Source organism: Phacochoerus africanus, chromosome 15 (genome assembly GCF_016906955.1).
Source record: "Phacochoerus africanus isolate WHEZ1 chromosome 15, ROS_Pafr_v1, whole genome shotgun sequence".
NCBI lineage: Eukaryota > Metazoa > Chordata > Mammalia > Artiodactyla > Suidae > Phacochoerus > Phacochoerus africanus.
The window spans coordinates 4,430,574-4,573,767 of record NC_062558.1 but is presented as its reverse complement, the minus strand read 5'-3'; the positions used below and the strand labels follow the sequence as shown (position 1 = coordinate 4,573,767).

Genomic DNA, 143,194 nt, shown 5'->3' with positions numbered 1-143,194 from the left:
ACCACATGTCCTACTGCACCCAAGCTTGACTTCCCCAAGTAATAATACAACAAATCAAATACCTCTCGTCAAGAAACCTCCCCTGCTGCCTTCGTTCTAAATGCCCTCTCCCAACTTAGAACTCCTCCAGCCCTTATCTATATGCCTCTCTTGCAAGTATATATGTCTACAAATTCTCTCTTCTCTCAGAAGACTATAAACTCCTTAAGGACTGAACTAAGAACAAATACAATTGTTTTTTGGTTTTTGTTTTTTTCTTTATATGGGAAGGAGAAATTCCATAGAGCTCTCCTTTGGAGTCCAGGCATACATTCAGAGCTCCCATTGCTCTCATGTGACTCCAGCCAGTCTTGAGGTGGGGACACAGCTGGAAGAGCCAGTCCTCCACGCTGGCAGAGCAGGAAGTGGCTTGGCTGCTATGCTTTGGAAAATGCAAGGAATTTTCCAATTGTTCCTTCAACTCCCCTGCCTCCAATACCTGAAATTCCGTCATTCGTAATACATTCTTTTCCATCTTTGGTCTTCGAGGTTTTTCTCTTTTGCAGTTCCCTCTTGAATAAACTCTAAATACCCCACAGAAGAAGAGCAGCTTAGCCTCTAGCCATGCAATGCCTCAGCAACGGATTCATTACCCATCAGATGGAAGTGGTTTTACAGGAGTCTGGGACTGCGGGTTTCAAGGGCCAGGCATTAGGGCAGGAAGTGTAAAAACCTGTGAGGGCAAGGCTTGTTTGTTTTATTTGCTTCTGTGACTCAGAACACCTTATGCTGCCTAGAATATACAAGCTGCTGAATAAATTTTTTTTTTATTTTGGTTTTGATTTGGGGTTTTTTTTTTGGGAGGGAGGGTTGTCTTTTTAGGGCAGCACTCACACATACAGAAGTTCCCAGGCTAGGAGTTAAATCAGAGCTGCAGCTGCTGGCCTATACCACAGCCACAGCTACTCAGGGTCCGAGCCACGTCTGTGATACACACCACAGCTCACAGCAACACTGGATCCTTAACCCACTGAGTGAGGCCAGGGATAGAACCTGCATCCTCATGGATACTAGTCAGGTTCTTATCCCACTGAGCCTGAACAGGAACTCCTATTTTTAAGTTTTTTGTTTGTTTGTTTGATTTTTGTCCATGGCATGCCGTGGCTTGATTTAGGATCTGAATTTCCATACCAGGGATTGAACCCGGGCAGTAGTAGTGAAAGTGCTAAGTCCTAACCACTAGACTAACAGGGAACTCAATAAACGTTTGTTGGAAATAAAGAATGAATGAGTAAATGAAGGATGAGAAGTCCAAAAGGCAGGTATTTTCCAGGGGAAGGTTGGAAAGCCAGAAAACAAATTCCTTAGGGGCAGAATGGATGCCTTATTCTTCTCATATGAACTCCATGGTGTCTTAGCCTAAGAAATGGTCAGAAAATTCTTTACCATTTTGCTAGGTGGCTCTAGGGAATAATCCCACATACCTCCCCCCCAGCCCTGCCACCCCCAACCCCAGCTGTCACCAGGGGCTGTGCAGACCTCGTACCAGTCTTGCCACCAGGGGGCAATGCAGACCAAATACCAGGACTTTCTTGTGCAAACCTCTGGTGTCTGACTGACAGCAGGGGGCCCCCAAATGCCATTTTGGACCCACCAAACAGTTTTTTTTTCTTGTATTTGTTCATATCAAAATCTCATTTAAGCAGCTTTGTTTCTTAGTCCTGTAACACAGACAACAAAGCCTTACTGAAATCCACTTAATCAATAAAAACAGTGGCCAGGGTTCAGGGAAAGGAAGAAAAAGTAAACTGCTGTTGGTCTGAGGTCACTGTTAGGGACACTGCCTACCATACTTCTCTAAGCAACTAAGGTTTTTTTCGTTGTTGTTTTGTCTTTTTAGGGCCACATCCCTCGGTGTATGCAAGTTCCCAGGCTAGAGGACAAATCAGAGCTGCCACTGCCAGCCCACAGCACAGCCACAGCAACATCCGATCCTTAACCCACTGAGCGAGGCCAGGGATCGAACCCACATTCTCATGGATACTAGTCGGGTGCATTACCGCTGAGCCACAATGGGAACTCCCAACTCAGGTGTCATCCCTGAGGAGCCTGAAGCATCCCACAGATGACTCATATTTAATTGATAATTAACATGCAGTGAATACCACATAATATCTATGAAAAGCATGCAGAACCTTTCCCAGGAACCATGCCAAGCATTAGACTTTGATCTAGTATTTGGAATTAAACTGGGTCAGGCCCTCAGATAGGAGCCGGGCCCCTTCATTGTTAAATTGTGAAAAGGGGTTGAGAGTAGGAAAGAAGCATGCCCAAGTTAAAGAAGGAAGCAAAAAGGAAATATTTATTGATGTAGGTAGTGTATCCCACAGGGCAAATACAGTACTGTATTTAGTTAACCTCCACCAGGCTATCATTAACACCCATTTTCTCACGTGAGGGAGCAGACTTTGAAAGGGATTACAACACTCTTTGTTTTACTTCACTCGTTCCTTCATTAAACATTTATTGAGCCCTTATTTGGAGCCGGGAACTCTGCTAAGCAAAGGGCTACTGAGAATATGAACTAAGACTTAAAGTGAGTTAGAGATGGATGCAGAGGTGATTATAACAGAGCGTACTGAGGAGTTTAGCCTCGGTCCTACTTTTCTTTTCTTTTTGTTCTTTTTGTTTGTTTGTTTGTTTTGTTTGTTTTTTGTTTTTTGCCTTTTCTAGGGCCACTCCCACGGCATATGGAGGTTCCCAGGCTGGGGGCTAATCAGAGCTGTAGCCACTGGCCTACACCAAAGCCACAGCATCGCCAGATCTGAGCCGTGTCTGTGACCTACACCACAGCTCATGGCAATGCTGGATCCTTAACCCACTGAGCAAGGCCAGGAATGGAACCCACGTCTTCACGGACACTATGTCAAATTTTTTTAACCTGCTGAGCCACAACAGGAATTCCCCTCGGTCCTACTTTAAGCCAGGGCTTTTTCTTTTCCTACATTCACTGCCTTCTACAACATAGTCAGTCCTCTTCCCTGGGACAGGATCTGTCATGTCCTCTCCAGTATTTAAATTAGTACCTTATTGTACTCCTCAAATGACTGGGGGACCAAATGGATGCATGCATGCATGGATGGATGGATGGATGGATGGATGGATGGATGGATGAATGGATGGATGGGTGGGTGGGTGGATGGATGGATGGATGGATGGATGGATGGATGGATGGGTGGTTGGATGGATGGATGGATGGATGGATGGATGGGTGGATGGATAGATGGATGGATGGATGGGTGGTTGGCTTGATGGGTGGGTGGATGGGTGGCTAGATGGATTAATGAACAGATCAATGAATGAATGAATGCATGAACAAAGGAATGGGTCCTAGAGATCACAAATCAAAAAGCTGGAAGACATGAAGTAATATTCAGTGAGATCGTGGTGAACCTTCTTTATACCTCTTCATATTATTTAAAGATACTTGAAACTGTAAAAGCTTTAAAAACAAGGAAGCTTCTCTGTCCATTTCCTATCACATGAGCCCATGTCAGTAGGCTCCTCCAGGTGCTCAGTAGATTGTGTGAAAAGATATAACATCCGTGACATTCACTCTCTGGATCCTTGACAGCTTTGGGGAGTGGGTCAGGATCTCCCTCCTCTCGTGCAAAGAGCAAAACCAAGCCATAGAAAAGCAAAGTGTCTGGGGGTCTGAAATCTGTGTCTTGGAGACCCCAGCCCCTGAGGCAAATCAATGAAAGCAGGCAGCCTTCAAAGAGGCATCACAGAGGTGCCAGCCCTGAGGATGGAAGGGAGTCTCCCGGGTGTGTCTGCAGAAAAGCCCCAGGCTGAGCATCCTATAAGATAAATGCATCTACAGGTATCCACCAGAGGGTGGGCAACACTGCCCCCACCACTGCCAAAGAGGGGACTGTGGGAGCAGGGCTGGCTGCTCAGGCTGGGGGAGCGAAGAGGGCGGGATTGGGAGCCCATTGGCCAAGGAGGGGCCTCGGGAGGCAGCAGCTTCATTTCCCCACATCCAGCCCCGGGAGCTCTGAGCACGTGCTCCACATGTCACCCCACCAGATGGGGCTAAGCCAGGGGTCCGCCCTGAGGAGTCTCCTGAGATCTTCACCCCAGGTGCAAGGAGGCAAGGGTCAGACCTGGGATGTCTTGCCCTGGTTTTGTGACTAATAAGCTTGAAATCCCTCTGAGGCCCCATCTCCTTCTCTGAGCCTCAGTTTCCTCATCCTTAAAGATGGAGCCATGGGAGACTCCATGAATTCTTGCACCTGGTACATAACCCATGCTCAATAAATATGTCCCCTTCCCTCCTCCCTCACCATCATCTGATGCTGCCTGTCACTTTCCTCGTGGGAGAAATGGGGACAGCAGCACCAAAGCCAGCTTCATCCTGGGGACATCGTGAGGACCACGTGGAAGGAGAGCCGTAAAACACTATCAAGACTATAGGCAAAAAAACACAAGAGCAAGGTGAAATTAAGATGGATTAGAGCAGGGCAGCAAATGCAAATCCTCAGGTGACAGACCCTCTTCCTGCCCTGCGCCAGCCCTTCCGCCTGCCACCGCAGCCACCGCCACCACCAAACTCTCAGGGTTTCCTCCAGGTACTCCAAAGGCTACCCACCCCGACCCCCACCCCCTGTGATGGCCCGGAGATAGGCAGCCTTCGCAAAAGCTCAAATTCCACACACCAGCCAGGCCTGCTGCTGCCTGCCCTTGGGAGGGGACTTGATGTCCCAGCAGCTGGAAAGAGGCCAGAAAGGCTGAACCCACTGGCCCCTCAGTGTCTGTGAACATTCTAGAATAGGACCTGCTCCAGGATCTCCTCTTTCATGAAGCCACCCTAGACAATCCACTTGGCAGAGACTGTTCCTCCCTGTGGGTGACAGGGGCTGGGCTTGGAGTGGGGAACAGGGACTGAAGGCCAAGTCTGAGTCTGAATCTAGACTCCTGTGTGACCTTGAATATGTCCTCCAACTCTCTAGACCTTGATCTTTGTTTTATAATGTTCAAGGTAATGAGTGTTTTGAGGCTTAAATAAGGAAATATAAATGTAGGGCATAAAACAATGTCTGGACCAATAAAGTGAAATAAAGGAATGGATAAATGACTCTCAAATTGGAGCTCCCATCGTGGCACAGCAGAAACAAATCCAACTAGGAACCACAAGGTTGTGGGTTCAATCCCTGGCCTCGCTCATTGGGTTAAGGATCCAGCCTTGCTGTGAGCTGTGGTGTCGGTCGCAGACGCAGCTCAGATCTGGCATTGCTGTGGCTCTGGCATAGGATGGCAGCTATAGCTCCAATTAGACACCCTAGTCTGGGAACTTCCATATGCCACAGGTATGGCCTAAAAAGCAAAAAAAAAAAAAAAAGTGATTCTCAAATCTCAGGACCAGAAAGAGTTCAGCTTTGGGGCAAGCTGGTGGTAGCACAAGTAAGAAGCAATTTTCAACTGGCTAAACCAGGAATACCTGTCCACCCTTTGTGGAAGGAATGGAGAAGAATCTTTCCCTGAGGCCTATGGCATGGTGGCGGGATAGGGGACTGAATATGAAAAAGAGGAAAAGGATCGATCATCCAAAACTCATTGCCAAAAAAATCTAAAAATTAAAGACAAAAAAAATACCTCTGCTCAGTATCCTTCACTTGCTCCCACTTAACCAGATCTGAATTCCGCAGCCACTGCTGGAAACCCACCTTGGCTTGACCCAATCTAACTACCCCCCTGACTTCTCTCTCCTCACCCACACCCCTCACCTCCTATGGACCCGTCTTCTTGTCAGTACACAGAGAGGCCCACTAGGTTTTGTGGGTGCAAGAAAAGGAACCCTCATATTCCTATACCTCCCTCTCACCTTCAGTTAGACCCTTAGGGATCTCTTTTTTCTTCTAGTTCAGCACTTGGCTGCTCCACTCATTTGTGCGCTTTCTCTTTTTCTTCTTCTTTTTTTTTTCCTTTTTTTTTTTTTTTTTTCCCCGAATATGGAAGTTTCTAGGCCAGGGATTGAACCTGAGCCATGAGCCACAACAGTGACAATGCCAGAGCCTTAACTCACTGACCCACTGAGCCACCAGAGGACTCCCTGTTTGGTCTTTTTTTTTTTTTTGCTTTTGCTTTTGCTTTTTTGGCCATCCCACGGCTTATGGAAGATCCTGGGCCGGGAATCAGATCTGAGCCGAAGTTGTGCAGCTGTGGCAATGCCAGATCCTTAACCCACTCTGCTGGAGACAGGGATTGAACCTGCATCGCAGAGTTCCAGAGATGCCTCAGATCCTGTTGCACCACAGTGGGAATTCCATGGGCTCATTTTGCGTGGGGTTTTGTTTGTTTGTTTGTTTTTTGTTTTCCTTTCCCTTTTTAAAATCTTATGGCCACACCTGTGGCATATGGAAGTTCCCAGACTAGGGGTAGAATCAGAGGTGCAGCAGCTGGCCTACACCACAGCCACAGCAATACCAGAGTGAGGCCAGGGAGCAAGCCTGAATCCCCACGAACACTATGCTGGGTTTTCAAACCACTGAGCCACAATGGGAACTCCTCCATGGGCTCTTTTTAATGTCACTCTTCAAGTATCAGGATGAGTCTCTGTAACCAGACTGTAAGCTCCAAAAGAACAAGAATACGTGTGTGCATGTTTATTTTTACATTTATGTATGAATATCTATGTATTCAAGAATATTGATCTAGGAGTTCCCGTCGTGGCACAGCAGAAACAAATCTTTCTAGGAACTATGGGGTTGCAGGTTTGATCCCTGGCCTCACTCAGTGGGTTAAGAATCCAGCGTTGCTGTGAGCTGTGGTGTAGGTTGCAGATGCGGCTTGGATCTGGCATTGCTATGACTGTGGTGTAGGCTGGCAGCTACAGCTCCGATTAGACCCCTAGCCTGGGAATCTCCATATGTCATGGGTGTAGCTCTAAAAAGACAAAAGACAAAAAAAAAAGAATATTGATCTATCCATGTATTTATGTCTGTGTCCATTTTTATATCCATATCTCTATCTATGTCCAGATATACGTAAAGATAGAGCTGTAGATATAAACAGACGGCCCACAAGAACCACCATCCTGGGTAAAGCCTTCTTTAAGTGAAACTTTGGTCCACTCATCAAAAAATGGCATCTAGCAGTTCCTGCTGTAGCTCAGCAGGTTAAGAATCCGACTAGTATCCATGAGGATGCAGGTTGGAACCCTGACCTCGCTCAGTGGATTAAGGATCCGATATTGCCGCACACTGTGGTGTAATTTACAGACGTGGCTCTGATCTGGCATTGCTGTGGCTGTGGCATAGGCTGGCAGCTGTAGCTTAAATTGGACCCCTAGCCTGGGAACTTCCATATGCCATGGGTGCAGCCCTAAAAAGCAAGCAAACAAACAAACAAATGGCATCTATGTCTCCTTTCCTTGAACCTTAGCTGTCCCTGTGACTTGCTTTGACAGCTGGACGTGACCACTAGCACACAGCAGATGCGACATTATGGGCCTTCCTAGTCTAGGTCTCAATAGCATTTACGCCTTCCATTCTTGATCTCTTGGATGACAGTTCTGCCCCTGCCATGTGACAAAGGCTGAGTTAGCCTTCTTGAGGGTCAGAGACCAGGTGGAGAGAGAGACCAGGATGACAGCCACGTGGACCACCAGAGCCGTCTTAGCTTCCCCAAGCCCCAGTGCAGCTCCCACATGACTGCACCCACATGAGTGACCCCTGGAGAAAGCACCCAGCCTGGTGACCATCTCGTAGACTCTTCTGTTTCCTGTTAGGATCTTCAGAGGGAGCGCAGCCAGATTTTGTTTTTGTTTTTGCTTTTGTTTTGAGGTCCGCGCCCATGGCATATGGAGGTTCCCAGGCTAGGGGTCACATTGGAGCTGTAGCTGCCAGCCTACACCAGAGCCACAGCAATGCCAGATCCAAGCCACATCTGCGACCTACACCACAGCTCACGGCAACGCTGGATCCTTAACCCACTGAGCAAGGCCAGGGATCGAACCCGAATCCTCATAGATACTAGTTGGATTCGTTTGCTCTACGCCACAATGGGAAATCCGCAGCCAGAATTTTTTTTTTTTTTTTTGGTCTATTTGTTATTTCTTGGGCTGCTTCCGCGGCATATGGAGGTTCTCAGGCTAGGGGTCGAATCGGAGCTGTAGCCACCGGCCTACGCCAGAGCCACAGCAACGCGGGATCCGAGCCGCGTCTGCAACCTACACCACAGCTCACGGCAACGCCGGATCGTTAACCCACTGAGCAAGGGCAGGGACCGAACCCGCAACCTCATGGTTCCTAGTCGGATTCATTAACCACTGAGCCACGACGGGAACTCCCCCCAGCCAGAATTTTTGACCCACAGACTTTGGGACACAAACTGGTTGGTGTGGTAAGCCACCAAATTTGGGGAAAGATTTGGTATAAAGCAAAGATATTAATGTAGGTGTATGTGTTTTTGTGTGTTTGTTTAAATAGCTGAATGCTATGTGGACATTAGCATCATAATTAGTTCAGTGATCCAGAGGAAGACAAATATCATACAGCGCTGCTTATATGTGGCATCTGAAAAAAAAAACAAATACAAGTGCACTTATATACAAAACAGAAATAGACTCACAAACGGAGAAAACAAACTTGTTTACCAAAGGGGAAAGGAGAGGGGGAGAGGGACAAATTAGGAGTTTAGTATTAACACGTACACACTACTATACATAAAATAGATAAACAGCAAGGAGTGGGAACAGCACAGGGAACAGTACAGCACAGGGAATTCTACTCAATATTCTGTAATAACCTATAAGGGAAAAGAATCTGAAAAAGATTCATCGGGGTGTGTGGGTGTGTGTGTGTGTGGGTGTGAGTGTGTGTGTCTGTATAACTGAATCACTGTGCTGTCTACCTGAAACTAACACAACATTATAAATTAACTACACCTCAGAGTTTCCATCATGGCTCAGTGGTTCACGAATCTGACCAGGAACCATGAGGTTGCAGGGTTTGATCCCTGGCCTTGCTCAGTGGGTTAAGGATCCGGCATTGCCATGAGCCATGGAGTAGGTTGCAGACGCAGCTTGGATCCCGTGTTGCTGTGGCTCTGGCGTAGGCTGGTGGCTACAGCTCCAATTGGACCCCTAGCCTGGGAAACTCCAAATGCCTCGGGCGCGGCCCTAGAAAAGGCAAAACGACAAAAAAAAATTAAAATTAATTAATTAATTAATTAACTACCCTTCAATAAAACAGATAATGGTTACAAAATATAATTAGTTCAGAGAATAAATGAACGAATGGATGAGTTAGAAGCCACAATATGTTCCACTCCTAGATTTTGCCTTCTGAGTCCATTAGTAGAGACTTTTTTTGGTGGAGCTGACTTTACTCCTCTCTCATTTCTCTCAGCAAGAGAAAAAATCCTTGGGATTTGGAAGAAGTTTACTGACTTCTTAGGAATGTCAAGGATACAGAGGAAGCATCCAACCCATTGATTGGTTCCTTCAATGCATGAAAGCCTCCAAGGTGTGGTGTCATGAAAAGGAACTGGGAACCAAGAAAGAGCTGCTGGGGACCTGATTTGACCACTCATCAACTGTGTCCTTGAACTTGACCAGTTTCCTCTCTCTGGCCTCAGTTTCCCTCTCTGTAACTGAACGCATCAATCAGAGAGCCTCCAAGTCCCCTCTCATCTACAACAGTCCCTAAATTGTTGGTGAGAATGTTTCCACCCTTTTTACTCACCCCATGGCATGTTCCTTTGAGAACTAGTTTCCCATAAATGTGATTTGGGTGGGGAGTCCCTCTGTCTTTTGGGGGACAGAAAATAGGAGCCAGGAAAGGGAGCTGAGACCCCGTAGATTTTATCATAAACCAGGAGGAGAGCCAGAGTTAGGGTACAGGCAGACAACTGCTTTTTGGAGACTGGCTTGGACACCTGGGTTCCACGGGTTCTTCAATCGTGACTGCCTCTCATGTCATCTGACTAGCAAACTTAGGCCAGAACGTGTAGATGGCATTTGCTAAGATGATCCTGAGTAGGCTACAGACACAACCACGGAAGAAGATGACTCTCCATCTTGAGGTAAGTCTGATTGGAACATGCAAAGAGCAAATCCTGCCTGCTTTCTCTGTCCTGCCATCACTTTTCTGCTGATGATAATGGCCAGACATTACAGGAGGTCTATCTTCCCAGCCACCTTACACTGGAAACATTATCTGTCTTCTTTTAAATTTGAAGAAATCGAAACTCACCGTGGTGAGGTCAATTGCCCAGTGTTGCCTAATTAAGAATTTCAAAGCTAAGGAGTAAACCCAAATGTATCTGATTCTAAAATGCGACATTTTTCATCACAGCATAGGGTTTCTCTGGCTGTGGCATAGGGCCGGCAGCTGTAGCTCTGATTGGACCCCTAGCCTGGGAATTTCCATATGCTGAGGGTGCATCCCTAAAAAGGAAAAAAAAAGAAGAAGAAGAAGAATGACAAGAGAAAGGTCCTTAAGGACTGGAGGGGAAAGAGCAGTTTTCATAGAACAAAGAGTTTGAACTGAGGAGTTCCTGCTGTGGCACAGTAAGTTAAGGCTCTGGCAGCAGTTTGGGTTGCTGCTGAGGCACAGGTTCGATCCCTGGCCCAGGAACTTTCATGTGCCACTGGTGCAGCCATTAAAAAAAAAAAAAAAAGTGTTTCAACTGAACTTTGAATGCAAAAATGTTTGGGCCAGAGAAGAAGGAAGGGCCCACTTAGCAGTGGGAACAGCGTGAATGAAAACAGATGGGAGGGAGAACCAGGCTTATGCGGAGGACAGTGAGAAGAGAAACTTCTATGCGGTGTGGGACCCAGCAGGAGGAAACAGTGAGTGGCCCCACAGTGGTCCAGAAAGTGGTCCAGGGGTGAGCAAAAGGGAGATGTTTGACAGCCAGGCCCCCATCCACCCATCCATCTCACTCTCTAGAAGACTGAATCATGTCCTCTACCCACACAAACCCACAGAGACAGATGTATGCATGTGTACACACACACACACACACACACACACACACACACACCCTACTTTGTGTTTGTTCCTGTCAGAAACCAGCCTGTGAGACTGTTGTGGATTCCAGAGGAGGGTGGGGGGAGACCAAGAGAGCAGATTGTTAAGGCTCTAATTACATATCTTTGAGGTGGAAATTTAGTAAAACCACAGACTTGGAACAACATAAAAGTACATAAAACAGCCTCATCCGTTCATTATGCAAAGGAATTGCTCATTTATGGAGGCTGGATTACAGTAGAGAGCTTCTAAAGCGAGAAGACAGTGTCTTATGGAAGCCCAGAAGCACCAGCACATTCTCCTCCCGGAGAGCACACCTGTCGGATGCAGCCCAACCGGTGCATGTGGTGGGTCCCCCACCCACTGCGGGGAGGCCTCACGGTGCCACTCACCCTCAGGAGCCATGGGAAAGAACCCGGAGGACACTGTGTATAACCATCCTGAGACGGCAGGGGAAATCTTCCACCTAAGAGCCCTTTAACTGACTAGAAACAATATAGGGAGTTCCCGTTGTGGCGCAGTGGAAACAAATCTGACTAGGATCCATGTGGATGCGGGTTTGATCCCCGGCCTCACGCAGTAGGTTGTGGATCCCGCATTGCCATGAGCCGTGGTGTAGGTCCCAGACGCGGCTGGGATCCCTCGTTGCTGTGACTGGGGCATAGGCCAGCCCTAAAAAGGCAAATAGATAAATAAGTAAATAAAACATAAACCTTTAAATTGTCATATTGGGGAGTTCCCGTCTTGGCGCAGTGGTTAACGAATCCGACTAGGAACCATGAGGTTGCGGGTTCGGTCCCTGCCCTTGCTCCGTGGGTTAACGATCCGGCGTTGCCGTGAGCTGTGGTGTAGGTTGCAGACGCGGCTCGGATCCCGTGTTGCTGTGGCTCTGGCGTAGGCCAGTGGCTACAGCTCCGATTCGGCCCCTAGCCTGGGAACCTCCATATGCCGCGGGAGCGGCCCAAGAAATAGCAACAACAACAACAACAACAAAAAAGACAAAAAAAAAATAAAATAAAATAAATTAAAAAAAATAAATTGTCTTATTGGGTGCAAAGGACTTACAAAAGGGAGATGATACTTCGTCACTAATAGAGCCATCTATTTGTGGTTCGAGGAATTTCCTGGAAACTGGGACTCCAACTTTTAAAAACATCTTGAATCTAACTCACATTCGTTTTTTTTTTTTTCAGCATTTTATTATCTATTTCCTTTACATAAAATTGCTTTGAGGAATGATTAAGTCTCAAGAAGAAATTTCTCCAAGTATGTTCTTGTGGAATACTAGTTTACACAGGAAAAAAATACTTAGTGGTGACATACATTTGGGAAATTTTAAACTAAATTCGTACCCCATACCACCCCCCTTGGAATGTATATGAACATTAACTAAATTGTCTTGCAATAAAGAAATTTAAATTCGTTTAACTCCACGTTTCTAAAATTTGGGTAATCAAGAAATCCGAATTTTTGTAGTTCACGTTTTTTTCTTTTTACAAAACATCTATTATCATCCTGAGGGACCAGTATTTTATCCAAAAATCTTTGCGAAATAATAACCTTTTTGGCTCGTCTTCCAGTTTCTGTCTTTGGATGTAAATTTGAACATTGTTCAGTGATTTTTCAAGACCAATTATTTGATCCTTTTGTTTTAGTAAAGCCTGGTAAAGTTCTGTCCTAATTTGCTTACATAAAGAGATTTGATTACCAAGTTTCTGGGTGGAACTGGACTCTTGAATCACAGGTTTTCTGAGACTTAAAAAGCCATGTCCTGGTCCCCAGAGAGAGAAATCAAACCAGAATGCTCTGGTTAGGGGCATTCGGCCATTCCCTGGGTACCACAGGGAAGACATATTACATATTAGAGTGTTCTTTGGTTGCATGTTTAAAAGTGATAGTGGGGTGTTCCCATCGTGGTGCATCAGAAACAAATCTAACTAGGAATCATGAGATTGCAGGTTCGATCCCTGGCCTCACTCAGTGGATTAAGGATCCCGTGTTGCCATGAGCTGTGGTGTAGTTTGCAGTTGAGGCTCGAATCTGGTATTGCTACGGCTGTGGCGTAGTCTGGCAGCTCCAGCTCCACCTCTGATTAGACGCCTAGCCTGGGAACATCCATATGCCATGGGTGCAGCCCCAAAAAGCAAAAAGAAAAAAAAAATGGTAGTGAAACTGGAAACAACCCAAAAGCCTATCCACAGACAACTAAATGAATAAACTGGTATATCCATACAATGAGAATGCTACCCATCAATTGAATAAGTAAATCATGCTGCAAACCCCACCATGAAAGAATCTCAGCATCATTAGGCTGAATAAGAGCACATACTGTATGATTCATTCATAGGAAATGATAGGAAAGACAGACAAATGTATAGTGACAGAAAGCAGATCAGGGGTTGCCTGGGGAATGGGACTAGAGGGACAGAAGGGGCACAAGGAAATCTTTAGGAGTGGGTGATGAAAATGTATGGTATCTTAATTGTGGTGATGGTTTTATGGGTGAACAACATATGTCAAAACCCATTAAACTGCATGCTCACATATGTGTGATTTGTTGCATATAAGCAATGGCCCAAAAGAGTTGCAAAACTAAGTTGACATAAATAAATAAAATGCAATAAATAGGAAATTTTGAAATTTTCTCCAGGAAAAAAAAATGGTGATTAATCTGTGCCTATTTTGTCTCTGATATATTCCTGGTCATCGATGATTTTTAGATAATCAAAGTTGGTAAGCAGGTGAGTAAATAAATTCAGGGCTTTGATGGGCTCCATTTGTAGATACTGCCTTCAAAGTTCCTTTTAGATCATTCAGGCAAAGGGAACTCTGTTTCTCTGTTATTATTGTTTCATCAATGGAAGAGGCCCTGATAGAATTTCATCTGGTTCCTAGAATTTTCAGGGATGCAAAGGAGGAGACTGTGCATTGGCTTTTTTTTTCTTTCTTCTTTTTCCTTTTTTGTTTTTGGCTGCCCCACGGCATAGAGTTCCTGGGCCAGAAATCAGATCCCAGCCGCAGTTGTGACATCTGCCACAGCGGCAGCAATGCAGGATTCTTAACCCACTGTGCCCAGCCATGATCGAACTTGTGTCCTAGAGCTGCAGAGATGCTGCTGATCCCACTGCACCACAGCGGGAACTCTTCCATTGGATTTTCACTGATGACATGGTTAACCTTGGTTCACCCCTCACTGGCCGAGTGTCCTTACTGTGGTCATTTCCTCTCAGTGTGTCTTTGGAAAATCAGACACTTCAGAGATGTAACAGATTTGAAGGATTAAGAAGACCGTTCAGGAGTTCCCATCATGGCTCAGTGGTTAACAAATCCGACTGGGAACCATGAGGTTGCGGGTTCAATCCCTGGCCTCGCTCAGTGGGTTAAGGATCTGACATTGCTGTGAGCTTTGGTGTAGGTCGCAGATGTGGCTCAGATCCTGCATTGCTGTGGCTGTGGCGTAGGCTGGCGGCTACAGCTCTGGTTGGACCCCTGCCCTGGGAACCTCATATATCCATGAGGACACAAGTTTGATCCCTGGCCTCCCTCAGTAGGTTAAGGTTCTGGTGTTGCTGTGGCTGTGGTTTAGGGCAGTGGCTACAGCTCTGATTCAGCCCCTAGGCTGGGAATCTCCATATGCTGCAGCTGCAGCCCTAGGAAAAAAAATATAAAAATAAAAATAAATTTAAAAAGAAGACTGTTCACCTTGGAAAAATTAAGAAAAGAGTTTTTTCATTTATTTTTTGTTTTGTTTTGCCTTTTTAGGGTTACACCCATGGCATATGGAGTTTCCCAGAATAGGGGTTGAATCAGAGCTGTAGCCACCGCCCTAAACCACAGCCACAGCAACGCCAGAACCTTAATCCACTGAGCGAGGCCAGGGATCAAACTTGTGTCCTCATGGATACTAGTCAGATTCGTTTCTGCTGAGCTGCAACGGGAATTCCATGAGTTTCTTCATTTATACAATGAAACAGTGGGAAAGTTCCTTCTTATTCTCACATTTTGAGTCTTTGAATTTTTCTCTACAAGTGAGAACAGCACTGGGAATACTCTAGCAGTTGGGATAAGAGTCAGAGGAAGAGGAAAGAGCGATGGATGGGGACAAAAATGGGAAATGGGAGTTCCCATCCTGGCTCAGTGGTTAACGAATCCAACTAGGAACCATGAGGTTGCGGGTTCAATCCCTGGCCTGGCTCAGTGGGTTAAGGATCCGGCGTTGCCGTGAGCTGTGGCGTAGGCTGCAGACGCGGCTCGGATCCCGCATTGCTGTGGCTCTGGCGTAGGCCGGCAGCTATGGCTCCAATTCAACTCCTAGCCTGGGAACCTCCATATGCCACAGGAGCGCCCCAAGAAATGGCAAAAAGACAAAAAAAAAAAAAAGAGGGAAATGGCCACATCAAGCTCTAAAAGACTGGTTCTCATAAGTTGCACAGACCTTAGCTTCCCCCCCACCCCAGAATGGATCTTTGACAAGCCACGTGACCTTGAGTGACTTCACAGCGCTGGGTCTCCTCTGCAAACTAGGATTATTGTAACTACCACATACTTATGCTCAAAAGTAAATGGACAAAATACTTATAAAAATTCCCAGGGCAATCCGCAGTACATACTTTGGGTGAAATGTCTATTCCTTCTCCACTTTCCAGAGACAAATAGCCTATTAAGCATTTTGCTAAGAGGAGGCCCATAAGTTCACTGGCAAATACAGGTTCATGTATCCCAAATTCTCAGAACTGATTCGGTGGCAAAGCCTAAGCCCTCCCCAAATGGTGAGGCTCCTGGATCTCTATCTGCATTTCGCTGGTTCATTTAAGGCGTAGTCCCCTGGGGACCTCTGCGGGTGACTCCACACATGCAACAGGGCTTTCTCCCCCAGCCATGGGGCTCTTTCCTTCCATCCGTCTACAGGCTGCTTCTAGCATTTGACCTCTGCTGCCTAGCATCTCCACTCCATCTTCAACCTTGCTTCCTTCCTTCCTCTCCTTGCTTGTTAAGGGATAGCCCGGATCTCAGGGACCTTCAGAGATCAGGCTTGTGAACACAGGTGGATGATGCCAAATAAGGGGCCCGGGCTTTGTGTGGCTCCATACATTAAGTCTATTAGAGCCGGAAGACTCTACAGGGTGTGCGTTCATTTCCTGTGGCTGCCATCACAAAGTACTAAGAACCAGATGGCTGAAAACGACAAGTTATTTTCTCCCAGTTCTGGAGGCCAGAAGTCTGCAGTCAGGGTGTCATCAGAGCCGAGTTCTCTCTGCCAGCTCAAGGGAGACGCCTCCCTGGCCTCTTCCAGCTTCCGGTGCTGTCTTAGATGCCTCCCTCTGATCCCCACCAACGCCACCATCACGTACATTCTCCCGGGTGTCTTTCTGTCCCCGAGTCTCTGTATTCTTTCTTCTTGTAAAGTCACCAATCTCTTTGGATGAAGGGTTACCCTAATCCAGTAAAAACGCCTCTTAATTTAATTACATCTGCAAAGACACACTTTCCAAATAAGGTCACATTCTGAGGTCTGGGTGGACATTAATTTTGGGGGGAATTGGGACACTACTCGATCTAATCTAGGGTTCTTAGTGTCCAATCCACCTGAAGGGAATAAATCCTTGAGATTAAAGTGACTTGATCTTGGGAGTTCCCATTGTGGCTCAGCAGTAACAAAGCCAACTAGTATCCCTGAGGATGAGGTTTGATCCCTGACCTCACCCAGTGGGTTAAGAATCTGGCATTGCTGTGGCTGTGGCGTAGGCCAGCAGCTGTAGCTCCTATTCAATCCCTAGCTTGGGAACTTTCATATGCCTCTAGTGTGGCTCTAAAAAGCAAAAAAATAAAAATAAAGTGACTTGGTCTCAATTATAGGGCCAATTAATGGCAGAGCCAAGACTGCATTTCATGCCTTTTGCTTCCATATCCACACTGACTTCTAAGGCACCAATATGTCTCTAATGTACCCTGACTTGGCTCCAAACTCAGGGTGGGGTAAAGGGATGATTTTGGTTTTGGAGACTTCCTGTGTTGAACAGGCTTATGATAATAAAAAAGCCACTACACACTGGGCTTTGGAGGCATGATCTCTAATCTCTGCAACAATAGTGAACACACTCAGAGGGCTTACTATGGGCCAGCCACGATTCTTAGCCCTTAAGTGTGTATTAACTTATTTAATCCTCCCAACAAGCCCAAAGCCCATGCTCTTCCTCTAGCACCAAGCTGCCTTCAAGGAGAACCTAGACTGAAAATGGTCCTTTAGGCAATGCCCCCTCCCCCAAGTACTTGAGAGCTCCTTTGGGACCTGAAAATGTCCCCCTAGGCTGGGAATAGGATAACCACATAAGATAGTTGGCTATCCAAAGGCCAGCTGCCAGCCAATTAGCTGGGAGCCTCTCAAAGCCAAATCATGATTTTTTTTTTTTCCCCAAAGCCAAATCTTTAGATGTGCCTACAGATCGAGACAAAGAACGGTCAATTAAACCTATTCCCGCTGATCGCTGTGGTTTCCAGCCAGGACAGCAGACAGATGTGCATTGGTGGCCTCTGCTGGTCAGGGTGCAGATGAGGGACAAATCTCTGGCAGGAAGCCGCTCTGAGACAAGGAGGGGCAGAGAGAACAGCAGCTTGGATTTTAAGGACCACGGGTTGGGTCCCAGTGGCACTGGCTCACCACTCATGATGTGCTAGGGGACTGTGGGCAGTAATTCAGGATTATCTAATGGCTTTGATTAAAGCCAGGGTAAGAGCTCAGTGGGATGCCCTGATTCTCAGAGAGGGAGAGCAGGAGGAGAAGACCATCTCGCCTGGGCACCGGGAGACAGAACGTGCCTGGGGATGCTGTGAGGGATAAAGCAAAGAAGTGGAATTTCCTTTGCCTCTGCCACTCCCTTTGTAATGATAGTTCTTATTTACGAAAAGGCATGTGTGAAGGATGCAGCCTCTCCAGAGCATTTATTTTGAGGTCGCACCCTGCGTGGCTGGACCAGGTGTTGGGTGGAGTTTGAACATATGGCAACTGGTGTCTCCTTGGTGCATCGAGAGAACAGAGGTGCTGGAGTTTCCAGTGTGGCATCTCTGCACCAGGACTCAGGTTTGGCCCCCCACCCTCCTGCCCGGCACAGTGGTTGAGGGATCCAGCATTGCCATAGCTGCTCAGGTAGCAAGTGTGGCTCAGATCTGACCCCTGGCCCTGGAACTCTAATACACTGAGGGGTAGCCACAAAAGAAAAAAAAAGAAGAGAAAGAGAAAGAGAACAGAAATTCTCCTCTCATTTATAAGAAGACCAAGGAAGCAGAGAAAAGCACCAACCCGGACTCCTATGGCCCCACAAGAGCTGCACCACCGCCTGGCTATGTGACTTTGGATAAACCCTTTAACCCCACTGTGTGTGAGACTCCTCATTTCTCTAGTAAGAGGGAAAAGCATGTCCGATCCTCCTCTGTGGGCTATTGTGAGACTCAAATAAGACAATATACACAGAACCATTTTGGTTCTGTTTTGGGTTTTTTTGTTGTTTTATTTGTTTTTGTTTTTGAGGGCCACACTCGTGGCATATGGAAGTTCCCAGGCTAGGGGTCGAGTCAGAGATGCAGCTGCCAGTCTACACCACAGCCACAGCAATGCTGTGGGATTCGAGCTGCATCTGTGCCTACACCACAGCTCACAGCAACACTGGATCCCTAACCCACTGATGGAGGCCAGGGATTGAACCTTAATCCTCATGGATACTTGTCAGGTTCGTTACCACTGAGCCACGATAGGACCTCCACACAGAAGCATTTTGAAAAGAACAACTTGAGTAGTGGGCACCAAAGTTACTGATGATCAAGAGCCCAAAGGAGCTGCTAAGTCACCAATCAGCTAACCAATTAATCAGCTAACCAACCAACCAGCTATGGGAAATTGGGAAAATCGTCGTAAACCACTAATAAGGCCCTACAGCCGTGGATCCCAGAGCTTTTGCAAATCCAACCAAAGCAATGGACCCAAGACCTCAGAAAAGTGCCCAAGGAGGCCACAAGGGTTACTCACAACCTCAGAAGCTTCCAGACCTCTCCAGGCCTACCCATGGGCCCCTAGCACAGCCCTAGACTCCTATATTGAAAGCACCTGCTCCCCAGGAGCGGACGTACAATTGCCACAGCCCAGACCTCTGTTAACATGCTTGAGAAAGAGGGTCTCAGCGTCCCTGGGGACCATTCCCAGCAGATTGAAAGTGAAGAAACACTTCCTTGTCTCTGTGAGGATGTCTTCTATTTATCAGGGTTATAGTAAAGGTAATGCTGAACATGGTCTAAGCGTTTTCCAAGCAGTGCCTGAGTCACGTCCAGCACCTTCCTGAGCATGCTCTAAGCAGCCCCGAGTTCTTCTCCAGCTTCCCCTTCCATATGCCCCCACCGCCTTTCTCTTTCCGAGATTCATCAAGACCTCCAGGCACAGAGAGCCGCCCCTGCTGTTCTCAGCACAACTTCGGATTGATTTGCTTTTTATATCTTCGCTGTCATTTCAGTGGGATTTGGGAGGCAGAGGAGGCAAGCATGTGAACTCAGACTGGAGCCAGAAGCACCTCACTTTTTTTCTTTTTCTTTTTCTTTTCTTTTTTTTTTTTCTTTTTAGGGCCGAACCCGCGGCACACACCACAGCCACGGCAATGCCAGATCCAAGCCATGTCTAGGACCCCACACCACAGCTCCCTGCAATGCCAGATCCTTAACACACTGAGCAGTCTTTTTGTTTAAGATTAGGTAAATCTCCTGTTGCTCCACCCCTAGGAGCCCTGATAAGAGGCACCACCTTGGTTTGCTTTTGCAGTGTCAGGTCAGGCCACCCACCTAACTGCCCCCCGCCGCCGCCACCACAGCCCGTGAACGCCAGTGTCCATGCAAGGCACCGTCCAGCCACCATGAGCCAGGGCAGCAGGAGAGACACAGAGGGGTCTCAGCTGATTTACCTTGAGCAGGAAAGTCTCCACGTCACGGGGACAATTCCCAACAGTGCGAGTGCCCCCCTGTGGCTCAGATGATTGTGCACTCCCCTGGGGTGTTGGCATGAGTACCTAGTCCATGTCCAGGAAGTGGGCTTGAACCTAAGAGGTTCAGAAAGGAGCCCCCTCATGGAGTTCCCATTGTGGCTCGGTGGGTTAAGATCCCAACATTGTCTCTGTGAGGATGCAGGTTCTTTTTTTTTTTTTTTTTGTCTTTTTGCCTTTTCTGGGGCCCACTTGAAGCATATGGAGGTTCCCAGGCTAGGGGTCTAATCGGAGCTGTAGCTGCCAACCTATGCCACAGCCACAGCAACACCAAATCCAAGGCACGTCTGCAACCTACACCACAGCTCAGGGCAATGCCAGATCCTTAACCCACTGAGCAAGGCCAGGAATCGAACCTGCAACCTCATGGTTCCTCATGGTTCCTCATGGTTCCTGCGCCACGACGGGAACTCCAAGGATGCAGATTCTATCCCTGGCCTTGCTTAGAAAGTTAAAAGGGTCGGCGTTGCTGCAAACTGCAGCATAGTTCGAAGATGCAGCTCGGATCTGGCATTGCTGTGGCTGTGGTGTAGGCCGGCAGCTGCAGCTCTGATTCACTCCTTAGCCTTGGAACTTCCGTATGCCACGGGTGAAGCCCTAAAAAGAAAAGGAAGGAAAGGGGAGTTGCTGTTGTGGCTCAGCAGAAACAAATCTGACTAGTATCCATGAGAACACAGGTTCAATCCCTGGCCTTGCTCAGCGGGGTAAGGATCCAACATTGCCGTGAGCTGTGGTGTAAGTCACAGACTTGGCTCAGATCTTGCGTTGCTATCACTGTGGCGTATCTGGAGGCTACAGCTCCAATTAGACCCCTAGCCTGGGAACCTCCATATGCTGCGGGTACGGCCCTAAAAAGACAGGAAAAAAATAAATAAGGAAGGAAGGAAAGAAGAAAGAAAGTAGCCTCTAGCGGTATTCACTAGCTGTGTGATGTTGAACAAATCTCCTAACCTTTCTGTGCCTCAGCATCATCAAATGTAAATTAGGGATGATTTAATACTAGTTCATATGGCCTCTATGAAAATCAAATGGCTGAGTACCTAGAAAGTGCTTAGCACAAGGTCTAGGAAGTGTATAGCACTGGATAAATGCAAGTTACTTGAGGATGGGAGAAAAAGATGCTCCAGACTGAAGGTTTATGGCTCCCTAAAATTCCTATGTTGAGGCCCCAACCCTCACAGTGATAGAGATTGGGGGATTTGCAGATGGGTTTTGGGGGGAGATAGTTTAGATGATGAGTCACAAGGGTGACACCCCCATGAGGACACTTGTGTCCTTGTGAGGAAAACAGATCAAGCTCTCTGTTTCTGTCTCTGTCTCTCTCTGTCTCTGTTTCTGTCTGTCTGTCTCTGTCACTATCTCTCTGTCTCTGTCTATTTCTCTCTGTCTCTCTCTCTCTCTGTCTCTTCTCTGTCTCTGTCTTTCTTTGTCTCTCTCTATCCCTCTCTCTGTCTCTCTGTCTCTGTCTCTCTTTGTCTCTGTCTCTGTCTCTGTCTCTCTGTCACTGTCTCCCTGTCTCTATCTCTCTCTCTGTCTCTCTCTCTATCCCTGTCTCTTTCTGTCTCTCTGTCTCTGTCTCTCTGTCACTGTCTCCCTGTCTCTATCTATCCCTCTCTCTGTCTCTCTCTGTCACTGTCTCTGTCTCTCTCTGTTCTGTCTCTCTCTGCTCTTTGTCACTGTCTCTCTCTGTGTCTCTCTCTGTCTCTGTCTCTCTCTATCCACGTCTCTCTCTATCCACGTCTCTCTTTCTCTGTCTCTTTCTCTCTGTCTCTCTGCATCCCTCTCTCTGTCCCTCTCTGTCTCTGTCTCTCCAGCACATGGACGCAGAGTGAGAAGACAACCATTCACAAGCCAAGAAGAGCTTCCTTGGGAACAGGATCTGCTGGCATCTTGATCTCAGACTTCCAGCCTCCAGAACTGTGAGAAATCACAGCCTGCTGTTTAAGCCCCCCCCCCCCGCCCCCCAGTCTCTGGCATTTTGTAACAGCGGCCCAAGCTAATATGGGGGTGTATTAGTCAGAGCTCCCCAGAGAAGTAGAACCAATCTGGTGTGTGCGTTGTGTGTGTCTCAAGGGTTTGGCCCATGTGACTGTCTGGGCTGGCAAGTCTGAATTCTGCAGGGCCGGCTGGCAGGCTAGAGACCTCGGGAAAAGTTGATGTTGTGGCTCGAGGCAGAATTCTCTCTTCCTCAGGGGACCTCAATCTGTTTTCTCTTTAAGCGTCTGACGGTTTGGATGAGGCCCACAACATGATGGAGGTTAATCTGCTTTAAATCCACTGACTTTTTCTTTTTTTTTTTTTGGCCAACCGGTGGCATATGGAGTTCCTAGGCCAGGGATCAGATCAAAGCGACACTGGCAACCTCTGTCACACCTATGACAACACAGGATCCTTTAACCCACTGTGCCAGGCTGGGGAACAAACCTGCATCCCAGCATTCCAGAGACGCCGCCTATCCCATTGCACCACAGCAGGAACTCCAAAAGTTCAGGGATTTAAACGTGAATCTCATCTAAAAGCTACCTTCACAGCAACATCTAGACGGGCATTTGACCAACCATCTAGGCACCGTGGCCTCTCTGGGTTGATACCTATTGACACATAGAATTAGGAATTCCCATTATGGCTCAATGGTGGATTGACTAGCATCTATAAGGACAAGAGTTCGATCCCTGGCCTGGCTCAGCAGGTTAAGGATCCAGTGTTGCTGTGGCTGTGGTGTAGGCTGGCGGCTACAGCTCCAATTGGACCCCTAGCCTGGGAGCCTCCATATGCCATAGGTGCGGCCCTGAAAAGACAAAAGACAAAAAATATATATATATATAGTGTAATGGAGCAGGGCCCTGTGGGGCTCTTGGACACACAAGACTATTTGCAGCCCCCATTTCTTGTTTTAGGAAATAAGCTTCAGCCTCCTTGACCTTCCCAGATTTCCAAAACCACATTCAAACAGGTGCTAATCAGGGAAGGGAGGGGATGCAGAGACCAGGGAGGAGCCGTCAAGAGACAAGAGTGTAGCCTTGGGGCAGGGTCCTGGTTCCTCTTCAAGGAATATACATAACAATATCTTTGAGCTCTTCTGCAGAACGAAAACCTCCAACAAACGGAAAATGTTAACTACTTGATGGAGCATTCTTCACTCCAGAAAGAAGGAGGAACCAGTCCTGGGGGCCACTAAACACCCGCTTTAAAAAATAATGCAGGCTTGCCTCCACCCTGATCCTTATCTGTGGCCCTCTTTTCTACTCCCCAAACTATAGAACCACCTCTTCATCTCTCCCAAGGGGGACACAGTCTTTAAGGCAGTAGCCTGCTGTGGCCTCTTTTGCCTGGCAAAGGAATACAGCCATTCTTTTTCTAATTTGCAAAACTGTCTCCACCTTCCTAGTTGGCACTGGCCAACAGAGGCCGAGTTTCAGCAACAAGAGTACCTCTCTCATAATAACCTGGTTATAAAGACTGTGCAGGATAACCCATGCTCTGTTCTACTGGGTGTTTTCTCTAGGCCAACTTTTTAAATTCACAAACTGGGGGAGAGAGGGATTCAGAGAGGAACCCAGAGGGAGATCATTCATCCAAGTTTGAAGGGCTTTTGTACCCTGGGGACCAAAACCATGTCTCCAGACTCTGGTTCACAAAATTTCCCGCCAGGCCCTAAACACAGTCTTTTCTTTCTTTCTTTCTTTCTAGGGCCACACACATGGCATATAGAGTTTTCCAGGCTAGGGGTCAAATCAGAGCTCCAACTGCCAGCCTGTGCCAGAGCTATAGCAATGCCGGATCCAGCTCACAGAAATGCCAGATCCTTAACCCCCTGAGCAAGGCCAGGGATTGAACCTGCAACCTCACGGATCCTAGTCGGATTCATTTCCACTGCTCCACGATGGGAACTCCCCCTAAGCACAGTCTATTAAAGAGTAAACGATCCCTGGAGGTCTCACACAAGTTATTAGCACCTTAATATCAGTGACGTGACCTGGTCCAACATCTCTTTTGTTTTTAATGGCACTCTGTCTGGTTGGACAGGAGTACGGAGAGGAAGAGGGAGGGGCAGACTTTGCCAGTGATTTGGGTGGCCCCCTCACACTACAGTTTGCCTCAGAAAAAAGGCATCCCCTCTCCTGCCGTCACGGAACAAGGTTGAGATTCAGGTCCTAGGGTCAGAGGTCACAGCGAAAGTGCTGCTCCCAGGAGTTCCCCTTGTGGCTCAGCAGGGTTGAGAACCCAACACGTATCCATGAGGACGTGGGTTTGATCCCTAGCTTTGCTTGGGATAAGGATCCTGTGTTGCCCCAAACTGCAGCATAGGTTGCAAATGCAACTCAGATCTAGCGTTGCTGTGGCTGTGGCTCCAGCTGCAGCTCCAATTCAACCCCTAGCCTGGGCACGTGTCCATATGCCGCAGGTGTGGCCCTAAGAAGACAAAAGTGCTACCTCCAAATGGCCTGCATTTGGGGCCTGACCACCTCAAAGAAGGAAACTCAGAAGACCTCCTGATCCCAGACTGGATTCTGACATGGGCCTGGGTGACCACTTGGGCAGGAGAAGGAGGAGAACCCTTCGAAAACTCTGGCAGCTGCCCTGGCAGGACAAGCCATGAGCTGACCGTTCAATTCTTCCTTCGTTTGCTCATCTGTCAGCTGCACCAACTCTGCGCCAGAGAAGAAGGGCACAGAGAGATGCTCTGATGGTCCTGAACCACTTGCAGCCTCATGGGCTCCTGATGGTGGGAAAGATGTTGAATCTGGGCCTTGAACCCACACGACCTGCACTGTCAACTGAACGCCCAAGAGGGAGCCAGAAAACCCTTGATAACCATGTGGCTCTTTCCTTCAAGGAAACAGGGGCTAAATAATGGACTTTCTCCCCTTTTCTGCTTCCTAGAGAAAAAATAAACATCTTAGGCTATTCGTCTTCTTCATTAAACTCTCTAAATTCACACCTGCTTCTCTGGGATCCTAACGTAGGAAACGGTGGACTAGAGAAAATATAAGGAAAATATTCTGTCCAAGAGAGGACGCCATCTTTTCATTATTCAGTTCACACTTTTGAGATTTTAGTATAGCTTTAAAATAATCTTTAAAATTTGGGATTTCCCATCATGGCTTGGCAGTAACGAACCTGACTAGAATCTATGAGGATGCGGGTTCAATCCCTGGTCTCACTCAGTGGGTTAAAGATCCCCAGCATGGCTGTGAGCTATGGTGTAGGTCGCAGACGCAGCTTGGATCCCTCTTTGCTATGGCTGTGGGGTAGGCTGGCAGCTGTAGCTTGATTCCACCCCTAGCCTGGGAACTTCATGTGCCGCAGGTGCGGCCCTAAAAAGACTAAATAAAAAAATAATCTTCCATTTGATTCTCATAAATTCTATAAAGCCTGAGGATTACAGTATATGTTTGTTTATTACCAAAGGCCAATGAAGGGATTGGGGTGTGGGTGTGTGTGCAGAACTGGGATTTGAATCCTCCAGCCCCAGCTGATCCCTGAGCCCAGACTATTCCCTGGGTGTGGCTGAATGAGTCTCTCATGGCCACCAGCCAGCCTCCACCATCACCCCCCAGCCCAGACACTGGGTCCTTTGCCCCTCTCTCCCTAGATGCATCTTGTCTTATCTCCATGGAGAAACCCCACCCTGCAGCAAGTGGTCCCTACCCATCCTTTAAGAGTTAACAAGCCATCTATCCATTGCCCCCCATCAAATAATCTCTCTTGTTTAAGAACATCCATCAAACCGAAAACCCACCGTGAATTCCCTTGATGCTTTTATTTTATTGGTTTTATTTTTATTTTTATGGCAGCACCTGTGGCACATGGAAGTTTCTGGGCTAGGGGTCGAATCGGAGCTGCAGCTGCCAGCCTACACCACAGCCACAGCAACGCCAGATCTGAGCCTCGCTCAGAGCCTATACCACAGCTTGCAGCAATGCTGGATCCTTAACTCACTGAGTGAGGCCAGGGATCAAACCCACATCCTCATGGATGCTAGGTTGGATCCTTAACCTGCAGAGCCACAACAGGAAATTCCACGATGCGTTTACATTCATCTACATTTTAATAATCACAAGAGTATTTACGCACCTTTGAAAAACAGTTTCACAGGGAACTGTCATTTATTTACACGGACGAAAATATTCCTTGTGCCTCTGAATTAGAAAATCCCTTGAAATAATTCACCTTGAAGTCCCCAGGGGTTCAGACTAGCTGAGGACACTGCTTTCCACCCCGTAGTCTCTTCTACCTGCTGAACCAGCAGAGCAATCTGGTCCTTGCAAAGCAGCTTTTGCTTTTCTTTTTTTCTTGTTTATTACAAGCTAGACTCACACCTGTAGAAAGTAACATAATGTTTTTTCTATCAAAGGAAATCTTGGTTACTCCATTTTGCTCTGGTTTCACCTTCCTGCCACCCCCACCCCTCCCCTTTCCCTCTTCTCCCAGTAACAATTTGTTTCAAATTAGCCAACCCGGAAGAGTGTGCGCCCTGACCTGACCAATGGGAAGAGAACAGGTACATCACCTGCCCCCTTAGGGATAAACAGGGCAGGGTCCTTTGTTCCGCCCCCACTCTTTTTGGAGTGCCCCAGCCCTTCTGCGGAAGTAAAGAGCCTTGTCGAGATGTCTCCTTGTCCACGTGTCTCACTTTCTGACACTGACAACCGAGCCAGAGTTATTGTAATTTCCAACACACCCCACCCCCTATCACCGTCAGTGCTATCCCACCCCATCCTGGCCATCCCACTCAGGGCCTTGGGTCCAAACATACCCTAATCTTCTCTTCTCTTCTTAGCTATAAATGACACGACACCAAAAACAACATTTTATAGGACCTGAGAGTTTACCTAGCATATTTATGTATATGGACCCATTTAATCCTCAAATCAAAGCAGGCAGGTATTATTACAGCCTTTTCTCTCAAAACATGAAGGCTCAGAGTATTGAAGCAACTTGCTGAAGTTTGCTCAGCTCATGGGCACGAAAGAAAGATCCAAAGCCCTAGACATGCTTCATTTCCTCCCTGAGACCCACCCATTCCCTCCCCGTCCATCACCCCCCTTACAGCCAAAGCCTCCAAGCACCCAAGTTAATTGCCAAACAAAGAGCTGCCTAATAACGAGGTGTCTCCCCTCCCCTTCCCCAACAGAGCGGAGATTGGGATGGAGTTTGCACCTTGAGGCCCAAAGACTGGGGCCCATCTGGTCTTTCTCCCTCCTCCTCCTGCACTAAACCGTTTCAGGCAGGAGATGGCCAGCTGGGCACAGGCCTCCAGAGACCCCTCCCCTCGACTCACTGGAGTGAGGACCCGCCCCCATTCAAGGGCTGACAGGAGCCATCTGTGCCTGAGCTCTGGGAATTGGGCAGGCTGTGCCCCCAGCCTTCAGGGACCTCCAAGCTGTGAGGATATTGTGCCAAGGCCCCCAGCCCCTCCCCCCAAATCCCCTGACACCAAATATAACCAGCCATCCTCTGCCTTCCCTCACCTGCCTGAACCAGACGCCTGGGGCCGAGTCACTCTGGTGTCCTGGACCCCACCCTGCAGAAATGCAGCTGCACGAGGGCAGGAAAGAAGTTTTGGCAACTGATGCTACAGCTCCTGGGGGATCCAGACAACTCAGGCTGCTGAAACAGGAGACGGGCAATGAAGGGCAAGGAGCAGAAACCAGGACAAAGCCTCCAGGGCCCAAATGGGACAAAGGGGGTGTCAAACCATAGAGCACAGCTGCACCTGCCATAAAATTCTAAAGCAAGGAGTTGCCTTCGTGGCTCAGTGGTTAATGAACCCGACTAGGATCCATGAGGTTGCAGGTTCGATCCTGACCTCGCTCAGTGGGTTAAGGATCCAGCATTGCTGTGAGCTGTGGTGTAGGTCGCAGATGAGGTTCGGATCTGGTGTTGCTGTGGCTCTGGTGTAGGCCAGCAGCTATGGTTCCAATTTGACCCCTAGTCTGGGAACCTCCATATGCCACGGGTGCAGCCCTAAAAAGACAACAAAAAACAAAAACAAAATGACAACAACAACAACAACAAAAGGATTTCCCATTCGTGGCTCAGTGGTTAACGAATCCGACTAGGAACCATGAGGTTTTGGGTTCGATCCCTGGCCTTGCCCAGTGGGTCGAGGATCCAGCGTTGCCATGAGCTGTGGTGCAGGTCGCAGATGCGGCTTGGATCCCACATTACTGTGTCTCTGGCATAGGCCAGCGGCTGCAGCTCTGACTAGACACCTAGCCTGGGAACCTCCATGTGCCGTGGGGACAGCCCTAAAAGGACAAAAGACAAAAACAAAACAAAAACCTTAACTTGCAAAGTCTAGTCATGGAGCTACGTCACATTTCAAGACAGACAGGACATCAGATGCTTACTGGTGTCTTGTGCAGGCTATAATACAGTCTGTAGACTCTCTTATTATTAACAACTCCTTGCCTCACCTTTTCAGTGGGTGAAGGATCCAGTGTTGGCGTGAGCTGCAGTGTAGTTCACAGACACTGCTCGGATCCAGCATTGCTGTGGCTGTGGTGTAGCCCAGCAGCTGTAGCTCAAATTTGACCCCTAGCCTGGGAACCTCCACATGCCACAGGTGCAGCCCTAAAAAGCAAAAAAAAAAAAAAAAAAAAAAGTCTAGAGCAAAAAAAGAGATCACAAGCCCCTTTAGTCCATGCCTTTTATTTTAAAGGTAGGAAAACTGAAGCTCAGGAATGAGGACGGCAGTCACAGTGCACAGCAGATCCAGGACAAGAAGCCGTCTCTCCTGACTCCCAAGCTCAGCTTTCCCTCCTCTTCTTGTGTCAACAGTCACTGCCAAGCTTGCTCAGCCTGAACCTATTACCCCTGTGGTTCCATGCCTCTCATTCCCTGTGTCTAACCTGCAAAGAAGGGCAGCTAGGAGGACAAGAGAGGTGGTCCAGAGGGTTCAAGGGCTGCCCATCGGGGAGGGGAGGGAGCATCCCTAAAGGCCTGCTCACACTCTCTCCTTCACAAGTGGAGTCAGAGGCCTGGGGTCCATAGAGCAGCAAGGTGTGGGAGGAAGAACATGCAAGCAGAGCGCCGGCTTCAAACCTCAGTTCTGACATTCGCCAGCTCTGCGGCTGGAGGTCCACCTTGCCCCTTCGATCTCCCGAGTCCATCTGTAAAATATACGTACACAGAAAAACCAACGTCGTCATCATTGTGAGAAGTATGAGATATCTACATTTTTAAAAAATTTTTTGTCTTTTTAGGGCTGCACCTAGGGCCAATGGAGCTTCCCAGACTAGAGGTCTAATTGGAGCTGCAGCCGCTGGCCTTTACCAGAGCCACAGCAACACCAGATCTGAGCCATGTCTGCGACCCACACCACAGCTCACGGCAACGCCGGATCCTTAACCCACTGAGCGAGGCCAGGGATGGAACCTGCAACCTCATGGTTCCGAGTCAGATTCGTTTCCACTGCCCCACGACGGGAACTCCGAGATAATCTACTTTTGAAATGACCCTGATGACCCATTCTTCATAGTATGTTTATAGTCTGAGGGTTGGTAAAGAATTCTCCATGATTCTCTAGACCCAGACTTCTGGTCTACCCCAAACTAGGAGGAAGGCCCAGAAAGTCATGTTAGGGGTGCCTATTCCCATAGATTCAGTCCATCCTTGGGAGATAAAATTGCTTCCCTGGCTTTCTTCGCGAGTAAATATATCTTCAGTCCTGCCTTGGTGCCTGCTCTCCCCCAAAATGGTCTCGCTTCTACCTGTTCAAATGTCCCCACCCACCACGCCCAGGTCAGCTGTGAGCACCCTCTCCCGGATGATCCTAAATCTCATCCATATTCGCCTCTAAACTCTCACTGTGATGCAACACCTCCTTTTCTTTCATCTTTTCCTTTAATAAGACTATAAGTTCTTAGAGGGCAGTAATCATAGCTACTTTATTTTTAAGTCTGCCCCCCCCTCCCCCATATTAGCCTAGCGCAAAGCCAGTTATCTGCAACGTGTATTATCTGGGCCATCTCATTTTGTATAAGGCCACTTTCTTGCACTCTCCCTCACCCTGACTCTCCTATTATTAGCAATGAACCTATAGCTCCAAGGTGATGGATACAAAGAACTCATCCATTTGCTTAAAGAGCCGAGGGTTTCCATGTTCGTTCGTTTATCTTTTTGTTCACTAAGGAGAGGAGAGTACCTCTATCGGCCAAGCATAATTCTTGCTTGGGAGACTCTGGCCAGAGATGGCCACAAGCCTGGTCCACCAACCTTGAGTTGGCGCCAACAAGTGCTTTGGAGCCATTTATATCCGTAGTAAGTGCTGGGTACTGTCGAGGAGTCTAAGAGATGTACCTGTATTTACATGGATATACCATATTTTGAAGTGGGGGCTATTATTATGCCCACTTTGCAGATAATGAAACTGAGGCATAGAGATGTTAAGTTGCTCCCGAAGGTCACACACTAGTAAGCTAGAGTCAGATTGAAGCCAGACCATCTGTGTGCTTAAGCATCCTACTCTCTGGACTGCAACTCCAGTCAGTGTCGCAGGATGCCGGAGGGTAGAGGGACTCAGGGAATGGCAATGTCATTGCCGCATTCAGGTGAGGGGGAACGATTGAAGAGTGCCAGCATCTCTGCCAGAGCCCACCCCCTTCCCTGAGACCCCTCTCCTTCCAAGGACATCTCAAGCCACTCCTGTGAATTGTCACTTGTAGCCAGTTGATACACGGCTTCTGTGAGGCAGCCTGGGATTCCTGCCTGCCTGAGATTAGCCTGGCCTCCAACACAGAAACCCCCAATGGCTCCAAAACCCACCTTTAACATTTCTATGCAATTCCACCCTACTCTGATCCTGTAAGACCCCCCAAAGATCCCACCATCTCCTTCAGATCGCCTCACGGTAACTGCAAAATCTGTTTCTTCTGTCTTGTGGGTGTGTAGTAGCAAAGCAAAGCAGAAAGTCCAATGAGGACGTGAGAGTTATCAGAAGATGGATCCACAGAGGACTAGGTGCTGAGGAAAGTGGAGTTGCAGGCAAGGGGCCCATCACACCATAGGGAGACAGGGAACCAAGGCCCTGGTGGGTGCCCTCAAAGAGGGGAAGCAGAGAAACTCAGACCTGGGTCTGAGGTCATGTTCGGTGTAGTTACTGTTGTGCCCTGATGCAGAGCGACGCCATCAGTTATGACTGGGACAACGGGGAGGTGTGAAATGGACTAGACACAGAGGCTATAGGATCACCGGCAAACCTATGTGCACGTGGAAATTGTTAATATTGCCCGACTAGATTGTCAAAGCAATAATTCCTGAAGAAAGCTTTACCAGCTGGTGGTTCTATGATCACTCGTGGAAAATCAGCACCCATTTCATGCTGACAAAAATAAGGACAGGAGGGGTTCCCATCGTGGCGCAATGGTTAACGAATCCGACTAGGAACCATGAGGTTGCGGGTTCGATCCCTGGCCTTGCTCAGTGGGTTAAGGATCCGGTGTTGCTGTGAGCTGTGGTGTGGGTCGCAGACGTGGCTCGGATCCCGCGTTGATGTGGCTCTGGTGAAGGCTGATGGGTACAGCTCCAATTAGACCCCTAGCCTGGGAACCTCCATATGCCATGGGAGCAGCTCAAGAAAAGGCAAACAAAAAAACAAAAACAAAAAAACAAAAAAACAAGGACAGGACCAGAGTTAACATAAGCCCAAGCTAGCTTTGGGCCTGATGGTTTGAGATTCACTGAGAAGTGAGACTTTCTGGAGTTCCCGTTGTGGCTCAGCGGATACGAATCTGACTTGCGTCCATGAGGACACAGGTTTGATCCCTGGCCTCGCTCAGAGAGTTAAGGATCCGGCGTCGCCATGAGCTGTGGTGTAGGTTGCAGACACAGGTCAGATCACACGTTGCTGTGGCTGTGGTGTAGGCTGGCAGCTGTAGCTCCAACTTGACCCCTAGCCTGGGAACTTCCATACGCCACAGGTGTGGCCCTAAGAAGGCAAAAAAGAAAAAAAAAATGTGAGGCTTTCTGAGGAAGACCTCACACGGGATGGGAATTACCAAAATGCAGAGGGGGGCAGTCTGGTACACCATGGGTGGGTACAAAGTGTGTTTTTCCATGGCCTGTCAGTATCCAGCCCTCCCCACCCCCCACCCCCCATCCCCACTTCTCTGACTTTCACCCCTGCCACTTGGCCCTGGCTCATTTTGCTTCAGCCACACTAGACTTCCCTGAACACAGCATGCTCCTGCCTCAGGGCCTTTGCACTTGCCATTTCCTCTGTCTAGAATAGTCTCCCTCCAGATATCCAAATTACTTATTCTCTTCTTTTTGTTTCTGCTCAAATGTCACCTTATCAGAGAGGTGACCTGACCCCCACATATACAAGTCACTCTACCTTCACAGTGGCATTCTAGAATACCCTTAGCAAGACTTCATATTCTCCAGATGCCCATGGCCTCCTAATATGTATATTGTGTGTGTGAGAGAGAGACAGAGACAAAGACAGAGAGAGAGATATGTGATCCTGATAGAATACAATCTCCATGAAAACAGTCTCATTTTGGTTTTTGCTGTATCTCTGTACCTAGAGCAATGCCTGACCCATAGTAGGCACTCAAAATATTTTTAGAATCAAATTAAATTCTCCTCTCTTAGTCTCTGAAAAATTTCCTTCTGAACCAGGCCTAGTGATTTCCTTTTTTGTTTCTGTATATGTTCTTTACTTATTTGCTTTTCTTTTTTTGTTTTTTAAACCTATAAGTAAAATATATAAGCAAATATGCTTCATGAAAAGATGCTCAACATTGCTAATTAAAGAAATGCAAATCAAAATCACAATGAGGTATTACCGCACACAGGGCAGAACGACTATTATTAAAAAGTCTATAAACAGTAAATGATGGAGAATGTTTGGAGAAAATGGAACATTCCTATACTTTTGGGGGAAATGTAAATCAGTGCAGTCACTTTGGAGAACAGTAAGGAGGCTCCTTAAAAAACTAAAAATAGGAGTTCCCGTCGTGGCGCAGTGGTTAACAAATCCGACTAGGAACCATGAGGTTGGGGGTTCGGTCCCTGCCCTTGCTCAGTGGGTTAACGATCCGGCGTTGCCGTGAGCTGTGGTGTAGGTTGCAGACGCGGCTCGGATCCCGCGTTGCTGTGGCTCTGGTGTAGGCCCGTGGCTACAGCTCCGATTCAACCCCTAGCCTGGGAACCTCCATATGCCGCGGGAGCGTCCCAAGAAATAGCAACAACAACAACAAAAAAAGACAAAAGACAAAAAAAAACCTAAAAATAGAGTTACCATATGACCCAGAAATCCCATTCCTGGGCATCTATCCAGAGAAAACCATATTTCTAAAAAATACATGCACCCCAATATTCATAGCAGCACTATTTATGATATCTGAGACATGGAAGCAACTTAAGTGATTAATAAAGAAATATGGTGTATATATGTATACATATATATACATATATATGTGTGTGGAATATTACTCTGCCATAAAAAAGAATGAAATGTTGCCATTTGCAGCAACATAGATGGACCTAGAGATAATCATACAAAGTGAAGTAAGTCAGATAGAGAAGGACAGATATATATTATCACTTATATGTGGAATCTAAAAAAAAATACAGATGAACTTATTTACGAAGTAGAAACAAACATAAAAAACAAATTCATGGCTAGCAAAGGGAGTGGGGGTGATAAATTAGGAGTATGGAATTAGCAAACACACCACTGTATATAAAACAGATGTAAAATAGATAAACAAGGACCAGGGGACAATATTCAATATTTTGAAATAACCTATGATGGTAAATAATCTGAAACAGAGCATATACATATATTCTTTTGTATGTATGTATGTGTGTGTGTATATATATCTTCATATGTATATATGTGTGTGTATATTTACACACACATATAAATATATCTGAATCACTTTGTTGTAGAACTGAAACTGACACAATATTGTGGGGTTTTTTGGCTGTGCCCGCAGCATGGGAAAGTCCCTGGGCCAGGGACCAAACCAAACACCACAGCAGTAATAATGCTGAATCCTTAACCTGCTGTGCCCCAAGGTAACTCAACACAATATTGTAAATCAATATTGTATTTCAATTTTAAAAATATAAAAAAGGAGTTCCCATGGTGGCTCAGTAGAAACAAACCCAACTAGGATCCATGAGGATGAGGGTTCGATCCCTGGCCTCACTCAGCGGGTTAAGGATCCATCATTGCTGTGAGCTGTGGTGTAGGTCGCAGACGCAGCTCAGATCCCACATTGCTGTGGCTGTGGTGCAGGCCAGCAGCTGCAGCTCCGATTCGACCCCTAGCCTGGGAACCTCCATATGCTGCAGGTGCGGCCCTAAAAAGGCAAAAAACAAAAGTAAAATGTGTTTCTCCCGAAAGGTTGCTGATAATCAAGGCCCTTGGAAACAAGGTTTCGCCTCTAGTCCAGCCCTCCAGGAGCGTGACCCCTCTGTCCCAGAATTATGCATTCTGCAGCCTTTCCGACTCATTCTCACCTCTTGGGATCCCTCCCTCCCCCCGACTCAAGCTGGTGCTACATTCCCCACCAAACATGAACTCCTTTCTGTGTATCTAAAACCTACTCAAACCTTCACACTGCTCTCTACTCTGACCTTTTTTTCCCCTCTGTTCACTGATTTTTCCATTTTCTGGGTCCCTATGCCTCCTCCACATTGCTTAGCAGCAAATGTTTAAAATGTGCTAGTCTCATCACCCTAATTAGTAGCTCTTGGGGACAGACAATGTGCCTTCCCCATCCTCTGCATCCTTGTGGGATGATCACTGTGCAGAGAGACAGGGCTTCCGTGTTGGCTGATTTTTCAAAAATAAAATGAGAGCGCACCATGGAAGAGCATTCCTCTTTGGTGCTGATGTGGCTCCTGTTGCCTCCATGTGGGGATCTCAGAGATCAGATAGTGAAGAGCACGGACAAGGGAAAATCTGTGGCTGAGATCCTGGGCCTGTTTGGTTCCTTGACCAAATTAAGGAATTAAGCATGAATTAAGGAGCCAGCAGTACACCTGCCATTCTGAAGACAAATTCTAGCATCACAGAACACTGAGCTGGAAAGGACCTGGGAGACCATCTGGTCCAAGCCCTGGTATCAATTAGGATATTTAGTGACAAGCAACAGACTCTGACACAGGCTTAATGGGGTAGGAAAGGAATTGATTAAAAGGATGGTGAGGGAGTTCCCGACGTGGTGCAGTGGAAACGAATCCGACTAGGAACAATGAGGTTGAGGGTTCGATCCCTGGCCTTGATCAGCGGGTTAAGGATCCGGTGTTGCCGTGAGCTGTGGTGTAGGTCGCACACTTGGCTCAGATCTGGCGTTGCTGTGGCTGGGGCAAAGGCCAGCAGTAACAGCTCTGATTGGACCCCTAGCCTGGGAACCTCCATATGCCACAGGTGGGGCCCTAAAAGGAAAAAAGAAAAAAAGAAAAAAAAAAAGGATTGTGAGGAGTTCCCATTGTGGCTCAAAGGGTTAAGAACCTGACCTAGTGTCCATGAGGATGCAGCTTTGATCCCCAGCCTTACTCAGGGGGTTAATGATCCAGCCTTGGCATTGCCACAAGCTGTGGCATAAGGTCACAGATGTGGCACAGTCCCGTCATTGCTGGGGCTGTGGCAGTAGCATAAACCGGAAGCTGCAGCTCCAATTTGACCCATAGACTGAGAACTTCCATATGCCACAGGCATGGCCCTAAAAAGAAAAAATAAAATAATAAAATGAAACAAAATAAAAAAAAACAAAATAAAAGGATAGTGAGAGAGCTGGAGACCCAGGCCTAGAGCACTACTTCTAGGAGCAAAGCCCAGTATCACGTCAGGTGAGGAAACTGTTGTTGCTCTCTGGACCCCGGACTTCTCAGCTTTCACTGTGGCCCCTGCTGCCTGGGGTCCCAGCCCCGTTTGTGAAGCTACCACCCGCAGAAGTGTCCTTGCTTCCTTGGATTCAGACTCTGGCTGGTGCACATCTGACTGGGAGAGCCCAGGTCACCAATCTCCACTCCAACTGCAAAGGAAAGCAGGAAACAAGTGTGTGTATATTTTACTGTATTTAGTGAGATGTGGGCTGTGTTTCTGACCAAGATGCTATGGGTGGGAAATTCTCCAACCGAAGAAGAAATGCAATAGCAAACATCCATTGATCATTGGCCTTGCTCGGTAGGTTAAGGATCCAGCATTGGATCCCCTCCACTCCTTCACCCATTCCACAGCAGAGGCAACTGTGACCCAGATGGCTGGAGCAAATGCCCCAGGTGACATCATCGGCCACTAGTAGCTGGGATGAGAATCCAGGTCTGCTGCCTCCAGGTCTCATATTCTTCCCACTCCCCTGTGTGGGAAAGAAGCCAGAGGCAGAGGTAGTATTTAGTGATTTTCAGTAAAACAGGCAGAGGCAGAGGCAGAGCCACTCACAGGGAGCAGATGGTCAATGGTCCGTGTCCCTGGCAGCAGCTATTTTAGGTGACAACTGTCACATAGATTTGGTCACTGCTCTGTTTTACTCCTCACACTAGCCGAGGCTCAGACATCACCCCCCTGTGGAAGCTCTCCTGCATCACTGAGCACCTCGGTTCCCCGACCTAACTTTTTGCCGTCTCACTCTTTGTTATAATATTGACAAATGTGTCTGCCTCCTCGAGCTGGGAGCAGCTTGAGGGGCAGTACGGAGCCAGGAAATATTAATGAGGAGGGACCGACATGAATGTGTATTAAATCCACAGCAGAGCAGTCACAGTTCTGACAATGCCCCTGCCACCGAGAGGACGCCCTAGGTCAATTCTAGGCCCTTCTCATGTTCATGTCTTCGTTCCAAGGGGCCCTAAATCACCTTCTCCAAGCATCTTATAAAAGATCCTAGGGACCTAGCACGGAGTACAGACCCAGAGGCTGGCACTTGAGGTGGCCTCACCAAGTCTTGGCCAGATGTCTTCCCGGTGGGTGATAGGAAACCCACCGGGAAGAGTTGGCAGAGTTGGCAAAGTAGGTGTGTGTGGCCAGGAGGCCCAGGCCGAAGAGTTGGCAGAGTTGGCAAAGTAGGTGTGTGTGGCCAGGAGGCCCAGGCCGAAGCTGGGCAGCCCCTGATGAGACAGAAAGTGGGGGCAGGTGCCTGATGGCAGGAACCAGCTCCTGGCATCCAAGCCCCTTGGAAACAGAAGGAACAAGCCTGCAGAGATGCTGAGTCAGCAAGACAGGTGTCACAGGGATGACATAAGGGCTCCCTGGAGGGTGACATGGCCTTCCCATCACCTTGGAATAAAAATACTCTAATAGCTGTTTGAAAACCTTTTCGGGTTCACTGCAGTACTCCTTATTCTTCATTGAAAGTTCACCCAGCCCCCTACGCAGACCCCCATGTGACGTTTTCATTGCTATCTTGAGTCTTACCCAGGGATGCTGCTGTGCTTGAGGAACCCATCCTCATACCCTCCTTTTAAAATTCTTGCATCCAGAGTTCCCACTGTGGCTCAGCGGTAACAAACCCAACTAGTATCCAAGAGGATATGGGTTCAATCCCTGGCCTCGCTCAGTGGGTTAAGGATCTTGCATTGCTGTGGCCGTGGTGTAGGCCAGCAGCGACAGCTCTGATTCCACCCCTAGCCTGGGAACCTATCTATGCCTTGGGTGCAGCCCTAAAAAGACAAATAAATAAATAAAATAAAATTTTCGCATCCTGTAAAATCCAGCTCAGGTGCTACTCCTCTAGGAGTTTCTCTGGCCGTACCTCGTTCCTTCCTGACATCTCAGGGCAGTACTTGCTTCTCCTGGTTGGACTCGTTTTTCCTGCTGTAGTCTATACGAGACTATTTTCTGAATATAAGACATGCCTCCTAGATGAGATTATAAGTCCTTCAATGGCCCACTGGGTCAGAAATGTCCTTTTTCTCCACACCATGCTGCATAGTGATGTTCACATAACAAGTATTATCAGCAAAGCTCACTGAAATGATATCACATGCTATATTCTATATTATTTATTTAGCCTCCATTCAAAGATGTATTGATTTTCAGGAACCTCTTTTTTTTTTGTCTTTTTGTTGTTGTTGTTGTTATTGTTGTTGTTGTTGCTATTTCTTGGGCCGCTCCCACGGCATATGGAGGTTCCCAGGCTAGGGGTTGAATCTGAGCTGCAGCCACCGGCCTACGCCAGAGCCACAGCAACGCGGGATCTGAGCCGCGTCTGCAACCGACACCACAGCTCACGGCCACACCGGATCGTTAACCCACTGAGCAAGGGCAGGGACCGAACCCGCAACCTCATGGTTCCTAGTCGGATTCGTCAACCACTACGCCACGACGGGAACTCCAGGAACCTCTTTTTAAAATGTAATCTCCGGAGCTCCCGTCATGGCTCAGCAGAAACCAATCTGACTAGTATCCATGAGGACACAGGTTTCATCCCTGGCCTGGCTCAGTGGGTTAAGGATCGGGTGTTGCCATGAGCTGTGGTGTAGGTCTCGGCTTGAATCTGGCGTTGCTGCAGCTGTGATGTAGGCTGGCAGCTGTAGCTCCAATTAGACCCCTAGCCTGGGAATTTCCATATGCTGTGGATGCAGCCCCCCCAAAAAAGAGAGACATAAGATGTAATCTCTTTATTGAAGTAATACATGCTAACAACTTACATATTACATGCAAAATAACACAGACACCAGAGGTTGGCTTAACCAAACATTCCTAGGCAATTATCCCTTGCCTCTTTGTAGTTATGAGGTTGGAAAAACTGAGACACTCAATTTGGCAGCATTGCTTGCGACTAAGGCAGAGCCGAGGACGCACATTCTAATTCTGGCCGATTAAACTGAAGTGGGAATCTGTTGTGTTGCCACTTTCCCTTTCTTCTTTTTTTCTGCCTGTAAGGCAGACATGACTGCTAGAACTTCAGCAGCTCTTTTGTGGCTCAGGTGACAAATGTGAAAAAAGGCCATAAGCATCTCAAAGACGCTGGTCCTCCCCAAAGTTGTCAAGATGTTGAACCAGGCCTAGAAGCCATCCATATTAGGGCTTCCAATAAAAGAAGGAAGAATCTATTTGATTAATCGCTGAGGTCAGGTGTTTATAATTTTTAGGCAGCCAAGAGCATTCCTAACCGATATACATCCATGTGCATTGTCAAAGACAGAGAAAAGGACAAAGATGAAAAAACCCCTGTCACCTAACCACGTAACCACTATGGTGTTTTGCTGCATGTGATCCAACTTCCTACCTGAATGAGAACAAACTACATTCTTCAATAAAAAAATGAGATCTTTTAATTACTGTTTTTCATAATTATTTAACCATATATGTTATGAGTATTTTAAAAAAATTTTTATTGTTATTTCCCAATACAATTTTTTTCTACTGTACAGCATGGTGACCCAGTTATACATACATGTATACATTCCTTTTTCTCCCATTATCATGCTCCATCATAAGTGACTAGACAGAGTTCTCAGTGTGTTATGAGTATTTTAAAACCTTGCCATCAAGAAGTTTTCCGGGGAGTTCCCTTCGTGGCGCAGTGGTTAACAAATCCGACTAGGAACCATGAGGGTGCGGGTTCAGTCCCTGCCCTTGCTCAGTGGGTTAACGATCCAGCGTTGCTGTGAGCTTGGTGTAGGTTGCAGACGCGGCTCGGATCCCGAGTTGCTGTGGCTCTGGCATAGGCCGGTGGCTACAGCTCCGATTCGACCCCTAGCCTGGGAACCTCCATATGCCGCGGGTGCGGCCCAAGAAATAGCAACGACAACAACAACAAAAAAAAGACAAAAAAAAAAGAAGGTTTTCCGGGAGTTCTCCTTGTGGCACAGTGTAAATGAATCCAACTAGTAACCATGAGGTTGTGGGTTCGATCCCTGGCCTTGTTCAGTGGGTTAAGGATCCGGCATTACTGTGAACTGTGGTGTAGGTCACAGACGCAGCTTGGATCCAGCGTTGCTGTGCCGTAGGCCAGCAGCTGTAGATCCAATTGGACCCCTAGCCTGGGAATCTCCATATGCCATGGATGCAGCCCTAAAAAGCAAAAAAAAAAAAAAAAAAAAGAGAGAGAGAGAGAGAAGAAGAAGTATTCCATGGCATTATTTTAGCTGATGCCTAACGTAATTAATTTCATTAGACTTTTTCCACTTGGTTGTACATCAAGTCCTTTTTAATGTATCACTTTTTATAAATATCATTGTGGAAATAGCCTTGTAGCTAGATTTTTTTGCTTAATTTCATAATGCTTTCATTAAGATCTTTTCTCAGAAATGCAATTGTAAAAGTCTGCTTATTCATAAGGTTTCATACACTATGCTATTCTTTTCTTCTACAAAATCTTTTTCTAATAGCACAAAGGATAAAACATAAAACTTTTAGCAAAACATTTATAAAAGTTTAAGAATAAAAAAAGAAAAGAAAAGCCTAAAATAATACCAAACTAAATAGCCAAGCTTTACAACATGACAATTAAAAATGTTTGTGTGGGAGTTTCCATCGTGGCACAAGGCGCGGCCCAAGAAATGGCAAAAAGATTAAAAAAAAAAAAAAAGTTTGTGTGGGAATTCAAAAACGTATCCCATCATTAGCACCACCACCATAGGCTTCATCTTTTTCTCTATTTTAAGAGAGAGATGTGGACAGAAGCCAAACAATTGAACTCCCAAAATAAAAAGCAGTCCAAATGAAGATGAAATGCACTCCCTAGGGAGCTTTGCATGGGAGGATAGAGGGGTCAAGTATTTGAAGCACATATTTCTGAAGAACACGGCCAGATTGAGGGAGAGGGTGGAGGGAGCGATCTTACGGAGACAGGAAAGCATGGAAAGTAAGATTATTTCCTAGGCTAAGTGATTTAGAGGCTTCCAGGAATTGCTGAATGCTAGCAAAAAGGTGAGGCAAGGAGAAGCTAATAATAAGAGAGTCTACAGACTCTATTATATCCCATAGGAGACACCAGTAAGCATCTGATGTCCTGCCTGTCTTGAAATGTGACGTAGCTCCACGACTAGACTATGTAAATTAAGATTTTTTTTTTTTTTGTCTTTTTAGGGCTGCACCCTCGGCATATGGAGGTTCCCAGGCTAGGGGTCTCATCGGAGCGGTTGCTGCTGGCCTACGCCACAGCCACAGCAACATTAGATCTGAGCGCGTCTGCCACCTACACCACCGCTCACGGCAATCCCAGATCCTTAACCCAAGGAGCGAGACCAAGGATCGAACCCGAAACCTCATGGTTCCTAGTTGGATTCATTTCTGCTGCACCATGATGGGAGCCCCTAAGTTAAGATTTTTACAAGAGTTATCTAAGATATAGCTAACTCATTCTTAGCTTGTTGCCCACTTTTTTCGTTGTTGTTTGTTTTTAGGGCCTCACCCACGGCATATGAAGTTTCCCAAGCTAGGGACCTAACAGGAGCTGTAGCCACCGGCCTGCACCACAGCCACAGCAACAGCAGATCTGAGCTGCATCTGGGAGCCACACCACAGCTCAGGGCAACTCCAGATCCCTAAACCACAGAGCAAGGCCAGAGATCGAACCTGCGTCCTCATGGATGCTAGTCAAATTCGTTTCCACCGAGCCACTAGGGAATTCTGCTTGTTGCCCAATATTGGTGTCCACTCTTTCTACCCTCAACCTGCTTTCTCATGATGGCAGAGATCATCTTAAGATTCACTCACTCTTGGAGTTCCCATCGTGGCGCAGTGCTTAACGAATCCGACTAGGAACGATGAGGTTGTGGGTTCGATCTCTGGCCTTGCTCAGTGGGTTAAGGATCCAGCGTTGCCATGAGCTGTGGTGTAGGTCGCAGATGTGGCTTGGATCCTGCATTGCTGTGGCTGTGGCTGTGGCTGGTGGCTACAGCTCCAATTAGACCCCTAGCCTGGGAACTTCCATATGCCGTGCGATGGACCCTAGAAAAGGCAAAAAGACAAAAAAAAAACCACTCACTCTACAAAGACCTCTAGCAGCTCCATCGCCTGTACCACCTTCTCAACCCACACACCAAACAGGGAAAGGTGCCAGTTTTGCCAGTATCTACAAGGATATACTCTTCCATTCCTGATATTAATTGATATTTTCTATTTTTTTATTTTTTTGAGATAAGCCTAGCTAGAGATAGATTTATAAATCTTACGTATCTTTTCAATGAATAAGGTTTTATTCTGTTTGGGTTTTTTTTTTTAATTTCTATTTTTGCTATTTCACTGACTTCTGCTTTTTAGGTTTCCTTCTTGGTACTTAGTTTAGGTTTGATTTGTTCATTTTTCCCTAGCTTCTTAAAGTGGAAAGTCCAGCTCATTTGACTGAGCTGTTTCTGTTGTTATGTCAAGTTCACTAATCTTTTCTTTTCCAGTCTCTAAACTTCTGTGACTTTCATCAAGTGGATTTTTCGCTTCATTTCTTTTTTCTTTTCTTTTTCTTCTTCTTCTTCTTCTTTTTTTTTTTAAGGGCCGCATCTGCAGCACGTGGAATTTTCCAGGCTAGGAGTCTAATTGGAGCTGTAGTCACTGGGCTACATCATAGCCACAGCAATGCCAGATCCAAGCCATGTCTACAGCCTACACCACGACTCTCAGAAACGCCAGATCCTTAAGCCACTGAGCCAGGCCAGGGATAGAACCTGCATCTTATGGATACTAGTTGGGTTTGTTACTGCTGAGCCATGATGGGAACTCCCCCATTTGTTTCTTTTTTAATAGATTTCTTTCTTTTACTTGTATATTCCTTGGAATTCTTGAGCATATTTACATTAGCTGTTTTGAAATCCTTGTCAGCTAATCCCATCATTTCTGTCATTCCTGTGTCTATTTCTATTGGCCGATTTTTCTTCTGATTATAGGTCACACATTTCTGCTTCTTCATGTCTAGTAATTTCTACTTAGATGTTAGAAATCATGTCATATTTTGTGTGCTGGATTTTTTTTTTAAGTGTTGGGAGTATTGGCCTTTATTCTGGAAGAGAGTTACGTTCCTTGTGGATCTGCTTGATTCTTTCAAAGCTTGTTTTTAAACTTGATTAGAGTGGATTTAGAGAAGCCCTTACACTGTCACTAGTTTAACACTACCACTATAAAGACAGAACAGGAATTCCCATCTTGGCACAGTAGAAACGAATCTATACTAGGAACCATGAGGTTGCAGGTTGGATTCCTGGCCTCACTCAGTGGGTTAAGGATCCAGCATTGCTGTGAGCTGTGGTGTAGGTCACAGACATGGTTTGGATCCTGTGTTGCTGTGGCTGTGGCTGTGGCCAGCAGCTGTAGCTCTGATTCAGTCCCTAGCCTGGGAACCTCTATATGCTGCGGGTGCAGCCCCCCCAAAAAAAAATTAAGACAGGACACATCTGGAGTTTGCACAGGAAGCTCTGAGTATTCAGTGAGGGCTCTCAATACCAAGTGGTCAGAACTCAAACATCTCCAGACTTTGTTCAGTTCAGTGTTTCCCTGAATTGTCCTTTGACTGTCCCAGTAGAGTTTTAACCTATGCACACTGAGCAACAGATTTAAGGAAACTATTATGCAGATTTCTGGGTCTCTTCTGCCATGCAGCTCTTTTGCCATGCAGCACATTGTTCCAGAAATTCCAACTACCTTAGCCTTCCCAATTTCTGTTCTCTGTTCCACTCAGAAAGATTACTGGAGGTTCCCACTGTGGCATAGTGGATTTAGGATCCAGCATTGTCTCTGTGGCAGCACAGGTTCAATCCCCGGTTAAGGATCTGTCATTGCCACTGCTGTGGCATAGGTCACAGCTGCAGCTTAGATTTGATCCCTGGCCCAGGACTTTCCACATGCCAAAGATGTGGCCAGAAAAAAAGAAAAAGAATATTATTGTGCTTTGCTTGGGATGATTTCCCTGTGCTGACTTCCAGAAAGTGTCCCCAGGCCGAAAGTTGGACCAATCTTAGAGCTCACCTTATTTTTTTTTTCTTTCTCTTGGACCACAGTCCTGTGCTACCTATTGTCCAATGTACAAAAACTATTCTCATTTTTTTTTTCCAGTTTTTAGTTGCTTACAGCATGAAGACAAGTATAGCCCCAGTTATTCCAGCATGGACCAATGTGGAAGTTTTATATGTGCTTTGTAAACTTAGCCGTACAATCTTCCTAGCTTTGAGCAACAAAGAGCTCCAAAACAAGCATCCAAAGATCCAGTATGGCTCTACCAACAGGGCTAAATATGAGACACCTCCCAAGGAGATGAAATATAGGGGGAAAATTCAGGGCTGCTTTTATTGTCACCCTGTTTCACCTAGAGAACTTTTTTGGGCTAAAACTTTAGAATTCTGTTTACTCTTTGGTTTTCACAGCTCTGAGAAGCACTGGACTACAAATGCTCAAGAGCAAATAGAGGAAGTGAACTGAGGCTTCACTATGGGGATGTGAATTCAAAATTTACATATATGCATATGTATGCGTATTTAAATACATATTTAAATGTAAAATAAAATGAGTTCCAAATTCATATTTTTTTCTTGCTTGACCCAAGTCCTTTTGATTTTTTTATTTGTTTGTTTTTGGTTTTGTTTTTATGGCTGTGCCTGTGGCATGTGGAAGTTCCTGGGCTAGGGATCGGACCAGAGCTGCAGCTGCCGGCCTATGCCACAGCCACGGCAACACTGGATCTGAGCCACATCTGTGATCTATGCCACAGCTTGCAGCAACGCCAGATCCTTAATCCACTGAGCAAGGCCAGGGATTGAACCCACATCCTCACAGAGACTACATTGGGTCCTTAACCCGCGGAGCCACAATGGGAATTCCAACACAAGTCCTTTTGACTGACTTCTCACTTCGGATTAATGTAAGGTGCCTGTCTGAGGCAGTTCCCTTCAATTCCCTTCTCTAGGAATCCCGTGGAATGAAGGAGATATGGCTGACTGAGCTTCATTTCTGAAGCATCAAAGAGAATCAGCATTGTGTGTGGTCCCCTTGGCCTAGTTACACTAGGCTAAGCTTCATGAGTCCATGTCACAGCCACTGCCCTAGTGCTTCCCCATCATCTTGCTTCTGGACTACTGTCACCAGTCATCTCCACTCCAGTTCAACCTGGAGCCGAGATTGCGACCTACAGCACAGCTCACGGTAATGCCGGGTGCTTAACCTACTGAGCAAGGCCAGGGGTGGTACCCACATCCTCATGGATACTAAGTAGGTGCTTTACAGCTGAGCTACAACTCCCTCCTTTTCTGTGTTCTATGACATTTATTTCTGACTCCTGACCAAAAACAGTCATTGCTCAGATTTGTTCTGTCTGTCCTAGCTCAGGCTTGCTTGCCTCTCTCTGGAATACTTTTTTTACCCAAAATATTTGAATACGAAATTGTTACCTATCTTTTTGTTTGTTTGTTTGTTTTTGTTTTTGTCTTTTTGTCTTTTGTTGTTGTAGTTGTTGTTGTTGTTGCTGTTGCTATTTCTTGGGCCGCTCCCGCAGCATATGGAGGTTCCCAGGCTAGGGGTCTAATCGGAGCTGTAGCCGCTGGCCTATGCCACAGCCACAGCAACGTGGGATCCGAGCCGCGTCTGCAACCTACACCACAGCTCACGACAACGCCGGATCGTTAACCCACTGAGCAAGGGCAGGGACCGAACCCGCAACCTCATGGTTCCTAGTCGGATTCGTTAACCACTGCGCCACAACAGGAACTCCTGTTACCTATCTTTTAAAGCCCAATTCTAACATAATCACATTCATGAAAACTTTAATATTCCTAGAAGAAATCTTTCTTGCCTCTCTCATAGTATTTAATCTAAACCTCATCTATTGCATGTATCACTGTCTGCTTTATACTATAACCAGCTCAGTAAACACCTTGAGCATAAAGTCTGTATGTCATTCCTTTTTTGTGGTTCTTTAAGCTTCTAATGGACTGAACTGCACATAAGGATACTCGATAAATGTTTATTGAGGGGGGAATGATTGATTGGATGCCTGTATATATCCCTTGCTGTTCCTTCCAGTTAATTTAACACATATTAGCTTGAACCACATGAAATTACTGTAAGTGCAAAAATAGCCTCTTATCGTCGATTTAAAATAAGTCAGTCTGGAGTTCCCGTCGTGGCGCAGTGGTTAACGAATCTGACTAGGAACCATGAGGTTGCGGGTTCGGTCCCTGCCCTTGCTCAGTGGGTTAAGGATCCGGCCATGAGCTGTGGTGTAGGTTGCAGACGCAGCTCGGATCCTGCGTTGCTGTGGCTCTGGCGTAGGCCGGTGGCTATAGCTCTGTTTGGACCCCTAGCCTGGGAACCTCCATATGCCAAGGGAGCGGCCCAAGAAATAGCAAAAAGACAAAAATAAATAAATAAATAAATAAATAATAAAAAAATAAAATAAGTCAGTCTAATACATTTTCTTCCCCATTTATTCGTGAACTACTTTTTATGAAAGTGTATTACACTAGGAAAATCTTAGGCTATCTATTAATTAAAGGCAAAGGATTTCACAAATTAAATTAACATGTCAGAAATCATTGTGGGAGGTCCCATTGTGGCTCAGCGGAAACATTATCTGAATAGCATCCATGAGGACACAGGTGCCATCCTTGGCCTTGCTCAGTGGGTTAAGGATTCAGCATTGCTGTGGCTGTGGTGTAGGATGGCGGCTACAGCTCTGATGTGACCCCTAGCCTGGGAACCTTCATAGGCCGTGGGTGTAACCCTAAAAATAAAAAAATATAATAAAAAATAAATCATAATTTATGAAAACAGAACTGCGTAGGAAACATATATCTCTGTTAGAGAATTTGTCCCTGCAAAAGAATAGATGTCCACTCAAATCAAGCTAGCTAAGTACAAAAGGGAAGTATTGACAAGATATTGGAGAATCCCATCATCTGAACAAGGTGACCTTGGTAAGGATAGGTGCTTTGGTAAGGGCAAATATAAGGTCTTAGCAGCAGGAATTCCTGGGCTTTTCCTTCTAGATTCCTGGTCAGTTTTCACTTAAAATCTGAATTCCCAATGTGCATGACTTGCCCTGGGCGAGAGGTCGGCCATGCTTTAATTCAGGTAAGAAAGTTGCTTGGAGACTGGCCTTATGGACCAGTAGATGGAGTAAGGCTGCAGACATCAATACATGATTTTTAAAAAGCACACACATTCAAAGAAATTGCTATGTACCATTCCTGGGGAGATGTTTATTCAGGAGAAGAAACTGAGACGCTTCAAAATAATGATCCCCACGGTGCCTTCATAACTCTTAACATTTTCTCAGTCATTAAATCTCCCTATGTAGCTAAAAGCTTTCTTTTTCCTCCTCCAACCTAGTTCACGGTTTTCGAGTTGATCTGTAAGTGGCTAGTCCGCTGTTTGCCATGTTGGAGGTGGTGAGAGATAAGGGTAATTGAATTATTGGCACAAGGTGATAGAGAGACAGAAGACAGCACGCCTCAGCTCTGTTTATAATTGATTTAATTCATGTTTGTGTAGCATCTACTCTGCAACACAATCTAGCATTTGACACTACAAAAATCGTAACGTCCAGCATTGCTAGGTATTGCAGAATTACAAAGGAATTTAAGGAATAGTTCTTGCAGTCAAGAAAGTTATCATCTGAACAGCAAACCAAGATCAATATACAGGCGATATGAAGAACCATACGCAGGTAGTGAATAAGTACAAATGTGTCACCTCAGATGCAAGTGCTATTTTACATGGTATTTCACTATAAAATGCTATACAGACATGGACCAAAAGAATCATTTATCGCATGGGCTTATGTGATCCAGAAAATCGGTCATAACCAGATCAACAGAACTCTACGTTTCTAAGCCATTTGCCAAAATTTGGACATAGTGTTCATCAAAGCTCACCTTGTGGTCCAAAGGTACAAACTTTCAGTGATAAGATAAATAAGCGCTAGGGATGTAAAGTAAAACAAGATGAATTATAATTAACACAGCTCTATGCTATGCGGGAAAGTTAAGAGAGTAAATCTCAAAGTTCTCACAAAGAAAAAGATTTTTTTTTTTCTTTTTTAGGGCCACGCCTCTAGCATATGGAAGTTCCCAGGCTAGGGGGTCAAATCAGAGCTACAGCTGCCGGGCTACACCACGGCCGCAGCAATGCCAGATCCCTGACCCACTGAGTGAGGCCAGAGGTCAAACCCGTATCCTCCCAGATCCTAGTCAGATTCGCTTCCGCTCCACTAATGGGAACTCAGGGAAAAGATTTTTTTTTTAATTTTGTATCGATATGAGATGATAGATGCTCACTGAAACTATTGGGGTAATCATTTCATGATGTGTGGAAGTCACATCATTATGCTGTTCACCTTAAACTTTTGCAGGTTAAGGTGAAGCGCATAATGCTATTTAAGGCATGTCAATTAAAAAAAAAACTAAGATATGTCAATTATAACTCAATACAACTGGAAGAACAAATAAATAAATAAAATAATAAAATAAAATCTCCCAAAAAAAAAAAAAAGGGTCACCTTCAAGGTAACTGAGTCTCTCTTCTTGAAGGTCTGTCCCACTTCCAAGGCTGAACAACAGTGAATGGGGCTCTAAGGTTTAAACTCCCTCATCACCCCCTTCCCACCAAGGAGAGGCCAGCAAGCATTCCACAGTCTTTGCACACAGCCTTTGAGGGGAAAATAAGGTACATTCAGGGGGAGCAACCAGTCCGATGAGTTGAAAAGGGTCGTGACCTGGGAACAATGAGATAATCTTGGTTCTGGTCTCACCACCGGCCCTCAGTTCTTGCAGTGCTTTGAGCAAGTCCCTTAAATCTCGCTAATCTTAGATGCAGGGCATCTATAAACCAAAAGGGTAAGACAAGGTTTAAATTCAACAGCATTTATTATGAGCCCCCAGGAAATGCCCTTAAAAACCTCCATTAAATGTCTATGGGCAGGAGTTCCTGTTGTGGCTCAGAACCCAAGACATAGGGTTCATGAGGATATGGGTTTAATCCCTGGCCTCACTAAGTGGGTTAAGGATCCAGCAGTGCCACAAGCTGGGGCGTAGGTTGAAGCTGCAGTTCAGATCTGGCATTGCTGTGGTTGTGGTGAAGGCTGCCGAAGCTGCAGCTTCAATTTAATACCTACCCTGGGTACTTCCATATGTCACAAATTCAGCCCTAAAAGAAAAAAAAGAGAAAAAAAAAGTCTATGGGCAAAATTGAAAACCTAACTTTAAACCATGACTGTCTAATAACACACAATTAATGGCGAAACATCTGCTCCCCTTTTCCAACCCTGGTCACATATCTGACTAGACAGATCACATACCTCCATCTCTGATGCAGTGAAACTCTGAACGTAAGCTAAAGGGGAAGATCACTTAGGGGACCTGATTACAGCTCCCACTGAATCTTTATCATCATCATCATCATCATCATTATTATTATTATTATTTTCCTTTTTAGGGCTGCACCTGAGGCATATGGAGGTTCCCAGGCTAGGGGTTGAATCAGAGCTGCAGCTGCCAGCCTACACCACAGCCATAGCAACGCCAGATCCCAGACTTGTCTGCAACCTACACCACAGCTCACAGCAACACTGGATCCTTAACCCACTGAGCGAGGCCAGGGATTGAACCTGCATCCTCATGGATATTAGTCGGGTTCATAAGCCGCTGGATAAGCTTACAGGAACTTCTCCAACTGCATTTTTATTCATCAAAAACCACCCCTCGCTAATGCAGTACAAAGATTTCATGTGACGCTGTCTGCAAAAGCTCACTGACGAGTCTGGCCTAGAGAGTGTCTCTCCTGGAAATTTATTGTTGAAAGGCTGGGTTTTGATAGAGTGTTGCCCAGGGACAGCCCCCCACCCCCGACCCCGTTCTAAAACTCTCCTCTTCTGTCTCTGTTTATGCTCTGAGTTCCGGTGGTGCTTTAGTAGATGACAAGGGAGGGTCAACTCTGATTCACAACAGCTCTGTGAATATCTTGACCCCAGTGGGCTGCAGGGCCTGAGATGTTTATTTCATTTCCCTTTCATTCCATGTTCGCTGGGCTCTCAGAGAAGGAAAGTAGCCCAGGCTGACGAATCAGTCCAGAAATATTTACTGAGCACTGCCCGAAGTCTGCGTGGCAGAAAGAAACAAGACACATTCCAGCCCAGGGCTTCAGAGCTGCTTGGGGACTCTGTGAGGATCCCACCACCCCTGAGAAAGAAATGTTTTGGCCGTTAGAGGATGTGGGGTTGGAGAGAGGCCTGGGATGGGAAATTGCTAGAAAGTGCCTGGGACTGAGGGGCCTTGATGCATGCATGCATTTAAACACGTCCCAGAGAAGGATGACTCTTCTCCAGATTTGAATGATTCAGAGGGTATAGACGAGTGTCCTAAGCAGCAGAAGTGTTTGCAGTGACGGCTGTGTAGCCCTTTCTTGCTCTCCTCCAGCTCCAACCCCAGGAACAAACCTGGAAGCCCCAAACTACGAAGGCATTGTTTTGCATGTTTGGAAGGGTTGGGCCAGTGGCCTCTTCCCTGTCCGAGCACACAGGGGGCTAATGCATAAAGAAAGAGAAGGATGATTCTGCAAATCCAGCCCCCTGGAAACAGCACAGACAAGAGGCTGTGGAACTTTTGCCCTAGGGCATCTCCATACCACTATCTTGGATGAGCTTTTGGCCCAGCCCATAACAGCTGCGACCAATTTTGGACCGCTTTCTAGGGACCAGACACTAAGCTAAATGCCTTAGTTACATTATCTCATTTTAACCAGCACCCCACCATCAATCTGTGCACCCCCACCTCCTGCCCCAGGAAGTGGTCCTACCCCATTATCTCTACTTAATAATGAGGAAAATAAAGCCTCAGAGGAGTTAAGTAACTTCACAGAATTTACACAGATAACAAGAGAAGGAGGGCAGGCGCTAACGCGGGGTTTTCTTTTTTTGGTCTTTTTTTTTACGAGGCATATGGAGAATCCCAGACTAGGGGTCAAATTGGAGCTGACCCCAGAGCCACAGCAATGCCAGATCTGAGCACATCTGCAACCTACACCACAGCTCATGGCAATGCCGGATCCTTGACCCACTTAGTGAGGCCAGGGATTGAACCTACATCCTCATGGATCCTAGTCGGGTGCATTAACCACTGAGCCACAATGGGAATTCCAGTGCAGGGTTTTCTGACTTCAAATTCTGTGCTGCTCTGTACCTGATCCCACTCGGCAGAAAAGAAGCTGAAAACTCTAAGAAGAGGGTGGAGGTGGGAAGAAGCTGATGATGGAGGCGGCGAGAAAGAGGGAGTAGGGCCAACGCTCTGGGTTCAACATGGTAAGAGCCTCAGGTCTGGTTTTCTAGAGGCGGCTTTAGGGCCAGTGCTCAACACAAAGTGAGGAGGGAATGTCTGTCCTTTTCTGTCATATAACCCACTTCCCAAACAAGATGGTAAACTGGGGAGCTCCCGTTGGGGCTCAGTGGTTAACGAATCCGACTAGGAACCATGGGGTTTCGGGTTCGATCCCTGGCCTTGCTCAGTGGGTTAAGGATCCGCATTGCCGTGAGCTGTGGTGTAGGTTGCAGACGAAGCTTGGATCCTGCCTTGCTGTGGCCCTGGTGTAGGCCAGCGGCTATAGCTCCGATTTGACCCCTAGCCTGGGAACCTCCATATGCCGCGGGAGCGGCCCTAGAAATGGCAAAAAAAAGAAAAAAAAAAGATGGTAAACTGGGTGATAGATTTTCCACATGTATGGCAAAGCACTAAATGAGGGCAAGAATAGTGTTTGCAATGATTTTTTCTGAGACAATTAGATAGCCACTTGCAAAAGAATGGATTTTTACTCCTGCCTCACAGCACATCAAAGAAAGGACTGCAACGGAAATAACAGATTTAAATATATGAACTAAAACTATAAAGTTCTTAGAATAAAATATCCGTGTAAATCTTCACAACCTTGGATTAGGCAGCGATTTCTTAGATATTAAACTAAAAGTGACAAGATAAAAAACAAATAGATTTATTTTTGTGTTGGAATGGCACTGTCAAGAAAGTGAAATGCCGACGCACAGAATGGTGAAGGGAAAACTGCAAATTGTATATTTGATATCGGGTATCAGAATATCCAGAATAGGTTTTACAACTAAATAATAAAAAGACGTTGTAAGAGCCTTGAGGTCGCGATAGGTATTGCCGATGTTAGATTTAAGGAAAAACATTCAGATAACTACATATTTCAGAGACAAATTAAGCATGAGCAAGAATGGCAGAAGGTTTCGAGACAGTGCAAGCTACAATCGCTTACAAAACACAGACATAACAATATAAAGGACTGGAGTTCCCGTCGTGGCTCAGCGGTTAACAAACCCGACTAGGATCCATGAGGATGCGTGTTCGATCCCTGGCCTTGCTCAGTGGGGCAAGAATCCGGTGTTGCCGTGAGCTATAGTGTAGGTCACAGACCAAGCTCAGATCCTGCGTTGCTGTGGCTGTGGCACAGGCCAGCAGCTGTAGCTCTGATTTGACCCCTAGCCTGGGAACCTCCATATGCTGCAGGTGCAGACTTAAAAAAGAAAAAAAAAAGAAAACAAAAACACAACAATATAAAGGATTTTTTTTTTCTATTTTAATGGACTCCCCGTTTAGGAACTACACTGTGTGGTATCTTTATTAACCACCATTATGTCTACACAATGCAACGTCTGTCACTGGATGGGGATGGGCACTTTCCCCTGATTCCAGATGCTTCTTCCAGGGGGAGGTGTGGCATGCTTCATCTCCATTTCTTACTTCCCAAGGGAACAAGTATTCATTTAATTGGATTAATGAGCTTAAAGAGAATAAACTGGGTATGTTTATCTCAGCTCAATCCTTCCCTTTTTCCTCTTGGGAACTGCAGTTCTTTTCTGCCCCATAGGAGGTCTTTTGTCATGGGGAGGAGGAGGGGAGGGGTGGGGAGTCTTCACTCAGATTGGCATCTCTGTGGCTGGTCAGGTATGTGTGTCTAATGTGGGAAATGAGGAAACACACTTGCCCGTAGGTATAAGCCGTGACTTGTGACTTCGCCTTTATCTGCATCAGAGCAGAGGTAGGAAAGAGATGCCATTGTACTGAGTCGTACAATGGTAAAAACCCAACTAGCTCAATGGAAACCTCTCCAGACACCTAAGGTCCCAGGGCCTTGCTCTGAGAACAGAATTTCATCTTGGGCAACTGTTGGAGGTTGACTGGTTTTCTTAATGGGAGATGTTAAAGAAGAATATTCATTCTGGAGTTCCCGTCGTGGCGCAGTGGTTAATGAATCCGACTAGGAACCATGAGGTTGCGGGTTCGATCCCCGCCCTTGCTCAGTGGGTTAACGATCCAGCGTTGCCGTGAGCTGTGGTGTAGGTTGCAGATGCGGCTCGGATCCCGCGTTGCTGTGGCTCTGGTGTAGGCCGGTGGCTACAGCTCCGATTGGACCCCTAGCCTGGGAATCTCCATATGGAGATTGGTCTTCTTCTCCCCAAGATCAAGAAATAGCAAAAAGACCAAAAAAAAAAAAAAAGAATATTCATTCTGATTCTTGATAAAGAATGGTAATCAGACTTTGTTCAAAGGAACCATTACAATATTGGTTATAGGAATGACTACAATGGGGTTTTGCAGTCAGGGAGAGAGACTGGGCTCCACTCTAAGTACAAGGGAAAAAATGGTAATTTATAGCCAAGGAGCAGGATGGGGTAAGATGGGAGGTGGTCAGTGAACGAAAAATTACTTAGAGGAAACATTAGAAGCAAGGGGAAGAGTTCCCATCGTGGTGCATAGGAAAGGAAACTGATTAGTATCCATGAGGACACAGGTTCGATCTCTGGTCTTGCTCAGTTAAGGATCTGGTGTCGCCATCAGCTGTGCTATAGGTCACAGATGTGGCTCACATCTGGCATTACTGTGGCTGTGCTGTAGGCCAGCTGCTACAGCTCCAATTCGACCCCTAGCCTGGGAACCTCCATATGCTGTGGGTGTGACCCTAAAAATACCAAAAAAAAAAAGAAAGAAAAATTAAAAAAAGAAGTAAGGGAAGATTTTGCTTAAATCATCCTGACAATATTCTTGCTGAAAGCTGGCTACAGTGGACTTAGTGGGATTCTTGCTAAAATTGGGCTCTTGAGAGTATGTCCAAGGACCAGGCCTTGTTGACAAGAAGCTCAGAGGAGACAGATTAAAGTTTGGTCAAGGAATGAATCTTTGTTAGTGGGATGGGAATATGTGAAGTCTCCCTATGATAATCTATGTGTTCTATTAAGCAAGCAAGCATTTTAGAAGTGAGGCATTTGTGGCTTGGCATTGGATTAACAAAACTGAGGCCCTGAGGGACTTACCCCATCCCAGGAGAGCCCAGGGTTCAGGTGCTGAAGGAATCCTTCTTTAACCAGCCCCCACCACCAGGAAGTTCTCTGGCTAAGTCTAAGCAGAGTAAGAGGATGGGAGTTCCCACTGCAGCACAGCAGAAACAAATCCGACTTGCATCCATGAGGATGTGGGTTTGATCCCTGGCCTTGCTCAGTGGGTTAAGGATCCAGCAGCATTGCTGTGAAAAAAAAAGGAAAAAAGAAATAGAAGAGGATGAATTTCAGACTTGAATTTCCTTGATCTTTAACTATACAAGCAATTGAATTTGATTATGGAGATTAGCTTCTTTGAACTTTGACTTCTCTGAACTTGAAGGAAATTTCAACTTTGAACTTTAAATTCTCTCAGGGAATTTGATAATGAGGGGCATTTATATTCAAATCTGAGACATTCCTAAATTGTTGACCTTTTATTATTAAATTTTTTCCCCCAGCTTATAAATTCTTAGGGATGATTTAATTTCATTAAAGAACCTCCGAGATGCTTTGTTGGAAAATGTGGTTAGACATAAGCTGGATGGGAAAGGGAGTCAATTTGCAACCACAGGTACAGAGTAGTAGCCTTGGGTTTATTCGACTACTGGACTGTCCTGACCCATTTTGGAGCCTTCGGGGGGGAAAAACTCTAAACTGCCTTGGCGGCGTGGCTCAGTGGTTAACGCTGACTAGGAACCATGGGGTTTCGGTTCGATCCCTGGCCTTGCTCAGTGAGTTAAGGATCTGGCGTCGCCATAAGCTGTGGTGTAGGTCGCAGACGCGGCTCAGATTCCACGTTGCTGTGGCTGTGGCATAGGCCGGCGGCTACAGCTCCGATTGGACCCCTGGCCTGGGAACCTCCATGTGCCATGGGTGTGGCCCTAGAAATCGGAGCTGTAGCCACCGGCCTAAGCCAGAGCCACAGCAACGCGGGATCCGAGCCGCGTCTGCAACCTACACCACAGCTCACGGCAACGCCGGATCGTTAACCCACTGAGCAAGGGCAGGGACCGAACCCGCAACCTCATGGTTCCTAGTCGGATTCGTTAACCACTGCGCCACGACGGGAACTCCCCATTTTTTGCCATTATAAACATCCAGAACGTCTCTCTATTTTGATCTTACCTTGGCTAGGGATATTTGCAAAAATAAAAATGACCCTAGTTGTCAGACTGAAAGCAGTGGTTCTCAAACTTGAGGGTGCTTCCAAACCATCTACTAAATACAAATCAGTGGGCTCATCCTCAGAGTTTCTGATTCAGTAGGTGCAGGTGGCACCTGAAGAATTTGCGTCTCAAATAAATTCCCATCCTTAGAAAATGACAGGACAAACAATAAGAGTATATTGATCCCGCAGATATGTCTATGCTTGGCTAACACTTAAATTTCGTAAAGCACCTCTCTTGCCCTATTGATCTTAACATATGTATAATATCTTATGACCAAGTACAGCTCTTTTTTTTTTTTTTGGCCATGCCCACAGCATGCAGAAATTCCTGGGCTAGAGCAGTGACAACGCTGAATCCTTAAGCACAAGGCACCAGGGAACTCCAAGTTCAACATTTATAAAGGTCAGCCTCTAGTTCACTTCACCTTCGTTCTTTGCTTGTCAGCGCCTGAAGGATTAAACGGATCCCATGTCTGAAGCAGGCAGTAGCCAGCGAACACTGGGTCAGGTACCATTTTGAGTGACAGCCTTCACATTCTGCAGACAAACCAAAAGTGTTGGACCGCAAATGCACATGACTCTGGGCTTTCAGAGAACCAGCCTCTGAGACTCCATTGCCAACTGTCCTTCAAAGGCTGGATGTAGTGACAAGAAAAGAAACAGAATGGCTGCCAATTTTACCACAAGTTTGGACAATATCTTTGTGGATGCATAAGACATTCCTGTTATAACAGGCATCGTTTAGATGAATAGTAAGAAATCACTGGTTCAAGGGACGAGTGAGTGGTTGGGATGACGATTCTGGCTCTCAGCGGGTGCATATGACGAGGAAAAGTGAAAGTATGCATATTGTAAGGGAGGGACCAAGTCTGGACCTGAGACACAAATTGATGAAACCCAGAAAACAGAGCGAGTTAAATCCCTAGGCAAGTAAGGAGATAATTACGAAGCACTCAGACACTTTTAGCGTCTTCAAGAGTCTGTGCTCTGGGGCTGGCACATCCACATGCCTCTTCTGAGAGATTCCTTATGTTTAGGTAAGAGCACTTGCTCCCACAGAATGCCGGTCCTGCCCACAGCTGATTGGATCAGGAAGAATGCCTGATCTAAGTAGCCAGGGCTATGTGGGCACATGATTCTTGAGAGAGCTGACTTTTTTTTTTTTTTTTTTTGGTCTTCTTGCCTCTTCTGGGGCCACTTCCTGCAGCATATGGAGGTTCCCAGGCTAGGGGTCTAATCGGAGCTGTAGCTGCCAGCCTACACCAAAGCCACAGCAACAGCCAGATCTGAGCTGCATCTGCGACCTACACCACAGCTCACGGCAATGCTGGATCCTTAACCCACTGAGCAAGGCCAGGGATCAAACCCGCAGCCTCATGGTTCCTAGTCGGATTCGTTAACCACTGAGCCATGACGGGAACTCTGAGAGAGCTGACTTAACCAGATCTTCTGGGGGCGCAAAAGTGGCAAATGCGCCTGACAGAATGGGGTAGAAGTAGAAAGACACAGAGAAAAGGCAACAGGAAAAAAACAAGAATTAAAAAAAAAACCCACAGGCAGAAGTAGGAAGGAAGAGAAGAGAGAGAGTAGAGAAGGAAGGAGAGGTGGAGGCGTAAGAACAGGTAAGTGGCAGGTGGATGCCCGGCGTTGCTCTCCTTGAGCACCACTGGGGTCCCCTCCCCTGCCCACCTCTGACAGCCCTCACGGCGGGGCTGCAGAAGCTTTTCTTGTCCTTACAGTTAACCCCCACAGATGGAGATAACCTGACCAAGTTTCTAGTTTTTTGCAAACACATCTTTGTTAACAGACATAGAGACAAGAAGACATTGTTACAGGCAAGAATCTTGGGCCCAAACTGGGAAACTATGAACGGCTTCATTTCCATTTCAAAATTAATCAGGTCTGATAAAGGGTTAATATCCAACATATATAAACAGCTTATGCCACTCAACATCAAAAAAAAAAAAAAAAGATCCAGTTAATGAATGGGTAGAAGAAATGAATAGACATTCTTCCAAAGGGGACAGCAGATGGCCAACAGGCACATGCAAAGATGCTCAACATCACGCATAATCAGGGAAATGCAAATCAAAACCACAATGAGATATCACCTCACACTTGTCAGAATGGCCATGATCAAAAATAACACAAATAACAATGTTGTTAGGACGTGGAGAAAAGGGAACACTTTTACCCTGTTGGTGGGAGAGTAAATTGGTACAGCTACTCCTGGAAAACAGTATGGACATTTCTCAATAAACTAAAATAGAATTACCATATGACCCAAGCAATTCCACTCTTGGGTATATAACTGAAAAAAAAAACCAAAAACAAACATTAATTTGAAAACATACATACATCCCAATGTTAATAGCAGCATTATTTAATTATTTACAATTACCAAGAAATGAAGCAACCTAAGTGTCCATCAATAGATAAATGGGTAAAGATATATATATATATTTATCTTTTTTACACACACACACACACACACACACACACTGGAATACTACTCAGCCATAAGAATATGAAATTTTGCCATTTGCAGTGCTATAAGTGGACTGGGAGGGCATTATGCTAAATGAAATAAGTCAGAAAGAGACAAATACTATATGCTATCACTTATAAGTGGAATCTAAAAAATACAACAGGAATTCTCTTGTGGCTCAGTGGGTTAAGGATCTGGCATTGTTACTACTGTGGCACAGGTTTGATCCCTGAACTGGGAATGTTTGTATGCTGCGGACACAGCCAAAGAAAACAATACAACAAACTGCAGTTTCCTGGTGGCTCTCAGCAGGTTAAGGCTCCAGCATTGTCACTGCTGTGGCTTGGGTTACTATTATGGCACAGGTTTGATCCCTGGCTTGAGAACTTCCAAATGCCATGGTGAGGCCAAAAACAAACAACAACAAAACAAATATGCCCCCCAAAATACTGACTATAACAAAAACAACAACAAAGCAGACTTACACATAGAGAACAAACTAGTTATCAGTGCAGAGCGAGAAGGGGGAAGGACAAGATAGGGGACTAAAAAGTACCAACTACTATGTATAAAATAAGCCCCAAGGATATATGGTACAACACAGGAAATACAGCCAATATTTTAGTAACTATAAATAGAATATAACCCTTAAGAATTGTGAATCATGATACCATACACCTGTAACTTATATACTATTGTCCATCAACCACAATTTTAAAAAAACTTAAAACAAATTAATCAGACCTGACTAGACAGTAGATCATATAGATGTAAGGGGACCTCAGTCTATTGGGAGCCAGTGATATACTGCATCTGGTGAAAAAACAAACTCAGTCTTAGCTGGCCTTAACAGAAGTTTAGTGTGTGGAGAGAGAGAAGAATGGCTGCATTCTTCCTTAAACAAATATTTGAATTAAAGTGACCCCCAGAGTTCCAGTCGTGGCTCAGTGGTAACAAACCTGGCTAGGATCCATGAAGACTTGGGTTTGATTCCTGGCCCCACCCAGTAGGTTAAGGGTCTGGCATTGCCATGAGCTGTGGTGGTTGCAGAAGCGGCTCAGATCTGGCATGGCTGTGGCGTAGGCAGCGTAGCTCCAATTTGACCCCTAGCCCAGGAACGTCCTTGTGCTGTAGGCATGGACTTAAAAAGCAAAATAAATAAATAAATAAATAAAGTGACCTCTTCTGGGCCCCACATTTATTTTTTATTTTTTAGTGATTTTTATTTTTTCCATTAGAGTTGGTTTTACAGTGTTGGGCCCCACTTTTTATGGAGACTGCAACTAGAGAGTGGATAAGCACACAGCTGCAAGGAGGATTAGTGGCAGCAAAGATGAGGTGCCCTCCACAATATAGTTCCTAGACATCCCTGTACTTCCTACAGCACCTCGCCTCCTATAGTATTGCATTAACTACACCTTGTTTTATTGACTCACTGACCACGTTCCCTACTGGACTGTAACCTTCATGAAGACAAAGACATATCTGTCTTGTTCACTGCTCCATTGCTAGTACCTGCAAAGTGAGGAGCATGGTTGGTTGTCTTGACAGACTTGTTGAAAAAAATGAGAAAAATCACATTGCATGAGTAAAATGGTGAAGTAAGATGGCACCATTAAATGTGGAAATGAGACACTCAAATGGACCAGACTGTGGTTTTCAAAAATCTGCCAGATTTTCAGGTGGAGGAGAGGCTAGGTTTATTAGGGTTGTTCAAGTGAGCAGAATTAGCACAGTGTGGAAGGGATAAGAATGCTGGTCTGTAGTTATAGTCCTGAGCTCACTTAGACTCACCACTTAGACCTGAGCCATCATTTAATTTTTAAGCTCTGTTCAGCCTTCAACGTTTAATGAACCATTAATTAATGATGGGTAGGTAGCTATTACTGGGAGAGAGATTTTAATTTACTATTATTATTATTATTATTTTTGTCTTTTGTCTTTTTAGGGCTGCACCCACTGCATATGGAGGTTCCCAGGCTAGGGGTTGAATCAGAGCTGCAGCAGCCAGCCTACACCACAGTCACAACAATGCGGGATCTGAGCTGCACCTGAGACCTACACCACAGCTCACAGCAACGCCGGAACCTTAACCCACTGAGCAAGGCCAGGAATCGAACACGCATCCTCATGGATACTAGTCAGGTTCATTAACCACTGAGTCACAACAGAAACGCCGAGATTTTTATTTTAATTTCACCAAACTCCCCAACATTTACAGATGTCAGAAATAGAATGGTCCATCTCATAAAGTAGTGAGTTTTCCACAATACAGAACTTCAAGCCGAGCTGGATCATCACCGGCAGTGTGCACTGCAGTGAGGATTCTTGTATTGGGTGAGTTGTTGGGTAGGATGACTTTTACCCTCAGCATATTCTGTAAAGTTCTAATTACAGGCTAAGTGTTTGGATCTGAATGCCAAGAATGTGAACAAAGAAAGAAGTCCCTTCTGCCTTACACTGTGGCTTGTTAAGTGTGTGACTTAATCTTACTGAGCCTCAGTTTCCTCATCAGCTAAGTGGTGATAATAATACTTACCCTTCCTCCAAAAGACTCAAAATAGAGCTGCCTTATGATCCAGCAGTCCCACTCCTGGACATATATTCAGACACAACTACAACTCAAAAAGTACGTGTATGCCAATGTTCATTGTAGCACTGTTTACAATAGGCAAGACACAGGAACAATCTAAATGTCCATCAACAGATGGATGGATAAAGAAGATGGGGTACACATATATAACGGAATATTACTCAGCCATAAAAACGAATGAAATCATGTCATTTGCAGCAACACGGACGGACCTAGAGAGGACCATATTAAGTGAAGTAAGTCAGAAAGAGAAAGACAAATATCATATGATATCACTTATATGTGGAGTCTAAAATATAATACAAATGAACTAATTTACACCACAGAAACAGACACACAGACATAGAGAAGAGACTTGTGGTTGCCAAGTAGGGGCAGAGGGGAAGGTGGACTGGGAGTCTGGGATTAGCCAAGACAAACTATTATACATAGAATGGATAAAAAACAAGGTCCTGGAATTCCCATCATTGCACAGTGGAAACGAATCTGACTAGGAACCATGAGGTCACAGGTTCGATCCCTGGCCTTGCTCAGTGGGTTAAGGATCCAGCGTTGCCACGAGCTGTGGTGTAGGTCACAGATGTGGCTTAGATCCCAAGTTGCTGTGGCTCTGGCATAGGCTGGTGGCTACAGCTCCGATTAGACCCCTAGCCTGGGAACCTCCACATGCCACAGGTGTGGGGGCCTAAAAAGAGACAAAAAGAGAAGAAAAAGAAAATAAGGTCCTACTATATAACACAGGAAGTATATTCAATATCCTGTGAGAACCATAATGGAAAGGAATATGAAAAAGAATGTCTGTGTGTATACCGGAATCCCTTTGCTGTACAGCAGAAATTAATACCTCACTGAAATAAATTTTTACAAAAATAATACCCTCCCTACATTAAAAGGGTGGCAAAGATCAAATAATATTTGGAGTTTGAAATTATAAAGCGCTCTACAAAAATATATTAAGCCTCTGCCCTGTTGAAAGAAAGGAAAACGTGAAGGACCACGTCTTCTGATGCCCCTGCCAAGATTCTGTCAGTCTAAAACAAGAGTGTTTCCCCTCAAATCCCCCTAGACATCTCAGAGATAGTCTGGGCCTCTGTTTCCCTGCCTGGTGGGAACAGGCCTGTTAACTTGTTTTTTTTAGTTGTGGTGATTTCACTTGCTACATACATGTCAAGTTCCACCCGACGAGACGTTAAGATATAATGTCTCCCCTTTGCTCACGAGCACAATCCTGTTAAATTATCCCTTTATGCTCGCATTGATTTTTTTTTTTTTTGCTTTTCAATTTTAGGTCCTAAAAATAGCATATTCTACCCGACTGCTCTAATGCTTTCAAGCAAGGAGAAGGGGGCCTGGCATTGTGGGAGGTTCATGCAAATCCTAGTGAAGCTGGCTCTCCTTCAAGACAGCAAGAGCACCGCCAAATGAGCCTTGATCAAGGACAGCCTGGCGATCCCAGCATCTTGTCTGCAGCCTCTCATTCACAATCTCCTGTCACCCTCACAGGAGCCAAATGGGAACACAAGATGGGTTTTAGAACCCCTATTTAACGGAGAGGAAAAGCTAAGATAGAAAACATTTAAGTGTCTTTATAAAGTTACCCAGCCCCATCAGTGCTGGACCTAGGCTTACAAGCTTGGCTTCCGGTTATCGGCACAGTATGCTGGCTACTACATCATCAGGCACCTTCGGATGATCCCGCCTTCCCCATGGCTTGATTCTGCTCCTATTTCACTCTTAGGAGCATGGCATGCAGATCTTTTAACCCTGGCCCATCTTGCTAGGAAAGGCTCTGAGCTTTCTTACGGCACTCATGGCACCTTCTCAGACAAGCTTCAGGAACCCAGTCAAGAAAGGATCCTCAGCACAAGAAGAAGTAGCTAAGAGAGGTGTTCCCATCATGGCTCAGCTGTGACAAACCCCACTAGTATCCATGAGGACACGGGTTTGATCCCTCACCTCAGTGGATCAGAGATCCAGCATTGCCATGAGCTGTGTAGGTCCAAGATGCAACTCAGATCCCAGGTTGCAGTGGCTGTGGTGTAGGCGGCAGCTGCAGCTCTGATTCAACCCCTAGCCTGGGGACTTAAAAAAAAAAAAAAAAAAAAAAGGAAGTAGCTAAGAGAGCAAACTTGTCTCCATTGTGAAACTTCAGGGTTTGGCTCTTCAAGTTTATCAGAATATTGGGGGGCAAATAAAAGCTAGGGGCTTGGGGCTTGGTCTACCTGAGGTGGGAGGAGACCCTGGGTGAAAGGGATATACCTGCCAGGTGTATACAGTGACTTCCAATTTAAAAGTACTTTCATGAGTTCCCTGGTGGCCTAGAGGTTAAGGACTTGGCATTGACCATTGTCACTGCTGTGACTTGGGTTACTGCTGTGATTAGGATTCAGTCCCTGGCCTGGGAACTTTTGCATGCCACAGGCGCAGCCAGAAAGAAGCACTTTCACACTGTCACTTGTTTTTTCTTTTTTTTAGGGCTGCACCTGTGGCATATGGAAGTTCCCAGGCTAGGTGTCGCATTGGAGACACCTAGCCTGGGCACAGCCACAGCAACACAGTTGCATCTGCATACGCCAAAGCTTGTGGCAACATGGGATCCTTAACCCAACTGAGCAAGGCCAGGGTTTGAACCAACATCCTCACGGATGCTAGTCAGGTTCTTAATTCTGAGGCACAACAGGAACTCCCCACCCTGTCACTTGATTTGGTCTTGGTGACAACTCAGTGAGATGTACGTCAGATGGGATGGTGAGGGGAGTGGGGTCTCTCCCCTTCACAGATAATCAGCTAAGGTTAAATGACATCCATGGCCATGAGCTAGGAAAGAACTACCGGTGACTTCTGGCCTATGGACAGCAACACTAAAAGATTCTGTTTTGTCCACATATGAATCTCAAGGATTGACTCACATTTACAGGGATATATTTAGGAAGTCTATTTTTGGTCTCCCAGAAATAAGATTACCTTGTCCATTATTCTCTCTCTGCAAAAGGCTGACGCTAGGTTATTTTAATGGTAGGTCCACTCACCCTTTTCCCCTTCAAGGCCAGGGAGGCCCCTTTTCCCTGGATGTGGCTCTTCTGGGAGAATCCCAAAGAGAGACACTGGGCATGTTTGCTCTTAGATTTTAAACCAGTTAGAGGGAGTTCCCCTTGAGGCTCAGTGGTAATGAACCTAACTAGTATCCATGAGGACGCAGGGTTGATCCCTGGCCTCCGCTCAGTGGGTTAAGGATCTGGACTTGTTGGGAGCTGCGGTGTGGATCGCAGACGTGGCTCGGATCCCACATTGCTGTGGTGTGGGCCGGCAGGTGCAGCTCCAATGAGACCCCCAGCCTGGGAACCTCCATATGGTGTGGCTATAATAAGAAAAAAAAAAAATTTTTTAAAGAGAGACCTCCCCAGGGCTCTGAGGGAGAGGGGCTTTCCCAGAAGGCACTCTTGCACAAGAGCCCCCACTTTCTTTGATCCCGTTCCCCCCAAAACACACACCCCAGTGAAGACGTCCTGACCTTCGGGGACACCCGAAGGGCAGAGGCCAGCCAGTCCACACCTCCAGGCTTCTCAGCAAGCGGCCTGTCCCTCCACACAGATAAGGGCCTGGCAGGCCGACCAGAAGCAGGTGTAAGGGGAGGGGAAGCCTGAGATGCTCCTTTGAGAGGCTGTGGAGTCCGCAGAGGTGGCCCCAGAGGGCCCCAGCCCCCTTCCCGCCCTGGGCTCCGCCCCGCAGCGCGGGGGTGGCGGGAACCTCACCGCAGCAAGTTGAAACAGGACTCCCGCCTCCCCTCCCAGCAGCCAGGCTTTAAATAGGATTAATGAGAGAGAACATTCTAAACACGGCTCTGAGAGGTTCCAGAACAGGCAGCCGGCTACTTCCTCTCAAGCTGCCATTTTGGACCCGTTCCCCTGACTGTACCCACCCCCCCACCTCCACTTTAACTTCCAGCTATTTCTTTCCGACTCGCACTGCAGCTCTGCTCAGAACCCAGCCTCGGATGGGCCACCCCAGTACTTCTTTTGCCTCCTGCATGAGCCAGCAAGTGCCCTCTGCCTCAGATTGAGATGGTTTATCTTCTACGTAGAAATTCAGACCTAAGGGAAGGGGGCGGGACGCAGAGCAGGAAAGGAAGCGGCCCTCAGCCTTCAGGGAGTTCTATTTGCCCTAATGTGAAAGCTCTTTGTTTCTTTTTACAGCTGCACCTGCAGCACATGGAAGTTCCTGGGGTAGAGGTGGAATCGGATCCACTTCTGGGATCTACGTTATAGCTTGTGGCAACGCGAATCCTTAACCCACTGAGAGAGGCCAGGGATCGAACCCTCATCCTCAGAGCGACAGAGTCAGGGTCTTAACCAGTTGAGCCACAGTGGGAACTCCTGAAATGCTCTTCGTTAACAATCATGGTACCCCTAGGATTATAGATGTTATTTTAATCACCTGTACTGTTTTTCCTGCATCCCTTCCTGTGGATTTATATGTTACTATCACTCAAAAGTGCTGGGAACAAGGGGGCAATCTGGGGGCAAAAGACTTGGCCAAGGTCACTAAGGGCAAGTCTAAATCAAACCCAAGTCTCCAACTCAAATTGCAGTTCTTTGTTGGGGTTTGTTTTTTTTGTTTGTTTGTTTGTTTTTTTTTTTTTTTGCTTTTTAGGGCCACACCCGAGGCATATGGAGGGTCCCAGGCCAGGGGTCGAGTCCGAGCTGTAGCCACCAGCCTATACCACAGCTCATGGCAACGCCGGATCCTTAGCCCACTGAGGGAGGCCAGGGATCAAACCCATAACCTCATGGTTACTAGTCTGATTCGTTTCTGATGCGCCACGACGGAAACTCCCAAACTGCAGTTCTTTTTTTCCACTCCACCATGCTGAATGGGCTTCAGGCCGGATCATGAGGTTGCTTCTAATTGGAAGAAATAGGGTAGAAAAGGCCCTGGGTTTCTGATTGGGGGAGGGGAGGTGGCACAGAGAACAAGAGCAACGGAAGGGTTTTCCCATAGGATGGGTGCTGTGCCCAGCACATCACAAGTATTGACTCGTTAAACCATTAAACCCTTCCTTCCACGCTTGGAGGCAGGGGTAGTACCAGGAACCCTCTAGCAAATGGAAGCACTTTCACACTTACCCCGATTATACCCTTGAGGCAAAATTAGTCCAGGGTTAGTGCTGTGCCTCTTCTGGCTACAATGCCACACTTGGCTGCTTCCATTGTCCTTCTTTGCTGCTCCCAGCAACCTTAGGTAAAAAGAGTCAGAAAATGGGAGTTCCCTCTGTGGCATAGTGGGTTAAGAATCCAGCGTTGCCGCAACTGTGGCTTTAAAAAAAAAAAAGAGTCAGAAAATGAAGTGACCTCAGAGATTACCTGGTACAACCACCTGCCACGTCTCCTACTCTGTCTCCCTCCCCACCTCCTCTATTTTTTTTTTTTTTTTGCTTTTTAGGGCTCCACCCGCAGCATATGGAGGTTCCCAGGCTAGGGGGTCAAATCAGAGCTATAGCTGCCAGCCTACACCACAGCCACAGCAACGCGGATCTTTAACCCACTGAGCAAGGCCAGAGATCAAACATGAGTCCTCTGGTGTTCCTGTCATGGCACAATGGAAACAATCTGACTAGGAACCGTGAGGTTGCTGGTTCAATCCCTGGCCTTGCTCAGTGGGTTAAGGATCCAACGTTATTGTGAGCTGTGGTGTAAGTTGCAGATGCACCTCAGATCCCGAGTTGCTGTGGCTGTGGTGTAGGCTGCCAGCTGTAGCTCTGATTCGACCCCTAGCCTGGAAACTTCCATATGCCACCAGTGTGGCCCTAAAGACGCACACACCCACACACACACACACACACACACACACAAAACCCAAAACTGCATCCTTATGGATACTAGTCAGGTTTGTTAATCAATGAGCTACAACAGGAACTCCATCAGACAACCCAGTCTTGATCCCAGCAACTCTTAGGGGACAGCTTTCAGCCTAGGACTCCTGGTGCTGCTTCCTGAAAAATTACAGAGTTAATGTATAAATTCCATTTCAGCACACAGGGTCTCAAAAAACCTCTCTGCTATTTTGTTCTCCCACCTCCCCCCCGGGGGGGGGCGGGGGGGCGGAAGTGAGCGTGCCAGCATTCGCCATAGGGGAGCTGAATGATTTCCCAGAAGCCATGGTCTCACATGCTCTATTTGTTTAAATGAGTTTAGGGCTATAAGCAAATGTGAGCCTGACAGGCCCATTTACCAAAGGCCTCTCTCAGAACTGACAAAGGTCAAGCCAACTTCTTTGTCTGCTCATCTCTCCTCAGCCCTGGGGAGAAATGCGCCCAAAGCCAATTAGTCCATTAGTCACCACCCACGTGCCACAGCAGGCTGAGTGTTATTAGGGAGACAGAAAAATAAGAGGTGGTCTCTGCCCTCACTGAGTCATTACATATTTGTTGAAAGCCTATCATGGGCCAAGCATGGAGCTGACCCCTTAAAAGTCTAGGAGGAAAATGAGATTCATTCGTCTGAAATAATAGAGCGCAAGTTACAAAGTGCACCAGGAAAGAAAAACAGCAGGTTGTGGATGCGTTATTTGACAGGACTTGAGTGGGAGTAGGGAATATAGGAGGGCTGGGGCAGGGCTTGGGGGGGGCCGTGAAGACACTTCCATGCTGGCTTGAAGGAAGTCAAGAGCATGGAGGTGGAAGTGGCCTTGATGGGGGTGGGGAAGCCGGGTGCCAATGAGGAGACATACCTGCTGGGAAGAGGGAGAAAAAGAGATGAACAGGTTAAATGAAGAGGCACACTGTGGAGGTGCAAAGCAAAGAAGTGTAAACTTGGGAGTTCCTGTCATGGCTCAGCGGAAATGAATCTGACTAGGAACCACGAGGTTTCGGGTTCGATCCCTATCCTCGCTCAGTGGGTTAAGGATCCGGTGTTGCCATGAACTGTGGTGTGGGTTGCAGATGCAGCTCAGATCCTGTGTTGCTGTGGCTATGGTGTAGGCCGGCAGCTGTAGCTCCGATTAAACCCCTAGCCTGAGAACCTCCATATGCCAGGGGTGCGACCCTAAAAAAAAAGAAGTTTAAACTTGATCGTGGTAGGAGCAGAGGGAGCTACTTATCTCTTGTGCTTCCAGTGGTCCTGGAAAGCTCCAATTCGTATTAGGGGTCTCTAGTCTTCAGCAGACCTGAAAAGAGTCAATTCTACAGAAATAACTGGGAAGAGAGAGCAAAGGCTTTAAATGGGTCTTGTTTCAGCCCTTTCTCGTCCACTTAATGATGGGACAAGGGGGAAGTTATTTAACCACTCTGAGCTGCAATTCCTTCACTTGGAAAATAGAAATAATTATTTCTACAGTTATTAAATTAAGAGGCTGTAGAGAAAGTGTCCAGCAAAATGGAGGCACTTTAATAGACAAGCAATGATTATTAACTCTCTCCACGACTTCCCCCTTCTCTCTTGAAGACAAGGAGAGAGAGACAGGTGTGTCACAATATCTATTCCACACCTAACCCTTTGGTCAAAGCCAAAGTAATCTCACTGAGCTTGCCAATAATTGCCTGATGATACAGCTAAGCCTGTCCAGTGTCAGCAGAGAGCTTTCTAGGAAAGGTTTTCTTTTCTTTCTTTCTTTCTTTTTTTTTTTAAGGGCTGACCCGTGGCATATGGGAGCTCCCAGGCTAGGAGTCAAATTGGTGCTGCAGCTGCCAGCCTACACCACAGCCACAACAACATGGGATCCGAGCTGCCCACATGACAATGCCTAATCCTTAACCCACTGAGAGAGAGGCCAGGGATCGAACCTGCATCCTCATGGATACTAGTTGGGCTCGTTACTGTTGAGCCACAGTGGGGACTTCCCAGGAAAGGTTTTCTTGATCCCAGGGGGGAAAAAGAAAGATGCAGGAACAAAGGCCTTTAATCCTCAGACTCTTGCTGCTTCTGGGTATGACAACTAGACTGATGTTGTCCTTAGGGCAAAACCCTTACTCAGGACAGCAAACTGAGAGATGGAGAAACATGATCTCTCATGAGAGTGCAAAGCCAAGGTATGAACTAACCTGGGAGCTATCTCTTCATTCATTCATTCATTCATTCATGAGACTTTTTCCTACTATTTAAGCCAGTTTGATTCAAGCTTTTCTGGTAGGTGGAAACATTTGCCTGCTTCACAGTTTTAGATGAACTAGTCCAAACCCTCGAAGAGATAGACTCCATGACAGGTGATAGCCTAGAACCTTTCAGAGAGAGGATAATGGATTAGAAATAGCCTATTGCAGGAGTTCCCGTCGTGGCGCAGTGGTTAACGAATCCGACTAGGAACCATGAGGTTGCGGGTTCGGTCCCTGCCCTTGCTCAGTGGGTTGACCATCCGGCGTTGCCGTGAGCTGTGGTGTAGGTTGCAGACGCGGCTCGGATCCCGCTTTGCTGTCGCTCTGGCATAGGCTGGTGGCTACAGCTCCGATTCGACCCCTAGCCTGGGAACCTCCATATGCCGCGGGAGCGGCCCAAAGAAATAGAAAAAAGACAAAAAAAAAAAAAAGAAATAGCCTATTGCAGAAAATAATACGAGAAAAAGAATGTATGTATACACACACACACACACACACACACACACACACCTGGGTCACTTTGCTGTACAGCGGAAATTGATAGAACATTTTAAGTCAACACTACTTTAATTAGAAAAAAAAATTTTTAAAGAAATAGCCTATTTCATCCTACTGAAAATCGTACTGGGGTGGGAGGAGTCAAATCAGAACACTACCTTCTCATATTTGCATAATCCAGTGCATTTACATTGGTGGCTCTGCTGAAAGGTTGTCTTATGAGCCTAGTTGGCTGGTGGCTGAACCAACCCTTATCACACTAGAAGCTCCTTAGTGACATCTGAACCCTGATTTTGCATTCGCTAAAGTGCCTGCCTGTGGTCTACACTGCCTAAACTAAACCACATTCAGGGACTGCAGGCACTGTATCAGTCGCAGCATTGCCCAGGCAGATACAGGACCCAAGTCTTAAGATCCAGGAGTCCCAGCTCCAGTGAAGCTGGGATGATTTCTGATCTTCCTCCCTTTTTTATTTATTTTTATTTATTTTTGTTTTCCATGCCTGCAGCATGCAGTACCTGGGCCAGGGATCAAACCTATGCCACAGCAGCGACCCAAACTGCTACAGTGACGCTGGATCTTTAACCCACTGAGCCACAAGGGAAGTTCCTTGTCTTGCTCTTTGGTTCGGTTTTCTTTTCAATGACAGAGTGGTATGTGGACACATTCTCTAAGGTAACCTGCTAATCTTAGTGGTGGGTGATGAGTCATCCTAGGAGAGGAGTTCTGAAGTCAGCAAGTTCTCCCCAGGGCATCTGGGAGTGTTTCTTCCCTCTACAAATCCCCTAGTCTCCTGAACCTGAATATAGGTTAAGTACTAGAATAAAGTTATAGCTGATAATGTCACTGATGATAACGATGATAATGGTCACAACAATTAATGCTAAACAATTTCGGGAAGTCACACAGTACTTTCTTTTTTTTCGCTTTTTAGAGCCGCACCCACGGCATATGGAGGGTCCCAGGCCAGGGGTCGAATCGGAGCTACAGCTGCTGGCCTACACCTCAACCACAGCAACTTGGGATCTGAGCCACGTCTGTGAACTACACCACAGCTCACAGCAACAGCAGATCCTTAACCCAGTGAACGAGGCCAGGGATCAAACCCACAGCATCATGGTTCCTAATCGGATTTGTTTCCGCTGCGCCACAATGGGAACTCCCGGGTAGTACTTTCCAGGAAAGGAGAAACACTACTTGGATTTTATCCAATTTGTCTTCATAGCACTCAAAGAAGCCAAGGAAGAGATGTTCCTTCCATGGAGTACCTGGTGGCCTAGCGGTTAGGGATTAGGTGTTGTCACTGTGGCTAGAGTTCAATTCCTGGCCCAGGGACTTTTTTTTTTTTTTTTTTTGCCAACCTGTGGTATATGGAGTTTCCAGGCCAGGAATCATATCCAAGCCACAGCTGCAATCTACGCTGCAGCCACAGGAATGCCAGATCCTTTTAACTCACTGGGCTGGGGATTGAACCTGCATCCTGATGCTACAGAGTTACAGTTGTACCACAGCAGGAACTCCTGACCAGGGAACTTCTGCATGCCAAAGGCAAGGCCAGAGAGAGAGAGACGTCCTTCCCAAAGCAAAGGAGAGTTTAGTAACAGCCAGAAATAAGAGATGCAAGATGCCCAGGAACAGGGAATTCCCTTTGTGGCTCAGTGGTAACAAACCCGACTAGTAAGGACATGGGTTCAATCCCTGGCCTGTGGAATTCTCGTCGTGGCTCAGTGGTTCACGAATCTGACTAGGCACCATGAGGTTTCGGGTTCGATCCCTGGCCTTGCTCAGTGCATTAAGGATCTGGCGTTGCCGTGAGCTGTGATGTAGGTTGAAGATGCGGCTCAGATCCCGAGTTGCTGTGGCTGTGCTGTAGGCAGGCAGCTACAGCTCCAATTAGAACCCTAGCCTGGGAACCTCCATGTGCCACAGGAGTGGCCCTAGAAAAGGCAAAAAGACAAAAAAAAAAAAATCCCTGGCCTCATTCAGTGGGTTAAGGCCCCGGTGTTTCCATGAGCTGTGGTGTAGGTCACAGACATGGCTCAGATCCCATGTGGCTGTGGTTGTGGCTGTGGCTGTGTAGGCCAGCAGCTGCAGCTCTGATTCAGCCCCTAGTCAGAGAACTTCCATATGCAGCCCTAAAAAGCTAAGCAAAAAAATAAAATAAAATAAAAATAAAGCCCAGGAACCACAGTTGTAAGAAATGTAAATTCAGGTTATAAGAGCTTCACTTCCAGAGCAACTCCAAGGTAGCTATTTTCTCCTGTGGAGGATGACAGGACGCTGGTCGGGCATCCTCTGAGATCAGTGGCATCGGCTCAGCTTCCGGGAAAACCAGTCTGCCTCTACTTTCCTGGGGTAGCTGGGAGATAGAGTAGAGGCAACCTGCTGATCCCTTAAGGCTTTTCTCAATGATCTAACATTATAATATTTTCTCATCTACTTTTGGAGATTACTCAACCTCAGCTAAATATAGTCAGCCTTGGAGTTCCCTCTTGGCTCAGCGTGTTAAGGATCCGGGGTTGTCACTGCTGTGGCTCTGGCTATAGCTGTGGCACAGGTTCAATCCCTGGCCTGGGAACTTCCACGTGTTGCTGGCACAATCAAAAAAAGGAGAAAGGCTGACTATATATATATATATTTGGGGAGGGCGCAGTCATGGCATGAGGAAGTTTCTGGACCAGGGATCGAACCAGTGCCACAGCTGTAACCAGAGCCACAGCAGTGACTTTACTGGATCCTTAATCTGCTGAGCCACAAGGGTCAGCCTTTCTTACTTCCCAACACAAGGCCCTGAATATTTATTTACTTATTTACTTATTTATTTAGTCTTTTGTCCTTTTAGGGCTGCACCCACGCCAGAGCTGAGCTGCATCTGCGACCTACACCACAGCTCACAGCAACACCAGATCCTTAACCCACTGAGCAAGGCCAGGGATAGAACCCACAGCCTCATGATTCCTGGTCGGATTTTTTTCCACTGTGCCACAATGGGAACTGCAAGACATTGGTCTTTGAACAAGAAACTTAGAGAAGAAGCCAAACAGTTATTTAAACTGCGATAGAAACACCACTGAGCAAAGCAGTGGTGTTTCTAATTCAAATAAGCTACAGGGTTAACTGATCCATGGGCTTGGTCCTCTGTGTGCGAACTGAGGTCCTAGAAATAAATAACAGAATGGTAAGCTAGAACAGTGAGCTACTTGAGTCTCAGATAACGCGTGGATGAGGATAGCAGAACTGTTTCATAAGAACATACTTTGTGACCCAGCTTTCCAGACTCAGCTGAGGCAAGGAAGAGCCTGAGTGATGCAGAGGTCCAAATGGAATACCCAGGGCCTGGGAAGGGCAGCACCCCTTCATGAGACAAAGGAAGAGGAGCCCCAGTGAGAATCCCACCAGGGGGTTTAGGGACAGACACTCTCAGGCATTACATTACCATACCCAACAGCTGAATCAGGAAGCTAATTGTGGCCTTGTACTTCTGGGACCACATTCCTGAGGCTTTTATGACCACACACACACACACACACACACATACACGCTGTATCATCACAGCTCTCCTCTCCCATTCTGCTTGCTTACTTCCAACCCCACCCTCAGTACACCCCACTCTATCTCTGAAGATTCCCTGCTCAGGGTGTTTCTATTGTTCCAGACTGTTTCTGGATTCTACCCTTCACACACACCCCAATACGCTGCCTAGACCCTTTGCCTAGCTCAGTCCTTCTAAGAGGGCTGTAGGTCAAGCTCCAGAATATCTACCTAAAATGCCACAGTGCTGAAGGAAGACACTTAAAGAGTCTCATCCAGGAGTTCCCGTCGTGGCTCAGGGGTTAACAAATCTGACTAGGAACCATGAGGTTGCAGGTTCGACCCCTGGCCTTGCTCAGTGGGTTAAGGATCCAGCATTGCCTTGAGCTGTGGTGTAGGTCGCAGATGTGGCTCAGATTCTGTGTTACTGTAGCTCTGGCGTAGGCCGGCAGCTACTGCTCTAATTAGACCTCTAGCCTGGGAACCTCCATATGCCGTGGGTGCAGCCCTAGAAAAGCCAAAAAAAAGAGTCTCATCCAGACTGTCCACTTTGCCCATGAGAAAAGTGATGGCTTTAGAGAAAGGAGCCATCATTCTACTTTGGAGCTGACACATAGAAGCTGTAGTAGTACTTAGGTTTTGTTTGGTTTTTGCTTTTCAGATCTGCACCTGTGGCATATGGAAGTTCCCAGGCTAGTTGATTCGGAGCTGTAGCTGCTGGACTACGCCACAGCCATAAGCAATGCCAGATCCAAGCTTCATCATCTGCAACCTACACACAGCTCACGGCAACGCTGGATCCTTAACCCACTGAGTGAGGCCAGGGATCGAACCTGCCTCCTCATGGATCTTACTCAAGTTCGTTTCCACTGAGCCACAACGGGAACTCCTATAGTAGTGCTTATAATAGCTGCCGTGTGTATGTACTTACCACACACCAGGGATTCTTATTTAATCCTCACAACAAATCTATAAAAAAAATTCATCCATTCAAGAAATATTAATTGAGGGCCTATTATGTGCCAGCCAAGTTCTGGGTGTTGAAGATATATCGTGAACAAAGCCAAGTCTCTCAGCCATGAACTAAAGAGGCCATAAAAAGGAAGGAAATAATGCCATGTGCAGCAACATGGGTGAACGTGGAGATTATCATACTGAGTAAAGTTAGTCAGACAGTGAAAGGCAAATATCATAGGATGTCACTTCTATGTGGAATCTAAAAAAAAAAAAAAAAGGATACAAATGAACTTATGTACAGAACAGAAACAGACACACAGACTCTGAAAACAAATTGTGGTTACTAAAGGGGACAGGTGGTGGGGGGGAGGGGTGGACTTGGGGCTTGGGAATGGCTTCTGCACACTGAGGTAGATGCAGAGATTGGCCAGAGGGGACCTGCCATACAGCACAGGGAAATCTATCTAATATTCTGTGATGGTCTATGTGGAAAAAGAATCTGAAGAACAATGGATGTGTGTAAACATCTAACTGAATTACCTTGTTGTACGGAAGAAATTATCACAGCATTGTAAATCAACTATACCTCAAGAAAACTTTTAAAAATGAAAAGAGAGCGAGAGAAAGCCAGTTCCTGCCCTCGGGGAGCTTAAATTCTGGGAATTGTTTTTTGTTTTTTCGCTTTTTAGGGCCGCACCTGTGGCCTATGGAGGTTCCCAGGGTAGGCGGTGAATCGGAGCTGTAGCTGCCGGCCTACTCCACAGCCACAGCAACGCAGGATCCGAGCCACATCTGTGACCTACATTAAGCTCACAGCAACGCTGGATCCTTAACTCACTGAGACAGGCCAGGGATCGAACTTGCGTCCTCATGGATGCTAGTCAGATTTGTTAACAGCTGAGCCACAAGGGGAACTCCAAATCCTGGGAATTGTTACCCCCTACTTCATGAAGGAAAACACCGAGATATAAGAAGGTTAACGGCACTGGCTCAGTGTCACAGTTGAGCACCAGCGCCTGACTTTTTAGAGCTCGTGCTTTGCTGCCTCCCAGGAAGCCTGGAATTGAGAGTTGGAGTCTTCAGGGTCAAGAACTGGAGGTAATGAGGATCCCCTACAGGGTTTTGAGTAGAGAGGTGGCGGAAACAAAATGGTGTGCTTCCCTTCAGGCTGCCTCCCCCTTCTCTACTTATAATCAGAAGTCAGGAGTTCCCATTGTGGCGCAGTGGTTAACGAATCCAACTAGGAACCATGGGGTTGTGGGTTCGCTCCCTGGCCTTGCTCAGTGAGTTAAGGATCTGGCGTTGCCGTGAGCTGTGGTGTAGGTCGCAGGCACTTCGGATCCCTTGTTGCTGTGGTTCTGGTGTAGGCCAGCGGCTACAGTTCCAATTGGACCCCTAGCCTGGGAATCTCCATATGCCGCGGGAGTGGCCCTGGAAAAGACAAAAAAAAAAATAAAAAGAGAGAGAGAGACAGGTCCACAAAAAAAAAAAAGTCAGCCACCTCAGTCTTCCCCCTCTGACACTCCCTGGGCAGAAAGATGCCTGGTTTTAAAGGATTAGCCTCAGTGCACCCTCCAGACCCCAACCTCATGTGACACCTGGAACTGCACTTAACAGGCCCTTTGTCCAACCAAAGCTTGTAGGTTCAGGTCCCCTCCTAGCTCAAATGCTAGAAAGTGGGAGTACTCTGGCAGCCTAGTGGTTAAGGATTTGGTGTTGTCACTGCTATGGTGCTAGTTATATCCTGGCCTGGGAAATTCCACAGGCTGTGCGTGCAGCCAAAAAAAAGAAAAAAAAAATGCTAGAAATTGAAATGAGGGTGGTAGAGAAAATGATAGTGTTAGAAAGGTACTGGGAAAGATGACTAACTATAAAAGGCCTCAGCTTCCACCTAAAACTCAGGCCCTGGGAGGGAACTGGAAACGTTTGCTTTTGAATTGTCTTGGGAGTGGGGGTGCCAGTGGTCTGAGCTCCAGTCTGTAACCCTGGCATGGTGAACCAATGCCCCTCTCTGGGCTTCTAGTGTGGACTTCGAACCTAGCAATCAGTCTTTCTGCAGAGTTTGGGGGTTGGAGTGAGGAGATGGTGCTGAGAAAGTGAAACTTGTAAGAAGAAGGGGTGATAAAGAAGGGAGGAAATAAGAAAAGGACAAAAAGAAGGAATTGAAAAAGAGAAAGGGGGGGAGAGAAAGATTGAGCAGACAGGGCTCCCAGGAAGGATCTGTTGTGAGAGTGGAGAGTTGGGGAGCAGGGACCCCTCGCGGGAGGCGGATGCAGAAGAGGAGGAGGTCGAGAGCAGCCGCAGCTGTCAGCTGGGAACAAAGGCCGCGGAGCCGCAAGGACCAGCAGCAGGCCGAGTTTGGCCAATGAGCAGCGCCGGCGCCAGCCCCGCCCAGCCCCGCCCCGGCCCACCATGGCCAATGAGCGATGCCGACCCCGCCCCGCCCGCCCCGCCCTGCCCTCCCGCCCGCCAGCCAGCAGCTCGGGGACCCGCGCGGAGGCCGGCGCGCCGGGGCTGGCTGGCGGGCGCCGGGCGGGCGGCGAGGCCGAAAGTTTCTCTGCCCGCCTAGTCCAGTGAGCCGAAGTCGCAAGCAGCAGAGGGACCCGCCCGGCCCGGAGCTCTGGGAGAAGAGAGTCGGGAGCACATCGCGAAACACACTGAAAAAAAAAAAAACAAAACCCTCAAGTCAGCCCCAGGCTCAGGGGCAGGTAAGGTGCTGTGGACGAGGGTCTCGGTCTCGCTCCCACCAAAGAAGGGTCTCCGGCCGCGACAGGGCGTCCGGGCTGCGGGGAATCTGCGCTCCCCACGGCGTGCCAGCGGGTCCGTCGGTCTTTGTCTGTCTGTGCCGTTGTCTGTCCAGGTGTCTTTGTCTCTGCGTGTAACTGTCAGGGTCTCCCCTCTGCCAGGGCGCGTGCGGCTGGTTTGGTCCCAGCCCGGAAGAAAGGATGGTGCGTCCGTCCTTACGTCTTTGTTTCCAGTTTCCTGCAAACGGGTTTTACCTCCTTTCAAATCTGATCTGGGGGGTCCTAGGCGTTGGGTGACACCGATGTCCAGAGATGAGGAAGCGGGAGGTGTGCGTGTGGGTCTGACAGCTGGGGCGCCGCCACTGAACTTTGCCGTCTGGAACTTTGGAGGTGGGCTGTGTCCACACTGGTGGCGGGGGCTCAGATGCAGTAAGAGGTTTGGATTGTTTCACTGAAGGAATAGGTCACAAGGGTTGAGGTGTATTGGGGGATGAACCTGGGTATTTAAGAGGCCCCCCTGGAGCAATTCAGCCAAAGCAACACACACACACAGTCTCACACCTACACACACACCACATTCACTTCTTCCTCTCACCTACCACAGGCAGCCAGCCCCCCACTTTCTCCCCTTCCCTACACACACACACACACACACAGCCTTCCATACGCTTAACTCCAGCCTTCCGAGCACACAGTTCAGCAGCAATAGGCATCACAATACCAAGGGCTTTCCCTGTTCCACTCCGAGTGGAAAAGATTAAAGTATGGAAGAAATGAGCATTCTGCTCCCTCACAAGTGTGTCAGTCCTAGAAAAGTGCTCCAGACTCAGCTTCCTGGCCCTAAGTCTCCCAGGAACCAAGAGGGCTTTGGGCCCTGAGCATCTGAAGTTTCTGGGTCCTTCCTCTTCCATTCTATCCACACAACCCTGCTGCCATCATCCTGTCTTCTCTGGTCTCTTCGGATGCTGGCCCGCTAGTGAGGAGGTACCAAGCTCTGGAGGGCTCTTGGCAGGAGCTGGACCCGACAGGGGTCTCCTGCTCTGCTGGCGGTGCAGCCTAGTCATGGGAACCAAGATGCCTACCCACAGAGAGGAGCTGTCTGCTTGGTGCTTCTTCCCGCACCAGAGACCCTGGAGAGGAGCCTGTGGGTAGGGGTGAGAGAGGGTTTGTAACCTGAGCTCCCTCTAAGTTCAAAAACAGTTTTCCCTGGGCATGCTGGGGGAAATACAGGTGATGGAAGTATGTGTGTATATGTACCCACACGGAGATGGGTATCAGAGGCCGCATTTACAGTAGGCAGGAAGGGTGTTTGCGTTCAAGGGTGGAGGAGAGCAGAGTCTGTGGGCAGAGGCCTACGCAGTCATCAGGGGTGGCATTCACACCTTGTGTTTATCCACCGCCTTTCTTCTTGAGGCACTTTCTGCCCATCACAGACGTTATCTCATTTGGTATCTCCTTTACCCTCACAACATAACTACCAGGTTGGCATGAAGCACGGCCAACTCTCTGTGTTCTACCAGTGAGAAAGGGAGGCCCAGAGCAGCAGGGCTTTCCCTGAGGTCCACAGCCAATCGGAGCAAAGTCAGGCGTAGCCAGGGGGAGTCCAAGTCCACACCAGGGCTCAGCTGGGTAGATGTGAGCCTGGGGCACACTCGCTGTGCTGGAGGTGGGAAAAAACTCTGGTGGGGAGAGAAGGACGTCTCTTGGAAGGCACCAGTGTGTGAGCAAGAGGGATGGGACATTCGAGATGGTTGTTTTAACATTTGTGGCAGCCTCTGCGTGCTCACAAGGTAGAACCTGTTTTAATAGCTCAGCTTGTGCATCTCTCTGTCTGTAGGAGGAGTCCCTCATCTGCCCATGTGTGTCGCATTAGATATGTGTCGGGAAGGGGTGCCGCTCTATAGGTGTGGGTTGGGGAGCACCAAAGCTTTGGGACTGTGTGAAGGAAAGGTTTGCTGTGCTGTTTTGAGAAGCCATGTGTCTGCCTGTATGGATGCAGAGGTAGATGGGCTCCAGCTTTGGAAAAACGGTTTTCTAATCCCGAAAATGTATATATATATATGCCTTTGCACTTATTCAACATCCATTTAATAAATATTCATTGGGTGCTTACACAATGCAAGGCTCTGGGCCAGAAAGTGAGTCTCCAAAGACAAATGAGGTGACAATGGCAAACCTTTGGTTGTGCAGCTTGCAGACTAGTGTAATACCATTCATTAAGTACCCTGCATGTCCAGGAGTTTTTATTCTTTATCGCCTTTCATTCTCATCACAGGCCCGCAGAGTATGTATGATTATTAGACGAGGAGACATAAATAAGTTTGCCAGATAGGAAATAGAGAAGTAAGAGTTTGAACTCAGCTCAGCTCAGCCCCTGGCTCTTTCCCCTGGCTCCTGCTACTTTTGAACACATTTCTTCTCTGCGCTCGACTAGCTCCCACTTGCACTTCTGGTTTTAACCATAAGGATCAACTCTTCCAAGAAACCTTCCCCTCTCCTTAAAGTCTGGGTCATGTGCCTTCCTCTGAGTTCCTGCCATCATTCCCTGCTCGCCTGGCTCCTACAGGGCCTGCAAAGCTCCTAGAGGCAGAGATTGTGTCATGAATTCCCAGCTCAGGGTAGTGTGTGGCTGCTGTAAAGAAGCCCTTAGGAAATGAATGTTTAATAAAGTAATGGGAGAGAAAAGAGCTGTCAGAGACTCTTGGTGGGAGCACTTTTCCCAGCCGCACATTTCTGCTTGAGGACACTTTGCTGGCAGGGCCACTGACTTCCCTGCCTCTGTTACTAGGCCAGGCCCTTCAGGGCTTCTTCTGCCTAGACACGGTTTCTCCATTCCAGTTCCTGCCTCCAACAGTTTGGGAGCCTAAAGAAAACCCAGCCTCCACCCACCCTGCCAACCCACGCTCTCTATCTCCAGGTCAATCAAGCGAGAGAAGTGCAATTATACCAGTGGGCAGTACTAGGTGTGATCTAGATTGGGGGTTTTAAAATCCTGTGCTTGGAACCCCAGGAGGCAGTGGTTCCAGGGCAATGATGAGGTGTTTCTGAGGTTTGGCCAACAAAAAAGTATGCAACTGCCTGGGGAAATCTTTAGATGATTTACATGGAAGGCCTTTTTGCATTTGCTTTTGAATGGGTCTTTGTGCTGCTCCAGTTTGAAAACCCCTGGTCTGAAATGGACAGCATGGTGGTGCTGTTAGGAGTGTGAAATGCTACCATGTTTGGAGGGGTAATCTGGCTGTGATTTCGCCCAAGGTCACAGGGTTCAGAGTCTGGTGACTCCCTTCCCATGCCCTTTGCACCACCCCGATTTCTCATATCAGGAATTCTCATGCCTTCTCGGGGATCCTTGATGATTTTCATTTTCCTTTCAAAGATCATCCCTCATTATTAAATCCGTGCAAGGTGCTAGGGAAATGGGGATAAACAGAACAGCAGAATTTTAGTTTAAGACTGAAATTTGTGGTGAGGCTTGAAGAGGAAACAGCACACACCAATCCGTGACAAGTAGCATGGAAACTGGATTGTGCTAACTTTGAACACAGCAGCTGCTCACCAGGAGGGAGGGAAGCTAGAAGACTAGGGTGGAGCGGTATTTATCCCTTCGAGATGAAGGGTAGCGGTAGCAAGGTCATAGCTCCCAGAAGCAAACTGAGAGCTGAGATGAGTCTCTGTCTCTGTCTCTGTCTCTCTGTCTCTCTCTGTCTCTCTCTCTCTCTCTCTAAGGGGAGCCCCAGGGGGAGCCTGTTCCCTCCTTCTGCCCAGCTTGGCCAGCCACCAAACCAGTCAGAAAAGGGGAATGCGAGGTGGGAAGGAACTCACCTCTCAGAACTGCCTCCAGCCCAATGAGTGTGTAGCTTGGCCTTGGACAGCAAGTGAGTTGGGATGTGTCAGCCAAAGTCAGGTGTGCGTAAGTCCAGCTTCTAGCTGCTGTAATGGGTCTCCATTCCTGCTTCTCGCACTTTCTTGCTTTCTGCAGGACAGTCTCCTGCCAGAAGGCCTAACCATCCCTAAGCTTCCTATGACCATGATTTTAATAGCCCTTTTTATTTGTATAGGACTTTAAAGGGAACGTTATTGGAATTCACCTTGTGGCTCAGTGGAAATGAACCCACTAGTATCCATGAGGATATGGGTTTGATCCCTGGCCACCCTTATTGGGTCAGGGATCTGGTGTTGCTGTGAGCTATGGTGTAGGTCAAAGACAAGTTCAGATCCTGCGTTGTTGTGGCTGTGGTGTAGGCTGGCAGCTGCAGCTCCAATTTGACCTCTAGTCTGGGAACTTCCATATGCCACTGATGCAGCCCTAAAATAATAATAGTAATAATAAAGGGAATGTTGTTATTATTATTTACAACTCTGAGATTTCTTCTCCAGTTTGACAGATGAGAAAACTGAGTGAGCCTGTCAGAGATAAAGGAGTTTCACCCAAGATATTAAGTGGAATATTGGAATTTTTTTTTTGTCTTTTGTTGTTGTTGTTATTGTTGTTGTTGTTGTTGTTGCTATTTCTTGGGCCGCTCCCACGGCATATGGAGGTTCCCAGGCTAGGGGTCGAATCGGAGCTGTAGCCACCGGCCTACGCCAGAGCCACAGCAACGCAGGATCCGAGCCGTGTCTTCAACCTACACCACAGCTCACGGCAACGCCGGATCGTTAACCCACTGAGCAGGGGCAGGGACCGAACCCGCAACCTCATGGTTCCTAGTCGGATTCGTTAACCACTGCGCCACGACGGGAACTCCGGAATTTTTTTTTTATTACTTAATGAATTTTATTACATTTATAGGTGTCCAACAATCATCACAACTAAATTTTACAGGATGTCCATCCCAAACCCTCAGTACATCCCCAAGCCCCTAAGAATATTGGAATTTGAACCAAGCTATCCTGACTCCCAACCATTAGGCCTCCTTAAGTCAATGGATTTAACTTCATGAATTGTTGCAAGTATTTAATGTACAGAAAAAAAAAGAGATTTTTTTAAAAAAATTTTTAAGAACTCAGTTGATTAATATTATACTGCAAGTTTCATGAGAGTTTTAGAGTTCTTTTTCCTTTTTCTGTGTCTCCTTCCCTAAGCACTTGTTACGCATTTAGATTAAGCTCAAAAGATCAACTAGGAAGTATTTGGCATGATGGGATCTGTAGTTGAGACTTACTTTAAGGAATGAAACATTTCTTAGGTTGGTTCTTTCTCTATAGAACTAGTCAGCTCAGAAGGTTGAGTCCATCCCACATTGAAATTATGCAAATTTTGTCTTCACAGAATCTGAATTAATGGCATTCCGTTGGAATACCAAACTTCATTCCATAAAATGTATTTCAGTATTTCCACCTTATCCATATGCAAATAAGTTCCAACTAAAATGAGATTAGCAGTCTCTTCACCGGTAATGGAAGCTTTGTGTGGCAACCAGACTTTGGAGGTGATCACACGTGGAGGCTACCTCCCAGATAAGGAAGGAATTCGATGGAGGGTTGATGGAGAGAGGGTGCAGTGGGGAGCAAAGGGAAGGTGGAAGAGACAGGACAGAGAGAGAGAGAGAGAGAGTGAGTGTGTGTGTGTGTGTGTGTGCGCGCGAGTGCACACTAGCACTAATAGCTAAAACTAATTGTCCTAATCAATCCAGCAGAGATGTGATTTTTCTTACTAAGTGACAGGCCAAATTGGTGTCCAAACAGATGTGATGGGGGCTTTGTCCAGTGTCTGAACAAAGGCAGTAAAGAGCTGGCCTTCCCAGATCACCCACAGATTTGCTTCCATACAAGTTTATCACTGTGGGAAAAGATAAACTGCCTTCATGATGGCTTCCAGCAGGTGCACGTGTGTGTGCTCATGCGTGTGCTCATGTGTGCGTGCACGAGCACACCCCCCCCATTCATTCCCATCACCTCTCCATCTCCAGCAAGCTCTCTTCTGATACCCACACTCACAGTCACATCCCATAACCCGAATTTTCAGACTCCTGGATGGCAGGTCCTGCAAGCTCCACGCCTGTGTCCACTTGGGTTGGCCTGTCTCTGGGGCAGGATCTGCAGTGTGCTTGTGCAGCCCCCCTTCCCCAACACCAGAGACCTTCCGTTTCCGCCAGGCCCAGGGCAGTCTCTCAAGTTGCCATAGACCTTCCCAGGCCCCAGCATCCACGAGAAGAGGGGCCCCTCAAAGGGTCCAGAGTAGAGCTGAGATCCGGTGTGGGGGGCATGGCTCTGAAGATCATTTGGCGTCTCAGGACCAACCCTGCCCCATGCATGACCTAACCTCGATGTGCAGACTGCCAGATGGCTGAGGCCATCCCTGCCCCCCGGCACCAGGGCAGGGCTGTGCACTTGGCTCCGCTGGTCTGTTGGTTTGGGGGGCATCTTCACTCTCCTTGCTGTTTGCAAAGCTATTTGCTGCTAAATCACCCTCCTCCTGGCACCCTGGACTGCTAAATTGGTCTCAACTTGCTGTACTTCCACCCACCACCTTAGTCATTATTCGCTGGCAGCATTCAGAGAGTGGGTGGAAAGCCGCCGAACATTATATTCCTGCTGAAGAGAGAGAATTGAGCATAGGCCTGCGAGCAAAGGGGAGAGGGAAGGAGGTAAGAGAAAGCGAAGGAGGCAGGGAAGCAAAGCTGGGGCTTGCCAGCACCTGTCCCCAGTGACCCCAGCTACCCTGGGCGGTGGGGCAGTGGGGCGGTGAGCCACCGATGAGTGCGTTCTGGCCCAGGAGGAGGAGACCCAGGCATTCTAGGGTGAGAGAGTTACACTCACCGCTGGGGTTGCACCTCCCTGGTCGGGAGGGAAAAATGACATCAGCTGTGGGGAGAGAAAGACTCCATCCTTCACCGGCTCCCTGTTCCTTACATCCTCTAATAGGTACAGTCACACCCCTGAGCATCTGTTCCCATGCCTTAGTATTGAGCTGGTCACCCCTATCCTTCCCCCTTGCCTAGATGATAAACTTCTTAAAAGAAAATGAGTTATGCCTCCGGGGTACAGCAGCCAGCTCTAGGTACAATCAGGGCTCAGCCCCAGATGGCCGAGACTGATGGTGATGAAGCCCGAGTGGGCCCTTCCCACCCAGCCATCTCAGCGCTCCCCGTGTCACCCAGGGACCAGTGTCTGGGATCCCAGGCACACAAGGAGAGGAGGGATAACAGGGGATCTTTTAGGGAGTTCCTGTTGTGGCTCAGCGGGTTATGAACCTGACTAGTATCTGTGAGGACGTGGGTTCTATCCCTGGTGTCTCTCGGTGGGTTAAGGATCCGGTGTTGCCATGAGCTATGGTGTAGGTCGAAGATGTGGCTTGGTTGGATCCCGCGTTCCTGTGGCTGTGGTATAAGCCAGCAGCTGAAGCTCCAATTCGACCCCTAGCCTGGGAATGTCCACAGGCTGTGGGTGTGGCCCTGAAAAAAACAAAACAGGGGACCTTTCAGATCTTGGTCTACTATCTTGGTGAGGAGGCTTCAGGGAGGGAAAGGGTTAATATCTCAGAGGAGCAGAGACAGTTGGGAAGCAGAAACCTAGAGACCTTGTGCCCGGAGCTGAAGTTTCCAGTGATCTCCAGCCCAGGGGATGGGGCTGCCTTGGAGTGTGGGCAGGGCACTGGGGCTGGCAGGGAGGGGGTGGTGGACAGAGTCAGTTTTCATGTCAGACAGCATCTGGCAGAACAGAGTGACCTTGACAGGAGGTTCTCTGAGTCACCGATAACATTTGTTCGGTCTCCCAGGCAGAGGTTGGAAGGAGGGACTCAGTGCCAGCCCATGTTGGTGTGAAACCTAGTGGACCCCGACCCCGGGGGGGGGCCTTCCCTCCCACCCATTTCTCAAGGAAGATAATGGGGACACCCTGAGCACGAAAGCCTCCACACAGCGAGGGAGGCAGGGACTCTGGGGAACAGCGCTGAGAAGGTCAAGGGGGTCCCAAGTTGGGGAAGGAGCCTCAAGGCTGCTCTTGACCTTCTGCCAGTCGCTAAGAGGCAGCTGGAGGATGCCTGGGCTGTGTCCACCCCAACACCTCAGCTGGGAGGTCAGGGCAGCAGAGTTTCTGAAGGACACTTAAGCACTCAGGGCACCTCCCTGATTTACTGCAACCTTCAGATACTTCAGCCCAGGCTCCTTTCTGCCCCTCCCCTCAGCAGGGCATCTCAGCAGTGCACCCGAGCGAGCGGGGAGGGAGGGATTAGTCTGTGCTCACGTCTTGGGGAGACAACCTCCCCCTCCTTGCTGATCAAATTCCCAAGCCCCTACGCCTCAGTGGCGCCAGCAGACAAACCGCATTGCAGGCAGGTGGGGAGAACAAGAGCTGCGGGCAGAGCCCCCAGCCTCCACCTGCACTGGGAAGGGAGGGCTCCACTGAAGGGGCCAGGAAGGAGTCCCAGCTGCCTTCCCACTACCCCCCACCCCCGCCGGGCTGCAGCTGCCCCGTTCAAAGGCTGGGCACCCACTGCTGCAGGGCGGGTAAGGGCAGGATGCTTGGCTTTTCTCCCTCTTCTCTAGCAGGATGACCTGGAGCACCAGGCTCTCAGCCTCCCTGGGCTTCTAGCAGTGCCTCAGCCATCTGCTGACTTAGAAACCTCTCTGGGAGCTCCAGTTGTGGGTCAGCAACATTGAACCTGACTGTTATCCATGAGGATGAGGGTTCAATCCCTGGCCTCGCTCAGTGGGTTAAGGATCCAACATTGCCATGAGCTATGGTGTAGGTTGTAGATGAGGCTCAGATCCCCAGTTGTTGTGGCTGTGGTGTAGGCCGGCAGCTGTAGCTCCGATTCGACCCCTAGCCTGGGAACTTCCATATGCCAGGGGTGTGGCCCTAGAAAGCAAAAAAAGAAAAAAACTTCTCTGGATGATGGACTGGCTTGTATGCTACAGCTATAACAGGACCTCGAAGGCCAGGGTTCCAGGATTTATCTGGAAACTAAAGAGCCTGCTTTGAAGCGATGCACTGTACTCTCTGCCTTGACACACAGAATCTCAGGGTGGAAAAGACCCTTAAATATCATTCTGTCTCCCTCAAAATCTTCTTCCTCAAGTCTTTTCTGCTTATCTTCAAGAGCTACTGTTTTAGATCCCAGGAACCCAGTTCATTTTCTTTTAGTTCCAATCTTTGAAAGGGATAGAATACTAGGTTCCCGTCAAATACTCCACTGAATCCTGGGGGCATCACTGGCTGATATTGGGGCAGGAGATAGACACATTTTTCAAAATTACTTTACAGGAGTTCCCATTGTGGTTCAGGGGGTTAAGAACTCGACATAGTGTCCATGAGATTGCAGGTTCGATCCCTGGCCTCGCTCAGTGTGTTAAGGATCCGATGTTGCCATAAGTTGTGGCATAGGTCGCAGATGGGGCTTGGATCAGGTGTGGCTGTGGCTGTGGTGTAGACGGCAGCTGCAGCTCCAATTTGACCCTTAGCCTGAGAACTTCCATATGCAGCTGTAAAAAGAAAAAAAAAATCACTGTACAAAGTCCATGGTCTGAAATGTCTTCTTGGAAAATACAGAATTTGAGAAGGACCCTATGGGTTGGGTGTGATATGAAGAGATGGAAGGAATGGGTACACAGATAAGGGACCAGAAGTGGCAGGGAAACAGAGGCAAGTTGGGTCAGATTGAGGAGGGCCTTTCGTGCCCCGCTTGGGGTTTGCCTGTGACTTGGCAGGCAGTAGGGAGCCACTGAAGTCCTCACAGGCAGAGGGGTGGCGTGTGACAGGAAGTCAGTCTAGCAGTGGAGTACAGGATGGATTTGAAGTGGAGAGGCTTTCTAGAAATAGCATTATTTATTAGAACACCTTTCTATCCGCCTCCCATCTTCTAGTTAACAGCACACATTCCCAGAGATCTCACACAGCCTGGAAACTTGGGGTAGCCAAAGCTTCAAGAAGAGGGAAGTTCTCAGTCCAAGATCAAAAGCTAGGGGTCAAGAGTTCCCGTCGTGGCGCAGTGGTTAACGAATCCGACTAGGAACCATGAGGTTGCGGGTTCGGTCCCTGCCCCTGCTCAGTGGGTTAACGATCCGGCGTTGTCGTGAGCTGTGGTGTAGGTTGCAGTCGTGGCTCAGATCCCGCGTTGCTGTGGCTCTGGCGTAGGCCGGTGGCTACAGCTCCGATTCGACCCCTAGCCTGGGAACCTCCATATGCCGTGGGAGCGGCCCAAAGAAATAGCAAAAAGACAAAAAAAAAAAAAAGGCTAGGGGTCAATGTGCTGGACTTAGGACTTATAACAGGATACATGGGGAATACTTCCCAGCTTTGGACCTGGAAGAAGTCACAGGGAGGTGTGGTTAGTAGGTGGAGGCCCGGAGGCCCAGACTGGTACTTACTGCTAAGGGTCCCACAGCTGGTTAGTGCAGAAGCAAGATCAGAGCCCCTGCATCAGACTCCTTGAACTCTCCCACTGCTAACTGTGGGCTGGTAGAATCATCAGCTCTCAAAGCTGGAGTGTTAGGCAGGTTTGCCCCAGGGGACATACGCAAGCTTGTCTGTAGTGGGACGTTTTCTATCTCTGGCTTTCTCCTCACCCAAGTCGAGGAGTCCCCGCGCTCCAGGGACAGCTGATGCCCATGGGCTCCGTTTTTCTCTCTTGTCTTCATTCCTGTTTTGCTGAGTGCTCCTGAGGTTTTATTTCCTTCTTTTCCCTCTGCCTGCTCCTTCGTTCTAAGGGTTCTGAGAATCTCCTGGCTAACATGACAGTGAAGCTGTACAAGGCCAGTTGGCACCTTTCAAACGTGAAAAGCAGGGTCTGTGCCTCTGTCTCACATGTGCTCGGTTTAAAGCAAACTCAGATAAAACGGGAAGATGGCAGGTGCCACCAGCCACGCCCCCCACCCAGAGCGTGGATGCCACATCAGGAGAAGTTCCCAAACAGGAGGCAAGTGTGCATCCTGATGCCAGGAGAGGCAAGTCTCGTCAAGCAGGAACCTCCTTCAGGAGTTCCCATCGTAGCACAGTGGCTAACGAATCCTACTAGGAACCATGAGGCTGCGGGTTTGATCCCTGGCCTTGCTCGGTGGGTTAAGGATCCGGCATTGCCATGAGATGTGATGTGGGTTGCAGACGCAGCTCGGATCCCGCATTGCTGTGGCTGTGGCGTAGGCCGGTGGCTACAGCTCCAATTAGACCCCTAGCCTGAGAACCTCCATGTGCCATGGGAGTGGCTCGAGAAAAGGCAAAAAGACCAAAAAAAAAAAAAAAGTGGGGCTCTCCTTCAATCTCACAGGGTGCCGTGGGTTCCCTGCCCACATCTCTGAAGCTCTCGGAACACCATTCCCCCTCTTCCTCTGGAAGGTTCCTCAGCCAGGTACCTGCCCAAAAGCATCCTTCTTGCCTGTTAAGAACCTGGCTAGCCAGGGGAGGGGCAGGGCTGTGGCCGGGTCCTGTGAAGTCTCCAGTGAGGTGAGGTGACACCTGGAGACAAGTTCCTCCTCCAGAAACACTCCAGCCCATGCCACGCGCCCTTAGGCTCCCAGAGTGGTTCATCCTCACCTGGATGGCAGCCTCCAGCCCTAGCAGAGAGCAGGTGAGTCCCAAAGGTGAGGCCTGAGCTTTTTCATGCTTGCCAGTACTGTGGGCAAGGTTGAGTGGGGACAGCAGAAAGAATGTGTTTGGGAATCAGATCAGTGTTCAGATCTCTGTTCTGCTACCTAACAGCTGTGGGGCCTCGGGCAAGCCACTTAACCTCTCTGAGCTTCAGTTGTCTCATCTGTAAAATATATTGTGCCCCACATGGAATTTTAATGAAAATTACGGGTGCTGATACAAGTAAAATCATGTGAAACCTGGTGGGAGCTCAGTATATGTTAGTCTCATCCTCTTCCCATCAGCTCCAGTGGGAGGAAACCCAGCATGAGGCTGAGTTATCTGTGCAGGAAGGTCATGAGCCCTTGGTCCAGGAACTTGTCTAAGGGGTCAGGCAATGCTGCCTGTGACAGCCACTCTCTTACCTGTTTACTCTGGCAGAGGGGGAGTGACTGAAAAACATATGGGAGGGCATCCCTTCCACCCCTGTCACTCTGGAACTCCACCCTCATTGTCAATTTAACTGAATTAAAATTGACTTATGAAATTAGGTAGAACAGATGAGCAAGACATCACTGAATACCCTGGCGTGAAGACTTAGCACTCAAAGTGGATCTCTTGTTCCCATGGGCTTCTTGCAAATGCTTGTGCAGGAGAGAGAGGGGGGAGGGGGGGCTCAGGGCCCTGCCCTTAAGCAGGGTTTTCCTCTGCCTCAGGAAGAGCCCCCACAAGGCCATCGTGAGCACAGAGTTTAGGGAGGAGGATTTCTCCCGGGGGTGAACGGCTGGATGGAAGGGGTTTAGGCTGCGCCTCTCTCTTCCTTTCTCCTGTCTCTTGCTTCAAAGCCAATGGCTTTCCCATCTGGATCATTTTCTGGATTACGTAGCACGTAAGGTCAGGAAATGGGGAGAAAGAAAAACAAATGAAATGAAACTTCTCTCTCTGCATTCAGTTCATGGGAGATGCACAGGTGCGAGACGCCCCCGGTCTGGCTGACGCAGCCCTCAGAGAAGGCAAAAGGGGTGGAGAAGTTGAATTCCGCATTGGAAGTCGGAAGGGCATTTATTCTGCTAAAAAGACATTTCAGCAAGATGGGAGCAGGCAGCCTGGGAGGGGGCAGAGTGGGGACCCAGGAGGAGCTGTTGGAGTTTGGAACATGCATTCCCTTCCAGGATCACGTACTGGAGTTCTCCCAGTGTCTAATGCTCCTTCCAGGAGAGTTGGCTTCTTTCTGCTCATCCTCTGTGGGTGTGTGTGTGTGTGTGTGTGTGTGTGTTTGGTGGAGAAAACTTTTCCACTTTGATGGCATGACCCAGAGACTGGAGGTGATTTCCTGACCTGATCTGACATTAGATCCTGTCTTCAGAGTCCAGTAGTTTCTCCGTTCTAGCACGCTGGGGTCTGTTGGGGGAGAAGGCAGATGCCTTTAGGGACATTGGGGAGAAAGGTGGCTGGCTCAGGTGAGGGCCATCAGATTCTAGGACAAGGAGAGCTTGGAGAGACCTCAGGGAGCTGCGCAGAACAGAGGAAGCCGATGGACTCACCTCGAGGCCCTCTCTGCCCTCCCCCTTTAAATTAGGGCGTGGTGGGAACCTCCCACCTCCAAGACAGAGTTCAAAGGGCTGCCCTCTGCACAGCCCCTGGGACAGCAGCTATTAAACTCCCACTTGACCATGCTGCATGGATGCAGAAGCTGATGAGAGATGTGGAACCTGTGAAAGCAGCACAGGGCAGCCTGGAATTCCATCCCTCTCATCAGCTAAAGTAGTTTTAGGGAAGCCTGCCAAGAGTCAAAAATAATGGTGTATGTTGAGGTCCCTGCTGAAGAGGCCTCCACCCAGCAGGGCCCCAGGGAGGTGTGTCCCAAGACAGGGTGAAGAGATGGCAACACAAACCCAGCACCCTTCTGCTCTCCCTCCCCTCCTTGGCTTTTTTTGTGTGAGAAAGGAGGACCGTGCTCTGTTGCCTGACCCAGCAGCAGCTCAGGGACAGTCAGGGAGGCCGAGACGGGTGCTAGGAGGAGCCCACCGCGGAGCCAGTCTAATTACAGCGCTGGCTCCCTGCCTCGCCCAGGCCTGTCCTGGCTGCACAGCGCCTCCGAGGCTGCGGGGGCCGATGACAGAGGGACCCCAGTGATCAGCCACTTCTGAGGACCAGAAAGGCATTTTAGGATCTCGGTCTTTGCAGGCAAATGTGTTTCCACTTTGAGGGATAGGAGGCAGAGTCTGGTTTCCGAGAGTGGTGACTGCGAAGACTTCCTTTGCCAGAAAACCTCAGGCTGTTCAGCATGTGCCCGATCCACTGTGAGACTACGTGTCACTTGGTACAATCCGGCCTCTGTGCTGCTTCCTGTTCACTCTCCCTGACCTGAGCCACTGAGCAGAGGTGGGACCCTGCATCCCCCAGCTCTGTCCCCTGCCCTCCCTCTGGGACTCAGGTGGACAGGAAACCCATGGGTGCTCCTGTTCAGTCTTCCTCAGGGAGGTGGTGGTAGAGTGTGGGCTGAACCATGGAGGCAAGAAGTAAAAGGAGGCCAGTGTGGACATTGGAGCCAGAGACCCACAGACATGCCTCCAGAAGAGGCGTCTGATCTCATTTACACCTGGGGCTGAGCTGCTGTTATCGGGCTGGGACTCAGAGCGCTTACAGGGGACACAAGGCGATAGCTCTAGCTATACCCCAGCCTCTAGCCCTCTGTATCCCCGGGACCAGAGGCTGGACATACCGCGCCACTGTCTTCTCTCCCTGAAGATCCCGAGTTCTTCCTGCTGGCAGCTCCATGCTCATCTCAGAGGAAGCAGTGTCCTCAGGGAGTTTACTACTTCTTGGTCAGATTCGTGATTTCTAAGCACTTTTAGAGCAATTTTGACTAACAATTGATAGATGATTACACATCTTTGGGGGAAAAAAAAAATCCCAAATCGAAGTGTCCCTAGTTCTTAGATAATGAAAAAAAAGAAATAGGGCCGAGGGACCTGCAAAGTTGGAGAAAAATATATCAAGAGTTTGAGCAGTAGTGTCTTGAGTTACCAAGTCACATATGTTAATTAAAAAAAAAAAAAAGCAATAGCTAGCTGCCATCGACTGAACTCTTAATTATATATTCCGGTTCATTTACAAATAAAACTTTACTCAGTACATACAGAAACCCTATGAAATAGGTAGGACTGCCAGCTGCAGTTCACAGATAAGGAATAGAAGCTCGAGGAGACTAGCAGGAGCCCAAGACTAGGGGTGAAAGGGGTTGAAAGGGATCACAGACCAAACCCAGGGCACAGGGAGAGGTAGAGGCGGAAGCAGAGTCAGGGTGAGGTCTGGAGGAGCCAGAGAGTCCGAGAGGGAGCCAGTGTCTCTGGCAGGTGGTGAGGTCTGGCTGCTGGAGGTAAAGACCTTGATCACACCTTGATCGCAGCCAAGTTCAAAGCCAGGTGCTGCCCCTTGCCGGATATAAAACCTGAGGCTCATTTTCTACATGTGTCAGATGGGGATAATTATAGTGCCCCCTCTCAGGGCACCTTGGGGTGCAGCTCGAACCTGATCACGTGTGTCTAGTGCTTAGTCCAATACCTAAGGATGGGAGCTTGAAGAAGCTCTGGCCCCCTGCTTGATGTCCCCGGGTGCTGCTGTTAAGCTTAGGCATCCTCCTCTGGCCAGAAGAGATGGGAGGGGAGGGCAGCTGTCCCCCCCCACCCCCCAGCCCCAGCGATGGTGACCCCCTTTCCCGGGCTGTGGGACGCCAGCAATCAGCCTGTTCAGGGGAGGCTGCTGACAGCATCCAGGTCCTGATTCTCCAGGGAGGCAGAGGCTTAAGACTCCCCCAGCTGTGTGGAGGAGGGAGGGAGACGACAGGAAGGAAGCCCTGCTTAGTGATCTGCCATCACAGACAGCTGCACTCCCTCTTCTCTGTGGTAAGGAGCAAAGAGCTGTGAGGCTGAGCTGGGGGTGGAGGAAGTGTGGCCAAGCCCTGGAGCTGGGAGCTGAGCAGGACTGTCCAGCCCCCCTCGCCCTGAGGACCTCTCCAGGAGCAGCTGAGTGGAGGCGGCCCCGCCCTGCCTGGTGGTGGCTCAGCCGCAGAGGGCCTGCGGGAGTGGAAGGTGGCCGGGACAGCATTCTTGCTCCCCCTCATTCCTTCCCACTCCACCTCTGGATCAAGCACAGCCAGCCAAAGCCACTCTGGACCTAGCATGGCCAGCCAAAGCCACTCTGGACCTATCACGGCCAGCCAAAGCCACTCTGGACCTAGCACGGCCAGCCAAAGCCACTCTGGACCTAGCACGGCCAGCCAAAGCCACTCTGTCAACCTCATCCTAAAGATTAGGTTGTCGAGTCAAGACTCAGGCAAGCTCGAGAACACTTTTGAGGAGTTCCTGTCATGGCTCAGTGGTGAACGCACCCGACTAGGATCCATGAGGACGAGGGTTCAATCCCTGGTCTTGCTCAGTGGGTTAAGCATCCAGCATTGCCATGAGCTGTGGTGTAGGTTGCAGACGCAGCTCAGATCCCGCATTGCTGTGGCTGTGTCTGTGGCTGGCAGCTGTAGCTCTGATGAGACCCTTAGCCTGGGAACCTCCATTTGCTGTGGGGAGGCCCTCAAAAGACAAAAAAATGAATAAATAAATAAAGAACATGTTGGAGAGCCAGGAAGGAAGGAGAGTATGGAGGGAGGGAGGGAGGGAAAAGCAGTAGGTGGGCATGTTTGTAGATGTAGCTTCTGGCCTTCATCTCCTTCTCAGTCAGCTCAGGCTGCTGTAACAAAACCATAGTCTGGGTGGCTTAAACAATCAACATTCACTTCTCACAGTTCTGGGGGCTAAGTCCAAGATCAAGGTGCCAGAGCGCTTGTGTCTGATGAGGGCTCACTGCCTAGCACGCAGATGGCCATTGTCTTGTTGTGTCTTCAGGTGGTAGATCCAGGGCTCTGGTCACTTTCCCTTCCGAAGTGCACTAATCCCATTGTGGGGACCCCACCCTCATGAGCTCCTCTAAATCTGATCACTGCCAAAGGCCTCCCTCCAAACACTGTCACATGGGAGGTTGGGGCTTCAACATAGGACTTTGGGGGACAGAAACATTCAGTCCATAGCACTGAGCAGCTGTTGGGCTGCAGTGTCCAGCCCTGCGCTGTCAGCAGAGGGAGCACAAAGCCAGTAGGTGTGAGGGTCCTGCCTCTGAGGGTGCAAAGCCCCAGTGAGGAACTGAGCTCCCTGAGGGCAGCACTACCAGTAAAGTCAGGAGACACTGTTTAGGAATGCACGCAGGGTGGATCTGAGGCCTCCTCTGCCTCTCCTCCCCACGTGACTACACACCAGTTCCTTTTTCCCTCTGAGCCTCATTTTCTCCTTGGTAAGCTGGAAAGAAAGAACCACCTTGGGGGGGGGGGAGGTTATCGTGAGAATAATTTTAAGTAAAAGTTTTATTGACGTATAATTTATATACATAAGTGTGCACAAATCATAAATGAATAGCTCAATGCATTTCACAATTTTCGTGTAAATAGAACCCAAGTTAAAAGAGTCTTAAGTGAGTTCTCTGGTGGCTCAGCAGGTTATGGATAGAGCATTGTCACTGAGGTGGCTCTGGTCACCCCTGTGGCTTGGGTTCTATCCCTGGCCTGGAAACTTCTGCATGCTGTGAGTGCACCAAAAAAAAAAAAAAAAAGAAAAGCATTGAAAGTATCCCAGAAACTCCTCTGCTCCCCTACCAACCACTTGCATCCCTCACCAGGCACCATAAGTGGTACCTCTTTATACTCCTATTAGTACAATTATACAGCATGTGTTTATTTCTGAGCGACTGGTCCATATAGCAATAGTTCCATCATCCTCATTGTCCTATAATATTCTGCTGTATCAATAGAAAATGCCTCATTTATTCTACTGTGGATAGAATTTAGGTTTCCAGGCATTTCCAGTTTGGGACTCTTGCACATAATGCTGCTAGGTCTTTTAGGAGACACGTGCGAGTTTCCGCCATGGCACAGTGGGTTAAAGGATCTGGTGTTGCCGAAGCTGTGGGCCGTAGGTCACAGCTGCGGCTGGGATTCAGCACCAGGCTTGGGAACTTCCATATGCTGTAGGTGTGGCCAAAGGAAAAATAAATAAATAAATAAATAAACCCCAGGTGAACATGTCTACTGGGTGTACATGTAGACGTAGGATTGCTAGGTTGTAAGGTATGCATAGGGGTTCCGGTCGCGGCTCAGCAGTTACTGAATCTGACTAGCATCCATGAGGACTCAGGTTCCATCCCTGGCCTTGCTCACTGGGATAAGGATCTGGCGCTGCCATGAGCCTTGGTGTAGGTTGCAAATGCAGCTCGGATCCTGCGTTGCTGTGGCTGTGGTGTAGGCGAGCAGCTGTAGCTCTGATTAGACCCCTAGCCTGGGAACCTCCACATGCCTCGAGTGCAGCCCTAAAAAGCAAAAATAAAAATAAAATAAGGTATGCATACATTCAACTTGAATAGACCTTGCCAGCATTTTCCCAGTGTGGTTGAGTGTTATCTGTCCTCCCACCAGCGGTGCAGGAGAGCTTTATATTGTCCATCATTAACACTTGATGTTTTGGGGCAGGCTCTTTCATTTGCCATTGTAGCGCTTGTTCAGAGATATTAAACTGGTTTTCATTTGCATTTTCTTGGCCACTGATCATGGTGAAGCGCCTGCTTATCCATTTTTGGCCATTTACATATTTCACCAAGTGCCTAATTCAGATCCCGTGTTCATTTTAAATTTAATTTCCGTCTTTTTATTAGATATTTGCACGACTTCTTTTTGGTATTCTGATGGGAGTTCTTCATCATTTGAGTGTATGGTAAACATCTTCTGCTCTCCGGCTGCTCTTTTTGCTCTCAATGGAGAACTTTGATGAAGATAAATTCTTCTCTTCAGTATTTTTAAACCTTAATTTACCTTCAATATTTTCACTGGATGGTTAGTGTTTTCTAGGTCCTGCTTAGGAAATGTTTGCCTTTCCAAAGGCCAAGGAGTTGTTCTACTTATTTTCTTCTAGAAGCTTTAGTATTTTACCTTTTGCTTTTATATCTACAGTTCACCTGGAGTTAAGTGTATACAGTGTGAGCTGGGAGTCAAGATTCACCCTTTTTTTTTTGTCTTTCGTCCTTTTAGGACTGCACCTGCGGCATATGAAGGTTCCCAGGCTAGGGGTCGAATCGGAGCTATAGCTGTTAGCCGACCCCACAGCCACAGCAATGCGGGATCTGAGCCATTTCTGAGACCTACACCACAGCTCACAGCAGCAGCGGATCCTTATCCCACTGAGTGAGGCCAGGGATCGAACCCACATCCTCATGGATGCTAGTCCCCGTTCTTTAACCACTGAGAGGTGATGGGAACTCCTAGGATTTGCTGCTCTTGGAAGTGGATACCAGCTGACCCAGCAGCAGTTAATAAAAAGAACTTCATTTTCCCACTGCTTTATTGTCCCCTTTGTTGTCACGAACCAAGTGGTCATTTATGTGTGGAACAGTTTCCACTCTATTCTGTTCCCTTTGTCAATTTATCTGCCTGTATGTCAATACCCCCTTGTCTTTTTTTTTTTTTTTTTGTTTTTTAGGGCTGTACCCATGGCACATGGAGGTTCCAAGGCTACGGGGTCAAATCGGAGCTACAGCTGCCAGCCTACACCACAGCCACAGCAACGCCAGATCCGAGCTGTGTCTGTGACCTACACCACAGCTCATGGCAACACTGGATCCTTAACCCACTGAGCAAGGCCAGGGTTCAAACCCACAACCTTATGGTTCCCAGTCAGATTCGTTTCTGCTGCACCACGACAGGAATTCCAATACCACCTTGTCTAATCACTGTTACTTCGTAAGTCTGGAAATCTGATAACGTACACCCTCCAGCTTTGTTCTTTTTTAGGATGGTCTGATTATTCTTACATTTTAATATATATAATGGCTGGGTTTTTGATTGGGGTTGTGTTGACTCTATCAATCAATCTGGAAAGAATATCTTTAGAACATTGAGTCTTCTCATCTGTAAACCTGACATATGCCTGCATATGTTTAGATTTTAATTTATCACAATAGTTCTTTATAGTTCTCAGCGCAAAGGTCGTGTATACCTTCACTTGTTCCCATTTTTAAATGGTATGTTTAAAAAATTTTTTTTAATGTATTTAGTGTTAGTATATAAAAGTGCAATTATATTTTTGTATGACCTTATATCCAGAGATTTTGCTAAAAAATTTTTTTGGCTGCTCCTGTGGCATGTGGAAGTTCCAGGGCCAAGGATCAAACCTGCACCACAGCAGTGACCCAAGTTGCTGCAGTAACAACGCTGGATCCTTAACCTACTGTGCCACAAAGGGACTTTGAGGCTTTGTTAAATATATTGCAAGGACTCAATAAGGGGTAAACCTCAAGCACATAGTTGGGGCTTGCTAACTCCTTAATCTGTGTGCAGAAGAGGTCAGGCAGGTCAGGGACTCAACCTTAAGGGTGCGGTTAGTAAAAGGAGGAGGATGCCAGCTGGGAAGTTCAGCGAGCCCTCAAGGGTAGGATTTGCCAGGCCCGTTAAAGGAGGGGGAATCCGTAGGAGAGAAACAACACGGGAACCACAAGAAAGCCACCTTGAATCGGCCTTGAGAGAGAGGTTCCAGAGACCTGAATGGAATGGAATGTTGGTACTGCACTTTACAGTTTGTAGAGCCCTTTCGCATCCACTGTGTCATTGATCCTCAGTGCACAGCTTTGAGGTCATATGTAAGATCTTGATGCCCTTTGCAGAGTTAAGAAAGGGGCTCCGAGAGTTGAGGGTCTTCGCCAAGTTTTGTCCGTGAGGAAGTCTGTGGTAAGAAAGCCTTTTGATTTTCCCTTTTCATGCCGAGGTTTGCTGACACTATTAGATGGTGCTGTGGGTCTTGATGAGAGAGGCTCGGGGAGCGGGAAGGGGTTATCAGGAAGATAAGTGAGGCGGTGTTGAAATCTGTGTTTAGAAGACCTTTGTGCAGAAGGGTTAGTGGGAAGAGAGGTGGGCCTCATGAAGGTCGCAGCCACAAGCTTGGGGGACACGATGCAGGTGCCCAGGGAGGACAGAGCAGGTACAGAGTGAGGAGCCACAGATGGGCTGGGGACTCACTGGGTCAGGTCCACAGTGCCCCATGTGTGACACATACACGTGATGAGCACAGCTTTGGGGCTTCTGGAGCTCAATCGCCCATTAAAAAAAAAAAAAAAAAAGGTGAGGAGTTTCCGTCATGGTGACGTGGTTAACAAATCCGGCTAGGAACCATGAAGTTGCAGGTTCGATCCCTGGCCTCGCTCAGTGGGTTAAGGATCCAGCATTGCCATGAGCTGTGGTATAGGTGGCAGACGTGGCTCAGATCCAGTGTTGCTGTGGCTGTGGTGTAGGCTGGCAGCTACAGCTCCGATTTGACCCCTGGCCTGGGAACCTCCATGTGCTGCCAGTGCAGCCGTAAAAAGACAAAAAAAAAAAAAGTGAAATGTCCGTGTCTTTTACCCTTTCTTCTGATTAAAACCAAGCCAAAACACAGTAAACTCTTTCCCCCTCATCCACTGCTCTGCTACACTGCCTTATCTGCTCTGCTGGACCCCCTCCCCCAGCCAAGGGCTGCGGGTTCCCAGTTTCTGTTACATACGGGGCTCATTAATCTTCAGAGGACAGTCTGCAGCAGCCTCTCCGGGATGGCCCGCCGGGTCTGTCCTTTCTTCCTTTTAGCTCAGTCCTTTCTTCCTGGGACTCCCTTTAAGGTGACGCTGCTACGGCCCATGCACTCGCAGCATGAGGCTGAACTTGGCAGTGGGCGTACCCCACCAATCCTGTCTCTCCTTCCAAAGGATGTTTGGCCACTGATCTCACCAGAGCCTCTCAAAGCGCCTGCATCAGAGAGAGCAGTTACCACACTGCCTAAGAGCAGGTGATGGAAGGGAGCCCCAGAGAGAATGACTCACTCTAGACCACACAACTAGTCAGTGGCCCAGAGGAGCAAGTTCCAGCTTCTTGTCCATTGTCATTACTATCCTACCATTAAAAAACAAAGCAAGGCGTTCCCGTCATGGCTCAGTGGTTAACGAATCCAACTAGGAACCCCAACTAGGAACTGTGAGGTTGCGGGTTCGATCCCTGCCCTTGCTCAGTGGGTTAAGGATCTGGTGTTGCAGTGAGCTGTGGGTAGGTTGCAGACACAGCTCAGATCCCGCATTGCTCTGGCGCTGGTGTAGGCTGGCGGCTACAGCTCCTATTAGACCCCTAGCCTGGGAACCTCCATATGCTGCAGGAGTAGCCCTAGAAAAGGCAAAAAGACAAAAACAAACCAAAAAAAGGCAAAAAAAAACACACACACGAGCTGGGGGTGGTGACTAGAGTGGGAAACTCTTGAGATTTCCTACGTTGGGTCAGTTTTGCCTCTCATGAGAGTCCACCCGTGCACTTGGCAGATTGCCATGGATTGTAGTCCAGAAGGAAGTACAACCTCGAGAGAGCTCTCTCCTTCCTCTGTCTTTCCGCCCCAGCGGAAAGATCTGGAACTGGGCAGGCAGTACTTGGCAGCTGCACCGGCCAGATGCACTGAGGGCAAGGTGGGCCGGCAGTCTGTCCTCTGGGACCTGTGGTCCAGCCAGGATGCTCCGAGTCTCCCCTTCCTGTGCCCCAGCCAAGCTAGCGTCTCAGCGGTCCTTCCATACTCTCTCCTTCCCGGTATGAACTGCTTCTCTACATGAGCCACGGTCCCTCATCTGGGATGGGCCTTGTGTCTCCCCAGAACAACTGAGAGGAGGAATTGAAGCAGAAACAGGCTGCCTGCTTGAAAAAGTCTTCTGAGGAAATTGCTGACTCTGCATCCCTCTCTGGGCCTCCAGCTCCACCATCCCTTTCCCATCATGCACTTCCAAGACCCACCTGAGTATCCACGGATGGTCTCCTCAGAGACCAGGGAGACCACCGGTGAGATCCCTGGGCTCAGACATCCTCCACCAAGCTCTTCGCTAGAGCCATCCCCATTCCACCCACTTCTTCTGAAGCCCTAGAGGATAGGAGGGAAACCAAATCTACTTAGAAAAATAAAATGGGACGAACGTGTATTGAGCACCTATTCTGTGCACATGTGTTACATTTGCTATCACATCATTTAATCTTCAGAACAACCGCAGGACTTATATATTAGCGGTTTTCAGCGGGTATCCGTTTTGCCCCCCAGCCAATGTTCGGCAACCCCTAAGACCTAAAACATTTTTAATTGTCACAGTTGGGCAGGAGAAGGGAGGCCAAGAGTGGGTACAGTTGGTGTCTAGCATATAGAGGCCCAGGTCGCTGCTAAATTTCCTCCCATGCACAGGACTGCTGCTTATAAATATCTTGCCCAAGAACTTCAGCTGCAGTTCACAAGTACAAAAAGCAAAACTGGGGTTGAGAGCAGTGAAGTAGCTTCCCCAAGGCCTTGTAGCTAGTAGTCAACAGCCATCGACAATACAGCCCACATCGCTCTGACGTGAAAGCCTGTGCTCTTTCACTTACAAAACACCCCCCCCCCCCATTCCTGTTGTGGCTCAAGGATAAGGAACCCGACGACTAGTATCCATGACAACGTGGGCTCCATTCCTGGCCTCACTCTCTGGGTTAAGGATCCATTATTGCCGTGAGCTGTGGTGTAGGTTGCAGATGCACCTCAGATCTGGTGTTGCTGTGGCTGTGATATAGGCTGGCATCTGCAGCTCTGATTAGACCCCTAGCCTGGGAACTTCCATATGCTGCAGGTGCAGCCCTAAACAGCAAAAAAAAAAAAAAAGAAAGAAAGAAAGAAAAGTTGAAATACCCCCATTCGAGAGCAACAGTCCACCAGGTCCTAGCTGTCCTGGTAGGACAAATGTCATTGTTTCTCACTAGGCAAGCAAACAGCAATCTGCAATGCAGGCCCGAAGCCCAGGGAGCAGCTGCTGGTGTGAAGACTTTCCACAGGGTGCTTGTGGGGGAGTGGCTAGGGAGATGTGAGCTCCTGCCTCTTCCTTCCAGAAATCGGGGCTCTTGTCTGAATCTTATGATGTGTAGAGCCTTCTAAAGGTCTGTTGAGGATATCCCAAGAAACCCGTGGGCATCAGACGGACTCTGGGCCCTCATGGGGATCAAGGGGCTGTCTGGAGGTGTGGAGGGGTGGGACAAGAGTAGGTCCTGGAAGGCATGGTAGCGGGATTTCAGCGCTCAGGGGAGAATTGAGGTCCTAACGCCTGGGAGAAATGAGCCTGATTCTGGGGCCAGATCAGGGCAGGGTTGGGGCTAGAGTTTGATGGGCTGGTGGTAGGCTAGACCATAACGAAAGCACCGCCATTCCACTGGTTTCTGTTAGATCTCCTATTTCAGGGACTTTCTTTTGCTCTGCTTCTTCTAGTGACTTTCTCCGTAGTCCTAACAACCGTCTTACCATTGCCTTAAAAGATGTTAATGCCACTTGCTATTTTTGCTGAGTTGCTGAGATAGAACAACTATTCTGCTGTTTGCAACTGCCCGGTCCCTAAGCAGTGATCGCAGAGAATATATAAGCCGAGCCGTGAACTACAGATCGCAGAAGCAGACCTGGCTGGTTGGAGTAGAATTCAGTGTTGGGAGGGGGTAGTAGAAAAGCCTGGAAGCAGAGGTCCCATTGTGGTGCAGCAGAAACGAATCCGACTAGCAACCATGCGGTTGCAGGTTCCATCCCTAGCCTCCCTCAGTGTTAAGGATCTGGTGTTGACGTGAGCTGTGGTGTAGGTCGCAGACACGGCTCGGATCTAGCGAGGGTATGGCTGTGGCTGGCAGCTATAGCTCTGATTAGACCCCTATCCTGGGAGCCTCCATATGCCATGGGTGTGGCCCTAAAAAGCAGGGGGGGCGGGGGGAAGACCTGAAAGGTGCTGGAGCCAGGCAGAAGGCAGAGACTGGGTCCAGTTCTGGTTCAGTGGAGGTGGGTGAACGGGTGGGGAAAGCTGACTGTCCCTGCCTGCTCTGCCAAGGCCACCGGTTCTCCTGGTATTTGTTGAAATCACATGAGCACAGTGGACTCCCCAGCTCTGGGTGAGGGGCTGGGGGCGGGAGGGGGGGTCCACATTCAGGCGGCGCTGCCCTTTCTTCAAGGGTCCTCACTGCTAATGGGACGTGGGGTCTGAACACATGTGCACGCGCCTCCGTGCTTGTGGCAGCGGGAGCCATTATCACCATGAATGTCAATGAATGGACAGGGACAATGAGAGACAGTGAATGAGAGAGTTGTAAGGGGCCTTTCATGAGGCCTGAACCACAATTGAACTCCCCAGGAAGGGTGCCAGCGGGAACAGTATCCGCACTAGAAAATTAGAGGACTTTTACGCCTGACAAAACAAGGATGCAGAAGGAGCCCGAGTCTCTCCAATTAGCACGATTACCGGGCAGGTTAAAGCGGGAGGAAGGGCGCCGCCTGACTGTGGGCTTCTCTAAGAAGATCAGGGCTAATTCTTGGAAAGAAAGAACTGAGAAAAGGAGGGGAACCCGCCCTCCCCTTTTCTCAGATGAAACGCGGTAGGGGCGGGTGCCTAAGGGAACAAGTGCCTTCTCTACCCACCCTGATAGGAAGGTGGTCCGAGAATTCCCCCAGCTCCCCTCTCTCCGTAGCAATCCTTCTTCTTGCGATGGAAGCTGAATCGGGAAGAGGCAATTCAGTGCTGACCACAGCAATTTCTGCAGCAGGAAGCTAGGGATCTGCCCTTTTAAAGTTTCTTAACACCAACCCACTAGCATTTCTTCTTCCAACCTCTTTGAGCCTCTTTGGCTTCCCTCCCTCCATCCTTTAAGGGTCTCTGCACAGACTCATAAAACAGCATTCAAGGAGTTCCCGTCATGGCTCAGAGGTAACGAACCCTACTCGCATCCTTGAGGACTCGGGTTCAATCCCTGGCCTCACTCAGAGGGTAAGCATCTGGTGTTTCCACAAGCTGTGGTGTAGGTCGCAGATGTAGCTTGGATCTGGCATTGCTGTGGCTGTGGCTGTGCCTCTGGCATAGGCCGGTGGGTGAGGCCCTAAAAAGAAAACAAACAAACAAACAAAAAAACCAGCATTCAAAATCTATTGCAAGATGATAGGTAAAGAACGAGGAACTTAGAGGACAGGATGAAATCAGTGCTGCGATAGCTCCAGGCCCCCTGTTGTGAAATGACACACAGAGAAGCAAGGGAGACAGAGGAAGACTTCCCGGAGGAAGTGATATTTGAGTGGGACCTCAAAGAGTATGTTATCACAGGCTGAAAGCTGGGGTCACAGGGGCAGGTTGTGAAAGAGAGTCTTAGTTGAACCAACAGCCTGGACAAGGCTCTGAGGGCATTGGGTACTGAGAGGTATTTGGAGGAAATGGTGAGCCACCAGGGGAGGGTGAAGGGTAGAACAGAGCTGGAAAGAAGGGGGCTGGGACCCAGGTCCTATGGAATCAGGAATGCCCTGGGAGTGCAGTTCTCTGAGGAGGGAATTTAAGACAATTGTTGCAAAGGGGAGAGGCTGTAAGGGATCTCAACTTGAAGCCATCAGGTCTTTATTTTAGAAACGTGTAGGAGTTCCTGTTGTGGCTCAGTGGTTAACAAATCCGACTGGGAACAATGAAGTTGCGGGTTCAATCCCTGGCCTTGCTCAGTGGGTTAAGGATCCGGCGTTGCCATGAGCTGTGGTGTAGGTTGCAGACGCTGCTCAGATCCCACGTTGCTGTGGCTCTGGCGTAGGCCGGTGGCTACAGCTCCAATTAGACCCCTAGCCTGGGAACCTCCATATGCACTGGGAGCAGCCCTAGAAAAGACAAAAAAAAAAAAAGAAAAAAGAAACATGTAGCCCCCAGCTGCTATAAAGGGGAATCTCCATTTGCCTATGGAGAGAGCTGAGACAGAAAATCCATTTATTTGTTCATTCAATCATTCATTTACGTAACATTGAACATCTAAAAAAAAAAATTTTTTTTTAATGGCCACACCCGCTGCGTATTCTGATTCAACCCCTAGTTCCCAGGCTAGGGGTCGAAACAGAGCTGCAGCTGCCGGTCTACACCACAGCCACGCCGGGACACTATGTCGGGTTCTTAACACCCTGGGCCATGACAGGAACTCCTAATATGTTATTTTAAACTTTTGTATTGAAGCAGTTGTTACAGTGTTGTGTTCGTTTCAGATGTGCGGCAAAGTGATTCAGTTATACGTATAAAAATGTATATTCTCTTTTGTATTCTTTTCCCTTAGAGTTTATTACACAATATTGAGTATAGGTTCTTGTTGGTTATCTGTTTTATAGATGCATTCATTGACCATTTATTGAGCTCCAGCTATGTGCCAGGCTCTGTACTGCATGAGGCAGTGGTGACAGTTAGAGGGACTCGGTCAGTGGGGCTATTTCCTCCCTTCTGTGCTGAGGCACCGGGGTCTTCCTGGTTGCATGGAGGGACTTTCACACACAGTCCCTTACTGCCAGCTTCCCTCCAGCATCCCCAGACTCTGCACTACACCAGGACTGGCAAGAGACACAGATGGCCCCAACACATCTGTCCTTTGAGACTTTGCTCTGCAGTGGGTAGAAACAAGATAAAAGTGCTTTTAGGAGACTTTGCCATCTGGGGTTGCTCCTCCCTTAAAGGCTCAGACAGTGACCTTCAGGAGTGAAAATCCTCAGTTAGAAGCCCACTGATGCTTAAACCACTTTTATCTTGGTTGTGTCTTGTTAAAATACCCCTCTTGGAGTTCCCGTCATGGTTTAGCGGTTAGCAAACCTGAATAGTATCCATGAGGATATGGGTTCAGTCCCTGGCCTTGCTCAGTGGGTTAAGGGTCTGGTGTTGCCATGAGCTGTGGTGTAGGTCGCAGATGCAGCTCGGATCTTGTGTCGCTGTGGATCTGTGTAGGTTGTGGCTCTGGTGTAGGCTGCGGCTACGATTTGACCCCTAGCCTGGGAACCTCCATATGCCACGGGTGCGGCCCTAAAGACCAAAAAAAAAAAAAAAAAATACTTACTTCACCCCAGATGTCCAATATTGGAAACACCTTCAATTGTCATCCACTCTTCAAGCCATTGTATTTGTTTTGTTTGTCTGGGGTTGGTTTGTTTGGCAGCGTCTGTGGCATGGAGAAGGTCCTGGGCTAGGGATCAAATCCATCCACAGCAGTGACTGGAGCCACAGCATTGACAAGGCCAGGTCCTTAACTGCTAGGCCACCAGGGAACTCCCAAGCCATTGTATTTTAAAATGAATAAAACAAGGAGTTTTCATTGTAGTGCATGCAGCAGCTTAAGGATCTGGCATTGCCACAACTGTGGCGTAGGTCACAGCTGTAACTCGAATTCGATCCCTGTCCCAGGAACTTCCATACACTAAGGGTGAGGCCAAAAAAGGAGAAGAAAAAAGGAATAAAATAGATCTACCCCAGGATTTTATTATTTATTTTAATTTATGTTTTAATTTAAAATTTTGTTTGAATTTTGGGGGTTTTGTTAATTTAATGTTGATTTTATAATTTATTTATTTATTACTATTTTTTAAAAAAAGATTTGTTAGTTGTGGGAGAAAAAGCAGTAGCTATTCGCTTTACAGATGGCTCTTCCTGTCAAAATGCAGCGAGCCCCTGAAAGCTGCCTTCGTTTCGGCAGGCTACATGATTTCTTCCACGATGCTAAGATGCACTCAGCCACACATCTCCTTTCTGCTAGGCCCTGACTTCCTTTAGTTAATAACAGCTCACCCAGCATGTGACATCCGCACAAAAGAAATCAGATCTCCATAACCAGCAGCTATGATATAATCTCTGCATTCATGCGTTCATCCGCACCGCTGTTTTCGCCCTGCACCCTCCTCCCTCCTCCCTCAGCTCCCTCCTCCTTCCCATCGCTGCTTTCACATCACAGTGAAGCCCCCCCCCCCCCCCCCCCCCGCCATCCCTGTCTGATCCTTCCCTCTGCTGCTGCAGCAGACTGGACCAGCTAGCACTTCCCATCTTCCTCCCTCTCCATCCTCTTCTTTCCACGCTCCTTCCCTCCCCCGAGATTTTCTCTCACCCTCTTGGACCCCTCCGCTCCAGATTCTCTTAGATCTCTGCCTCCTGCTCGGGCCCTCCCCCCACTTGCTGCTCACCTGTCTCTCTGGGGTCCCTAGGTAGGATAGGAATGAGGCTCATCGTAGGCTCAATTCTTCCCTTTCTTTCCACCCAACTTAATGGTTCACCCATCCATTCCATTCACATTCTTCTCACGGGCCTACAGACACTCCCCTCCACGAGCCTGAGGTCACTGCCCTAGGTGTATAGAGACAGCCGTGGGACCTTGGCTGCCATCACCCCAGGCAGCCAACTCAGTAAGGGGCCAAGGGGCAGGTCAGGGTGTCAGCCACCAGGACCAATTCAATTTTCTGTTGCACCAGTCCCAGCTTTCAGACTGGATAAGACCATCAGCTCATCCCAGTTTCATTGGGACTTTCTCCGTTTGAGTGCTGCAATCGTACGTCCCGGGAACCCCCCCCCCCCCCCCCCCCCCCCCCCCGGTTCCAAGTGCATCAGCACAGGTGGTTGCTCGGCGTTCCCATTGTGGCTCAGCGGTAATAAACATGACTAGTATCCCTGAGGAGGCAGGCCTAGCTCACTGGCTTAAGGATCCAGCATTGCTGTGAACTGTGGTATAAGCTGCACACTTTCCGAATACACTTTGCTGTGGCTGTGGCGTAGGCAGGCAGCTGCAGCCCCAGTGTGACCCCTAGCCTGAGAAATTCCATATGCCGCAGGTGCAGCCCTAAAAAAGACAAAAAAAAAAAAAAGAACAGGTGGTTGCTCTGTGAGTCCCAAGCTCTCTTCACAAAAGAGAGCCCGGCGTGCAGATGACTTTGAAAAACCTCTCGCCAACAGGGACATTGAATGAAATGCACATACTTATGTCCATCAGGTCAAGTCATTCAGCTGTATTCTTTTTTTCTTTTTAATTATAGTTGATTTACAATGTTCCAGCTGTATAGCAAAGTGATTCAGTTTTGAAGTTCCTGCTCTGGTGCAGTGGTTAAGAATCCAACTGTGGCAGCTTGGTTCTTGCAGAGGTATGGGTTCAATCCTCAGCCCAGCACAGTGGGTTAGAGGATCCATCGTTGCAGCAGCTGCAGCACAGGTTGCAACTGCAACTCAGATTCAGTCCCAGGCCTGGGAACTTCCATGTGCATATATATATATAGTAATGTGTATCTATTAATCCCAAATTCCCCACTTATTCCCCCCACTTCCTATTTGGTAACCATAGTTTTTGTGTGTGTGTGTGTGTGTTGTCTTTTGATTTTTTGTCTTTTTAGGGCCACCCACAGCATATGGAGGTTCCTAGGTTAGGGGTCGAATCAGAGCTACAGCTGCCGGCCTACACCACAGCCACAGCAACGCCAGATCCGGGATCCGGGATCCGAGCCGCGTCTGCGACCTACACCACAGCTCACGGCAACACCAGATCCTTAACCCCCTGAGTGAGGTCAGGGATCATACTCGCAACCTCATGGGTCCTAGTTGGATTTGTTTCCTCTGTACCACGACAGGAGCTCCCATAAGTTCATTTTCTATGTCTATAAATCTATTTCTGTTTTGTATGTAAGCTCATTTGTGTGATTTTTTTTATATTCCCTCATCTAAGTGATATATATTTGTCTTTCTCTGTCCGATTACTTCACTTATGAGAATCTCTAGTTCCATCTATGTTGCTGCAAATGGCATTATTTCATTCTTTTTTCTGGTTGATTAATATTCCATTTTATATGTATACACTACATCTTGTTCTTTTTTTTCTCTTTAGGGCTACACGTGCAGCATATGGAGGTTCCCAGACTAGGGGTCAAGTGGGAGCTGTAGCCGCTGGCCTACACAACAGCCAGAGCTCACGGCAATGCTGATTCCTTAACCCACTGAGCAAGGCCAGGGATTGAACTTGCATCCTCATGGATGCTAGTCAGATTCATTAACCACTGAGCCATGACAGGAACTCCAACACCCCATCTTCTCTATCTCTTCATCTGGCGATGGACGTTTAGATTGCTTCCATATTTTGGTCATTATAGCTTGTCATTTAGCTGTCCTCCTAGTACATAAGTAAGGTCTAACACAGAGGCCTGCAAACTCCAACACATGCCCGCCCTGGACCACACACTCAGACTAGGGTGCCACTGAGGTACTAGTGCCACACAAAAAAGCCTTGTCTAGAACATGGTGGGATGGGGATGGTCACAGCTGTGCTCCAGGCTGCCCAGTACATTCCAGGGAGCCCCAGGGGTGGAGCTTAGGAATGAAACTGTTTATAAACACCTTTGTGAAGTGTTTTGTGGTGTCACAGCTCACAGAACCCATTCCCCCTGAAATAGAATGTGATTTTAAATACATGCTTATCCAGTCATTCAACAGACATTTATGGAGCTCTGGATCAGGTACTCTGCTAGAAATTAGGGATTCAGAAGTTCCTGTCGTGGCTCGGTGGAAACAAACCTGACTACCATCTGTGAGGACGCAGGTTCGATCCCCGGCCTTGCTCAGTGGGCTAAAGATCCAGTGCTGCCATGAGCTGTGGTGTAGGTTGCAGACGCGGCCTGGATCTAGCGTTGCTGTGGCTGTGGCGTAGGCCATCCGCTATAGCTCCGATTCAGCCCCTAGCCTAGAAACCTCCATATGCAGTGGGTGTGGCCCCAAGAAAACAAAAAGAAAGAAAGAAAGAAATTAGGGGTACAGCTCGGACTAAAACACAGTCTCGTAGTCCATTGAGAAAGGGATGCGAATGAGGAGGAGCTGCACTGTGGGGTGACGGATGCTGTTACCAGACCAAGCAGAGGGGACACTGAGGACGTGGAGGCAGGCCTGAGTTGAAGGCCTGTCTCAGCAAAGTCCTGAGGACTTGGGTGTAGGGAGCAGCGTGGGAAAGGCTGGGAGGAGGTCAGCAGAAGTTCCTACGCATTTGCAGAACTCGAGTCAACCAAAGCGGGGGGAGGGCAGGGGGGCCATATAATAGGAAGCTGCGGGAGCTCCTGCTGTGGTGCAGGGAGCTAAGCATCCGGCACTGTCTCTGTGGTGGCGTGGGTTTGATCCCCATGGTCCCCAGCCCAGCACAGTGGGTTAGAGATGCGGTGTGACCACAGCTGTAGTGTAGGTCACCGCTTGAGGCTCAGATTTGCTCTTGGGAACGTCCATATGCCACAGGTGTGGCCCAAAAAAGAAAAAAAAACCCAAAAGCAAAACATGAAGTTACAAGATAAATAGTCCAAATCAGGAAGACCTTCTCTGCCATGTTAGGAAATGTGGACTTTATTCTTTGGACAACAGGGAATCCCTAGGAAAGCTTGGAAAAGAGCAAAAAACAGGCCTGACAGTATCTCAGGGAAACAATAGAAACTTAGGCTCTGAGCAGAGAATTTGGAGGGAAATGCTGGTTTTTGAGGAAAATCAATAATGAGATAGGACTTGGTGATTGATCAGATAAAAGAGCCAGGGGGAAGAAGGCATCAAGGATTTCTGGCCTGGTTAGATTTCTTAGAATCCGATTTCTGGCTTGGTTGTGCCATTCTCCAAGCCTAGGAGCCCAGACGCTGGGAGGGCTTGGAGGAAGGTGGGTGATGGCGGGAAGAGAGAGAATGGTCAATTCCTTTTGGACATGTTCGTTTCCGATGTGTGGGCCCATCCTAGTGAAGGTGACCAGCAGGCAGCTCAGGGTTCCAGTCAGGAGCTCAGGAGAGAAGGTTAGGCTGCAGACATGGATCCTAAAATCACCCCTGTGTCGACACAGCTGAAGCCATGGGAAAACACAGGCCGACCAGGAGCAGGGAACACGGTCTACAGTGGAGGCCTGGAGAAGCTTTCACCCTGACATCGCAGGGGAAAAGAAGTAAAGGTGACAGAGGAAAGGCCTAAGGTGATAGGAGGAGAGCCAAGAGAGCAGAGTATCTTGTAAGCCAAGGAAAGAGTGTCTCCAAAAAGGTGAAGTGGAAAAAAAAATATGGAGTGACTAGGAGATCAAGTTTGAAAACGATTAAAAAGTATTGGTGGTGGAGTTCCTGTCATGGCTCAGTGGTAACAAACCCAACTTGTATCCATGAGGACGTGGGTTCGATCCCTGGCCCCATTCAGTGGGTTAAGGATCCGGCGTTGCTGTGGCTGTGGTGTAGGCCGGCAGCTGCAGCTCTGATTGGACCCCTAGCCTGGAAACTTCCATATGCTGTGGGTGTGGCTTTAAAAAGATCAGGAAAAAAAAGTATTGGTTTAATGAGCGGCGTTCCCAGGGAGCAGGGGATTGGTAGGGACCGAGGCTAGGCTTTTGTGGCCTGAGGACACATGGGGAAGGGGCAGGTGGCAAAGGAGAGGTGAGCCTTCTCTTCCAAGAAGGTTGGCTGTGCACAGGAGGAAAGACAGTGGTTCCTAGAGAGGAAAATGGAATTCAAGAGCTGCTGTGATGCTTTTGAGTTGGTGGACGTGTGCGTGTGCTTAGTGGTCTTGGGGGAGAATCATAGGAAGCAAGATCTTGGAAGGAAAAGAACATAATTCTTAGGGTCAGAACTCTGAGAAGGTTGAACTTGATGGCATCACATCATGGCTGGAAGGAGTAGCATGAGGTGAGGATGGTTCACTGTGACAGGCAGGCACAAAGGGGCAGGAATCATGTCAATTGCAGGAAGTTTAGGAATTAAAGAAATGGAGGGAGTTTCCTCCCAATGGGCCTGAAGTTACCTGCAGGGGGTAAGATGCAGGTGCTTACGGCTTAGAGTGGAGTAGGTATAACAGATACCACTTGAGAAGTTCCAAAGGCAGTAGTTTGGGCTTTGGCCCAGGCTTGCTGGGAGATCTTGATTCTTTAGTGTGTCCCTCCGAATCTGGGCTCAAAAGGAGTTCACGCTCTAGTTGATAAAAGCACTGCCCATAGTACAGAGTCTACTGAGCAGGAGAAACCAGGGAGGGCTGGATCCAGGAGAGGGAGGGTAGGTTTTCCCAGATGGGAAGGAGCCCCATGAGCAAAGGCATAGAGAAGGGAAAGTCCTGAGAGCTGGTACTGATGCTGGCAAGGTCTCCAGAAGTCAGATGCAACCCTGAATGTCAGGGACCCTGAGTACTGGGGACGAATTGGGAAGCACCATATTGGGGGTGAAGTGAGAAGGGAGATCGGGGTTAGCCTTGAGTGCAAGCTGGATTTGTCCCTTTCTGACTTGACATGTCGGCGAGGGCAGACTCCGTTGCTCACTTCTACAGGGTGCTGATGATGATTGCACAGGATAGATGCTCACCAGCCACTTGTGGGTGTTAAACAAAGACCCAGGGGCTCCCAGCAGCTCACCTCGGTCCCAGCAACTGCTCACCCATGTACTGGGAGGTGAATGCAGCTGTGTCTGTCCCACCAGGACAGGCCTGCCTTTGTGTGCTTGCCCCAGGCTGTGTGAGGCAGTGGACGAGCTCAGGCCTATGCCCTGCAGTTCTGGGTTCTAGAATCAGCACTTATAGCTGTGACCCCTGGACTCTGCTTTCAGTACCTTCCCAGAGGTGTTGTGAGATCAGGACCCAAGGCAAGGTGCTTGAGGCATAAGGGGCCACAGCTCCCTAACAGACTGCTGTACTCAAAGCACCTGGTAGGTGGTCCATTGGACCCAGGACTCACCACTTCCTAGCTGCTTCCCATTCTTTGTCCCTTGTGGTCAACAAAATGCTGAGTGGGAGTTTCCGTCGTGGCTCAGCAGTAACAAACCCGACTAGTATCCATGAGGAAGCGGATTTGATCCCTGGCCCCGCTAAGTGGGTTAAGGATCCAGCGTTGCCGTGAGCTGTGGTGTAGGTCGCAGACACGGCTCGGATCCCACGTTGCTGTGGTTGTGGTGTAGTCCAGCAGCTGCAGCTCGGATTCAACCCCTATCTTGGGAACCTCCATATGCCTCAGGTGTGGCCCTAAAAAGACAAAATGAATAAGTAAATAAAAAGCTAAGTGGCTGAGGGGAGGAGACAGGGAGGTCAGGAGATGTCACACCTCCCTCCCCAGCGTCCTCGTCCCCCACCTGTCCCTTGTGGGAAGAAATGTGGCTAATACATAAGGTAACTATACATCTCAGTTTGTCTGCTGTCCTGGTATAATCCGGTTTATTTTATTTATGTATTTATTTTTTATTTTTTGCTGTGCCTGAGGCACGCGGAAGTTCCTGGGCCAGGGACCCTTGAACCCACACCACAGCAGATGCGAGATGTTATAGCAGTAACAACTCCAGATCCTGAACTCAATAGGCCACCAGGGACACCCCCCCCGCCCCTCCGGCCCTGCCACCCGCCACTGCCATTTACTCTTAAAGTCTCCAAATTATATAGTCACCCTACTGATAGCCTGTGCTGTGTTCAGAGCGTCTGTGTTCCTGGGAAAGATTGTGTTTGCAAATCATGGCTTTAATGGGACACAGAGAGAACCAAGTCTGGCTGGCAGGTTGGCTCCGTGACGTATTTGTGCTGCATGCATGTCTCCCTGGCTGTAGTCACCCCACCCCATTCCCACCTTTCAGTGACACTGCCTGCAGGACCCGGGGAAGGAGCCCTGTAGCCAGTCCATCTGGCTGCAGTGCAATGGATTACAATATGCAGGCTACTCAGGGGTATTCTGGAAGGAATCCGTGTGCTAGGAATGAGGACCAGCATCCCGTGCCTGGGTTTTCCATTGGAAGAGGACTGCTCAGCCCGAGAAGTCTTTGCAACCGTCCTGGGGCAAAGACGATATCTTATACCCTCGGTCCAAGCCCTGAAATATCTGGAGTTCCCTGATATTCTATCCCTACACTATACTCACTGTCAATTTCCTGAGCCCCCAAGTGTCTCCCTGGGAAGGTGGCAGAGAGGGAGGGAGGGAGGGAGGCAATGGGGAAGGAGGGGTGCTTGACCACCTTTCCCCAGAAGCAGCCATGGTCAGGGAGCTCATCCTGGCAGAGGGAGGAGCATGAAAGAAAGCACCGAGAGGCAATTTGGGAAACCACGAGCTATTCTGCATCATTGAAGCATGAAGGGCAGCGAGGGACAGAAGCACAGCTGGAGGGACCTTCAAGGCCCCATGTCTCCATGTGGCACTTGAGAGCCTCTTTCGGCACCCGTGGTTCTGGCAGGTGGGAACCCCTACCAGGTAAAGTATCACAGAGGTGGAGCAGACAGGAATGAGGGCCTTAGGGGGCGGTCGTGGGCCAGCCCTGCGGGATCCCTGGGCTTTGACGAGAGGTTAATGCAGGCTCCGGGAAGGAAGGGGAGTTGCTTGATGCTCCTGAGAGGCTCCTTTTCGAGATGTTAGGTTTCTAGTTCACCACCAAGAACATGCTCTGGAGAAGGAAGTGGGGCAGAGATGACACAGAAGTCAAAATTCCCCAGGCACACACGTCAGATGCTATCAAGAGAGGTTGAACTCAGGACACGTAGAGACTTGTCAGGAATGGTTGTGGATTTCCCCTGCTGTGTTCAGAGATCTCAACAGACAGGCCATGCCTTTGAACACACACACACACACACACACACACACACACTCAGGCGCACCAACAACTCCAAATACCCGAGGCCATACTCCCTAAGGAGCCAGGGTAAGTTCTTCGAGGTGGTTCTTCTAGGTCACTTCTAGCATCCAGAGCAAGGACTTCCCCAATTCCAGCCACTTTCTGAATTCTGCAGCCTACCAGCTCTCCCCCAGCTCCCACCTGGCCCTACACACAAACTCACACATACTGGATACACTCAGTGGGTATAAAAGCCACTCTGTGGTGGGAATAAGGGGTGTGGGTGAGGAGGGGAGGGGGGCATCTTTAGAACAAGTGCCCCCCTCTCTGATCCACCCTCCATCCTTCTCCTCCACCTACCTGCCTTCTGGAAGACTCAACGCCTCCTTCTGCTGTAAGATCTTCCTCTTCTATTCCCAAAGCAGAGCTCTTTCAGGGGCCTTGGAGGCGGTTGAGGGCTTTCTAGCCTGCCTGCTTCTTTCTCCTCTCTTTTGCTACCTGTCCTTGTCACACCCCCTCACCAACCAAACTTATGAGTGCCAGTTTGCCACTGATTTTCATGCAGAAATACCACTTACCGCCCTCCGCCCCAGTTCATGGCTGATGCTGACATCTCACAGGTCGCTGGAATGCTGATTTCAGCTTCCATCCGGCTCCTGTGAGCTCAGTCTTTTTAAAGCAGTCCCTCTCAACATAGAAAGATATTTTCACCCCAGCCCTTCCTTCTCTTCTGTTAAAGAAGGTTCTAAGTGGGAAGAAAGCTGGCCAGGGAGCCAGGAGGCCAGGCTTCCAGCCCCAGCCCTGCTCTTGCCTTGCTGAGTGGCCTTGGACAAGTCACACACCAAGGGCCCCAGTGGCTTCTTATCAGGGAGGACTGAAGCAGCATCTCTGGGTTTTTCTTCATTCTGTTTCACTTGTGACCTGGTACCAACTTGTTTCCCATCCTACTCATGGCCCCAGTTCTCTCACCCTTTTACCGGATTAATTAGGTGGGCATCTCTGTGCTGCCTTCCATGGCATCACAGAGAGTCCTCTTTCTGCTCAGGTGGGCACCGCATAGTTCAGAGGCTCCCTGCCTTTCCCCGTCCCTGGCTCCTGGTATGAAATGAAATGTGAGGTCACTCCCCTGCTGGATTTTCCTCAGACCAGGGAACCTGGTCTAGAGAGTAAAGAGGACCCATATGTGGAGCTGGGACAGGGGAGGGAAGAGTCAGAATTCTGGAGAGATGGAGCCACGAAGGCATTTCACAGCATCAGGGATCCTGAGGGAACCTGAGACATCTCCCACTCAATTCAAGATGCTAGGTTGTCTGGAGTTCCCGTCGTGGCTCAGTGGTTAACAAATCCGACTGAGAACCATGAGGTTGCAGGTTCAATCCCTGGCCTTGCTCAGTGGGTTAAGGATCCGGCATTGCCGTGAGCTGTGGTGTAGGTTGCAGACGCAGCTCGGATCCCACGTTGCTGTGGCTCTGGCGTAGGCTGGCGGCTACAGCTCTGATTAGACTCCTAGCCTGGGAACCTCCATATGCCACGGGTGTGGCCCTAGAAAAGGCAAAAAGACAAAAAAAAAAAAAAGATGCTAGGTTGTCTGATTTGCCAAAGGCTAACCAGGTACCAACTTTGGTACCTGGACCAGGGATGTCTTGTCGCTAATAGTGTGTCACCACTGCCCTTTCCTAAGCCCATGGCCCACATTTAACACAAATTCTTCCCTATTGAACCTGAGCCTGACCTCAGAATACTTGAGGAAGCCACAGAGATGGCAAATAGGGCAAACCTAAGTTTGAATCCCTGTCTGAGACCCTGCTGTTTCTGATGTAGACCTGGTATCTTCAAATTCACTCTTCCAGGAGATGCCCACTCAGTCTGCACTCTGGGGTGGTAAGGGATTGGCACACAGGGGAGGGCCATCTGCCCCTTCCATTCTGGCCTCCAAAGTCCTAACTGGTCCTGGGTTCCTTATTTCTGACCAAAGGAGATGGGAAGACGTCCAGCCAGATTCCCAGCCCACCTGGATGTCTTATCCGCTCCCCCCGTTTAAGATCCGAGCTGCGGTTCTTTAGATGCTGTCCCTCTGCCAGGAGGAGAAGCGCCTCCCCTCACTGGCTCCCCTCACCCGCACTGCCCAGGTGCCTGATGCCTGGTGGTACCCAAGTCATGAATGTGCATAAAGCTCGCCTTCTGCTCCCTCACGTGGGAGCCGCCGCTGCACTAGCAGCTGTGGGGTTAAATTTGCATGAGCTTTGCATGTAACTGTGGCTGTATTTTTGGAAGGGAGAAGGGCAGGTTGGGATTGCTGGGGAATCATGTTCCTGAGGAGAACCGTCAATCAGCGCTGCTGAGACACAGGCTGCCCACCGCGCCGGAGGAAGGCGCCGCCAGCAGCTGAACTCCAGGACTTGCACACAAAAGGCTGCCGGGCAGAATGGCTTTTCATTCCTCCCCAGCCGTGGGAAGCAGAATTGCTTCCGATTGTTCACCCCATGGAATGACTCAGCCTGCCAGCGATTTCCCTTTCACTCTCTGCCTTTCCACCGAACCTGAGTGCACTTAATTGAGAGCTGCGTGGGCCCCTGCTCGCACCTCGGCACCCTCAGCCTCTCCGCTTGCCGCCCACGCTTCCCAGCCCCCTCCCTCCTCCATTCTCTCCTCTCTTCCATTCATCCATTCACTCAAAAAAAAAAAAAAAATATATATATATATATATATATATATATATATATATATATATATATATATATACTGAGCTTTGCACGTGGAGCCCTCCAGGCCTCCAGAGACTTGGGAGGTTAGCAGACCGGGCTGAGATGATTAACCAGCTCCCAGGTTCACCCCTGCCCTAGCCCTGGCCCCAGCCCTTGCCTGACCCTCATTTAAGCGGCAAGTGGCAGGAGAGGTCAAGGACAGGAATACACCAGCACTGGAATCCCAGATAAGGAAACGGAGTAGGGCAACTGTGCTGGGGGGAGGAGCAGAGTGTCAGGGGAGAGTCCTCTTGTAAGGGGAGTCAATTAATCCTGGGCACGCGCCCCATTTAGCCCCAGAGAGACCTCTGCTGGGGATCTGGCTGGGTGCCCACCCACCAGCCGGGTGCAGCCAGCCCCCCCTCCCCAGCCCCAGCTGGCAGATGCCACGGGACGGGACGGACCGCTCTCACATCTCTGTAAGCCCCAGCTGCCCTTCTGGAGGCTGAAAGGCAGGTCTGGCGGCTGCCAAGTCCCCAGCAACCCTAGCCCTGCCCCCACAGGGAGGGGGTGGGGGTGTCAGCCTTCCCCCAAAGACCTGCTCTTTTAACTTCAAGATATAGAAGGATCTAATTCCAGCATCTTTCCCCACTGCTTCATCATTTCAACCAGCGCTTTGGTTTGAATTCATCCATTGTGTACTGTTTTGACTGTGGTCAAGCATTTTCATAGATGCGATTTCATTTAATCCTGACAGTTGCTCTGTGAGGTGGCTATCAGCTGTGCTTAGCTAACACGTGAGGAAATAGAGATGCTGAAAGGTTAAACCTTCTGCCAGATGACAAAACAGATCCATCAATCTGTGATTCTCTGTCAAAGGCTTAATGCAATCACGCAGGTAGAGCACAGTCTACAGAAGGGGTCTGATGAAGGCATGTACCTGACGGTTCCCTCCCGTGGACCCAGAGCTGTGCAGGCAAAAGCACTGCCCTTGGGGCATTTGCTTGCAGGGGCAAACAGGTCACAGCGGATGGGGCAGAAATTGTCCCAGAGCATGGGAGGCAGAACCAGGATTAGAGCTCTGAGTCCCTTGACTTCCCGCCAAGGGTCCAACCATTGTAGGGCTCCCCACAAGGAATGGCAGGTGTGCTTACTCTACGGCTATTGGCACCACCCCATGGACCCGAGAAGCAGGAGGGAAGAATGTATAAAAAAGGATAGCCCCCAGAACCAGGTGACTTGACACCAGCATCTTCTGCCAGGGTGCCTGGAAGAGGGAGCGCAGTGTCTCCTTAGACTTGGGCTGCTATCACAAAGCCACGGACTGAGGAACATAAATAACACGTTCTCAGTTCTGGAGGCTGGGAAGTCCAAGGTCAGGCACTGGCAGATTTTGCCTCTGGTGAGACCTCTCTTCCTGGCTTGTAGATGGCTGTCATTTTACTGTGGCCTCACATTGTGGGGGTGGGGGTGGGAGTGAGGAGAGGAAGGGGCCAGGAGGGAAGGGATCAAAAACCTGGACCTCTCTGGTCCCATAAAGGCACTAATTCCGTCATGAAGACCCCACCCACAGGTTCATCTAAAACGAATTCCCTCCTAACACCATCACATTGGTGATGCATTTTAGGAGGACACAAACATTCAGTCCATAGACAGACGATAGAGTGAGAATCTTTATCTCAGTTCCTTTTTTTGGGTGGGGGGGTCTTTTTTTATCTTTTTAAGGCCACACCTGCGACATATGGAGGTTCCCAGGGTAGGGGTCAAATTGGAGCTATAGCCGCCAGCCTACACCACAGCCACAGCAACGCTGCGTCCTCAACCCACTAAGTGAAGCCAGGGATCGAACCCGTGTCCTCATGGATGCTAGGCAGTTTGTTAACTGCCGAGCCATGACGGGACCTCCTTTACCTCAGTTCTATATGAGAGAAAAAATTAAAAACCTCCACGCGCTGGAGGCAGAGAGCTGGCTCTAATCCAGCAAGCTCCCGCCAGTTCATCTTCTATCTTAAACTGGTGCTGCCTTTTAACTCCTTTTAAGTCTCTGTCTTGTCTCTCAACCATCCCACCGAAAACAGGGATTCTGCCTTATGTGTCTTTGTCTTGGACTTTGAACAGGACTGGAAGGTCAAGGAGAGGGTCAGTTTCCTTCTTCCCAAGGTGACCCACTGACTCAAATGAAGTGCAAGAGATGCAAGTTTGGGTTGAAAACAGATTGGGATTCTGGTTTCGTAGAGTTGGCTTCTGACCTACATGTGTGGGATCCCAGTTGAAGTCATACGTCCTCCCTTCCAAGAACTTGGCCAGTAATGCTTGTGCTCTCTGTGAGCTGATTTTATTTAAACAAACAAACAAACAAACATGTATTGAGCTCCTATTGTGTTCTTGGCCCTATGCTCAATACCACGTGAGATAGAAGGAAGCTTCAGCCCCATCCTGGCCTTCAAGGAGGTTTAAAGATCATTGGAGAGGTAAGCCTTCACTCTTGAAAAACTCAATAATAAGACAAGAGCTGACTGCAGGCTGTGCCGGCTGAGTGCCAAGTGAGCTGAGTAGCAACTGCTGGCCCAGAGGAGGGGCTTCCTGTAGTTGGCTGGGTTTCCTGCAGTAGAAAGACAAGAGCCAGGCCTGGAAGAGGGTCGTTTTCTTCCTTTAAAAGGAAGCTGATGTTCCACGACCACATTCGCGTTCATTGGCTCTGCTAAAGTGCGCGCACGGGATGAGTAACAGTGAGTGTGAAGTGCTCAGAGTTCCCCAGATGGAATTGAACATGAGAACACAAAGGTGTGGTCCCCATGGCCAAGTGTAGAAGGTGACTTGGGCGGGCAATGCAGGCAGAGCTTCCAGCCTGACCCAGCAGCCACCAGCCATTCCTGGAGGCTGGCCAGCTCTCCCACCATGGCTGGGGCCCACACAGAGCCCCCCCAGCAGCTTCCTCTGCCTTCTCAGGCATGGAACCCAGGGGCTGATCATACTAGAATGGAGCAGTGCTGCCTGTCCACAGGATGGAGTCCCATTACACACACACACACACACACACACACACACGCCCACACCCTCCTTATACACGTGACCCACATAGATCTGGGAACTGGTCTCCCCCACCCCCAAATCTGGCAAATGGATTCCAGTTGGCCCTGTGCTGTTGGTAGGATGGAAGGGATACTAGTTTCAGACCTAGAAGTAGTGATGTGACCTGGGCAAGGCCCTTCCCTGCTCTGGGCCTCCATGTCCCCTCTGTGCAGTGAAGGAGTCGGGGTAAAGGACCTGAGGTCCCTCGTGGCTCCAGTTATGGGATTTGACCATGAAGGATGGTGCCTTCAGTTCCAGGCTGCCTCATGGCAGGGAGGTCCTCCACCATGTGAAGCTGGACAACCTCTTTGTTGGGCGGAAGCTCCTCCAGCCCTCGGGTTACAGATTCCTCCCACCCGCCTCTGCTGCTCCTCAGGCGGCACCTCCTTGTCAATAACAGCAGCATGCCCCTCCCCCAGCTAGGGTAACTCATGACAGGTGATCTGGGAATCCTTTTTCTGCTCTTGCTGTCCTCCTCTGATGTATTGGCCAATAAGGGTCTCAGATGCCGCCTCTCCCTGCGGGGGTTTCAATTCGTGGGGAGGGAGCTTTAAAAACTAGGCATCTTCCAAGATACAAAGAAAATAAATCTTAGAAGACTTCCCACACATGTGAAGAAGTAATTCTTTATAGGAGGGTTCTTGCAACAAAATGGGAACATCTGAGTAGACGGAAGAAAATGTGAGGATCACTGCAAAGAATGTACACGGGTGGACCCTGAATGTAAAATATTGAATAAAGCAATCGAGCTTGCAGAGTGGTACACACAAGTGGATACCATTTCTATAAGGTAGAAATCAAACCAGTACGTATTCCTAGATGTTAAAAATATATTCAGCCAGGGAGTTCCTGTCGTGGCGCAGTGGAAACGAATCCAACTAGGAACCATGAGGTGGCGGGTTCGATCCCTAGCCTTGTTCAGTGGGTAAAGGATCTGGTGTTGCTGTGAGCTGTGGTGTAGGTCACAAACTCAGTTCAGCTCCTGCATTGCTGTGGCTGTGGTGTAGGCCAGCAGCTACAGCTGCAATTGGACCCCTAGCCTGGGAACCTCCATATGCCATGGGTGCGGCCCTGAAAAGACAAAAATTTAAAAAAAAAAATATATATATATATATATATATATATATACTCATCCAGGAGTTCCCATTGTGGCTCAGCAGGTTAAGAACCTGATACAGTGTCCTTGAGGACACAGGTTCAGTCCCTGGCCCTGATCAGTGGGTTAAGGATCCAGCATTGCCGCAAGCTGCAGTGTACGTCACAGGTGTGGCTCGGATCTGGTGTTGCCATGACCGTGGCATAGGCCAACAGCTGCAGCTCCGATTCAGTCCCTAGCCTGAGTACTTCCTTATGCCACAAGTATAGCCATAAAAAGAAAAAAAAAATGTTCAACCATAAACAAACATACCCACAAAATTCACAATAGGGATTACCCCAGGAGAGGGAGAGATGGGGTAGGGAAAGGGGGTTTCCACTTTGAGATGTTTTATTTCTGAAACAATTGTCAATTCTGTACAAGTTACTTAATTGATTTTTTAAAAATTTTTTTAAATTTTTATTTCCCCAATACATTTTTTCCACTGTACAGCAAGACGACCCAGTTACACATACATGTATACATTCTTTTTTCTCCCATTATCATGCTCCACCATAAGTGACTAGACATAGTTCTTAGTGCTCCACAGCAGAATCTCCTTGCTAATCCATTCCAAAGGCAATAGTTTGAATCTTTAATTGATTTTTTTTTTTTTTGGTAGTATTGCAGTATTTTCAAAGTCGATTAAAACAAGAATTAAATAGGAGAAAGCTCTAATAGTGGTCCATCAGGAACGGGGGTGAGCTTTGGGGAGAACCGCAGCCTTGTTCACTCTAGGGTTTGCACCTGCCCCCTGGGGGCCAGCCTTTCACCTTGGGACTCTTTTTTTTTTTTTTTTTTTTAGGGCTGCACCCACGCCATATGGAGGTTCCCAGGCTAGGGGTCACATCAGAACTACAGCTGCTGGCCTACACCACAGCCACAGCAATGCCAGATCTGAGCCTCATCTGCGATCTACACCGGATCCTTAACCCCACCTTGGTCACTGGCCAGTGGAAAGACCAGGGCCACCTCATGGTTCCTAGTCGGATTCGTTTCCGCTGCACCAAGACGGGAACAACAGAACTCCCTTTGAAGTTGGCCCAAGTCTGTCCAAGCCTTGGGAATTAGGGCTGCGGGACCCCAAAGACTGAGTGTTGGGGGCGGGAACTGCACTGAGGTGACACACAATTTCTTTAGCTTCCCTTCCTTCCCAGTCCCTGGAGGAAGCAGGGAGTCATTAGTGAAGTCAGTAATCTAAGGCCAAGTTATTTGTTCCTCCCGAAACCCCGAAGCTCACACTGTGGCCACAACTGCTTCTCCCCCTGGTGTGGACGGGAAGGGGGAGCAATAGTATTTCTCACCTTCCAGACAGACAGACCCCCTTTTCAACACCATGCCTCTATCTCCATATTCCAGAAAAGGACATCAGAGGAATGTGCCACCCTGGCGTGAGCCCCGGTTTCCTTGGGGAGGGAGGGTGCAGAGTGTATGGGGGGGTGGCAGCTGCAGTGGGAGTCTCAGCAGCTCCTGGCCTTGGGAGTTCCCAGAATCCCCTGGTCCTTGCCTGTCCTGGGGCAGCAGACACTCTGGGGGTGGGGGGGGGGTGGTCGCATGGGGGAGGGGAGGCTGGCGCTGGTTCTGGGGTAAATGTCCCGAATTCCCAGGGGATCCAATTCTGAGAAGCGTAGGTCAGGAGGTCCTTTTCCGGCCTTTTTGGCCATTTCTTCTCTTTTCCTCTCTTAAGACCTAAACTCTAATTCTCGTTGGATTTCTTCTGGAAAACCAGTGGGAGTCCAAGCAGGTGACGCTGACCTGCTCGGCGTGAGGGCCTGTGGCTCCTTTGCCTTTTCCTCTCTGCATCTTCTTGCCTCTTCCTTTCTGCTTCTTGCGTCTCCAAGATCTGTGTGGTTGCTCGCCACCACCCTGAGCATGTACTCCTAGCCAGTGGGGATTTGTTTCCTCGGGAGAAAAATGTGCCCTGCCCCTTGTCCTTTTCTGAGGATAGAGACAGCAAGTCTGGTGGCGTGGGGGTGTGGTGGGGGGATCTAGCGTTTGGGAACTAGGGTGGATCACAGCCAAGTTTTCTGTGATGCTCTCTCCAAGTTGAAAACCGAACAAGTCTAGACACTTGAAGGTAATTAGTTTAGCCTCAAGTGGATCTGGCGATAATCTCAAACTTCAAAGCACCTCTGTGTGTTCAGACCTGGGGGATGGAGAGCAGGAGACCGGGGCTAAGGGACAGGAATGCGCTCGGGATCAGAGCCGGCGTGCCTCACCCACTCCTCGACTTTGCTGCTCTGCATCCTTTGTCTTTTTGCCCTCAGTCCCCCAGGGCCCAGCACTGCCTGTGCGTCACACACCATCCTGGCTGCTGCTGAGGTCACTGGTGGAAACTTACCTGGACCTAAAGCCTTGTCATCTTCCCCAAAGGGAACTGAAGCTACCGCCGGAGGCCACGAGCTTGATTCCCCCTCCAGGCTTTCTCTCTGCCAACTGACCTGGCTTCCGGGACAGGATCCCTGACATCTCTGAGCCTCAGCTACAGCCCCCAGCAATGTGCTTTCACGTGGAGATCATGAAATTTGGATCTGGGTTCAAACCCCACCTTGGTCACTGGCCAGTGGAAAGACCAGGGCCACGTCATCTGACCACTCTGAGTTTTTGCCTGATTTTCTTCATTTTTTTTTTCTTCTTCTAGAAACTCTAGAGACAAAAACTTAAGCACACCATAAACACTTTTTTTTTTTTGTCTTTTTAAGGCCATACCTGCAGCACACGAAAGTTCCCAGGCTAGGGGTCCAATCAGAACTGCAACTGCTAGCCTACACCACAGCCACAGCAACACCAGATGCGAGCCATGTCTGCCACCCGCACCAGAGCTCACGTCCATGCTGGATCCTCAACCCACTTAGCGAGGCCAGGCATCGAACCCCAGTCCTCATGGATACTAGTTGGGTTCATTACCACTGAGCCATGATGGGAACTCCCATAAACCTATTTTAAAATGAAAGTATTATAGGAGTTCTCTGGTGGCTTAGTAGTTAAGGATTTGATGTAGTCACTGCTGTGGCTCGGGTTCAGTCCCTGGCCCAGGAATTTCCGCAGGCTATGAGTATGGCCAAATAAATAAATAAATAAATAGTGCAGTTCTATATTAAAAAAAAAAAAGATTATTATAGGTTAAAGGAAGTGTTACAAAGAAAATAAATAGGTTGGCCTAACAGAGAGGAACGGGGGAGATGGATTTCTACAAGGGCAACTGAGTTGAAAACTAAAGGATGAGAAAGGGAAATCTGTGATGAGGAGGGCCTAAGGGAAGAGGCTGGTCGCTGGCAGAGGCAGCAGCAGGGGCGGAAGCTCCTCGCTGGGAGAAGGCTTGGTGTGTTCAGCCAACAGGGAGAAAAGAGAGTGGCTGTCATTGTGGGGAGCAGCCTGGGGCAGTGGGCAAAACCAGGGCCTGCCGGGGCCTGCAGGACTCATGAGGAGTCTGCTCTGCTCTCAGCACAATGGAAAGCTTCAAAGGTTTTCCCCGGGGAGCCTGGCGACTGTGACCCTCCAGATGCTTAGGATGAACAGATTGAGCAAAGACATATTTGCAGGTGGTCTCAAGATAGGGGTGCAGCAGGAGAGCTGCAAGCAGATTCATTTTACATGCCTGCCCCATATCATCGTCCTGCTGCAGCTGCCCTATGCTTCTTGAAGCCACCTGAGTCCCATCCTTCTCTTGATCACACACACAGCTGGACAGCACCTGTCCTGGGCCAAGCATTGCCCTTGACTTCTGTGAGTTTGCTTCATCCTCGTATGGGTCTTGTGGAATCGTGATTATTTCCATTTTGTAAACCAAGAAACCTCAGGTTAATTTTCCTTCCTTCCTTTCTTTTCTTTTTTTTTTTTTTTTTTTTTTACTTTTTAGAGCTGCACCTGTGGCATATGGAGGTTCCCAGGCTAGGGGTTGAAGCACAGCTACAGCTGCTGTCCTGCACCACAGCCATAGCAACGCAGGATCCGAGCCACATCCTCGACCTACATCACAGCTCATGGCAATGCCGGATCCCCAACCCACCGAGCGAGGCCAGGGATTGAACCCGCAACCTCATGGCCACCAGTTGGGTTCGTTAACCACTGAGCCATGACGGGAACTCCAGAACTAATTCTTAAAAATGAGGAATTCCCATTGTATTTCAGTGGGTTAAGAACTCAACAAGTATCCACAAGGATGCAGGTTCGATCCCTGGCCTTGCTCAATGGATTAAGGATCCGGCATTGCCTCGATCTGTGGGGTAGGTCACAGATGGGGCTCAGATCCAGTGCTGCTGTGACTGTGGCGTAGGCCGGCAGCTGCAGTTCCAATTCCACCCCTAGCCTGGGAACCACTGTATGCTTTGGGTATGGCTGTGAAAATAAAAAATAATGAAAACTGAAATACAGCCATTGAAGGTAGCCTAAGGACAATAAATGCTGGGGAGAACAATGATAACAATATAAATCATAGATACCAGTGAATATACCTCTCACTTGGTGAATGCCTTCTGTCAATAAATGTGCCGGACATCTCAGCTTCTGGTGGTATCCTATAAACCGTTCAACGTGACCCTATGAGGTGGGCATCCTTGATTTTTCCCTCATTTTAAGAGGCCATCAATTCAATAAAAGCTTTTCGCAGAAAAACATACGTGATGCTTACACCATAACGTTTTGTTGTGTTGCGCTTTTGTGTTTGGAATGTACATGTATTTTTTTCATACCACAACCACTTTATTCTTCAGGATGACAATGCAAGTTTGAACCTGAGCCTTCACATTCAGAGTGTGAGGAGTCCTCTGGCTCCCTCAGCCATGCCCACACACCCTCATCACCCACGTGGGGTGCCTTTCACCCCTTTAGGATTGACAGGATAATTTAGAGCAGAATAAAGAATGAGGGTTCCTTCAGCATTTCCTACTTTAGTCTTTCCCTCCCTTCATTGGATCATCTATCTCTCGATGGACTAAGAAATAATCCTTCTCAATGCATGACAACCACCCAGCCTCTCCTACCTCTGGAAGTCACGTGACCTATGCTCTGATTCGCCTGCCTCCGCCAGAGTGCCCGCATTGCTGTCCGGTGCTTTCCTCAGTCTGGTGATTGTCAAGGTCATTGTTACTGTTTTCAGCATGGATTAGAAGATGCATTCCTATTACTCGAAAAAAAGAGAAACTTTTAAAATGTGTCTTGGAATTAGTCTGAAACTGAAGCTTAGAGATGTGAGAATTTACCGCCTACCTCATGGCCAGCAGGGAGCATAACTGGGAATCCAAACCCAGTCTCTCATGTACTTCTTCATATTCGATATTACCATTTCTCTTCTCTTGCTCTCTTACACCCTCTGCATCAGGCCTTTCTTCCCTCCACCCCAGCAAAACCTCTCATGTCAAGGTCACTGGTGCCTCCACACGGCCACATCCATTGACTGACTCTCAGTCGCCATCTTGCTTCAGCAGCACTTGGCACCATCCTCATCCTTGTCTTTCCTGGGTCTCCTGCATCGCTGTCGAGCCTTCTCAGGGGCTCTTCCTCATTCCTCCTCACCTTCCTGACCTCCATGATCCAGTCCTCACATTTTGCTTGTCTGTATGCCTTTGCTTTTTCATCGAGTCTCAGAGCTAGCTTCTCGGCAACAACTTGCACATGGAAATCGGCAGCTCCCACCGCTCCACACCCATCCTACTGCCTACTCGACATCACTCCTCGGATGTCTGAGAGGCTTTGCAAACCTAACGTCTTCAACTCCTATTTTCCACCCCCACTTCATCCCAAACTGGCTCCTTTTGTGGTCTTTTGCATCTCAATAAACGCCAACTTCTTCTAGTTGCTGGGATAAAAACACCGAAGTCATCCTGGACGCCTCACTTTCACTGCCTGCCTCCCATCTTTTAACAATCCTATCAGCCCGACCTTAAATTTACATCTAAAACTGAATCCATAGCCACCACCCTGGCCTGGCTGTGCTGGTCACTCGCCAGCCATAACTGACCCACCACATCCAGCCGTGACCTTCAACGACCTCTTCTCCACCAAGCAGCCCAGGGAACCCTCCACAGCCTAAGTCATATCCGGTTGTTTAAAAGCCATCTGAAGGCTTCGATCAGATGAAAATCCAAAGCGGTTATGGCTGCCGAGTTTCTCTGTTGCCTGGCACCTGCCAGCTTTCCGAGGTCTACAGCCCCTGTGCACCCCCCCCCCCCATTACTAACTACTCTCCAGCCAGATTGGTCTCCTTGCTGGTCTCAAAAGCCCAGCACACTCCACACAAGGGCTTTGCTTCTGAGCTGCTTCTCTCTCCCTCTAGAGCTCCATGTGGCTTGCTCCATCATTTTCTTGAGGTATCTTCAAACAATACCCAACAGAGGCCTCTCTCGTCCTCCCTACAGAAAATAACCACCTCCCTTGGAGTTCCCACCGTGGCTCAGTGGGTTAAGGATCTGGCCTTGCCTCAAGCTGCAAAAGAGTTTGCAGATGCAGCTCAGAACCGGCGCCTGCAGCTGCAGCTCTGATTCAGCCCCTAGCACAATGTGCTGCAGGTGTGGCCCTAAAAAGAAGAAGAAAAATAATAACCACTTCTCAGAATTCCATCTGACTCACTCTATTTCCTCCCGCAGCACATAGGTCGCTGGGGGTTGGACCCACTGATCTGTTTGTGGCCTGTCCCCACTATCTAAACTGTTACTGCTCCGGTCACTCCTGCATCCCAGTGCTGAGGACAGAGCCATTCCCCAAGTAGGCTTTTGGTGGATAGTTGCTGAATTAGCAGACAAAGGAAGAATGAGTGGACAGCCCAGAAACAGACACAGGGCCAAGTTTCTGCCAAGAGACACATATTTCTCTGCTGCTCAAATCTAGTGGTCAGAATCCCTCCTCTGAAAGTCACTGGCGGGGACAGAGCAGTGACCCGTCCCAGGCTGACCTTGCCTTGTGTCTCCTTCCAGATCTCGGCTCCCTGGGGCTCTGCGAGGCTTCTGCTATGACCGCAGTCTCTTCAAAGAGCCAGCACTGCCCCTTGCTGCCACAGCCACGCCAGGTCCCTGCTCTGCCCCGCCTGTCCTCAGCCCCGTGTCACCATGGGCAGCGTCAGCAGCCTCATCTCCGGCCACGGCTTCCATAGCAAGCACTGCCGGGCCTCCCAATACAAGCTGCGGAAATCCTCGCACCTGAAGAAACTCAATCGGTACTCAGACGGGCTGCTGAGATTTGGCTTCTCTCAGGACTCAGGCCATGGCAAGTCCAGCTCCAAAATGGGCAAGAGTGAAGATTTCTTCTACATCAAGGTCAGCCAGAAGGCCCGGGGCTCCCACCGTCCCGATTACACCGCACTGTCCAGTGGGGACCTAGGAGGCCAGGCTGGGGTTGACTTCGGCCCGTCCACCCCACCCAAGCTCATGCCCTTCTCCAATCAGCTGGAAATGGTAAGCGGGGACTCCAGGGTGGGTGGGGAAGGCAGGAGAGAGCCCTGAAGCGGCGGGGACAGGGGGCAGGGAGTGGCCATGGAGGGCTAAAAGAGGCTGAGTGGCTCGGTGAGGGCAGGAGTGCTCAGACAGGCCATCGAGCAAAGGTTAGACAAGGGAAAGGCGCAGTGGTCAGTCCCCTGATGCAGAAGTCTGGGGTGACCCCTGAGCAAAGAGCAATGGGAAAGTGAAAGACTTTTTGACCTCTGCCAGGGTGTAACTTTGGGTTGCAAAGGCAGGACCAATAGCAGCAATTTCAAGCTCGTAGGAAGGAGAAGGGTCTCAGTTACTGTCTGGAAGAGCAGGTGGAGAGCCCACTTGGAGAGAGCTAGTGGCTTCTCTTGCTAGTGGACTCGTGGAGGGGGGTTTTCCCTCCTTTGTTGCTCTGGTGGGCAGCAACTCCTGCTCAAGCCAGCCCCAAAGCATCTCTGCTGGATAAGGCTGTTTGCTATCATCATCATCCATTAGGGATGAGGGTAAGGGGTCCTACATGCTCAGAAATCCAGGGAGTTCCCATGGTGGCTCAGTGGGTTAAGAACCTGACTAGTAGCCACGAGGATTCGGGTTCGATCCCTGGTCTCACTCAGTGGGTTAAGGATTCAGTGTTGTGACAAGCTGCAGTGTAGGTCACAGATGCAGCTCAGATCCTGAGTTTCTGCGGCTATGATGTAGGCTGGCAGCTGCAGCTCTGATTCGACCCCTGGCCTGGGAACTTCCCTACACTGTGGGTGCAGCCCCCACCCCCCCCAAAAAAGGAAATTTAGCCCTCGTGCCAGCTCACTTCTCTCATGGTTCCTGCCAGTGGACACTGAAAACACTGTTTGCATTCAGCGCCCTGGCTCCACCTGGGGGAATGGATCTATAGCTTTGACATGCTAGGGGTGGCCCCTTAGGTTCACATACAGCTTTGAGTTTTTCAAAATAAAGGGCTTATAAACTATGAAGTCATCTAACAGTGAAAATGACAACTTTAGGGAAAGGACTGTTACTTCAAGAGATTCGCCCCAACTCTTGGGGGAGATCACAGCCAGTGTCCCTGCTCCTGGCCTGTGGGAAGGGGCAGTGAAGCTGTACCAGGGGTGGGCTTCTCCGGGTACACCACGTCCAGTATCCATACCTGCACCACACGAAGCCCAAAGCCAGAGACCTGGCGTGGAGCGGGGGGTCTCAGCCAATGAAACTTAAAAAGCAATTTGTCATCTCAGGAGGATGGGACTAGCTGATGACAGGTTGGCAGTTCACAAAACAAAGTGCCTTGTGATCCTTAAGGTTGTTGCTAGGCGTAGAGGAATTTCTCCTTCTTGAGAGAGAGTCACCCCCTGTGGCTCCCGACTGGGAAGGCGCCACGTGCCACCTGCTGGCACATATACTTGGCTGGGGGTGCATCGGGGGGAGACACAGGGTTGATCTGGCTGTTTTCCTCCCCAGGGCTCCGAGAAGGGTGCCGTGAGACCCACAGCCTTCAAGCCGGTGCTGCCCCGGTCAGGCGCCCTCCTCCACTCATCCCCCGAGAGCGCCAGCCACCAGCTGCACCCCGCGCCTCCAGACAAGCCCAAGGAGCAGGAGCTGAAGCCCAGCCTGTGCTCTGGGGCGCTGTCTGACTCCGGCCGGAATTCCATGTCCAGCTTGCCCACACACAGCACCAGCAGCAGCTACCAGCTGGACCCGCTGGTCACACCCGTGGGGCCGGCCAGCCGTTTTGGGGGCTCAGCCCATAATATCACCCAGGGCGTCATCCTCCAGGACAGCAACATGATGAGCCTGAAGGCCTTGTCTTTCTCCGACGGGGGGAGCAAGCTGGGCCACCCCAGCAAGGCAGACAAGGGCTCAGTGCGTTCCCCCATCTCCACAGACCAGTGCACCATCCAGGAGCTGGAGCAGAAGCTGCTGGAGAGGGAGGGCGAACTCCACAAATTACACCGCAGCTTCGAGGAGAAAGAGCTGGCCACCAGCCAGGCCTACGAGGAGCGGCCGCGGCGCTGCAAGGACGAGCTGGAGGGGCTGGAGCCCAAGAGCAAGTTGAAGGCGGCGGCGCAGAAGAGCCAGCGTGCACAGCAGGTGCTGCACCTCCAGGTGCTCCAGCTGCAGCAGGAGAAGCGGCAGCTGCGGCAGGAGCTCGAGAGCCTCATGAAGGAGCAGGACCTGCTGGAGACCAAGCTCAGGTCTTACGAGAAGGAGAAGACCAGCTTCGCTCCAGCGCTGGAGGAGACGCAGTGGGAGGTGAGGCAGCGGGCATGGGCCCAGGGCGGTGGTCAGGGGTTCAGTGCCAGCGCCTCCCTTCTGCAGGTCTCCTGGGGCTCGAGGCAATGGTGGGAACACAAATTGCACAGGGAAACTGAGCTAACCTGCCGGCTTTGTAACCACAGGGCCCTCAAACTCAGGGAAGACCATGGAGGCAGAAAGAGGCCCATTTCCTAAAAACAAGAAATGGGACATACAAAGTCTTTTGTGTCCAGAAGCCCCGCAGGGCTCTGCATGGTCACAGCTTCCTGACCTAAAGGAGCAGCTCCAGGTTAAACCATGCTGGGGATGCTTAGTCTGGGCTTCCCCCTTTCCTCACCCTCGGCAGGGCCTCGTGGCCAGAATTGAATTTACTAATAAGGGAGTCTTTGTCTGAGAAACTGGAATGAGAGAAACGAGTTCCAGCCGGGCTGTCTGAGGGCAGATGCACTGCATCTTCCCCCAGAGGCTCTGCAGGACCACAAGCCACCCTGAGGTCACGCTGGTCCCAGAGCCCACGAGATGAGAGCTCATAGGATTCCTCTGGGACTTTTGAGGGAAGGGACTCCGCCCACCGGTAGGAGTGGCTGCAGCTGGGCAGGTCTCAGGGACAGAATTAGCTGCGCCTCACACAAGTGTGTGTGAGGTTTCTATTGGGTGGGCTGGGATGGAAACGGAGGCTAGGAAGCAAGGGGCTCCCTTACACTTGCACCCACTCACTCAGGCACACCTGGAGATGGGGGCACATGGGCTGGGCCTGGCCTGGCTGGAGAGCCTAACCCCCTAACCCCCACATCCCACTCCCTTTTCTCACCTGAGATGCCTTGGGAGGTGGTGCAGGGAACTGGAAGGCTCATGGCTTTCACCCCAGAGTCTCCTACCTGGGAAGGGCTGAGGAGCCATCGTATCTGGGGAGACCAATGCCACCCAGATGGGGATGACAAACCCTCAGCCTCCCTGCCATCTCTTTGCACTGAGCTGCCTGTACTTATCCTGGAGTGACAGGTGTTACCGGGCATGGAAGAAAAGGAGTCTTTCTGTGGAAGTGATGGATGGAGGCACCAGACAGGTGGCAAGGGAGAGTCACTTTCTGTTTGCCGGGTTTCCCAGCGAGAAAAGGGCCTTAGCTGTGGGACCAGTGCCTTTCCTCTTTCCCATCAGTGTTGGCACCGCAGACCCTACCCCAGCCATCGTTTCTCAGCCAGGCGTCGGGGACACTTCAGGCCGTCTCAGAGACATAGGCCAGTGCTGGCATTGTACATCCGTCCTCATTTGTCTAATCCAGACCTTCACAGCAAGGTCAATTGCTCTGACCTTGTTCCCAGATTGTCCTGTCAGGCTCTGTAGTAAAACCAGAAATAAAATAAAATAAAATCAAAATATTCACAATAACACAGGAATATATTGCAAACAAATTTATAATAATGATAATAATAATAATGCATAGAATGTTTATTAATTGCAGGCTGTCGGTTCAGTCATCAAATCTTTACAACAACCCTATGAAGTAGATACTATTACGAATCATCCATTTACAGTTAAGAGCATGAGACAGAGAGAGCAGTTTTAATAGCAAAGCACTCATTAGATGACTTTCCAAGGTCACCACTAACTGGTATCAGAGCCAGGAACTGATCCTAAAGGTTAGGCCCCGGAGTTCACAGCTTTAATCACTTCACCCTTTCGCTAATGGATCCAGGATCAGCCGGGTCACCCCGGTTGAGCCAGAATTCAAAGCCAGGCCCAGGCCTCAGCCGTGGCTCTGCTGGTCCTTTCATGAAACAAGTACAGGCTCAGCCTCGAGAAGGCAGACTTGGTCCCAACCAAGCATCATGGGTGGGGCCGCGCCTCCTTCATAGGTGGTTCATGAGAGCAAGAGGTGGTTTCCTCGGTGAGGGGAAAAGTGAAGCAATGTTAAGATGGCTTCCGGAGTTCCTATGGTGGCTCAGCGGTAATGAACCCGACTAGTATCCATGAGGATGTGGGTTCGATCCCTGGTCTCACTCAGTGGGTTAAGGATCTGGCGTTCCCATGAGCTGTGGTGTGGGTTGCAGAGGCAGCTCAAATGTGGCGTTGCTGTAGCTGTGGTGTAGGCCAGTGGTTGTAACTCCCATTTGACCCCTAGCCTGGGAGCTTCTAGGTGTGGCCCTAAAAAAACAAACAAAGAAGCAAACAAGAATCCATCCTGTGGAGGCCCAGGCCCTGGCCTTCATTTTTGCCAGTTTTCCCACAGGCCAACAGAAAATGCTCTGTGACATAGCCAGCCAGATTGGCCTTGGTCTTCTTTTGAGCTACCCATGACCCCCAGTGGCCAAGACCCCAGGGACACGTGGATCTGAGTCAGTGCCCTTGGTTTTGTTTGCTGCTCTCGGTGGACTTTTGATAGGAAATAGGAGCAGAAATGGTGGAGGAGTGGGTGGGGGAGAACATTGGAGCTGTCGTTTGGCGGATGACCAGTCAGGCTCTGTCTCCCAGCTAGGTTGGCCACTGGGATGCAGCCATGATTGTGTGAATATAGTTTTCACTCCAGGAGGGAGGAGAAGTGAACAGGGTGTGCAGGGGTGAGGCCAGAGGGTGTGGGATAAATACGGCTGATGGAAATCTGGCAGAAGCCGACATGGACGTCATGGATGGAGTTCCCTTGTGATGCAGCAGGCTTTGTAGCGGCTCAGTCTGCTGCTGTGTGTGGTGACAATCCTCAACCAGAAGGCACAGCTGGCCCTGGAACTTCCGCATGTCTTGGGTGTGGCCAAAAAGCCGGGGGACATCACTGATATGAATGTGGATGAGGGAGCTACCAGCCACAGACAGATTAAGCCACCGGTCCTTGGAAGTTCCTGTTGTGACTTAGCAGGTTAAGAACCCAACATAGTGTTCATGAGGATTCGGGTTTGATCCCTGGCCTCGATCAGTGGGTTAAGGATCCGGCGTTGCCATAAGTTGCAGCGCAGGTTGCAGATGTGGCTTGGATCTGGTGTTGCCATGGCTGTGGCATTGGTCAGCAGCTGCGGCTCCAGCTCCAATTCGACCCCGAGCCTGGGAACTTCCATATGCCGCAGGTACGGCTGTAAAAATAAAATAAATAACTAAATAAATATAAACAAACCACTGGTCCTTGATTTGCACATAGCTATGGGTTTGGGTTGGGGACTGGTTGAGGTTTGTTTTTTTTTTTGTCTTTTGTCTTTTTGTTGTTGTTGTTGCTATTTCTTGGGCCGCTCCTGCGGCATATGGAGGTTCCCAGGCTAGGGGTTGAATCGGAGCTGTAGTCACCGGCCTACGCCAGAGCCACAGCAACGCGGGATCTGAGCCGCGTCTGCAACCTACACCACAGCTCACGGCAACGCCGGATCGTTAACCCACTGAGCAAGGGCAGGGACTGAACCCCCAACCTCATGGTTCCTAGTCGGATTCGTTAATCACTGCGCCACGACGGGAACTCCAGCTTGGTTCTTTTAAATTGTCCCCTCTCGCCACCACCCCGCCCCCCTACCCCACACATAGACTCACTGCTTGGCACTCTCTCTTGTCCCCGCCCCGCCCTGCGGCAGGTGTGCCAGAAGTCCGGGGAGATCTCTCTCCTGAAGCAGCAGCTGAAGGAGTCCCAGACCGAAATCAACGCCAAGGCCAGTGAGATCCTCAACCTGAAGGCTCAGCTGAAGGACACGCGGGGCCGGCTGGAGGGCCTGGAGCTGAAGACGCAGGATCTGGAGAGCGCGCTGCGCACGAAGGGCCTGGAGCTGGAGGTCTGCGAGAACGAGCTGCAGCGCAAGAAGAACGAGGCGGAGCTCCTGCGAGAAAAGGTGAACCTGCTGGAGCAGGAGCTCCTGGAGCTGCGAGCCCAGGCCGCCCTGCAGCGGAGCCGGGACGCGGCCGCCCTGGGGCCCGCCTCCGCCGAGGATGTGCCGGCCCTGCAGCGGGAGCTGGAGCGGCTGAGGGCCGAGCTCAAGGAGGAGCGGCAGGGCCACGACCAGATGTCCTCGGGCTTCCAGCACGAGCGGCTGGTGTGGAAAGAAGAGAAGGAGAAGGTGATCCAGTACCAGAAGCAGCTGCAGCAGAGCTACCTGGCCATGTACCAGCGGAACCAGCGTCTGGAGAAGGCGCTGCAGCAGCTGGCCCGCGGGGACGGTGCGGGGGAGCACTTGGAGATTGACCTTGAGGGGGCCGACATTCCCTACGAGGACATCATCGCCACCGAGATCTGAAGGGGCTCCCGGGAGAAAGCCGGGGACCTGGCATTGGGAGGCTGAGGGGGTGCTGAGCCGGTCTATGGGGGCTTCCCTCGCCATCTCCCCTGCTCAGGCCTCTGGAAGAAGCACAAACCTCCTGGCTTGGGGAGGGGAAGGGAGAAGAGGGGAGGGGCCGGAGGGGCGGGGCTGCTCCAGGGCCTCGCCCCGCCTTTCCCGTGTCCCAGCGCTTCGCGTCCCTGCGGCCCACCAGACCTCTAGCTTTGCTAAGAGATAAATCCTGGGATCTCCATCATCTCGTTAAGGGCTCCTTAAACCTTGACCTCTGTTCAAAATACCCTCTCCCAGGGAGGGTGGAGATTACCGTGAAGGCCGGCAGCGGCTTCCCCAGGACGGAAGCTCCCCTCCATCTCTCTTCCCACAACCTCTCCCCCCGCCCCCACCCTCCACGAATTGGGATGCCTTGCGAAGAGGATGCAGTCACTTGGGACCAGAAGCTTTGGAATCTGACCGGGTCCTAACCCGAGCTCTTTCCTCCCGTCCCCCAGCCGCTGAGGGGCAGGGTTTGGAGTGGGGTGTGAAGAACCTGGTTTAGCCACATCAGAGCTTCCTGACCCTGGCAGGTCACAGAAAGGAGGGCTGAGCGGAGGCAGCCCAGGAGTGTCTAGACTCAGCCAGACCGGAGGGGGTCTGTGGGAGAAGCTGGGTGGTAACGGCCAGACCGAGATAGGCAACCTCTGGATGGCTAGTGGCTTGACCCCCTTGACTGCTCTTCCAAAAGCCATCGGTCCCAGTCCCTGGGGTGGATGCTGGGAGGGAAAGATGGAGGGTCTGGCTTCCAGCTGTCCCCAGGGGAGCCTCCAGATCTTTCTTCATAACCCCCAGGGGTGCAGGTTTCCCCACCTGGTTCAAGTTGACCAGCAGCTCTTCTGAGCTGTTCTTTCCCAAGAACCAAGGCTTGGCTTAGATCCAGAATAACCTGCGTCCACTGAGATGGTGCCGGGCGGGCGGGCACCCTGCTCCATCCAGCTGCCCATTGTTTCCCTTCTCACTTCCAGGGCCAAGGGCAGACAGAGGCTTTAGGGGTCAGCGAGGGTCCGCAGAGTGCCAGGGGCTGAGAAGAGTAAGAGGCACCCACACAGCCTCCGAACAGCCCCAGGGCCACCAGCTGGGCCCTCCAACTGCAAGTCCATGTGATCCTTGTTGTTAAGGACCCAGGGCCTGCAGGGGGCTGGGCTTCTCTTCTGAGGATGTGCCAAGGTGGAGAGGAGAGATAAGGTAGCTTCTCAGCCTCTTGGTTCAGGGAATTTTCTTTTCGTCTTCTTCCTTCTTTTTTCTTTCCTGTCTTTTCAGAGGCAAGCCAGATCTTGCAGGCAGCCAGGCTGTTCCGTGTTCTATTTTTGCCTCTAGCCGCAGCTGCTGTTCTTAGGACAGCCAGCCCTTGCTGGATTCCTGGGCCTCATGCCTGTGGGCCCAGAGGGGTTCACGGAGGTAGGAGAGATGAGGATGGCAGCAATTCCAGACCAGTGCCCCCAGTTCTGTCCCTGACTGCTGGCCCTTCCAGGCCCCGGGAGCTACTTCTCCTGTCCCCTGTTCCTCCAGGGCCACCACATTCTTTCCCCGAGTCTGGGCTGAGAGCAAAGCCACCACCTCCTCTGCTGTTGGCACTGCCTTCAGTCCTGCATTAAGCCGCACCTGTCCTGCCTTTATGTGACAGAGGAGCTTTTCTGGAATTTCAAGCCATTGCTCTTAGGCTCGATTTAAACCTGGAATCAAGAGGCCAAGAGCCCCCTCCAGGCCTGGAGGCCAGTCCCCTCTGCTGGGCACGTGCAAACCCCCAAGTCCAAGAGGTCTCATTCCTGGTACCACAGCCTCTGGTCCCTCCATCTCCACCAGGCTGTGCCTTGTTCGAGTCCTTCCTCCCAGTGAGACCGCCCCCAAGGAATAAAGAAAGGGGCTGCTGCCACCTCCCCAGGCTGGAGACCCCTCTGCCCAAAGAGCAGCCCAAAGCTCATTGCTCTGCCCTCAAGACCACGCCTGCCAAGAGGTAGGTGCTAAGCCCAGGAGAGGATGCTCAGGGGCAGAGGGGCACCATCGCATCCCTGCCTCAGGCCAACCGTGGATGCCCTCCCCGGGCTGCTGCCAGCTCAAGGCCCCAGGGCGGCCCACAGTGGCACTCATTGCACCAGAGTACAAGTGTCCTGTAACAGAGCGACCTCACCATCATACGGTTTTTCTTCCCTTACCTGCATAAAAACCTCCCTGCTGTTCCTGGACTTTGCCCAATCCAGAAGGAGGCTCTGAGCAGCAGAGGCTCAGCGGGGACCGGGGAAGTCGGCCACGAGGGCCTCAGAGCAGGCGGTCTGGCCCCAGGCCAGCGGGAGCTCACCGCCCCTCCCTCTGAGCACGGCTGCTGGCGAGCCTGCTCCTTGCAGGGTCAAAGCAACACTTTGGCTCCCTGGAGATGAAGAAATGCTCCCCTGTCTGCAGAGACAGCATCCAGTACCACCTCGCCAAGAGAGGACTCTGCCACTGGGCCCTGGAATGACCAGACTCTCACGAGGCGCCTGCCCTGGGTTTCTCCTCCAGCCGCTGTATCCCCAGTAACTCCTGCCTGACACACTCAGCCCCCGTGGACACTGAGCTCCGTGGGAACTGGGGAGCTTCCCACCCCTGAAAGCACCTGCTGAGCTTCAGCATCTGGCTGTGGAAGGAAGCTGTGCCCCTGTGCGCATAGATGCTGTGACCCCGTCACCGCTCCCGTGGTCCCCCTCATGCTGCCTCTGGGGACAGAGCGGGAACCCCGGCCCCTGGCTGGCTGTGGATGGACTGGCCTTTGGAAGAATGTGTACAGAGTTGTTTTTCTCTTGGTTATGTTTTGTTGTTTGGTTTGCTCTGCTTTTGACAGCTTTGATTTATTTTTGATGCCCTCTTTTGGCCATGTAAACTATTTCTGGTAATTTTATGTTTTTATTTATGAATAAAGAATGCCATTTCTCACGCCCTCCCAAGCAACCCTCTTTCCCCTGGCTGTGGCTTGGCAGCTCCCCAGCGCCTCTGCACTTGGAGCAAGAGAAGTGATTGCCTTCCCACCAGCGAAAGACACAGGGACAGCCTGGATGAGGGAGGGAATTATTGGCTTGTAGGAAAGCAGGGGCCTTGGCCTCAGATAGACCCCCCCAGCTGGTCCCTGCCCATCATTCACCCTGTGACCTTATCTGTGAAGGAGCCCAAAGTGCATGGCCCTCTGCAAAGGCAGAAGGTCCCCCTCCCAAAGTGACCTGTCCCCAACCCCCCCAAACTCCGGCCCCTCTGCCTCACTTCTCCAGCTGCTCACCTCACCAGCCCACTTCGTGGCCTATTGTATATGGTCTCTGGCAGGAGACCAGAGTGGCCGTTGTTGCCACCACCCGGGGCCTCCCAGCTGGGAAGGTACAGTCACCACAGGGGCCATTTGTCCAGACTTCTTGGTGCCAGCCTTCCTCATTCACCCCAACAAGCGTTCCCTACCGCTCTGGGCTCAGATCTGAGGCTCAAAGGGGTTTTCTGCTCGGGTTGCAGGACAGGAGGGACATGTAAAGAGGGAATTAAAAATGTGAGGCACAGAGTTCTCATCGTTGTGGATCAGCAGTGATGAATCCGACATAGTGTCCATGAGGATGCAGGGGTTTTTTGTTTGTTTGGTTTTGGTTTTTTTGGGGGGTTGTTTTTTTTTTAATTTGCTTTTAAGGGCCGCACCCGCAGCCTATGGAGGTTCCCAGGCTAGGGGTTGAATTGGAGCTGTAGCCACTGGCCTACACCACAGCCACAGCAATGCCAGATCGAGTTGCATCTGCCACCTACACCACAGCTCACGGCAACACTGGATCCTTAACCCACTGATCGAGGCCAGAGATCGAACCTGCAACTTCATGGTTCCTAGTTGGATTCGTTTCTGCTGGGTCACAACGGAAACTCCAAGGATGAAGCTTTGATCCCTGGCCTTGCTCGGCGGGTTAAGGATCTGGCATTGCCCTGAGCTGTGGCCTAGGTTGCAGATGCAGCTCAGATCTCACGTTGCTGTGGCTGTGCTGTAGGCCATTGGCTACAGCTCCAATTCGACCCCTAGCCTGGGAACCTCCATATGCCGCAGGTGTGGCCCTAAAAAGGGGGAAAAAAAGAAGCCCCTCAAGTCTGCTGGGGAGACCCCATGGAGCAGGGGGTGTCCTGCTGTCCCACCAAGTCTCCAGCTAAGCAAGGATCCAGCCAACCCCCTTGGAACCGAGGTTTGCTCCGCTCATTCTGCCCTTCCAGAATCTTGACCATGAGCACATTAAATGGCAGTGGGTTGAGTTTTTTTGTTTGCTTGTTTTTTCCTTTTGACAGCTGCACCTGCAGCATATGGAGGTTCCCAGGCTAAGGGTCAAATCAGAGCTGCAGCTGCCGGCCTACACGACAGCTACCAGCATCGCCAGATCTGAGCTGCCTCTGCAACCTTGGCCACAGCTTGCAGCAATACCAGATCCATAACCCAGTGAACAAGGCCAGGGATCAAACCCGCATCCTCATGGACACTAAGTCAGGGTCTTAACCCACTGAGCCACAATGGGAACTCCTAAATGGCAGTGGTTTTAAGCCACTTAATAAATCCAGGGTGAGTTTTATGTGGCATAGCGAAAAACCCAAAAGCCCTGCAGCAACCCCTACACTTTCCGCCCCAGTGAGCCTCAAGTCCAGGGGTACTAGAAAAGCGGGGTGCCTGGAAACGGGTGGGGCCTTGGGAAGACTGCTCCAGCAGCAGGAGGGGCAGTAAAGTGGGGGGCAAAGGCTTTCCCCACCCTACCCACTCTGAAGGGCTGTGAGGCCTCTATCCTTCCTTGAGTGCCCCAAACCTGCTTTTTATTTTGGAAAAAAATATAACAAAAAGCTGTGTATATGCATATATATATATGTATACATACATAGTTTTGCAGGGTGTCTCATGAAGACACAGATGGACTGCACGCTATGCCCATCAGGAGGGGGACAGCCCAGAGCTGGTCCCCAGGACCCTCGCAACAGGTGCTTTCCAAGTTGTATGAGGAAGGTCATGCTCCCCAGATTCCTCCCCAGCCCGGACTCCTCAAGGCCTGAAATACCCGCCCTGCCTTTACTCATTTGCCCATGCACAGATTTGTTCACATTCTGACCAAGGCCCTGCTATATGCCGAGCCTGTACTAGAATCAGTACAGAGGTGAACCAGTCAAGGCTCTTTCTCCTGATGGAACTTACATGCTGAACTAGACAAACAAATCCGACAGTTTTCCATTTTGAGAAGTCGGAGGAAGTAAACAGGATGGTGTAGCTGGCGGGCCACGGGCTGGGCGGTGTCTGGAAGTCGGGGGATTGGGTTCAGGGAAGGAAGTTCAGAGAACCAAACTGCCGTCTTATTTCCACATCTGGGGAGACCATGCCTGTCATTGTCCTTGCCTAAATGGGACTCCTGGAAGTTCCTGTTGTGACTCAGTGGTAATGAGCCTGACTAGTATCCACGAAGACACAGGTTGAATCCTTGGCCTCGCTCAGTGTGTTAGGAATCTGGTGTTGTGGCGTCCCCATCATGGCACAATGGAAACAAATCCGACTAGGAACTATGAGGTTGCAGGTTCAATCCCTGGCCTCACTTAGTGGGTTAAGGATCCAGCGTTGCCATGAGCTGTGGTGTAGGTCGAAGACGCAGCTCGGATCCAGCATGGCTATGGCTGTGGCATAGGCCGGCAGCTGTAGCTCCAACTCAACCCCTAGCCTGGGAACCTCCATATGCCACAGGCCCTACAAGAGCAAAACAAGGTAAAATAAAATGAATAAAATAAATTGGACTCCTCTCCACCCCAAGTTCTCTCTCCTGGAAATCTCACCTTGCCTGGGTGTCTCAGCAGATCTTTTCTTGGCAGATGTGGCTCCAGCTCCTGTAACCTCAGCATCTCTTGTTATTATCTGTCCCCCCCCCCGCCCCCCCAACCCCCTCCCTGCACATCCCCTGCGGCAGCCCTGAGCCACCTATAACCTCACCTTCCTCTCCCTCAAAAACGATTCTGTCCAGCTATTCCCATGAAGACCCTTGAGAAGCATGAAGCTTCAAATATTGTTCTTCCACATGCAAAAATTAAAAACCAAATTTGGCGAAACGGCACAATCCTTATATAGATGCTAAAGGTAAAATCGCATCCTTCCAAATTACTTGATAGAGAAAAGTTCAGCTTTAAAGAACTTATCCTTCCATATATTTTGTTTTTGTTTTTGTTTTTGGTGGGAGGGGTCTGCTTTACTGGGTCCCCAAGGAGAAGATTATCCTTTCAGGCTACGGCCTAATCCAGACTGTTTTCCCACTGTGTCCCTATCCAGCCATCATTCCTGCCCCCACCAGCCAGTCCATCACCCTGTCTAGCAAATCAGATTCTAGATCCTGTAGAATCCACTCCTTTTTTTTTTTTTGTCTTTTTGCCACTTCTTGGGCTCCTCCCTGGGCATATGGAGATTACCAGGCTAGGGATCTAAGCAGAGCTGTAGGCGCCAGCCTACACCAGAGCCATAGCAACAAGGGATCCGAGCCGAGTCTGCAACCTACACCACAGCTCACGGCGGCGCTGGATCCTTAACCTACTGAGCAAGGCCAGGGATCGAACCCACAACCTCATGGTTCCTCGTCGGATTCGTTTCCACTGCGCCACAAAGGGAAATCCCCCACTGGTTTCTTTGACACAATATTCAGGTTTATGTCCGACCCCTTTCTGCTCCCTCCGTGCCCTTCTCTTGCTCAAAACCTTCAGTGGCCCCTGCCACTAACTTCAGAATAAAGTTCCATCCCCTTAGCTGGTTTTATGGTTCCAGTACCTACTTCAGCAAACCTGACTCTAACTAGGGGTCAAACATGGTCCCTAAAACATCACAACTACCATCAACTTAAGCTCAATAAACATGAAGACATTCCTCTCTTCTGTCACAGTCTTTTTTTTTTTTTGTCTTTTTGCCTTTTCTAGGGCCACTTCCGAGGCATATGGAGGTTCCCAGGCTAGGGGTCTAAGCAGAGCTGTAGCCACCAGTCTATACCATAGCCACAGCAACGCCGGATCCTTAACCCACTGAGCAAGGCCAGGGATTGAACCCGAAACCTCATGGTTCCTCGTCGGATTCGTTAACCACTGCGCCACAATGGGAACTCCCCCAGTCACAGTCTTTGTACAAGAAAACCAACTCTGCTGCTCAGCCCTGTGTTTGCCCTGAGACATATGAGCAGCGCAGCAAAGGGTCAAGTGCAGACTCATCCAGCCGAGTTCACCTCCAGCCTCCCATGCGACTGAGCTGTATGATGTTGGACCAGTGCTTCAGAGGGTAGTTTTGACAATTAAAAGAGACAATGCCCAATGGAAGTTAACTCAAGTGTTGGTGTTATTTTTATTACTGCTATCATAGTTTATCGCTGCCATAATTATTATTATGGGCATATGGAGGATCCAGCATTGCTGCTGCTTCAAGCTGTGATAAACTGCAGTGGTGCCCAGGCTCCAGCAGTATCACTGCTTCAAGCTGTGATAAACTGCAGTGGTGCCCAGGCTCCAGCAGTCTCAGCAAAGCTCTCCCTCCTCGGGGAACAGCTGACTTTATTCTGGTCTGCTGTCTCCCCACCAACCCCAGCTTTTTGTCCCCAGATCTCAACTCTGAAGGCTGGCTTAGGCGGGGAGCCCTTCGGAGTGAGAGTGCAACTGGAGGAAGAAAGGGACAAAGACGGATTTTCTAGGGGGTGTCATGGAACAAACCTGGGCCTGGGCCTGAGCCTGCCTGTGACAAGAACCCACATCCCCATGGATACTAGTCAGGTTCCTAACCTGTTGAGCCACAACGGGAACTCTTCTTTTTTTTTTTTTAAAGTTCTTTTTGTTGTTGTTTTGTTTTTGTTTATTTGTTTTGGGTTTTTTGTTTTGTTTTGTTTTTAGGGCTGCAGCGGTAGCATATGGAAATTCCAGGGCTAGGGGTCAAATCAGAGCTGAAGCTTCTGGCCTCAGCCAAAGTCAGAGCAACACTGGATCCGAGCCGAGCATGCGACATTCATCACACCTCACAGCAGCACCAGATTCTTCATGCACTGAGCCAGGCCAGGGATTGAACCTGCATCCTCATGGACACTACGTTGGGTTCTTAACCTGCTGAGCCACCCTGACCCTAAATTTTCAACATCGAGTTCAAAAACATCTAGAAACTAGAGAAAAGGAGCACTGTCTGGTTTTGCTGGGTTACCTTCTGTGTGTGTGTGTGTGAGAAAAGTACATTAGTTTAACAGACTTTTTCCTTTTCTGATAGAGTTATGCCCTTTGGGAATCTGTAGGTAGAGATACCCTATGGAACGAAGGTATTTTAAAGATGGCAGCGTGAGATCGAGCCTGAGAACGTTTTGCTTTTCTCAGGCTTGTTCTGCTGTTCTCGCCCAGGAAGCAGGCAGAGGGAGGGAATCACCAGATTGGGAAAGACAGGCTTAGGGCTGGGGCATTTTACTTTGGTTTTCCCAAAGCCGTGTCTTTCCGTGGTGCCAGCCCTCGCTTGGAGCTGGCCAGTTGGCATCGCCGTGGCCCCTCCCGCTTTCTAAGTATAGTCTTTGAGGCCCAGCCAGATGGGAGCCGGAGCCAGAATTTCCCTGGAAAGCATTTGCTCTCTCAGGGGCCGTGCTGGGGAAGCTGGTGCAGGGGGCTGGGGAGATTGGAGGGCAGGCAAAGCTGTTCAGACCCCTCCCGTTTCTTTTTTCCGAGGGTGGGCCTGGCACCCTCAGGCTCCCTCTCTGGAAGGGAAGGGCTTGGATGGAGGGTCCTGAGGCACCTCCCAGGCCTCTGGGGGGGCCGCCCTCTCCTCCAGTCTGGTGGTGACCACAGCAGGGGCCATAGCAGCCCAAGTCCAGGCTGCTCAGAAGGTCATTTCAGGGACTGGGGGACAGGCGGCCCCCCGGAATTTGAGTCACTCAGACTGGAGTTGGGGAAAAGACGAGGTGGCCTCAAGCAGCTGACTCCCTTGTGCCCACGGCCGGCTCCCCCTTCTCTGGAGCCCAGCAATCTCACGTGACCCCACTTTTCTCCAGTTTGGGAAATACTTCAGAAAGCAATTCCCTTCCTCATGGGTCACCTCTCCCAGAATATTCTTGCTTCTGGAAGCTCAGCCTTAGGATGGGCATTGCTCACGGTGGAATTTCAGAACTCTGAGGGAAGGGCCCGGTGGGGGGGAGGTGGGGCCTCTCAGCCTGTGGGGAGGTGGGGAGAGGAGCTCAGAACACAGCCTTTTATGGCTTGTCAGCGACCTGGACCTGACCGTGGGATCTGGGGCCTGTCAGAGGGTGGAAGAAAGAGGCAGCCTCGTGTCAGAGGGAGAACCCGGCAGTGGCCACAGTCAGGCCTCACGAACTGGGGGCCTGGCTTCTCTGAGCCACAGCTACTTGGTACATAAAATGCACTGATGGAGTGAGGGCTGGTGCAGTGATGGAGTCGTCAAGCTCCCAGCCCTGTAACCCATGACTTCCTTCCTGGCGTGCTCACCACACCCCGGCCCCCATCACATGGCCTGCTCTGCTGTGCCCGTCTTCCCGCCTGCAAGAACCAATCAAGGGGTTCCTGTCGTGGCTTAGCAGGAACAAACCCAAATGGTATCTGTGAGGACACAGGTTCGATTCCTGGCCCCACTCAGTGGGTGAAGATCTGGTGTTGCCACAAACTGCAGCCTAGGTCTCAGATACAGCTTGGATCTAGTGTTGCTATGGCTGTGGTGTGGGCTGGCAGCTGTAGCTCTGATTCAACCCCTAGCCTGGGAACCTCTATATGCCACGGAAGCGGCCCTAAAAAGCAAAAAAAAAAAAAAAAAAATAGGGCCAAGAGATGTGTCTGTGGATGTGGGCTGAGGCAGCGCATTTCTTCCATCTCCCCCCTCCTCCTCATTAGGGCACAGGTCAACTTCCAGAAAGGGCCTCTGATGCAGGTGAGGCTCCCCAGGAGGCCGCCCCTAAGGCAGGCCTCTCTGGAGGAATCTCCTGACCATGCAGCAGGGAAGGACACCAACCCGCCAGGTTGCCTAAAGGAAGGATTTCACCCTGAGGCTCCACTGATGGGTGGGGCGGGGGAGGGGGGGCTGGCCTGTTACACCTGTTTCCACACCTGGAACCAGGTATGTCTGCGGACCAGGGGACAAGACTCAGAGGAGGACTCGGCTGAGAGTTGC

At 49.2% G+C, this 143,194-nt stretch overlaps 1 protein-coding gene and 1 long non-coding RNA gene across 2 annotated transcripts; one reads left to right on the top strand and one right to left on the bottom strand.

Moving 5' to 3' along the window:
• The first annotated feature begins 76,070 nt into the window (after nucleotides 1–76,070).
• On the top strand, nucleotides 76,071–135,980 carry LZTS1 (leucine zipper tumor suppressor 1). The gene is made up of 4 exons (XM_047760961.1): nucleotides 76,071–76,278; nucleotides 126,062–126,538; nucleotides 128,006–128,797; nucleotides 132,349–135,980. The coding sequence occupies exons 2-4, from the start codon at nucleotides 126,194–126,196 to the stop codon at nucleotides 133,000–133,002; spliced, it is 1,791 nt and encodes a 596-aa protein (XP_047616917.1). The 5' UTR covers nucleotides 76,071–76,278; nucleotides 126,062–126,193; the 3' UTR covers nucleotides 133,003–135,980.
• LOC125116058 (uncharacterized) lies at nucleotides 128,717–132,419 on the bottom strand. The gene is made up of 3 exons (XR_007132243.1): nucleotides 132,308–132,419; nucleotides 129,612–130,138; nucleotides 128,717–128,991 (listed from the first exon to the last, which is right to left on the bottom strand). It is a non-coding gene; the product is annotated as an uncharacterized LOC125116058 (long non-coding RNA).
• Nucleotides 135,981–143,194: the final 7,214 nt, after the last annotated feature.

What these genes read in the sequence shown, in the direction of transcription:
- LZTS1 (XM_047760961.1), top strand. Translation starts at nt 126,194, where the DNA reads ATGGGCAGCGTCAGCAGCCTCATCTCCGGCCACGGCTTCCATAGCAAG. An exon ending in TCTCCAATCAGCTGGAAATG is followed by an intron (nt 126,539 to 128,005) that starts GTAAGCGGGGAC and finishes TTTCCTCCCCAG; the next exon opens with GGCTCCGAGAAGGGTGCCGT. An exon ending in TGGAGGAGACGCAGTGGGAG is followed by an intron (nt 128,798 to 132,348) that starts GTGAGGCAGCGG and finishes GCCCTGCGGCAG; the next exon opens with GTGTGCCAGAAGTCCGGGGA.